This window comes from Saccostrea echinata, unplaced genomic scaffold (genome assembly GCF_033153115.1).
Source record: "Saccostrea echinata isolate AGI-Se365-2 ecotype Australia unplaced genomic scaffold, CSIRO_AGI_Sech_v1 ptg000057l, whole genome shotgun sequence".
NCBI classification, from domain to species: domain Eukaryota; kingdom Metazoa; phylum Mollusca; class Bivalvia; order Ostreida; family Ostreidae; genus Saccostrea; species Saccostrea echinata.
The window spans coordinates 1603253-1743898 of record NW_026889806.1 but is presented as its reverse complement, the minus strand read 5'-3'; the positions used below and the strand labels follow the sequence as shown (position 1 = coordinate 1743898).

The 140646-nt window shown below is 33.0% G+C and overlaps 7 protein-coding genes and 1 pseudogene across 9 annotated transcripts; 3 read left to right on the top strand and 5 right to left on the bottom strand.

The window, feature by feature from the left end:
• Nucleotides 1-3125: 3125 nt before the first annotated feature.
• Nucleotides 3126-6882, bottom strand: LOC133174244 (uncharacterized). 2 transcript variants are annotated; one of them, XM_061309323.1, is made up of 4 exons: nucleotides 6546-6882; nucleotides 5882-6054; nucleotides 5186-5266; nucleotides 3126-3400 (listed from the first exon to the last, which is right to left on the bottom strand). In XM_061309323.1, the coding sequence occupies exons 1-4, from the start codon at nucleotides 6560-6562 to the stop codon at nucleotides 3273-3275; spliced, it is 399 nt and encodes a 132-aa protein (XP_061165307.1). In that variant the 5' UTR covers nucleotides 6563-6882; the 3' UTR covers nucleotides 3126-3272. The 2 variants fall into 2 exon arrangements, with proteins under 2 accessions (XP_061165307.1, XP_061165308.1); XM_061309324.1 differs by having other exon boundaries at nucleotides 5882-6051.
• Nucleotides 6883-9068: 2186 nt separating this feature from the next.
• LOC133174034 (nucleolar protein 58-like) lies at nucleotides 9069-18345 on the bottom strand (annotated as a pseudogene).
• LOC133174381 (mitoguardin 2-like) lies at nucleotides 17588-25097 on the top strand. The gene is made up of 13 exons (XM_061309507.1): nucleotides 17588-17760; nucleotides 19002-19239; nucleotides 19439-19618; nucleotides 19732-19823; nucleotides 20191-20412; nucleotides 21956-22068; nucleotides 22252-22324; nucleotides 22443-22529; nucleotides 22969-23067; nucleotides 23857-23991; nucleotides 24123-24176; nucleotides 24276-24392; nucleotides 24748-25097. The coding sequence occupies exons 2-13, from the start codon at nucleotides 19029-19031 to the stop codon at nucleotides 24898-24900; spliced, it is 1536 nt and encodes a 511-aa protein (XP_061165491.1). The 5' UTR covers nucleotides 17588-17760; nucleotides 19002-19028; the 3' UTR covers nucleotides 24901-25097.
• Nucleotides 25098-25714: 617 nt separating this feature from the next.
• LOC133174256 (low-density lipoprotein receptor-related protein 4-like) lies at nucleotides 25715-40598 on the bottom strand. Its single transcript, XM_061309337.1, has 15 exons — nucleotides 40330-40598; nucleotides 39519-39672; nucleotides 37345-37516; nucleotides 36067-36217; nucleotides 34372-34474; nucleotides 32304-32445; nucleotides 31402-31632; nucleotides 30900-31071; nucleotides 30650-30780; nucleotides 30099-30255; nucleotides 29851-29963; nucleotides 27632-27757; nucleotides 27299-27460; nucleotides 27037-27166; nucleotides 25715-25990 (listed from the first exon to the last, which is right to left on the bottom strand). The coding sequence occupies exons 1-15, from the start codon at nucleotides 40596-40598 to the stop codon at nucleotides 25846-25848; spliced, it is 2358 nt and encodes a 785-aa protein (XP_061165321.1). The 3' UTR covers nucleotides 25715-25845.
• A 2088-nt stretch (nucleotides 40599-42686) lies between these two features.
• LOC133174315 (agrin-like) lies at nucleotides 42687-45557 on the top strand. The gene is made up of 3 exons (XM_061309405.1): nucleotides 42687-42830; nucleotides 43732-43965; nucleotides 45191-45557. The coding sequence occupies exons 1-3, from the start codon at nucleotides 42733-42735 to the stop codon at nucleotides 45336-45338; spliced, it is 480 nt and encodes a 159-aa protein (XP_061165389.1). The 5' UTR covers nucleotides 42687-42732; the 3' UTR covers nucleotides 45339-45557.
• A 9228-nt stretch (nucleotides 45558-54785) lies between these two features.
• LOC133174196 (small ribosomal subunit protein uS7) lies at nucleotides 54786-60516 on the bottom strand. Its single transcript, XM_061309265.1, has 5 exons — nucleotides 60440-60516; nucleotides 59920-60032; nucleotides 56372-56581; nucleotides 55079-55306; nucleotides 54786-54912 (listed from the first exon to the last, which is right to left on the bottom strand). The coding sequence occupies exons 2-5, from the start codon at nucleotides 60025-60027 to the stop codon at nucleotides 54844-54846; spliced, it is 615 nt and encodes a 204-aa protein (XP_061165249.1). The 5' UTR covers nucleotides 60028-60032; nucleotides 60440-60516; the 3' UTR covers nucleotides 54786-54843.
• A 14038-nt stretch (nucleotides 60517-74554) lies between these two features.
• LOC133174351 (low-density lipoprotein receptor-related protein 6-like) lies at nucleotides 74555-111904 on the top strand. The gene is given in 21 exon segments (XM_061309459.1): nucleotides 74555-74745; nucleotides 85508-85967; nucleotides 95253-95514; nucleotides 97698-97842; nucleotides 98364-98474; nucleotides 98587-98835; nucleotides 99350-99509; nucleotides 100283-100429; nucleotides 100791-100899; nucleotides 104586-104733; nucleotides 105026-105145; nucleotides 105443-105679; nucleotides 106375-106561; nucleotides 106823-106944; nucleotides 108010-108160; nucleotides 108476-108594; nucleotides 109124-109252; nucleotides 109600-109779; nucleotides 110661-110726; nucleotides 110886-111042; nucleotides 111499-111904. Coding segments are annotated over 21 exon segments (3594 nt in total). The 5' UTR covers nucleotides 74555-74672; the 3' UTR covers nucleotides 111761-111904.
• Nucleotides 111905-117751: 5847 nt separating this feature from the next.
• On the bottom strand, nucleotides 117752-139308 carry LOC133174186 (BMP-binding endothelial regulator protein-like). Of its 2 annotated transcripts, XM_061309253.1 has the most exons (15): nucleotides 139222-139308; nucleotides 139028-139114; nucleotides 137094-137933; nucleotides 133167-133252; nucleotides 125373-125564; nucleotides 123140-123230; nucleotides 122942-123024; nucleotides 122623-122722; nucleotides 122260-122369; nucleotides 120201-120338; nucleotides 119913-120017; nucleotides 119672-119723; nucleotides 118780-119449; nucleotides 118401-118531; nucleotides 117752-118039 (listed from the first exon to the last, which is right to left on the bottom strand). In XM_061309253.1, exons 3-15 carry the CDS (start codon nucleotides 137194-137196, stop codon nucleotides 117858-117860), a joined length of 2043 nt encoding a protein of 680 aa, XP_061165237.1. In that variant the 5' UTR covers nucleotides 137197-137933; nucleotides 139028-139114; nucleotides 139222-139308; the 3' UTR covers nucleotides 117752-117857. The 2 variants fall into 2 exon arrangements, with proteins under 2 accessions (XP_061165237.1, XP_061165238.1); XM_061309254.1 differs by lacking the exons at nucleotides 139028-139114; nucleotides 139222-139308 and adding an exon at nucleotides 138219-138560.
• Between the last annotated feature and the right edge of the window lie 1338 nt (nucleotides 139309-140646).

The following is a 140646-nucleotide window of genomic DNA, read 5'->3' as shown; positions in this document are numbered from 1 at the left end:
TTCATTTTGACATTATATATATCTATCGACGACGTTTTTATCAATTAGTAACATAGTCTGACACATCTGTTTCATATTTAGATATTTTACTAGAGAAAAAAAGTCACGGCAAACTAACAATAAAATTATATAAATGAACGTGATTACTTCAACTTTTCTATCGTCAATTTCCCTTATTTATGTAGCAATATACCAGTATCATCTGTCACCCGCGTTGCGCAGTGGTTAGAGCGCCTGCTCAAGAATCGCAGTATAAGAAGTTGGTTTACGTCACCGGTTCGAATCCACTGCGGGATGTGGAGACTGGTCATTTGAATGAGACCGTATAAACCGAGTCCTATGTCGCAGTAGGTGCTGGCACAAAAAAGATCCCTCACTGCTCAATGGCCCTAAGGCCGAGTATAGGTCAAAATTTGCAGCTCTCCACCGGCAAGTGGTGGCGTCTCCATATGAGTGAAAAATTCTCGAGAGGGACGTTAAACGACAAACAAACCAGTATCATCTGCATATGGACTTTATGACTCCCAGTTGATTCGATACGCAAGAGCATGTTCTAGGTACGAACAATTTCTAAAACAAGAAAAGCTATTGACAAAGAAAAATATTGTCAATACAAGGACCTTGTAAGCAAATACAATCGATCGTTAAGCCGAATGTGGATTGACGTTTTTCAAACAAATTGTAAGGCCATTATTTTCACTCTGAATTGTCTGCAGATTTTTCCGCTTGCCCGATCATGACAAGACGCACACGACGGGTGTGAAAGGTCGACTACTGGATACTTACTCCCCCATGGCACTTGATCCCACCTCTGATGCTTTGAGAGGTTCGTGTTTACTAGCTCCACTTCCAATCTGTATTGTTTCAGTGGATATTTGAGCTTGATTATTGTTTGTTATCTTCATATATCTCTGTATTGTTCAGGCAAACGGAGTGAGCCGAAGTCAAAATAAGTATAAAACAATGGCCTAACAATTGGAGTGAAACATGTCAGTCAAAATACGACCTAACGATAGGTTGTATTTGTAGAAAAGGTCACTATAATGAACATCGAATTTTCGAAATGTTTACCTTAAGCGAAATTGTTAAAAGCCCTGTAACATCAACGTATTTTTTTTTTTGGGGGGGGGGGGGGAGCATGCCTCGGTTTATAAATTGATCGTATTCATGACGAACATGCTCTTGCGTATCGAATTAGTTTGAAGACAAAAACATTATATGCGGGTGATCCCAAAATATTACTACATACCCGTAAGTGTAGGGAAAGTAGACGACAGCAAAGTTGATGTCATCCCGTTTGTCACATAGTTTAGTGATTAATTGACCATAATCAAATAAAGTCAATAAAACATCCAAATATGAAAACATGTGACAGACTCTGTGAAAATGTAAATATTAGTCTTGTCACTGAGAAATTCCAGCATCTGTTTGATATCAATTTTAGAGTACTTGTGTGTATTTTAACAAAGTTAGTTTGAAATAACCAATCAAAAGATATAATTTCCAAGTTTCATTTTTCTTAAAGAAGCAGTTGTCTATTATGTCAAAAACGCCTGTTTTTTTTTTTTGTTTCTTTTGTTTTTGTTTTTATTTTTTTCAAAATTAGGAATGGTTGTATAAAGTGTTGAAAATAATACGTTTCGATGTTCGTGATTATGGGGGGGGGGGGGGGATTGACTTTAAATTTTTCAAAGTTCCTTGAAATATTTGAGTATCAAGATTTGATTTTCAATACTTCTTGCATATATTGTGGCACAGTATATCTGAAGTTTCACCTTCACGGCAGTAAAAGATAGAGACGTGTTGAACAGGTTGGGACCAATCACCCAAATAGGATATAATAGCACGTTTGGGATATAATATCCAAAATGAGATATAAATTTACAGTGCAAAAAAAAAAAAAAAGAAGAAAATTTATTTTGGTTTTAAATATCATTAATCCGCATCAAGATACCTAAAAAGGAATAACTTTTGGTTAACAAGTTTAATTTTTTCTGTATGCCCACTGTTTAAGAAATAGATCTCTCGGAAATTCCTAAACTTCTTGAAGATCAATCTAAGAAACTGTAGAGTTGCAGAAAAACCTGCTTGCCGAAAGTTTTTCCTTTTTAAGTATTTTGATAGGGATTCATATTTATAGCCAAAATAAAAATTTTCTTTTTGCACTTAAATTTACAAAAATATCCCATTTGGGATATTATATCCCAGATCGGTTATTATATCCATTTGGGTGATTGGTCCCAACCTATTGAACATTTACTATAAACGCTGCAGTTTTATCACTTTCAATCTAATTTTAATCTATACTTGTCCGTTTATATCTGTGTTCGGTTTTTTAAATGTGCACTGAAACTTCTGGGTTTACATGGAAGTTCAAAGACAGAAAATCCTTTGCTGAAAAAAAAATCTCGGCTTTTATCTGTTTGGATGCAGGAAAATCATAATGTTTTTATTTAAGAATATCTTTAAAAGGGTCTTTGTTTTTGAATGTGATACACAAATATTTGTATTCAGAATGTTACATGTCGACCGTTGATTGAAAAAGAAATAAAAAATGTAGCGATAATTAGCGAATAAATATCAAATGGACTTGTCTTTTTGAAACCTGTGACGTTTATGAGAAAGTTGCTTACCATTTAGCACCATTCACGATAAGTTCAGTTCAGCAACCTCTCGCTCAAATGACATTTTCGGTTTCTTCAACGAAATATATCGAATTCTTGAAATATTTCTAAATTTGATTTCATGGCCGAGTTTAGTAGCATTTACTAAAACGAAATTTTGAGTAATTAGTTTTTACACTTGTGAAGATATCAATAATATTCTAGTTTTCTTTTCTTCAAATATTCTATAATTTGAATTTCTATAGATTGTAATTTGATTATATATTCGTCACAATTATAAGACATGTTCTTTCCCACCAAATTTTAACGACATTTTGATTCCGATGTTTTATAGTTCTTTATTTCAAATATTTAATATTTGATTTCATAATAGACTTTAATGGCATCTTCTCTCTCCCAAAGCGGAATTCTTCCAAACCCTGACAACGATCAAACATGTGAAATTTTACTAATAACGTTTAAGTACTCGAATTTTTATATCCAATATTTAAAGAAACAAAATTACAAGAAATATCATGGGGCTGTAAATTGTTCATGTAATACAGTTGCCGTATAAATTTACAAATGAATGGTAAATTGATCTATTATTTATGCATCCTATAGACGAAGCTAATCCATTTCTGTATTTTACAGTTCTCAACACTTTGCTCAGCCAAATCGGAGACTGGGCATCCTGACTTGAGGACTTTTTGTTGGGCGCATTTTAAAGCGAAGTAACGCCGCCACCTTGTCCACCAAAGAATCCCCAAATCGATAGGAATCCGGAACTCGCTTCACTAAAAATAGAAAAATAAATTAATTTTAACTTTATATTTTTGTTTAATGTTTGGTTTCCATAGTTGATGCCAAACTCTAATATAACATACATGACGATTATGAGAAAGTTCACAAGATTTGATCATTCAAAGAAGAAACCATAAGCGAAATGCCACTTTGTATATAAAGGTCATATGAAGTATTTAAAATATCACACAGTGGGGTGATTTTGATTATTTGAAATTTGGATTTTGAAAAACATTCTCTGTCATATCAAAGACCTGAAAATAGCTTTAGTTTCTTAAGAGGGGGTGGGGAGAGGGGTTAAGCATCAATTAATTATTGAGCAATAATGAAAAGGGTAACGGGGCATTACAAAGGAAAAATACATCACTAGTAATATATAGTCCAGTATATGAATACAAAAATCAAACACCAAAAACAACACAACAAAATTAAACAGACCCCCCCCCCCTCCACACACACACACACACACACACACACACAAATAACAACAAACATAGGGAAAAGAATTGTCATTAAAACAAGAAACTTCCAAAAAAAAAAATACAAAGAGAAAAAGAAGAGAAAAGACTGAAAATATGCAAAAGGCAAGTCGGAGTATACTAGTAGCCCAGAAAAATCATTTGGGGTTTTTAAATCTAAACTAGATACCCAGTTTTGAAATGTCTTCTTGTTCTCTTCATTTTTATCTTTGTACAACCCTATAACATCGTCAATATTCTGAGAACATAAGTGCAGCGGGGAATATCTCTAAATTTCCGTTCGTTATGATTAAGATGAATACAACAACAACAAAAAAAGCATTATTCTTCAAATAAACCTTACTTCTATTAACATTGTATAAAATAAAAATAACGGGGGAAAAAATACAAAAATCCACTTGTTTCTGGCGATAAAAAAAAAACATGTACACAAAATCTGGTCCAGTCATTGAGAAATAAGCATACTGAAAAGCACCTAAGCATAGTGAAGAAAAAATTGGCAGATTAAACCAAAATACTGAAGCAAATAGGTGAAGAGACTTTTTCATCCTTGGTATACAAAAGTACGTAAAAAATATATTTTGAGCATTGTTTAAAAAAAAATATATCTTAGAAACTTTTTTCCTAGAACAAAAATTCAAATTAATATTATTTTCCATTTATTTACATTCGGTTCAATTTTAGTAGATACAATTATGACAAATTTTATCCAATTATCAAAGTCTACCGGCATTTCCCATCTCGGCTAAGTACCTTCTACCACGATAACTCAACTTATAATATATCATGAAAATATTTCATGTATTTTATGTCTAGATTCCTTCTACCAAGACATTTGCAGGTATTATTGATTGTAGAATAAAGACTTCCGGTTTTGCACTCCCGAAGTGTATTCTTTATGAATATTTTAGTACTGAATGATCTTTCTCTTTTTGCATTGCACATTGTCATTGATCAAAGAAAGTCTGTGCCAAATTGAATGGTATACATATTTTTTTACGATATATTATGTATTTAAAGTTTATTTTTAAATGCATGAATATATTTAGTCTATTTTTTTTTTCAAATAGCAGCTGAACGTCTTGTTTATTTTGCATTGACAAATAAAATTATTTTTAAAAATATTTTTCGAGAATTATCGAAGGAAGCCCATGGAGTGTAAATATACAAGACTAATAAACATTTGAGATTAAAAATTATAAAATATTATTATTAAAGAGGTTATTTTTTTTTATGACAAGTGAAACGAATTATTACACCGTGCGATTTAATGAGAGAAATAAGAATGACAATACATACCTAAGCTACTGAGACCCTCTGCTGTTGAATCATTCTGAAGATCTCGAAATCGCAGTTTCTTTAAAATAAGCTTTCTTAAATCTAAATTGAAAAGAAATGTTCTGCAATGAACGCCTTTAACAAAAACACAAATAATCCTCAGTAAATTCAAAATTGCGTCAGTTTGTAATTCAAATATTTTGAAATTTATGTCATCCATGCTCGACAAATTTGGTTTGCAATATCTATCAAACGTAGAAACAATGATGAATTTTCTAGACATCATTAATTTACCTTATTTTAAGGTGTCTTTACCTTTTCTGGAAAAAGTCCATTAATGATAAATTTAATAAATATTGATAAATTTGATACATTCGGAAAATTTAAAATTTTAAACGTTTAAAAAATATTATCTCAATGGCACGAAGTTTTTTTTCGTGCTAAATGTTTATACTATCGAAAAGGATATGTAATTGGTCGTTCCGCATTGAAAACAATCAGGACGTGTACTTTGGAAAATGCACTTTTAAGTCACACTAATGCGCAAATTTTGAACATTATATTTCGATACATTTACAAAATTCATTTACAAATTAACAGAAAGTCGGAGCCAGAAACTAATAGAGTAATTTTTGACATGCTCATGCGACCATTAACAATATTTTAATCTGTTCATGTTGTTCTAGGATTAGATTAATGGATATCATTAGATCCCACCTTCTTCCCGTGCCCTCTGATCAAGCATCGAATCATCAGCTTCAACATCCCTCAAATAATCGTCTTTAGTTTCCTCTGCTAGAAGATTTTCAAGTGCAGACAGTCCCTGTGTTTGTTTGAACACAATTGTTAATGTCCAGAAGGCAACCACAAATAGTCTCAGCATGCTGCTACTGAAAGCAAAGCCGTAACCATATACGTATAGCTGTGGGAAATTTACACCGATTTTATATACTTTTAATATAATTTTTTAAGATATCAAAAATCACTTAATTTAGTTGATTTAAACTGCTACATAATGTGTGGCTAAAAGCTCTGCAAATATCGTGAAGATAAAAGAATATCTCCCATCGTTCCTTTCTCAAAATCTAAATAATAATTTTATTTATTTATATAATTAATCATTATGATTTAAACCTTGATTAAACAAATAACAATGGATTTTATTTTGATAGCTGTGAAAAGTTTACATTGCGCTATTTTATATGCCAATACATATATCAAAATACAATTCAAGTAAAGATAAAAAAATAAGTTATATAATAAAATTCCAATTCCTTTTTGTTCATTTCTTCCTTGTGGATAAAACCAAGGATATTGTAATTTTTGTAAATGAAAACTTTGATTGCATAGATGGACATAAATGAAATGTAAGTAACCTTACCTTGCAAAACACATCATAGTGGATACTGGAAAGAAACCAAATTCAAAGTGGATGTCCGCAACGCGGAATTACAGTTTTATAGACGCTTAACCAATCAGAAGACAGTAGGAGTTATAATGAAGAGAAAGAACTGACGTGTTTAAGAGTTGTGACTTGTGTCCGTCACAGAGGAAATTTACAGATTATGATATCACAAAAACTTATAACAAAAGATTATCGGAACATCATCCCAGTACAAACACGCTCTCTTGTTTCCGCTTGCGACCATTAGGGCTGGTGCGAAATGCGATCTCGCAGCTCTATAGAAATGGTGCGCTAGTGTCGCGAAGGAAGCTCGGTAAATTGCTAATTAACGAATGAGCATTAGGTGGCCTGTCTTTCACCACTTTTTAACATCAATTTACGGAATGAATTCATACTTGCAATGATGTTATTTTGCGAACTTCTATATTTTTTTTTATCTGTGGGCGCTTGAAAAATGTGACACGCACAATACCCTCTTTATCCGGGTTCATTAATTATGAAGATGGTCTGTATTAAATTTCAATTTATCTTTCGCATCTTAATGACGACCTTTAGTTTAAATGTTTAGATTTTTCGTTGGAAAGTAGATATCCGTCTCTGATTTGCAGACAATGCAATACTGTATAAATATGAAGAATTAAAGATATTGCTTTGTTAAGTTAGCAATGGGAATTCGACCCAAACAATTAAACTACGAGTCTGTTAATGGGTGCCTTCTATAGGGATTGTAAAATTACCACACAATTACGGGTGATAGGTACTTTATTTGATAAGCTTCACACATATAAATAATGAAAGACTTTTTTATGTAAATTTGTTTTGTGTAAGCAGGTACTCGTGATAGATACCCGACTTTTACTCAATATTTGTTGTTTTTGTGAAAGCAGGTGCTAGAATTTTACCCAATATATGTACATGTATGAAAGAGGTTGTTTTTTTCACAAAGAGAGAAGGTGTTACTACATATGACAAATATTGGTTCAAAATAAGCAGAAAGGTATCTGATAATAATTACCAAAGATGTAGAAATTTAACATCTGCACTGAATCTGAATTACATGCATGCTAAAACTTTTTTTTCCAATTCAACACATTGCAATTTGTTTATGCTTAACAAAAAAATGTGCTCTAGTTTATTGAAAAATATGGCAACCGATATCAAAACAGTCTTGAAAATAACACATAAGAAACTATTCTGAATTGAAGATGTCTACAGCTTAATTACTCCATTGAGTGCAAAGACATTAACGTATGAAAAAATCTCAATGACGAAAAGAGTTAAGATAAATACAAGTACTGTATTCATTGCATTTCCCAACGAAGAAACATCGAGAAAAAAGTTGACATAAGAATTAAAATGCTGACTTTCAAACGGCAAAATTTGAAATTTGTGGAAACACGATTACTGCCTTGTTGATAATTCCAAATGGTGTTGACAATTTTTTCTAAGTTCCAAAGTTCAAATTATCATAAACAATATTTCTATTGATTTCTTCATTTCAAAAGCATTCAAGAACTTCGAAGTTCAACAATCATGCAAAATGGATATAAGTTAGGAAGCCAAGATCCACTGGATTAATATCTGCATATTAAAGAGGTCTCGTATGGCGAGCTCTCTCGTCTTCTGTCGCCCTATATTCCTATAGTGACGAGGTGAGCACTTCTAGTTACCATAATACAATTTTTATGCTGCCTATTTATGTCTAAAAATAAGGATTGCATAACATGATGAATTTTTGTGAATCAACTGATTGAATTCCAACATCATTTTAGCGAAATGTACAATATCTCACCAAACGTTGTTTCAAGAAATATAAAATGCTTTTATGATTTTTTTAAGAGTTTTCTTTTCTAAATCAATGATGCAATAAAATTATCTTCAAAATGATTTTTGAGACTCGCCAATAAAATGTTTCCAGAAAGTCCTGTACCACAAATGAACAACAAAATTGATAAAAGGCAACCGTACATAAAAAGAAAAAGGAACTAACAGACATACATTTTTAACACCTTTCAGGTACATTTATTTAGAAAATGTGATCGACTAGAAGTTACGCCCCCTTTTCAGATGACATACATGTAGGTACACTATTTCTGTGGACGTGATATAGGCACAGACGAAGTACAAAGATCTCATACAAATACTGCTCTCTGTAAGCTTAGCATGCTTCCTCTTCCCACAGTAATAACCCGTTGTTGCTTTCTTATCCTGTTTCCTTTACTGTCTGAGTAATAACCTGTTGTTGCTTTCTTCTCCTGTTTCCTTTACTGTCTGAAAAATAATCTGTTGTTGCTTTCTTCTCCTGTTTCCTTTACTGTATGAGTAATAATCTGTTGTTGCTTTCTTCTCCTGTTTCCTTTACTGTCTGAGTAATAATCTGTTGTTGCTTTCTTCTCCTGTTTCCTTTACTGTCTGAGTAATAACCTGTTGTTGCTTTCTTCTCCTCTTTCCTTTACTGTCTGAGTAATAACCTGTTGTTGCTTTCTTCTCCTGTTTCCTTTACTGTCTGAGTAATAATCTGTTGTTGCTTTCTTCTCCTGTTTCCTTTACTGTCTGAGTAATAATCTGTTGTTGCTTTCTTCTCCTCTTTCCTTTACTGTCTGAGTAATAATCTGTTGTTGCTTTCTTCTCCTCTTTCCTTTAATGTCTGAGTAATAATCTGTTGTTGCTTTCTTCTCCTCTTTCCTTTACTGTCTGAGTAATAATCTGTTGTTGCTTTCTTCTCCTCTTTCCTTTACTGTCTGAGTAATAATCTGTTGTTGCTTTCTTCTCCTCTTTCCTTTACTGTCTGAGTAATAATCTGTTGTTGCTTTCTTCTCCTCTTTCCTTTACTGTCTGAGTAATAATCTGTTGTTGCTTTCTTCTCCTCTTTCCTTTACTGTCTGAGTAATAATCTGTTGTTGCTTTCTTCTCCTCTTTCCTTTACTGTCTGAGTAATAACCTGTTGTTGCTTTCTTCTCCTCTTTCCTTTACTGTCTGAGTAATAATCTGTTGTTGCTTTCTTCTCCTGTTTCCTTTACTGTCTGAGTAATAATCTGTTGTTGCTTTCTTCTTCTCTTTCCTTTACTGTCTGAGTAATAATCTGTTGTTGCTTTCTTCTCCTCTTTCCTTTACTGTCTGAGTAATAATCTGTTGTTGCTTTCTTCTCCTGTTTCCTTTAATGTCTGAGTAATAATCTGTTGTTGCTTTCTTCTCCTCTTTCCTTTACTGTCTGAGTAATAATCTGTTGTTGCTTTCTTCTCCTCTTTCCTTTACTGTCTGAGTAATAATCTGTTGTTGCTTTCTTCTCCTCTTTCCTTTACTGTCTGAGTAATAATCTGTTGTTGCTTTCTTCTCCTCTTTCCTTTACTGTCTGAGTAATAATCTGTTGTTGCTTTCTTCTCCTGTTTCCTTTACTGTCTGAGTAATAACCTGTTGTTGCTTTCTTCTCCTCTTTCCTTTACTGTCTGATTAATAACCTGTTGTTGCTTTCTTCTCCTGTTTCCTTTACTGTCTGAGTAATAACCTGTTGTTGCTTTCTTCTCCTGTTTCCTTTACTGTCTGAGTAATAATCTGTTGTTGCTTTCTTCTTCTCTTTCCTTTACTGTCTGAGTAATAATCTGTTGTTGCTTTCTTCTCCTCTTTCCTTTACTGTCTGAGTAATAATCTGTTGTTGCTTTCTTCTCCTCTTTCCTTTACTGTCTGAGTAATAATCTGTTGTTGCTTTCTTCTCCTCTTTCCTTTACTGTCTGAGTAATAATCTGTTGTTGCTTTCTTCTCCTCTTTCCTTTACTGTCTGAGTAATAATCTGTTGTTGCTTTCTTCTCCTCTTTCCTTTACTGTCTGAGTAATAATCTGTTGTTGCTTTCTTCTCCTCTTTCCTTTACTGTCTGAGTAATAACCTGTTGTTGCTTTCTTCTCCTGTTTCCTTTACTGTCTGAGTAATAATCTGTTGTTGCTTTCTTCTCCTGTTTCCTTTACTGTCTGAGTAATAATCTGTTGTTGCTTTCTTCTTCTCTTTCCTTTACTGTCTGAGTAATAATCTGTTGTTGCTTTCTTCTCCTCTTTCCTTTACTGTCTGAGTAATAATCTGTTGTTGCTTTCTTCTCCTCTTTCCTTTACTGTCTGAGTAATAATCTGTTGTTGCTTTCTTCTCCTCTTTCCTTTACTGTCTGAGTAATAATCTGTTGTTGCTTTCTTCTCCTGTTTCCTTTACTGTCTGAGTAATAACCTGTTGTTGCTTTCTTCTCCTGTTTCCTTTACTGTCTGATTAATAACCTGTTGTTGCTTTCTTCTCCTGTTTCCTTTACTGTCTGAGTAATAACCTGTTGTTGCTTTCTTCTCCTGTTTCCTTTACTGTCTGAGTAATAACCCGTTGTTGCTTTCTTCTCCTGTTTCCTTTACTGTCTGAGTAATAACCTGTTGTTGCTTTCTTCTCCTGTTTCCTTTACTGTCTGAAAAATAATCTGTTGTTGCTTTCTTCTCCTGTTTCCTTTACTGTCTGAGTAATAATCTGTTGTTGCTTTCTTCTCCTGTTTCCTTTACTGTCTGAGTAATAATCTGTTGTTGCTTTCTTCTCCTGTTTCCTTTACTGTCTGAGTAATAATCTGTTGTTGCTTTCTTCTCCTGTTTCCTTTACTGTCTGAGTAATAACCTGTTGTTGCTTTCTTCTCCTGTTTCCTTTACTGTCTGAGTAATAACCTGTTGTTGCTTTCTTCTCCTGTTTCCTTTACTGTCTGAGTAATAATCTGTTGTTGCTTTCTTCTCCTGTTTCCTTTACTGTCTGAGTAATAATCTGTTGTTGCTTTCTTCTTCTCTTTCCTTTACTGTCTGAGTAATAATCTGTTGTTGCTTTCTTCTCCTCTTTCCTTTAATGTCTGAGTAATAATCTGTTGTTGCTTTCTTCTCCTCTTTCCTTTACTGTCTGAGTAATAATCTGTTGTTGCTTTCTTCTCCTCTTTCCTTTACTGTCTGAGTAATAATCTGTTGTTGCTTTCTTCTCCTCTTTCCTTTACTGTCTGAGTAATAACCTGTTGTTGCTTTCTTCTCCTGTTTCCTTTACTGTCTGAGTAATAATCTGTTGTTGCTTTCTTCTCCTCTTTCCTTTACTGTCTGAGTAATAATCTGTTGTTGCTTTCTTCTCCTGTTTCCTTTACTGTCTGAGTAATAATCTGTTGTTGCTTTCTTCTCCTGTTTCCTTTACTATCTGGTCATAAAGCACTCCATTTCTGCTGCCATAAGACAGTTAGACGTTTTACACTAGATACACTCTCCTTCGTATCTCAGGTGAGCATGTGGAAAAATGTCATTTTTCGACACCCAATTGGCCCCTGAATTGAAACAAAAATCCCTAAGCCTTGTCGCACATATGCAGGACACCACCAATTTTATTAAAAAAAAAATGACTTGGCTACTTTTTAAAATGCAAATGTTCTAGCAACCAGTAGGTTTTTATTGGAAAGTGTCGTTTTTCAGTTCAATAAAATTGAAAGTCAATAATTTATTTGAAACACATATGTAGATTATTATTTTATCTAGGTGCTATGGAGCCGCACAACGACAGAGAATGTAAAGAATATTGCTAACACGATAATTATATTCCTAATTAACCTCAAAAGTGCAAGGGCATAGACTACACTGTTTGTGCTGAAATACGGAATATCAATTGCTTATATCATGTATATTTTAAAAAGTGCTGGGAGCTGATTATGGTCGGTGTAGCATTATATTTATTCATGACAGAATTAAAGCAAAGTAGGGATTTTTAGCTATTGTACGCATTTTCAGCAAAATTACGAGCATTTCCGAAGCAGTTCAAACTAGCTCCCAGCACTTTTCGGGTAGCCGATGTAAATCTTTTTTAATGTGTAACAATTTTTCTCTCCAAAAACATGCGTATGCCCTTGCACTAGCGTCATTTTCTACATTCAGCTTATCAATTCTATTTTTATACCAGTCACGTGACACACAGCTGATACATGCGATATAAATGGTACTGTGTGCGGACCCAAACCTATCCATTATGGATATCTATATTACCTTTCCTACATGTAAACAGTTACTTTGTTATAAAGATTTTTAAAAATAATACATTTTAAGAAGGTACTTAGATCGCATTTTTCATTTCCTTCCTTAACATAGCTGAGAAGACAGTGAAACAGACGGACGGACGACCCAGAATATCAACTATATACCCGAACTTTCCGTAGAAATTTGAGTATAATGATAATTTTGCAAATCATTAGTTTTGGCATGTTATATGTGCAATAGGGTTTAGGAAATTTAATTTCGCCTGTACACAGGAGTGTGATCGTATATGCAAGTCATCATTAGAATCCCGATTTACATTTTGAGTTTCAGCATTACAGCTGTGCCGTAAGTTTAAGAGCAATTATAAATGACCGATATATTCTAGATTAACAATCAGATTGAACGTTTTGGATTAGGTTCCATCGAACGCACAGTAACAATAACTCATGTCTTAACCAAACTTGCATGGGTCAAACCACTGGCGATGTATACACTAATTATTTTTTTTCTAATATTAAGATTTAAAAATATATTGTTTACTGAAGCTTTTTCATTCTAAAGTATTATTATGTCTTATAAATCCTCCAACATATTTTTCACAAATGCTCATTACAAGTGTAGGGACGGATGCTATCAGACAAGATCCTACTGCATATAACCTATATTTTCAAAAAAAGTGCCGAGTACAGGTCTAAATTTGCAGCCCTCCAAGGGCAAGTGTTGGCGTATCAATATGAGAAAAATTCTGATCTGTAACGGATAACGGACTCTGATCGATCTCATAGACATAAAAATATGAATTGTAAACAGGGCAAAAAAATTGACCCCTAGAAACACCAGAGGTGAGATCAGGTGCCTTGGAGAAGTAAGCATTCCTTGTCGACCGGTCTCATACGAAGTAACCCTCTGTATTGATCAGGCAAACGGAGTAATCAGAAGTCAAAATTAGTATAAAACAATGACCTAACAATTGGTAGGAAACATATCTGCATTCAGTCAAAATTTGATCCAGGGATTAGGTAGAATTTGCAAACGAGGACATAATAAGAACCATAGAATCGGCAAAATGCTGACTTTAAATGAGATTGTTGAAAACCCTACACCATCAACTTATTTGACTATAACTGCCTCGGCTTAAAAATTTGATCGTAGTCGGAGCATGCTCTTGCGTACCGAATCAGCTGGGAGACATTGAAAATAACATCATATGCAGGTGAAAGGGGAATGTTACTACCGTATAAGTGGATTTTAAGCGAGATGCAAATTTAGCGATTTATCCCCCCCCCCCAAAAAAAAAACAAGTAAATATTTTTAGCGAGAAGTAATTTTAGCGATTATATAATGTCAAGAAAGATATCTATTATAACAACTGATATGGATTTTTTTTAGCGGTATTCAATTCTATAGCGATCTCAAAACCCTCGCTTATATAATGCCAAAATTAACTCCTCGCTAAAAATTCTGCTTATACGGGTACATAGAAAGGAAAGTTGACGATGGAAACCTGAAGTCATCTTGTTTGTCATAAAGTTTAGTTTTTACTTGGTCAATAAAGTCTATAGTGCATAAAATATCCAAATATGAACCAGATGTACATGATAGACTCTGTGATGTCTTTGATTTCGAGTTCATAGGGATATAGCTCTGCCAAGCCCTTATCTTTACTCCTCACAAAAATATCAACTGCTCTATCTAGGAGAAACTTCCAATGTACTTTGCTACAGTATATTCAAGAAGTGGTGTAAATCAGGGGCCCATTTTACAAAAGAATTTACGACTACGACCAAAATTGAATTCTGTTTATTACTTTCTGTTTTACATTTATTTGAAAATGGTTTTAATTTTTTAAAAAGAATATACTGTAACAATATATTTTTATGCTATCAATTTCAAACAGTATCAATTTTGCAAAATTTAACAATCAACTGAGTTTTTTTTGGTCTTAGTCGTACGTTCTTTTGTAAAACGGCCCCAAGATGTGGATTCTCAAAAACTCCATAAAAAAATCAAAATCGCCAAAATTTTCAAAGGCCAGTTAACATAAAAACGTATGACTTTTCTATATTTTATACAACCATTCTTCTTGATAAATTACAAACTACACTAGTGTAGGCTTTTTGATATCACAGACAATTGCTCGGAACTCGGAAATTTTCATTTCTTGTGATCGGTCATCAACAAAATTACAAAATTACTCTGTTTAAAATCACTTTAGTTCTACCCACGAGTATTCTGTAGTTGATATAAAAAGGATACTGGAGTTCCTCATTGACAATATTTTTGGAGTCTTCAGAGACCAGTCTTCCAACAAACTGTTGAAATTTTCGATAGGCACTAATTGTGCACCTTTATTAGCCGACCTGTTTTTATATTCCTATGGAGCAGAATCTATTTAAAAATCTTCTACAGAAGAAGAAGAAAACACTTGCTGTGGCCTTCAACTCGACAGTCAGATACATTGACGACGTTTTATCAATTAACAATAGTTATTTCCATTCATATGTCGACTAGATATATCCTAATGAAAAATAAAAGACACCACAGAGTCTGACACATATGTTTCATATTTGGAAGTTTTACTGACGATAAAGACCAACTAGCAACTAAATTGTATGACAAACAAGATCACTTCTGCTTTTCTATCGTAAACTTTCCTTATTTATGTAGAAATATTCCGCTACCACCTTCATATGGAGTTCATGTCTCCCAACAGATCATGCCCTGAGTACGACCCGTTATGATTCCTCAGTTTACTTATATAAAATGATGGCTTAACGCCCAAAATTGTTTTTATAACATATGCAAACAATTTTAGCAAAGCTTGCGGCACAAATATTAAATCGGTCAGAAAAAAGACATTTCTACTTGACATTTAAAAAAAGGAATAATAGTTTCAAATTTTTGTTTTAGACAAAGACCCAAACTGGGTATATGAATACATATATGAACACAACAAAATAAATATAAGCTGGAATGGACATTTATCCTGTAAACAGCTGATCTCTTTTTAATAACAGACTATCGATAGGCCTAGCTGCAGATCTGTAATTCGCTGGTCTGAAAAAATTGGGATGGACGACAGATTTCAGCCACAATGAAGTAAAGCAAGAGTTTTTTTTTTTATCTGACCACCCATCCAGAAAATATATATTAGAACAGGCCCATAGGAAGCAATTTCAGTTGGGGGGGGGGGGGCACAGCCATACATTCATACATTTTTCAGTTGACAGTTGAGTAGGCAATACCAAAAATTTCCTGACAAACAAAAAAAAAAAAAAAAAAAAAGAAAAAAAAAGAAAAGAAAAAAAAGAAAGGTCATCAGACGTTTTTATTTAGGGGGCACATAGTATCTATGTTTACTATGTAATCTATATATCGGCAAAATTATTGCCCCCCCCCCCCCCGGTTCCTACGGCCATGTAGAATAGCAAATACTTAGGACTGAAGTGCTTGTGTAAAAACATATTGAAAGAAATCCGTATTAATTTCTTTCTGTCATATAAGCAGTCAAAAGATACGTATTAGAAATTATAATCATAGGCGCTTGATTTCAGGATGGGGCAATTTGTATTATGTGTTTTTCTAGGTGTATCTGAATACACTCATTAAAATAAAAATTAAAAATCGCTGAAATTCGCACGTTTAAAAATGTCATATAACTGTATCTAAAAAGATTGTATTTCTTTTTTTATATACAGTTATGTGATATTTTTAAACGTGTTTTAAATTCAGCGATTTTTTTATTTTTATTTTAAAGAGTGTATTCAGACACATCTAGAAAAAAAAACATATAATATCCTGAAACCAAGCGCCTATGATTATAATCAGAGACATGGTTTTATATGTCTCTGTTATAATATACAGTTGTATAATATCAGTTCCTTTTGTATGTGCATTTGCCATAAAATACTTTTTTCAATTTTATTATCGAGAAATTAATTGAATTCACGCAGCCACGGCCTGTATTTCAACCCTCTCCAAGGGACCTATATACTAAACTATATAAGTTTTTTTTAAATTGATACTTTCACACATATTACAAATACATGTACAAACATATATGTAGATATATGTACAAACAGAATCCGAATAGAAACTAATTTTAGTTGAAATTTATTCAAACTCTGTGTAAAAGTTTATTGAGAGAGAGAGAGAGAGAGAGAAGCTCTAACTTTACGTTATTGTCTTGAACATATTCAGTTTCATTTAAGCTCGCGATTGAAAAGAAAAAGAGAAAGAAAAAAAAGCTAGAACAGTGCAGTTTTGAGGGATTCACTTGTAACATATTAAAGTGATTGCCAAAAAAAAATTAAAATATAACAACCCATTTCTGCCAGGAAGTGTTATAGTCAGTAAGTTTTTTTATCATCTTTTACAGTGTATTTCAAAGCTGTAAAATAGGATTTAAATAGATTTAGAAAACCCTGAATAGATGGACAAGTATTCCGACAACGAACTTTATAAATGTAATGCTTCATTAATATCAACATAGTGTTAAAATATTCAGAGATTTCATTATCATCTTTTTCACCAAAAATATAAATGACTTAGCATTTAAATTCAATTCAATGTCATTTGCTTGACAAAGACTAATATTTTTTTTTAAAAATTGCTGAACAAACATACAGTCCCAGATTAAATGATAAACTGTTTCCTCTTCTTCTTCACAAAAAGTATAGGACTTAGTGTCAGCTTTGCCCATTTTATACATGAGACTATTGATAGTTAGAATATGATGATTAACTCTGTATCGAAACCATTGTAATTTACGATCATGAGTCACGAGGAATGGAAGATTACAGTTTCCCATTGCACATCAGTTATTATATAAGTTAGTATATAGGTCCCTGCTCTCCCTAAATATAAATCTGCATATCATTTATTAACGCAGTTATTTTTCCGGAAATAATGTCCTTACAAATACCTTTTACGCGTTTTAGTCGCATGACAAGTTCCGGTGATATGAGTGTGTTGACTTTGGTTCTGGTTCACTTCAGATTTTGGATAACTTTGGGTCATAGATAGACTTCGAAATGTAACATAACGATGTTTTCGGTCTTATGTGATATCATAATGTATGAGATATTTCTAAAAACACAATCAATATATCAAAATAATGTTTTAAAAGTTTGATGGAAATGAAACAACGTAAAATGTACCAGTGTGAAATTTGTTGAAGTTGGTAAGCATACTATAGTAAGTCACGTGCATGTGATCATCAATGAATTCAATAGAAATAAAAATATTGTTAACTGGTTGCTGTAGCATTCTACGATCTCTGATATAGTTAATGTAAATGTAGCAGACCTTTTAGATCACTTGTCTGAAAAAAAAATCGTCTTTAAATTTTCAGAACGACTGAGCTTCAAATTTGCTGTGATCTGCTCCTCAGATTGGCTATAATTGATATTTTTATTACATGACAGTCTGTCACTATTCAAGTGTTTGTTAGATCAGAGATCAGTAGTTAAACAGTTGTTTTACATAGACTTTTGCTGATTTTGTATCGATTCTCAATCTGATAGGCAAAGTTTACGTCAGTTGATTGTACTCATGGATATTTCCAAAGTCTGTGTACAAAATCTTGTTGAATTAGACAATTCCTGATCTACAATTATTGGTTTTTGCACCATATTCTGGAAACTCCAGGATCTTTTGTTAATGAATCTGGGTGGTTTCACTCTGATTACCTGTTCACACTGAGTGGTTTTGCCCCATTTCCTTGTTCACCTGAGTGGATTCGTCCTGCATGGTTCTCTCCAAACATACAGTATACTTGATATTTATTTAAGCAAAAGTTGTTTGATCAGTGGATATTTAGATTAACATAATTAACGAGCAGTTTTATTTAAATTCAATTATAAGTTGCTGATCAATAGACCTACTAAATAATTATTTCCAATTTTACGATGATACAAACTTCTCTTTATAAATTATTATCATGGGAAGAAAACTTCATCTATGTTTAAATGTGTAAAATAAATAAATTTGGTTTAATCAATTCATTCTATTCCAAAAATCTCCATTATTCTGAAATTTTTACCATAATTTTAAAAATGTAATCAACTGATCAAATAGATGTACTATGTAGATCCTTTTAGATACAATAAAAACCTTTCCCATAGCTCAGACACAAAAATCCACAAAGAACATTGGAGAGTTGTCATAGTAAACTGCCAAAATCCACACTTGCAAAAATTTGACACCTTTATTCACAGGTTACAGGTATAATAGGGGCAAAACCACTCAGAGTGAACATGTTATTGGGGTGAATTAACCCACCTGTTACCTTTGTTAATTACCCTCCAACTCAGATGTTTCATGACATTGTACTTTAAAGATTCTCTTCATTATATGAACTCAAGAGATTGATTATGATGTTTCATATTCATTTTCAGAATTTTTGTCTCTTTTATTTTTCAGAGTGTAGAAAACATTAAAAGAACAAAAATGCCATACACAGACTGGAAATTACCACAAATAACAAGGATGAAACTGATGTGGCCATCGCGAGTGACGACACTAAGTGTTACGCTAGGCATGGCAATAATGGGAATGTTGGCTTTTTATTTCCGCTACCAACGGAAGATCAAAAAGAAAGAATTGAAATCACCTTCAGAACAAACTTCCAGGAAAAATAATTTACACTTGCCAAATGGGGGTTAGTAATTATGCATAAATCCCCTAATACCTCCCCCTTATAATGCTTTGTTTTACCTGTCAAAAATTAGAAAATTATTTTTAAAAATTTATTTTGTAGCCCTTTTAGTTACTAGAAAATGCATTTATCTGTATATTGTAGATATACATTCATTTATCTGTATAAAATAGATATCAATTCATTTATCTGTATATTGTAGATATCCATGGGCATACTTTTGGCAGATATACAGAGAGCCCATCTTCTCTTCTGAATTCCTTAAAACAGAAGTCTTTGTCAGGTTCTGTGTCCAGTATAGGTGGCGCCTCTTCTGCTTCTACAATAACCCACCAGCTAGTTGACACAAGCAGCATGTCACCAACACAGCTCTGTAAACTAGGTAGGAATATAGGGTAAATAACTACTTTAACAGTAAGACGTAAATGTCCATGTGTGAATGTCCCAGTTTTTATCCCTTGAAGTTGTTACAATAAGACTTATTAATTTTTTCAGGTTTTGAAACACTCCAGCAAGCTGTGGTATATTGGGAAGATGGTTTAATGAAGTTATCCTTTAATGAAGATAGGTCCAAACCAGCAATATTGGTTAGTAGGGACATAATAAATCATAACTTACATATAAACAGATGGCATTCTTTTTTAATCTCATGTTCCTTCCTAGAAACTCATACAAACAGAACATTTAAATTTGCCCTTCTAACTAGAAATAGCTGTCATTTGTCTCTTACAAACTGTAGCCTTAAAAGATAATTTTTTGGTTGACTAATGGTGAACAATTTCATCAACTGTTTTGTAGAGAATTTATATGGAGCTTGCTAAGGAACATGTATAGAAATACCATCAGAATGCTTGTTAGCATTTCTTCTTTAAATACTGTAGAAGAATATTTTTTTTCCCAAATTAAAATGTCATTTGAGCAGAAGACCAAGTTTAAATATTTTCCTTCTTTCAGGATCCAGAGACAGCGGAGTTGCAGCATCAGATGGACCAACTGCTAGATGCCGCTTACAGAATGATTGATAATTTTGAACGGCGTGCAGAACGACAAGCTGACAGTATCGCCCTGGAGTTAGCTATGGCGGCATACACGGAGACTGACATACAGTCAGAGAGAACAAAGAGCTTTGATGCAGGGTCTCTTAGTGACCAAGACTCCTTTGTCTCCGCTACAGATGTTAGTATAGTTATATAGTTTGTTTTAAAGCAATATGAGCTGCATTGTTGAGCATTTTACTTTGCTGTTAAAATGTGGTGTTATGAAAATTTTTTATGTAATTTAAACATTTATGATCAATTAGACTTAAATAAAGTATTAAATTCTTTCAGAAGAAAGGTTTCTGTACAATGGAATGTATAGTATAATATAAGAAATAAATATTGTACAGGAAAACAATAATGTAATTTTGCTTTAGGGTGAATTCACCATGCATCGGACACCCTCGTTCTTCAACAAGATCTAGCGATATCGCTACCGGCCGAATATTATCAAAATGGAACTTAACATGTAGTATGTGGTTAAAATATAAATTTTTGATACAAATATATGCTATTTATTGAGAAATTATCACTAAAAACCATTTTTTTCTTAATGTGCCAGATTTCACCATGGATCGGACAATATTCACCATGCATCGGACAAACGGTATTTGAACCGGAAAATTGTCATAGGTTTATCTCGGTGCTTTGAAATTAGTGATCTTGAAATAATTTTATCTTTTATTTCAAAATTAACCTTCTAGTTAAATTTGATTGACTACATCGATCCACAAATGAGGAGAGTTTTTAGTTGCATCACATTGCACTAGAAAGGCTTTACAATGCTATTTACATGTCAACTTGTACGTTGGTCTCGTGGGTTATCATACTCTGGTTTGTAAAAATAAATTGAGTCTAATTCTAGACGTCATATATCGATAACTTGTATATTCACTAAAAATTTAGAGTTTTTAATTTCTATTTCCGCAAAAAACAGATGTCAGTTGGGTTCTTTATGAAAATAGAAGTGATTACCCATGCATCGGAAAGTGTCCGATGCATGGTTAATTTGTGTCCGATGTACGGTAAAATGAACGTACTAGTAAAAAACAACTCTAAAAAATTATACAAACATGGAAGTGAAATTTCTTTAAAAGTTCTGTAAAATTACCAATCATTAACAAATTTCACCAAAGCCCCACTCATTCCGTTGAAGTCTAATTAAAGAACGACAACTCTAAAAATTTGCAAAATCATAAAATTCTGGTTACTCCCCTTTGATGATGTAAAATATGACGTAACTTCAAGGCCATTCTCGGAGTATTTTTATCGCAACATGATAATAAAAATCGGCATCAATAAAAAGTTTAAATCTTCAGCTTCAAGACAGAAACAAGTAAAAACACGGGATCACTCAGATTTAAAGAAAGTTTATTGCTTGAAGTTGTCCGAAGCAAGGTATGTGTCCGATGCATGGTTAACTCACCCTAATCAAAGCTTATAAATAGTTCTTCCATTGCAAGTGTGAACAACAGAAGTTTATAAACATATTTTTTTCTGCCATTGAAATAGTTAAATTACAATATTGCAACAAAAATTCCAGACCTCAAAGTTGCAACTCATATTGCTTTAAAACTGCATTGTGCTAGCTTTATTATTATTTTTTCTTTATCAAAGAGTGATGTCAAATATGAATTTTTTGTAAATGTTAACTACATGTTTTAAACAAACTTTCATTTTAGATGGCAAACTTATCAGATTTAGATAACCACAGAGAAATGTTTCAGCATCTTCCATTATATGAAGCAGGTCTCTTAGAATTAAAACATGGCCATGTGCCCTGCAGGACTCTAAGGCAGGATGTTAAGTTTTACATTTTGATAATTAAACATTACAATACTTAAGTAATTTTTTCTAACTTTTAAATGTTTCTGACAAAATCATGGCTGCTCTTTTAGTATTTTCTTTCTCAGAAGCTACAATGTATGACTGGCATTCTTTAACCATTATTGCTATTTAATGTATTTGATCTTTTTAGGACAGAGATGACACAGTGTATTTCAGACACAGAGTTCTTGGCAAAGTTACACTGTATCCGTTTAGCTTTCAATGTATGTACCTCTTGGTAATGATTTTCTCATTTCCACTCATGCCTATAATTAAAACATGGGTTAAGAGTTATATGAATTAATATAGTACATGTAATATTGTTCACTTGCTATCTTTTAGGTTATATTTAAACAATCAAGCCAAAGAGATTACTTCAAAACCATGGGAAAACAATTAATCGGTGATCTGCTGATCAGAGCTGATAGGGTAAGAACAAATTGATCTACTACACAAGTTTAGTACCTTGGTCAGAAGGTCATGGCCGTGACTGACCTAAGACCTAAAAAATAGGTAGCAACTGTTCCTTCACCAAGCGCTCAGCACTTTGAAGTGAAAGTTGTGGGTCCTTCGGATGAGATGTTAAAAACCGAGGCCCTGTGTCACGGTAGGTGTTAGCACAATGAAGAACCCTCACTGCTCAATGGCCCTGAGTGCTGAGTAAAGGTCTAAATTTGCATACAATCAATCAATCAATCACAAGTTTAGTAAGATAATGAGCGAGATAACAGTCTTAACATTGCCTACTAGTATGTATGGAAATGCTTGGTGTGTACTTGTCCTCCTAGTTGTCTATGTGAAGAAAGTGATGTCTTCTAAGTTACCAGGCTAGCTTTTACATTTGTTAATTACTATTCCTTATTTCAAGGATCCAGAGGAATTCTACACTGCATATAATGCAATGGTAGATTTTATTGAAGTGGAGGATAATTGGCTCAAAATTGAAGAAGAATTAAAAGGACGTGGAGTAAGTCAAATTACTGGAATTATCCTTCGCACTAGTACATTTGCAATATACAGTGAAACCTGTCTAATTCGACATGCACTGGGAGACAATTTTATGTCGGAATAGACAGGGTGTCAAATTACACAGTGTAAAAATCACAGAAAACAGTAAAATGGTAATGAAAATAAGGATCAGAATTCACAGTGGAACAGATTGCACAGGTGTCAGATTAGACAGTTTTCATTGTATTTGGATTCATTTTCTATTGATCACTTCTTAGGTATTAAGGTAAAAGAAATTCTTCAGTTTTTGGGGCTTAAGGACATATGCAACGTACCTTGCCTGCTGATAATTTTCAAGATATTCTTAATTTAAAATTATAGTGCCATCAAATATTCATAGACAAAAAACCAGCATGCATTACCAGGGGTTTTGAAAAGATATCAATTGATGGAAATTTTTGTATAATTCAAAGAAAAATATACCAAATTTACTAAACATATATTCTAGATGTTTTGTTTATCCAAACTTGCTTTAGAAGAAGTGTACAACAGCATGTATAGACATTAAAATGTAGCACACAGTTCCTTTAAGTATCGGAACTCTTCAACTCCAGGGAAAAAGACAATATAGTTCAAACTACGTTGTGTATGTCCTTAAGTATAGTTGAGTGATTAATTGAAATTCTTACTTGTGATACAAATTATCTGTTTTCCTGCTTGAATATTAGTAAAATTACAACAGAAAATTCACAAATCAACAAAAGATTATTTTTATGTAAATGTGATTTAATTGTACATTACTTTTTAGGTAAAATGCATGTCATTTTATGACATAGTATTAGATTTTATTCTGATGGATGCTTTTGATGATTTGGAAAATCCACCATCATCTGTAATTGCTGTTATACAGAACAGATGGTTATCAAATAGCTTCAAAGAAACTGTAAGTATTAGTTCTCTCAAACGTTTCTCTATGATAATAAATTTGAACTCATTATAATATTTATGTTCTTATGTGGATGTATTCAAAAAATGAAAAAGTGCATTAGTACTTGTCAGTGTTTTCTTTGACAGGCTCTCTCAACAGCTGTTTGGTCTGTTTTAAAAGCCAAACGACGTCTATTGAAGGTAGGCAAACTGACAATTTTAATGATTTATGTAATAAGGTATGAGGTAGTCTTTGTATAAACTATGCCAGTTACAACTAACATTCAATGTGGCACTCAGTTTTCAGATGGATTTATATCCAAGTTTTACTCTATTTCTGAACACACAAGTCCAGTATTAGCCTGGGGTTTCATGGGACCAGAATCAAATCTAAAAGAATTATGCATGTTTTTTAAGGTAAGCTTTCATGCAGTTCAAAGCATAGAGACTAGAAATTTATCTACACAACAGCTTATTAAGAAAATTTTAACAGAACATTTAATCCTGTCAAACTTAACTGGAATGACTTCGTGTATGAGAGTAACCTAAATTGATCATTCTTGAATGATAGTAAGCACATACAACAATACAAGAATATATTCTTAAAAATATCAGGCATTAAGTACTGTAATTCTAAGTGGTCCTCATATTGTAGTGGTCTACATATTGCATTCTAAGTGCAGACACAGTTATTAAACATTTATTTATTCCACCTCTCAACTCTGGTATGGTGGAATATACCTGGTAACCTGTCTTTCCTCTCATTTGACAGGAGTCGGTATTGAGGTTTCTCAGGGACATGTTTAGTTTTGAGTATGTCCGTTACACAACAGTTGATGAATTAGCAGAAGACATTGCTCAGTTGTTACAAAACAGAATTGAAGAAGCAGCTGACAAGATCTCTCCAGAAAAGTTGGAGTTTTAAAAACAGGATTGGACTTTAAGCCATTCTGTTACAGTTTTTAACTTGAGTTTTTTAATCATCTGTGATTAATTTATGGAGCCGTTATGAATACACCAGGAGTTTTAACTTGCCAGAGTAAAAGGCCTCAGTGAACTTATCATTTAGAATTTTGTCCTGTCATCTTTATATTCATTCTTTTTTCAAAATCTTCCAAACTCATGGACTAAATATATTTTGTCTTATTTTGATGATAATATTGAAATATTAAGTAAATTCTTTGGAAAACCATGACTCTTTGGGTATCAAAAATGAATACGTCATTTTCTCTAGGAGCAAAGCTAGGTAGATGAGCATTGTGGCACTTGGTTCTCTGGTTCAAATAGTGTGATAAATTAGGACGAATCATGTTTTTAAGTGTTTTTAGATCTCATTGTACTTAAATGCCATAGTAATATACTGTAGAAGACTTAATTTTATACACTTGTTTATTAATTTCCAGTCTATTAAAAATGAAATGTATATTGTTTTACTGTCTTTATTAGTACAATCATATAATGATGTGTTGTTGTAAGCAATATGAAGCTCATGTTACATTATGTTTAATGAATAAAAAGTGATTTTTTTGTAGTGACTTCAGTTGATGGTTTCAACTCTGATAAGACATTAATTCACCACACTGATAGATGACATATAACTTGATTCAAAAGTAACACAAATATTTGATGATTTATGAAACATGGATTTTTTAAAAATGATTTTTACACTCTCTTGTGCAGTAGCAAAACAGCATTTTTAACATTAACATATTTGTAACCAGTGCAACTTCTATAAAACATTTAAATTAAATTCATGTCACATCAGATGGAAAAACAAGGCCACCTTAAAGACCGCAATTTCTTGTTTTCTGGGCACTTCTCAAATTTAATTACTTGATCTCTCCAGGAGTTCAACAGTGGGATCTATTTTTCAGGTATTGGAATGGTTATTGGAGGGCACTTCCTCTATAATGACCCTTGACCCTTTCCTTGTTCCGTTAACACCGTTCCGGTTCACGTGTCCTCCGTTGATATAGTGAATGGCACCAGAATCGGGGGCTGGGGAATCACTGGCTCTGTGAATAATTTTAAAAAATTAAAGATCGTTTTCTACATAGAACCACTGCGCTGCTAAGCGTACGTTAACTCTTTGCAGAATTAGGGTCATACGCAATGTACCTTACCAATTAACGATTTCTCAAGATATTTTTAATTTAAATTCATAGTACCATCAGATGTTCTTACACAAAAAATCAGCATACAGCATAATTAAGCATTAATAAAGGTCCTTTAATTATTGGAACTCTTCAGTTATACAGGGAATGAGAAGTAAAGTTCAAAACAAAGTTCTCTTTTTTCCTTAAATCCTAAACAGTCTCAATTAAATTAGATAAAATATCATTCGGTACTTTATGGAGCGGGATACGACTCCTATTCATACGGGAAAAGAAATGGAAACTAAAAGATTACAAAAATAGATCATGTCTCGGACAGTGATTTTATCTGACATAAAATGTTCAAGGATCGTTATACTAATTATCCGATCGTAGAGGTGCTTGTTAGAAAAGTCTTATATAATCTTTATTGCCCAAGACATACATCTTATACTGGGTAGCATTGAGCAAATATAACAAACATCAAAAGACACCCCCTCAAGGACAAACTGAAAATTTCGGAGCTTGCCGACGAATGGAGACTCGCGAAGTCGTAATAGGAGCTTGGGAGTTGTCTATTCAGAGAATTAGAGAATTATCATTTTGCAGTCTTTCAATGTCAGTAGTATGTGCGAGATGGATAATTTGCTTACCAACTAAAAATCAAATATGTCGATTCTCTGCGTTAATAAAATATTTAAAATATTCTAAAGGTAAGAAGCATAATTCATGAACAAATAAATTAATTACGTTTTGACGTCTTGGACGTTGCACCGTCAACTACAATATAAGATTCATCTAAGAGGAAAATGTTATTTATAGAGATATTTCGTTGACATTTTTATATACATGTAGCATTCAAAAAATGTTAAAAATGATGCATACCAACACTTAACTTCATGATTTTAATGAAACAAAAAATATTAAAAATGTTGGCGTTTTTCTGGGACAACCGTCGTATTCGGTACCTTCGGCACAGGAATATTATGATGAGAACCAGCACAATAGTGACCGCTAGACTGGCCGCGACGATCCCTCCTGCAATCGCCCCGTCATTGGTCGGGTCTGTCATTGGGCGCTGAGTCGGCACCTCCACACCTCAATTAAAACGAAAGTTAAATTTAGTATGCTATTTTGCTATTTCTTGGAGTAAACTTTTTTCATAAACGATCATTTTTCAGTGTGAAAAAGCAAGAGCATGTATTTAATTTCGATTGTAGGAAATCTTACAAAGTTGATCCAGAGATGATATGTTCCATGTTCCTTGACATAAAATTGCCGACATCGTTGGCCGAAAGCCAGAATTACACGTGTACGTGCACTTAATACCAATGTATGGTGCACAATCCGGATTTACTTTTCCATTAGGAATAACTTCTGGACACTTAACAACTACAAAAGAAAACAATTGCATGTACATGTATTTACACACCTTTACCATTTCAGTCTATGAGAAATCATTACTTCTCAAAGAGATGCGTTAAGAGGTAATTATATATCAGTAAAAAAATTCTTTTTTTTAAGTATATGGATAAAAACTTTGGAATGAGTTTCCATGACTACCTCCTTCACAAGTTCGTTTATCTTTCTGAAGGTCCACACCATCTGGGCATGCGCATTTGCGACCTTTGGCTGTTGGTAAACAAAACGTGCTGCAGCGGCCATTAGAAACAGAACATACACTATGCACTGTGGAAAACATTTAAAATATGTACATTTTGCGAGAAATATAAACTAAACTTTAATCACATACACAACTTACTAGTGGTATTCAGTGTGCTGTTAAAACCATTGTTTCCAGGAGCTGATTATTTAAGCATTAAATCATTATTTTTTGAAAGATGTATAGCCTCATAATTGCAATGGTGTGTGCAAACAAACTGAGTAACGAGCATTAGTCTTTGTTCTTTAGTAAAAGTGTTTTTGTCATATACGTTTTCCAAAGATGTTCCCTAAGTCGATGCGAAATGCATGGAAATCAATTCCAAAGACTGCAATCGATCATCACTCGAAGTGGCATTTGAGCAGTTGAAAAAGAAACAGGTTGATGTTCTTTTTCAATCTCGGAACAATGCAATACTGCAACAAACTGGTAATCATGCCAGTTCAAAATGGCAGCGAATTTTAGTTTTACTATACTGAATTGTTAGAGATAGGCTACAAAGTTATGCAATTCCAATCAACTCATTCATTTACATTAAATTTTCAATTTCCAATGTATGTTTTTCTTCAGAAAATATAATAGGCATAGGGGTTACATTTCTGTAATGAAATATGGAGATAACGAACAGTTATCAAGCTCAAAAGTCCAATGAAAAACAATGCAAATCGGAAGCAGATCAATCACGGACCACGAAAAAGCAATAGAGATGGGATCAGGTGCCAGACAGAGATGGGATCAGGTGCCAGAGGAGTAAGCATCTTCTGTCGACGGTCACACCCGCCATGTGCTCATTGTCAGGATCGGGCAAATGGAAAATTCAGTGTTTAAAGAATTGCCTAATAACGTCAGTCAACATTCGATTAAATGATAGATTGTATTTGCTGGCAAGGTCATTGTATTGAACAATTAACTTGCGAAATGATGGCTTTAAACGAGACTGTTGATATCCTTGTTTCACCAACTTGTTTGTCAATAGCTTGCCTTGTTTTAGAAATTTACGTGGAACATGCTCTTGCGTATCGAATCAATTGGGAGATATAAACCCCATAAGCAGGTGATAAGGGTATACTGCTACTTATAAAAAGTAAAGGAAGTTGGTGAAAGAAAAGTTGAAATCATTATCGTAAAGTCTGGTCGGTAGGTTACCATTAAAGTCTTTTTCTAGTAAAATATTCAAATGTGAAACAGATGTGTCAGACTCTGTGGTATCTTTTATTTCAAGTTCATAGGCGTCGGAACCGGGGGGGGGGGGGGGGGGGCTTAGCCCCCTCCACTTTTTTTGGCAAAGATAGACATAATATAGGCATTGAAAATTGGAGCTTACCTTTTTTCGTTGGTTTAGCCCCCCCCCCCCCACACTTTCAATTAGCCACCCCACTTTCAATTTGCTTCCGACGCCTATAAAGTTCACTGGGATATATCGAGTTGATATATGAATGGAAGTAACTATTGTTAATTGATAATACATCGTCGATATATCTAAATAATTTATCTAAATAATTTAGATTTTCAGAAAAATTGTTAAAAATGTTAAATTTCAGGAATTCGACGATAGCCAAGTAAATTTAAAAGTGTCGCCAATTTGGCGACTTATGGAAAAATTTTAGGCACCAATCAAAAATTTTAGGCGCCATGGCGACTAAACTAGTCGCCAATTAGAGCCCTGAAATGTCGAGTTGAAGGACAACAAGCGTCTTTTTCTCATGTTTAAGTTTTTGAATAAATTCTGCTCCATATGAATACAAAAATAGGTCCTCTAAGAACGGCGCTCTATTTTATTACACTTCGGAATTCCGACAGATTGTTGGAAGACCTGATCTCCAAAAACTACATAGATATAATCAATTAGAAACTAAAGCATCGTTTTAACATCTACTTCAGAGTACTTGTGTGTACAATCATAATGTTTTTTTAACAAAATAATTTTGCAAATGATCAATAACAAGGTAAGTAAATTTTATTATAAACACATTAATTGCTTTTCTACCCTAACTTCAGGTATTTTTTATACAGCTGTACATCTCATGGTAGCAAAAACGTTTAAGCAAGTACATGCTACAACTTACGTGTTTTAATAAATCAGAAAATACTTAAGATTTGACAAAATTTTGCGCATTACCTGGTATTACTTCTTCTCCATATACTTGCAAAGACTGAAGTTTTCCAAACTCTGCAGAATAATTCATCCATGCTATCTCCTTAGCATTTGAAAGTGACGCTTTTGTTATTTTCCTGCAACGAAGGGGAGAAAAAATAAACATATATTTCGAGAATACAATTTTCATTCCTCCAAAAGCAAAGGCTTATAATGTTCTTATTGTGTTATACAATGTTTTCGAGTTTCACTGTTTTAAATATTTTACTTACTGGTCATCTAAGGCAGTGTAATAAATATGGTCTCCACTGATGTCGAAATGTCTGAACTTCTGTTTCCTGTCTTGGAGTAAAATACCCCTGTTTTTGCCGTCCAGATCACAATAATTTATTGTACCTAAATCCCCATCGGTCCAGTAGAGGAAATTATCTATTTTGTCAACACAAATATAAGCTCATTATACTGTCATACATATTTTTATCGATATTTTTAATTAATTCATTGTAAACATTCATTGAATTCAAGCAGATAGTAAAATTCGGTACATTATATAAATTTTCTCTCTCTCTCTCTCTCTCTTTTTTTTTTTTTTGATATAATTTATTTTGCTAAATATAAATCTGCATCGTTTCTTAAATACATCGCGTTGTAGATTTATATTTGGATAAAGAGGGAAGGTCGAACAGGACACCAATCAAGTACTTGCACTAAAACATATATTGCATGTACTTTTGAAACGGTATCTGTTCACCTTCAAGAAAAGCAAAATAACATAGAGATATGTGTAACTGAGCACTACAAGCTATAATAGTGAATTATTCACTTTTGTAATCCAGCGTCAAACTGTTCGGTTGTGAAATGTCTTTGTAAATGAGATTGATCATCGCTGACCCATCCATGTAGGATCTCCCTATATATGAAGCTGAGTAAACCAGGTCCGACCAAAACAAATACCTGAAATATTGAAAATGACTTTTTATATTTTCTTTTCGTTTCTAAAACATATGGTTTAACCATATGAGCTTTAATGTATTTCACAATGCTTATTCTGTGTAGAATGTGTAATCAGTTACCCTTTTTGTGGATGTATTGCTATGTTGTAGACAGAGGTTAATCCCGGTACTACCGTTTTTCTCTCCCTTGTTTCTATATTTAGTATTCCAATATAGGACTTGGTACTGACGGCTGAGTATATGAGATGACCAGTAGACGGGTCCATCACCAGGGCTTGAGGTTCAAATAGACCTATCATTGTAATAAATATCTAGTTGTTGTTGTGTTTTAATTTGACATTTAAGGACTATTTTAATATGATATCCAAGAGCTGCCTAAAATTTTAACCAAGTCTCTGACACCAAGAATTCAACCTATTTTAGAAACATCCAGTAATTGTTTCTGTTTAAAAAAAAATAAATAAGCGTTTTAGTTTTTAAAGACAAGATGTCATTATGAAAATAAGTTTTATTAAGCAGCGAAGGCAACATTTGGCCAACTTGCTATAGATATCTTTATCTGACAGAATCCTCTTTTACTTTCATCTATTGGTATTTGAATTAATTGGAAATTAAAATGTACCTGTATTAGTCAGAGCGACTGACTCACGACCTGACATCGACAATTGTCTAATCTCGCGGTACATCGCATCAGAGTAGATCAAATTGCGGTTGGGAGGGTGGAAGATTGCGTTCACTGGCCGAATTGTCTCATTTACGTCTATTGCAACAATATTAGCATCGGCCATTGACACTTGAAAAATGGTAGCGTGCGTAAAGTCAACAGTCAACACAAAGTCGCTCTGCAGTGGAACTAAAAGTACAAACTCATTAATTGTTAAGCGCTTGAAAACGTTTCAGTGTTGGATAATGTCATGTTCATGTTTCAGAAAATGAACATGAAGCACTGTTCTATATAACGTTATATTTATGAGAAATGAAAGTATTTATTTGAGACACATGAGCTCGAGGTATATATATCTGATTACCTTCTATTTTACCTTTTTTCCCTTCAAATTAAAATAGAAATTATCAAAAGTTAGTTACACTAAATGTACTAAACTAAATAAAGCTTCGAACTTACTCGTTTTACAAGTTTTTCGATCCTTCGTTAACCTATAACCTAGTCGACATTTGCATGTTCGGGTACCATTCAGTTTTGGGATACAAATATGTTCACAATCGCCATTACTCACATGACAGATATCTATGAAAAAAGTCATAACTTGATATTCAAAAATTATTGCAGTTATAACTGGTTGATAAGCAAGCATGTTCTCTAAACTAGACCTTTACATGCAGTCCCATATAGTAGCTTGTAGCTAGGTTGAAAAGTAAACGTTTTAGTAATTATGACATTAATGATTCTTTCAACACCGGAAAAAAAAAATTTCAGACGTCTTATGTTATCAAATATAGAAGTGATTTATACATTAGACAAAATTGCAAACGCACCATCACAGAAATTTCAAGTGTATTATTTACCTTTAGCAATTGGTTGTTCAGATTGATCGTAAACAATGGCATTAGTAAATAAATACGGCACATCTAAATGTCTGTGGATTCCTGGTGAATTAATGTTAGTTATGCGAACTTCGCCCTGGTTTTTCAATAGCAAGAGATAGTCCTAGAACAAAATATGAACAGTTAAAGGGACTTGGACAGATTTGACGTTAATATTATCTTAAAATTTACGGTATAATATCACGACTTACATGTTTCTATATCACTTCAGACCAATATATTACATTTGTATAAAAGAGCAATTAAAAACTTCATTTTTAAAACTACGAATTTCAGGACACGTTTGATTTACAGAAATCCTCGCACTTTCACGAAGTATAATCTCTTCATCACATTTGAAAACAAGATGTGTTTGTGAAACACTGATGCCCCCGTATGGCAGCTTATGGCGAAGGTTAAAGTTTCTCAAATGCAAGTCAAACTCCAGGTCAAGAAATCAAAAATGATGGTACCCAAAGAAAGGTCTTGTCTCAAGAAATATACCTGTGAAATATGAAAGCCCTAATGCAAACCGTTGAAAAGTGATGGCGAAGGTTAAAGTTTTTTTCAAAGTAAGTAAAAAGGCAAGGTCAAGGTCAAATGGTGCCCAAGGGAAGGTCTTGTCTCAAGTGATACACATGATCATGAAATGTAAAAGCCCTAGAACCAAACGTTCAAATGTTATGGCCAAGGTTTAAATTTTTCAAAAGTAGGTCAAACTCCAAGGTCAAGGTCAAAGGGTCAAAGTTGTTGGTATCTAAAGGAAGGACTTGTCACAAGAAATGCATATGTGAAGTATGAAAGACCTAACACCAACTGTTCAAAAGTTATGGCCAAGGTTAAAGTTTTTCAAAAGTGGGTCAAACTCCAAAGTCAAGGTCAAAGGGTCAAAGTTGTTGGTATATAAAGGAAGGTCTTGTCACAAGAAATGCATATGTGAAGTATGAAAACCCTAGCTTTAACTGTTCAAAAGTTATGGCCAAGGTTAAAATTTTTCAAAATTGAAGTAGGTCAAACTCCAAGGTCAAGGTCAAAAGGTCAAAGTTGTTGATATTCTAAGAAAGGTTTTGTCACAAGGAGTATACATATGAAGTATGAAAGACCTAGCACAAATTGTTCAAAAGTTATGGCCAAGGTTAAAGTTTTTTCAACAGTAGGTCAAACTCCAAGGTCAAGGTCAAAGGGTCAAAGACGTTGGTACCCAAAGGAAGGTCTTGTCACAAGAAATACACATGTGGAGTTTGAAAGCCTAAGCTCCAACCGTTCAAAAGTTATGGCCAAGGTTAAAGTCTCATAAAATTTTGCAAAAGTGGGTCAAACTCCAAGGTCAAAAGGTCAAATATGATGGTACCCAAAGAAAGGCCTTGTCTCAAGGAATACACATGTGAAATATGAAAGCCATAGCTCCAACCAATCAAAAGTTATGGGCAAGGTTAAAGTTTTTGCGGACAAACAGACAGCTCGACAGACAGACGGACGGACAGGGCAAAAACTATATGGCCCCGAATCTTCGATTACGGGGGCATAAAAAGTGGAAAATTTGTCGTGTATAAATAAAAAATATCAAAATTATAATCTAAAAAAAACTCAGAGAAAGAATGTTAGAAAGAAAAACAAACATACCAGCATTGTTATTTCATGTTCAGTGAAGTGTGCTGAGTTAGCAAATTGAACACACCCGGTAAAACGTAAACATTAACAATAACAGAGTTCGTGCCCATGTTTACAAATACAGATGTTTGACCTAACGTTATGAAAAATGTCGTTGTCATTGACTTTTAAGAACGTGCATATAGGTCCAAACTGAAGTTAATTTTTGAATAAAAATGGAAATTTGAAATGGTAAACAGAAACGATAATGCAACTGTGTCCAGGCCCCTTTAAAGACCCACAGTGGAATTATGAAGATCGTACAATACGATTGCTTACTATCTCTGCCTCATTTTGTGATGAAGTATTATACCAGTAAATTAAACATAAAGGAACACAATGCATGTAAATGCTAAGAATGGACATTTCACTTTAGAAAACAAATAACTTTGATATTTACCTTGTATTTTGTAAATGAAATGATGTTATATGAAGTATATAATTGTATCTCATTGGTTTCCAGATCCATGGAGTATACACCATCTATATCAACCCACCATAGCCTGTCAAACAAGGATACTTTTTCTAGCTTAAGATTAAATACGCATTCTTGAGATAAAAAGAAAAGAAAAAGACTTTTAAATTGTGAGTTTTGCTGTTGTAAAGTGCTAGAAGTAAGTAAAGATATATACAATTTTTACAAAATACCTATTATCTTTTATATCAATTGACAATCCGTTAGGGTTTTTAAGGTGCTTGGTATTTACAGCTATCCAGCGTTCCATTCCGTCATAAGATCCGGCCTCAATGATAAACGTTCCTACCACACCGCTGATCCAGTATAATGTTCTGTAGAGAAAATATTCTAGGAAAATATCAACCGTGTACAATTTTTCCAAGAAAGTTTAAAAATGATGTTTCCTTCTGTTGAACAGAAATGATACTGGTAAGTGTCGATGGTCTGTGTAATAAGTATAAGCAATGGCAACAATACAAAAGGAAAAGACGATACAAGACAGTTCTCTTAGGTGTGAAACCTGTAACAAAGCAGAGCAATATTTGAAATTTTTGTTTTGTTAAAATGAGGAAAATCTATTCAGAAAATTTCCAGACGGAAAATTTCACAAAACATGGACATAACTTTCAAGAAATTTTTCATTAATAGCTTTCTTCTTGGCCTATTGTGTTCAATTTTTGTATTCTTTTTTGACTTAAAAAGTATTTTTGTTTCCAATTCTAAATTGGACTATTGAAATAAATTGATTGTTTTTTCTTGTAATAGAATCCTAGTTGAAATATGAAATAATATTAAACAATACAAATCGGGAGCAAAGCAAACACGGACCTCAAAAAACCTCCGAGGTGAGATCAGAACCAATGGAAGAGTGAGCATCCCTGGTCGATCCGTCACATCCGCCGTGTGCTCCATGTCATGATGGGGAAAAACGGAAAATCCGTAGACAATTCAGTGTGTAAATAATGGCTTAACAATTAGTATTAGTAGACTTAATGATAGGTTGTATTTGCTAAAAAGGTCATAGTATCGACCATAAAACTTGCAAAATGATGACTTCAAACGAGACTATTCATATCCTTGTTTCATCAACTTGTTTGTCAACAGCTTGCCTCCTTTAAGATATTATTCATACATAAAGCATTCTCTTGCGTATCGAATCAACTGGGAGACAAAAACCCCATATGCAGGTGATAAGGGTATATTGCTACATAAGTAAGGGACGTTAACGATTGAAAAATTGAAGTCATCATGTTTATCATAAAGCTTTGTTGTTAGATTACCATTAAAGTTATTTTGCATTCTCATATCCAAATTCTATTCAATCAGATATTTTACTACTCTTAGGTATTCCGATTCTATCCATTTCTGATCCTATTCTAATGCCATCAAAATACTCCATTCAATCCTACCACACCCATTTAAAATAATTCTGCTTAGCTATTCCTCAGGTTTCATTCATCATATTTTATGTTCAAATATTCTTTTAATTTCAAGTTTCTGAAATAAAGACTATTCAGTACAAAATTCTTTTTTTTGGCACCAATATCTTCTAGTATTTCATTATCCCTGTCTTTGAAAACAAGTCAACCCTCAGGGTGTACTAAGTTCAACAGCACTCTGTGTTGATTAACTCTGTACCTGTTCAGGGGATTTATAGCAAGTGCAGATGGATGGTCAATGTTCTGAAAAACTGGCATCTCCATTGGAAACCTTTCATTTATAAACATAATCAGGCCTGTTTTCCTCTCTGCCCAGTAGATGTTATTGTTTAACCAATCCACACACAGGCCTTAGAATATAATGTTACATAAATTGTTACAAAGCAAATTTCATAATCAAGTAAAAAAAACCCATCAAAATAATGTTTTTAATCTATTAAAAAATCACGTGTTACATATGTTTATCCTCATTATTTTTTGGTTACATATAAACCATTATATCTCTGTAGCTAACAAAGACATCTATCCTTGGGTTGTTAAAAACCAGTAGTATATTATTCAATACTAAATACTCTAATTAGTAATATCACTCACCAGAAACCACAGAAACTGACAGCAGTTCTTTTATCAGCCCTGTGTTTATGTCCAACATCAATAGCTTCTCGTTATCACTTTCCTCAAAATAAATTTTATCATGACGTGTATCAACCGCAAAATGAGATATGGATTGGTTACTGTGTAATACACAGTTCACCTTTAATGGCAATCCGGTTAGTACAAGAACATCCACAAAGCAGATTGATGAAGAGTTCGATAACAAAAGAGATTTCTGGTGTAACATAGTATTTTCTAAAACAAACATAAAACATTTGTCAATAATTGTCCAATATATTGAGGGGTTTCCTAGTGGGTTAATAGATATTTCGTGTTTTGATAAAAATAAAGACCCATGAAATGAACAACACAATTTTAATGTTCAAATAGAGCATTTGTGAGGGTGGACAATGAAATGCTACAAAATATCTAAACAAAACCCTATTCACTTCCTGTGACGTCATACGTACGTGTACAGTTTATTCCATTCTCTGTCAGTGTGAGTCCGTCTGGACATAGACATTTGGCTACATCATCTCTGGGACCTACACAAATGAACTCGCAACCCTTTTCTTCACAAAGTTCTACAATGAGTGCAAAGTTTGGGTACATTTTTTTTTTTGCAAATGTTCAATGTCTTCAAAGTAAACACTTCCATCGATACGATCTTAATTATACAATGGATTTAACAAATTAAAAGATCACTCTTCATAAGTTCATAGTGGTGTACTAGCATTCAGTATGAAATGTTGGAATGCAAAGAATGCTTTTTTATGTTTAATGACAGTTGAAAGGCTTCTCTTTAAAATGAAAAAAAAAAACGTGAAATGTTGTGAATTTCCCAAAGAAATTGTTAATTTTACAATAAAACATTTTCAATTACGTGTTTCATTGCCTTGGTCCTTGTCTTTTATAAACCTCAGTGCCTGGGGGACCTTGTATTCGAACTTGCCATCCTTCGGCCATTGAAACAAATGTTGCCAGACAGTCTGTCCTGTTTGTTTATTTATGCATTCCACCAGGTAAGCAAACTGTATAGTAACACAAACGATGTTCTGAAAAAGTTAAACAACTGTATTGTAACACAAACGATGTCCTGAAATAGTTAAGCAAGTATGGTAACACAAATTATGTCCTGACAAAGTTAATCAACTTATGATAGCACAAACGATGTCCTGAAATAGTTAAGCAACTATATTGTAACACAAACGATGTCCTGAAATAGTTAATAGTTAAGCAACTGTATTGTAACACAAACGATGTCCTGAAAAAGTTAAACAAGAGTATGGTAACACAAACGATGTCCTGAAATAGTTAAGCAACTGTATGGTAACACAAACTATGTCCTGAAAAATTTAAGCAACTTTATGGTAACACAAACGATGTCCTGAAATAGTTAAGCAACTTTATGGTAACACAAACGATGTCCTGAAATAGTAAAGCAACTTTATGGTAACATAAACGATGTCCTGAAATAGTTAAGCAACTGTATGGTAACACAGTTGAAATCTTGGAAAAGTTAAGCAAGTCTATGATAACACAAACGATGTCCTGAAAAAGTTAAGCAACAGTATGGTAACGTATGGTAACACGGCTGAAGTCTTGGGACATAAAAGATACTGTATGGTAACAGAAGGATATTCTGAAATGCAATCAATTGCAAACTGTATGCCAACAAAACAATAAAGCAGCAAACTATATGCTAACAGATAAAAGGTCCTTAAAACACGGTAAGAAACTGTATATGGTAATATACAAAGATTGCCTGAAAAACAAAATAAGAAGTTATGATAACATGCAGAATGTCCTGAAGAAAAAAGGAAGCAACTGTATGCTTAAAACATGAGGTAGGCAAACTGCTCTGGCAAAACTGACATAGAGAAGTAGATTAGCAACTGAATGGTAATACAAAGGAGGTCTTTGGTAGAGCCTTTACTTTGTGCAGTATAATGGTCAATCAGGTCTACAGACGACTATTCGTCTAATCAGCATATACTTTCATTATCTTTAAAATATGCCTTCGGAGAGATTTTCTTTGGAGAACTGGTATAATGAAATATTGATGTGTTTGGGGAAATCGTGCGAATTTAATTACATTCAACGAGGAATTTTTATAAAAGGCCACTTCTCGATCAAAATATGGTCACAAAGATCTACAGTTCTCTACAGAACAATAATTTATTGTGCGTAATAAGATTACGTAGGAAATGTCTACATAATTTTAAGCCCTCTTTCTTGTTTCATTGACCGTTCACGGTAGCTCAGTCGGTAGAGCGCTCGCTCCGTGATCGGGAGGTCGTGAGTTCGAATCTCGGCCGCGACAGACCTAAGTCGATAAAAAATAGGTAGCAACTGTTCCTTCGCCATGCGCTCGGCACTTTGAAGTGAAAGTTGCGGGTCCTTCGGATGAGACCTTAAAAACCGAGGCCCCGTGTCACGGCAGGCGTTGGCACGATAAAGATCCCTCACTGCTCAATGGCCCTGAGTGCCGAGTAAAGGTCAAAATTTGAAGCCCTTCACCGGTATATGGTGACGTCTCTATATGAGTGAAAGATTCTCGAATGGGACGTAAAACAATATACAATCAATCAATCAATCTTGTTTCATTGTGAGATGGGTAAAAAATAGTCTAAACATCGGGTGCAAATCCCAATAGAGATGGTATGATTTTCCATCTCATGAATGTTTCCGTTATATTTCCGCATGAAATACAGTTCGTTTGAAGTTTTCTCAGGATTTCATACCTTTGTAAGCAAGTGCTGTAACGGCTATACCAGAATACTTAATAACAGATCCCAAAAAGCCGATTTCCTATTTCCGTCCTTGATTTGAAATCTTATCAATCAATTTATTACTTTGATAAATATTGATAGCTTGGGTTCATTCAATCGTTCAATATCTCATCATACTATTCAGTCCTTTTCTTAATTTTCAAATTTGTCTTTTTGTATTCTGTTTTGGTGGTGGTGGTGGGTCTAAGTTCAATTGAAATTATAAAGACCTCTCCCGTTTTCTCTCCTTTAAGGTCGTTTTAGATATCCTTCATCAATGACTTACTTGGTACAATGTAAGACCACTCATGGACATCAGTAAAGACGGAGATCTCTTCAACACTCTCCTGTCTGACCCGTCATATCCACACGTCTCCAGAGTTTCTCTTCCAATATCCAACCAAAAGATCCGCCTCTCTGTTTCATCTACGACAATATCAGTGACCAATAAAAGACCAGATTGCAACAGACTCTGGTCGCTCCCAGAAAGGGACGACTTCCATATGGCAGATCCCCCGCCATGTTCTGCAGACCAGAAGAGAAACCTTTGAATATAATTATTAATATCTTTAATGCATTTAATGCAGTGCCTTTGATTATATTAAGGAAGATCTAACCACTGCTAGGAGCAATAACTCTGACTTTATATATTATGAAACTTCAACAATGATTTGTCTTAAAATTTTCCTAGAATGATGTGATATATTTGTTCTAATTCGTTTTATCTGCATCATTGAATACTGTTCGTTATCTCCATTTTTCATTATAACCCCCCCCCCCCCAACCCCGGTTTCATATAAAAATAACCAATGTAATTATATTCGTATCCTCTTATTCCAGTCTTGGTGATCGGATGCATCTGTTAAATCGCCATTTTTATTATAAAGTGCATATTCTTTGAAAACAAATAAAGGTTATTTTCGCCAAAATAGGCGGGGAAATCATTACATTCTTATCATTTATTCATAGGCCATATATTTTAACTTCGAAACTATAGAACTGTTCCATTAGGGATTAGAGCTGAAATTCCATTTTAATCTTGATGGAGTATAAATAATACTACATTGATATACTAATTTATTTTCCGATGAACTCACCCATTAAGTGGATCAACAGCGATGGATTTCGGTGAAAGTAGACCATCTACCACCGTTTTCCTGTTTGAACCACCGACACCCTTAATTGGTTGTACAGTAATCCAGTTGTATGATGGATCCAAATGATAAATATTCTTTGATAGCCAGTCCACCGCTATTTTTGACGATGGTGATGAAAATGTGTTAATTACATTTTTAGTGAGTTTATCTGCTTGAACATTGTCAGAAAAGTTTTTTATAATGTACAAATTGGATGAAATATCGTTCATGAAGAGTGACTGATCATACGGATCGTATTTCAGCTCGTTGATATTTGTAATGTTTGAAAAACTGATTGGCAGTGAATGGTCTTTATTGGTAGACGTTTGAAGTGGAGCACGTATGTATACAAGATGACCATTGTCCGACCTGTCTGGGGCTAGGGATACGATAAGAGCATCCTCACATGTCCCGATTCCTGAAAATGTAAAAGTCATCAAGAATTTCTAACATAATATGCATGTAAATATATATCTACAACAAAAATCTTCATTTATAAATTGTAATCCATGTTTGGATTATTTTCTGAGCGTACACGTACATGTGCTAATTCTACTATTTTGGATAGTAGTGTGTAACAACCCCCTCAATGAGAAAAAGAAGCCACCACCCCCTCCTCCAATATGAAAACCAAAAATGGATATTTGTAAATATACAAAATAAAGTAAAGTTCAATGAAGAAAAAAATCAAACTGAATTTAAATGTTTTACTTCAGTCCTTCAACACATCAAATACATTTTTTCTGAATACGTATAACACTGACCTAAAGAAATACTCTTTTGCTAAGGTTTATCATATGAATGAGATAAAGAGAACCAGTCTGTAAAATAAATAAATAAATAAATTAATTAAAAATAAAAATGTTAATCTTACCTTGGTTAACAGAAAGAACTATTATAAAAGTAACAAACATTTCCACAATGGTACTAAAATAAAATCATATTAGAAGACAGTACATTCACGATAGAATCGGTGGCAATGTACATAACTGACCACAATTATTCATGTAACCATAAAATCTTTGTTATTACTTACTTCTATTTAAAGTTAATGGTTTGATGCTGATAATGTCAATTTTCGCTAAAAGCATGTCATAAAATTATCTGTATACCCGAACGATTGTGTGTAAGATATATGTTTCATTACGATGACAAATGCTATAAAATTTAATTGATCGAGATATATAGTTTGATTGTTAGATATACTCAGTGAATATCTATTCGGCATTGTTTGATACACTCATGTACAAAGATTATTGAAACAATGGAACAATACACTTAAAAATTCTATCATAATTCTGGAATTCAATCTTAAAGATTAACCCCCTTTACTAATTTACACAATGAAAGTAATGTAATGATTTTATAAAATGAATTTTGTTTATATTTTATGTTATGCACAGTTACATGTTTATATTTTATGTAATGCACAGACTTTGCATGTTCTTGTTGGTACATGTATTAAGGGATAAATAATCTTTTTTTTCACTTTTGAAACATGAGTTTTATTTTGGAGAACAAATCAAAAATTGTTTTGTGCTTTTCAAAGTAAGATTTAATACCTATGTTTTATTTGTATAGGACTGACAATCGACGATAGCAAGTCATGGGAAAACAAATAATGTTGGAGTCATTTGATCTCACGCAAACTCCTTAAATCTGTTGAAAATAAAATACGATCTCTAATCAACTGGTGCTTATAGTGGGAAACAATCACATCTAACTTTTATCTTTTCTGGAAGAAGTTGAGGATATCAGACATGTTCTCTAGAGAAGGTAAATGATTTTAAGCTTAATTCTAAGATAACTGAAAAATCAACCTAGCAGATAAATTTATTACCTACCGTAAAAATAATTTACATAGTGGTCAAATTGTTGTAAAATTGCATTTTTCTTAAAAAGGTACATAAAGAATGCACAGATGAGGATAGTTTCTCTCGTTGAGAATCATGCATTTAAAGTTGATGTCTACGTGTACAAAAATTTCTTTAACCAATACTTTACGAAGTTTCAAATTCTGAAAATACAGAATAAAAAGTAATAATTTGGGCATACACTTTTTATTATTGGTTTTTATTTTGATCGTAGAAATTTGAAATATTGGAAACCAAACCTTCTTACAAAATATCATTCCTCAAGACAATCAAATGTAGATCTTTTGAATTTTTTTTTTTTTTTTTTTTTTTTTTTTACATTTCCTTCCAAAACATAATAGAACACTTCCTACAACTAATGCTCTCTAAATACTAGTAACCTAATTGAAATTCATGGTTCTTGATTTTTTTCTTTCCACTAGACTTGCTGGTTGTCTTTGCGCTGTCTTTGGTGGGAAATTCTGTTGGACTATTAGCAGACACTACCGACATGTGTGATATTCTCCGAGTCATTGATTGCAATCATCATTACCATTCCAGCGGAGACGAGACACTGTGTTGTACAGACGGACACACTTACAGTAACAAGTACACATATTATAGATAAAATACATGAAGTATTAATATGGGAAATTAGATATCAGCACTTGATATTTTATTCTGACTTCAAGATATAAACTTTCAATAAAATTCAGCCATCATAAAAAAGTTATACTAGTTATTTTTTTAAGTTAAAAGAAGGAAAGAAAGAAAAACTTCTTGTGATCTATAGTTTTAGAAAAATGGAGGGAAAAAAGTTGCAAAAATAAACAAACTGTTATTATCCTGGCACGATTCTAATGCGCAGAATATGGAATTCTACTTTTCTTGGGCTTATAAACACATAGGTGTAAAGACACTAGAACCACGGTCTTCTTTATCATATCAAGAGTAAAGTGGACTAGATTCACCCCAATCTCATTCCTTTAAACCTCTGACCAATAAATACCAAATTGAAGAACGGGTATTTTTTGATTTAGATACTGGAATCTTGTGCCCTAACAAGAACATGGTCTATACTGTGATTAGTGATGACTGATTTATGGGATTTTGTTTTATCTACAAGTCGAATAAATCTTCAGTGTAGTTTTCCAGAGAAAAAGAAAGTTACAAGAATATTTAAAGTGTTACTTTTTCTTAAAACAACAAAACCATGAAAAATGTAAGAAATTTGCCTACTATAAATGATATATATTCATAATGTAAAAACAAAACACAACAATGTAATGAGGTGTACCTCTGTTTTTGTATTATTTTAAATAAATATATTTTTTAAAAAAGTAACTGTTTTCCCCTCAGTAGATATCCTCCCTTCCGTTTCTTTCTTTAGAAAATAACATATGCTTAATTTATTTGAAAAATATTTAATATGTGTGATAACGTATTTTTTCCCCAAAGGAGATGAGAGTTTTTCAATTCAGTCACTAAACACAAACCTTTTTTCCGATAGGTGTTTGTACGTACAGGCTAAATGTGATAACGTGAGATTGGAACCCATGCATAGCGGGCCTTGTACCGAGGCGGACAAAAAACCCCGCGGTGATAATATGACGACGGACAGTCCAGCTGTTGTTCCAACTTCGGACAACTTCACCATCACCCCAGAATTCTGTGCAGATACCCGTCCCTGCCCAATCAACCTCAATCCAATATGTGGAAACAACCATATATTTTACGTGAACTTGTAAGTACAAATCATTGTAGGGGTCAGACGGTTCGATCACCCGGTGGCCAAGATAGCTCAGTTAGTAGAACAGAGGGATCCGGGTTTGAATCCTCGTCTGGTCCATCGCATTTTCTCTATTCCGGGTACATTATTTGTTCCAACTTGTCGGGGGAAAGTGTCGGCAATACTGACACTCGAACCCAGGTCATTCCTCTAACTGTGGGTGCTCAAATACTCGGCTACCGGGTCGACGTCCCAATCTTCTTAGCACTTTAAAATATCCGGCATTGTGAATGTTTTGGGAAGATTTATTCCAGCAATATATATTGTAGCTCTTATCAGTTATGTATTTAATTATGACCTGTAAACGTTGCAAATCGTATACAAATGTTGTGGTGCATGTGATAATACACTCTAACAAATCCAAAAAAAATTGATATTCTTGTGATATATACTTTGAAATCACGAATTTTCGTGGGATCGAGTTTAATTTTCGTTGTTTTTTGAGGTACGAAGAGACCCACTAATTTATGTTCATCGCCAAATGTAATTTTTCACAGATATTACTACTCAACAATTCTTCACCCATGAAATCAAATCCTCATTAACTCATATTTTTTCCTCAAACCGCAAGAAAATATGTGACTTTACAGTATTCGAAATGTTGTTATTCGTATTTATAACCTTGATTCATAAATGTCTTTTCAAATTTAATCTTTATTATAATAATGACTATATTTGAAACGATTTACATGCAAAATCGTGTGATTTATATTCGATAATCACGTGATGTTATGCAAAATCTAAAAAATAACCTTAATTCATAAACATCTTTTCAAATATCATCGTTATTATAATAATAACTATATTTGAAACGATTTTCGCATACAAATAACAAGTTTATTGATATGAATTACAATTATCGAATGTTAATCATAAGAATTAGAATATGAATCTCAATTTCCCGATGTCTTCGTCTTCTTCATCACGATCTTCTAATCTAAAACATAAATACAACTCAAGAATATAAATGACCACTTTTTGAAATAAAATCACTTTTTTTAAAAATCGATCGCAATTTTCTGCATATAAATCACAAGATTTACATGATTATGTTGTAACGTTTTGCACGTCAATGTTACTTTAAGTAAAGAAGTAACTCTTTATGTATTCATAATTCGATCCATATTGCACAATGATTGTAATGGTTTCCTCTTTAAAAAATGTATTTTGTATATTTCAGGTGCGATTTCAACAAAGCTAAGTGTAAAGACTCCAGTCTACAGAGGATACAACTGAGCGACTGCAAGAGCACGAGCTCTCCGCCATCTTTTCTCTATAAGTACAGGAATTTACGCAAGCGCAAACAAAGAAAAGGCAACAGGGAATAGCTAAGCTCATTTATAAACATAGTTAATATTAAAAAAAATCATCAAGTAAAAATATTTATGGAGAAAAGGAATAATATTTTCAGATTTTGTATTTTTGTGATTCCAACGCCCCAGGGAAAATGATTAAGACATTAGTTATTTAATCGCAGGAAATCTAATCAAATGTAATAAATTCTCCCCGCCGCAAGATATGTGACATCACAGCAGACTTGACGAAAAAATAGCTCATTCCATATAAATAACTTAATTATAGCTTGGCTATTTAGATTACTATTTGAGAAATAGAAAACATCGTTCTTCTTGCAATTAATGTTTTGTTTGTTTTTAAAAATAAAATGTTGTTATCGTAACTCGTGTTTCATTTTATGTTTTGTTTTGTTTTTAAAATTTTCATTGTGTTTCATGTCAGCTTTACATAAAGTTTTGAAAACACAGCATCATTTATTCAATTTTTGTTTTTTATGAATTCCATACTAAATGTATTTCAGTTGACTTTTGTTTTGCTTACGATTGAAACAATAATACACGAAACATTCGTCAAAAATTCAGGATAAGCAATAGAAGGGAAATTTCATGAGAAACAAACTGCATATGCCCCGCCGATATGAAGACATGCATAACCGGTATTAAATCACAACGAGAGACTTTCAAATGTAGGACAACTAACACACCACCGTAGAGAAATGCACAACTTTTCAAGATGTATCTTTGAAAGACATGAAAATGAAGGAGATCGTTGTGGAGGAATTGTGGTGGTGGGGTGGGGGTAGTGGGGGTATACTGCAATCTTAACATAGAATTAAAAAGTAAATTCAGAGCCAGGAATTAAGAAATAGAACACCTAACAAATCTGAACACGAACATCACAAAATAATATGGATCGTCTTTAATCTAGAATGACCGTGAGTATAGTTAGTTATCTCTTTATGAGGGTCACGCTTTCTCGAGACTTACATATCATGCTTGACGTCAAAGACAATGTCAACTGTGCTTATTTCATTATCGTGGTTATTTTACAGTATGTTAATCAATCATTTTATTATGATTGTCTCCTTTTTTCAAGGTAAGGCTCAACGGATTTTTATCATGAAAATTACACGAAATTCGGAAAGAAGAGACAAGATTGCTCGTGATTACGAGGTGTATGTATGTGAATGTATTGGGTCTGTTGTTATCACTAACGCCTAATCATTTTAAGTACTCACGCGAAAAGAGATCTTGCATGTGATGGATTTTTTTTAAACAATATATTGCGCATGCCTACCATGTTTTAAAGGAAGTCAACGTTTAAAAAAACAACATTTGTTATAGATTGCCTCGTCTTTCTCATTTTCTAGAATTACCCAAGTAGACTTTTCCTTTTTCCATTCCATTTTATTTTGTCTTACAGTCATAGTTTTACTTCTAATATTTCATTTTGGTTGTCATAGTTAAGTTGCATGGTACCTCTAAGTTGTATTTATGTCACTTCGAACAAAATTGGTGGGTGGGGGATGCATAGTGTAATTGTTCTACCAAAATATGTAGAATTTTGTCTACAGAAGCTCTCGCAGAAGGCTTGGACAATCTTAATGGAACTTCAAAATAATGACACCACACAGTGTACTGGAGGATGTATATAACATTTAAAATTTTCAAGATGGCAACCCTTGCCATGGATTTTTTTAATTTCATTTTTCTCCCCATTTAATTACTCTGAACATTTAAGGATTATTCCTAGATCCAATCAAACTGATTTCAGGGTGTGTGAAGGGGGAGGGATGGGTGGATTATCGGTTGGACAAGATGTTCAATGAAAGCCAGAAAGGGAGATTTTAACTTTAATTTCTTCCTTTAAAAGTACAAATATTTCACCCTACTTAATGATATGTGTCTCCCCAGGTTTCTAGATTTTAAATTTCGGTGATGGAATCAGAAAAGTTAATATATGAAAATGTTTTTTGGCAGAATTTCAAAATACTCTGCTTTTATCTCCAATATTGCACCTTTGGGTCATTTTGGGAGGGGGGGGGGGGTTAAACGGAAGAAGGCTAATTTGGGTGACATATACTTTTATTTGCAACAGAGTTTCTAGCTCTGTTTACTCACCATCCTTTCATCCTATATCTTAATTTACTTGGATCAAATCCCCTTTACACATGCATGTGTTAATATATGACCCCTCTAAAGAGAAAAAAGTTCTCTATTAGAAATGCTATATCCTTGATATATTTGTATGAATTTGAGGTACCCATGGGTATATTGGTAAAACAAATTATTTTAGTGTTTGTCTATTACTGGATTGGGAAATATATACGAGGGAGTATAACCTAACTTCGTCTATTTTTTTTTCTGTGGTACTTACTAAATCGCGAATAAGAAGGGTGAACTTGGCGTGTAATAAGCAGGAATGATGTGTACGAATTTTTCATAGTTTAAATGCCCAAGTCAAACGGACGATTTGGTCGGCTGCCAGAGGTGGCTGGGCAGACTTCACAAAAGCTACGTACATGTAGATAGGAAAATGTTACGTACATTACACTTTAATACCTTCTAAAAATGTGATATTTAAATGTGCTTATCTGAACAGTTACAATTACATATGTAACATTTCATATATCATGTAATTTTCAAATGCGCAGCGATCCCTGTCGAAACCAAATCAAAAGCGCCCTCATTCTTTAAAAACGTCTTTAATATGAATTTAAGACCCTTTTTATCACTCAATACATTCACCGTTTCTTGAATTCGTGCCTCGCTTCAAAAAAAAGTATCGCGAATATTAACACCGCGTTTGTTTCATATTAATTTTTTTTGTATATTGGTCATTGCAGTGATTAATGCTCAGGGATTCCCAATCACGTGGGAGGTTCTGTCCTCTTTGTGTAACCAGGTCCTGATGTTGAGTTGTGACAATGGATACGTCGCTGATGGGGATGAGAGACTTTGTGGAACTGATGGTGTATCATATAAAAATTTGTAAGCATAATACACTGAATGTATTCTCATGTTAAATGTCAAACATTAAAAAAATGTGTACAATCCGCTTCCACAAAGTAAGAAGGGTGTTACGTGTAGAAGTACAAAGGAATGGACTTGTAGTCGCTTACCTGATGTTTGTTACTGTAACTTGCACTATCTATAGTAAGACTGTAGGTACATTTCCCAAGTTTGGTTTGAGATATAGGGTTTGTAATTACATGGGACTTGGGCCTACTTTAAATACAGAGACTTCGCCGAAATGAGCTTTTTCAAAATGTTTCCGCACAAATGAGAGAGAGGAAGACCAAGACATAAGGGAAGGCAAGGGGATTTTCAAAAAAAAATGTTTAAAGATTCTGTTAACTTCCTATCATAGGAGCATATACACTAGACAAAACTGGTAACGCACCATCAAAGAAAATTAATTTTTTTTTACCTTGAAAAAGGTGCATTAGACATTTGATGTAAAAATATATAGCTGTCTTCTACAAAAATTTAGAATTTTTCAATTTAAATTAGTCATGTTGCAGATTTTATTTGACAAAATGAAATATGTCAGAAAGGACATAGCCATGACTAAATTAAAGAGTAAGACGTTAAATGCCCAGACAGGTTAAATAAATCAATGATAACTGAAACGTAACCATGTTATAGAAATGGTTGAAAATCGTGCATGCTCATGCGTTTTTGAGGAACAATTTCCAATTTCTTCTTTGAAATTGCGTTCTTTAATTTTGCACTCATTTAAAACTCAGAAAAAACATGACTGGGTATGCAGCGTTTGACCACAGACGAGCGTGATAGGGCAGTTGGTATGATGTCTGCAGTATGTTCCTTAAGAGATGTTTGTGTAAATATAAAATTATTTTTTTTTAAAATGTTGTTTTAATGGTTGAAAATTACTTCGCCAAGACTAAGAAATGTAACAATGTATGCGGTGGGTAGTCATGACAACAAATAGACACCACAAGACTATTGCAAGACTGTACCGTAAAATTGTGATAACCGGAAAAGTGATCGGGTGCGGGTACCAAAGCACTGACTACCAAATAGGCAACATGTTAAACACTTTGCTTGATTTCGTTTAAGGCACAGGTCATCATCGCTGTTGCAACCTCTCCTACCACATTGTTAACTGTCAACCTTATATCACCGCACAAAAACTGCGCAATCCTTACCTTAATTCTCTCCGTGTCAGGAGGCACACAAGGCTTGAACATCCTTCTTCAACGGGGGGCGGTCTGAGGCTGCTCGGCGCGCCGAATTCCAGGAGCTCAAGCCTGCACCGTTCCGCTCCACCTCCACCAACTGCCGCCATGTTGTCCAGGGGCTGCCTCGCTTCCTTCTCTCCTCAGGCGTCCTCCCGAGGGCTACAGCACAGTCATCCGTTGGATCCTTCCTCAGCATATGGCCAATCCAGTTCCATCTCCTTCTCCTCACCTCGCAACTGATGTTTTCTGCTTTTGCCATCTTCAGAACTGTCTTGTTTGGGATATGTTGCTGCCATCTGACCTTGAGAATCCTTCTGAGACACTTGGTCTGAAAGATGTCAATCCTCTTTTCCTCTTCCTTGGTGAGCTTCCAAGTCTCACAGCCATGTAACAATACGGACAAGACCGGTCTCTTGAAGACCGAGACTTTGGTCTTTCTGCTGATGTCCGTGGCCTGCCAGATGCTGGCTAGCCTCCTGACGTGTGCGCCATCAGCCCCATCCTCTTCTGATATTAGCAGTACCTCCGCCGTCCTTGTTGACGTTGGCGCTAAGGTACTAGTATGTGAAGCTGTCCACCTCTTCGGCTTCACTGTTGCCTATTGTACGTCAGGCTGGATTCATTCTTGCCGTTCATCTTCAACCCGACTTCTGCCGAGTTGTCTTCCAGTTTTTTTTGTCTTGGACTGGAGATGATTCATTGTTGATGAAGTAGGACAAAGTCGAGGTCTTCAAGCATAGTGATAAGTCCAATTGAACTCCCGTTCTCTCTTCTCTGACAGTCTGTTGCACCACCCAGTCTATCACAAGGAGGAACAAGAATCCTGACAAACAACAGCCTTGTTTGACGCCAATCATTACAGGGGCTGTGATCTCGTTGTCGTCAATCACAGAACACTGAAAGTCTTACTACAGGGCAGTGACCATCTGAATCACTTTTCTGGGTATTCCATATTTCTTCGTGATGACCCAAAGTCTCTGTGCACCGAGTCGAACACTTTCTCGATGTCCACAAAATGGATGAACATGGTAGCATTCCACTCGTTGACTTGCTCTAGGATGTTCCTGAGGATGAAGATCTGGTTGACAGTCCCTTTCCCTCTCCAGAACCCTGCCTGTTCTTTCCTAAGGGTGTGGTCAACTCCAGCCTGTATTCTGTTGACGAGTATTCTGCTGAGCACTTTGCTGGCTATGGGCAGAAAGGTTACCCCTCTTTAGTTGCTGCAGTTCTGTAGGTTGCCTTTCTTGGGTATTTTGTAGATCAGTCCCTTGGTCCATTCCTTAAGCACCTTCTCCTCCTTCCATATCTGGTCAGAGGTGTGCTTCAGTTCCTCACTGGTCTGATCAAGGTCTGCCTTTAACATTTCTGCTGTTATCTGATCTGCTCCAGGGGCCTTCCCATTCCCAAGTGCCTTCAATGCAGCCCTGATTTCCTGTGTGGTGGGTGGCTCGACAGATGTCCAACTCTTCTTCCTCTTCATGTTTGTCTTGTGGTGGTGACTCTGGAGTGTCCCTGTTGAGCACTTCCTCAGAATATGTCCTCCAGCTGGCAACTCTTGCTTCTTTATTCTTCAGCAGCTCCCCATCCTTGCTCTTCACTGCTGCTGTTTGTTACTCTGTCCTCTCAGCTGCTTTACGATGCTATAAAGTTCCTTCTGTCTCCCGTTCTCGGCCGCTTTCTGTGCTCGCTCAGCTTTCTCTGCCATCCAGCTCCTCTTGTCCTCTCACGCACTTTTCTTGCCTGCTTTGTCTTTTTCATTGTAAGTTTCTCTCACTCTGGTCTTGACTCTTTCTGATCTTGTGCTATTTTTGTCTTGATATTTTTTTTCTTTCGTCTATCAGCTTCCAGGTGTTTTTGCTGACCCAAGGCTTACTTTTGCCTTTCCTGAAGTCGAGCACTTCCTCTGCTGAATTCACATAGGCCATCTTCTGCTGCTCCCACATTTCCCCGATATCTTCAGTTTCTTCTCTGTGTTCTTTTAATATTTTTCTCACGCTATCGTTGACTTTTTTTAAAAAACTTTTTTGTCTTTTAGGCTCTCCACATCCAGTTTAGGTTTCAATTTGTTTTTGTTCTTATGTATGCTGAAGCGTAACTTGATTCGGGTCTTTACCAGGTAGTGGTCGCTGTTGGCATCCGCTCCCCTCTGAACTTTGGTGTCAAGAACAGACGATCTCCACCATCCATTTATTATAGAAGGTAGTCAATCTGATTTTTCACTCTCCCAGTAGCAGATACCCATGTCGCTTTGTGAATGCCTCCATGGGGGAACAACGTTCCTGTGATCACAAGTTCGTTGGTCTGACAAAATTCACACAATCTTTCTCCATTCTCATTTTGTGTACCCAGCCCATGGATACCCATAGGTCTTTCGTACCCGCTGTTATCACTCACCACCTTGGGTTGAAGTCCCTGTCGTTCTTGTTGCGCAATCGGCTTGGGGATATTAGTTTGAGCGCGAGAGGGACTCATTTGAGAGTGTTTTGTTGAAATAAAGACATAGACAAATTCGACTGCAGTAAACAAGACGGTAATTTAGATTACTCGTGTCGACGAGGTAGACGTCATATTTGAAATTGAAAATACTGAGTGGTGCGTCAGCAATTTTGTCTAGTGTATACTTTTTGATTCTCACATAAATAGTCATCAAGGATAGGGTTACTGCAAGATGCCTATCATATATTACACGTGTATGTTTAGTCAGCACGAAGGAACAATTTACTCGATCTCGAGGTGCCTTTTTCGAGCTGAAGTACTTCAAGAAACATTACATATTTTTTCTTTTTTCCAATTCAGATTACAATAAACACACGAGAATCGGAACGAGTGTCGTACATGATAATGTATTTTACAGTTGTTTCTATGCCCAGGGCCGGTGTCGGAAGCCAGATATCACAATGGCTCACTTTGGAGTCTGTTTGAATTATACCACAGCGGATGTCAACCCCATATCATCTACCCAACCCCCACCTACCACAACTCAGGACTTTATCATTCAAGTATTTTGCACCCACGCTACAATAGATTCTTGTCCACTAGATTTGGACCCGTTGTGTGGAACAGATGGAAAATTTTACAGAAACGAGTATGTTCACATTATGTACTTCTTCCTCCTTTTTAGTCAGAATGTTCGATATATTTACTTATTTTACAAAGAAAATTCCATTACTCACCTGGTCGTAAAAATCCAAATCCTGGCGTAACTAGAAAAGGGTTCTCCAATTATTGATGGAGAATATTTTTCTGTTCATCAATCATCTTAAAAACAGCTAAGCATAGAAAATAGAGGAACAAGTAGACTTAGATGAGTGAATATCATAATGTTCCCCATCTTTGATTTCGACGATGTGAATCAGCACCACAGCAAAAGAAATCTAGCTTTAATTCTAGCAAATAATAACCATTTTTAGTATGGACTTGAATCAAGGTCATCACTACGCACCTCTCAGCATAAACTATTGGTTTCTGAATTATCAATCTGTATTGCGTTTCGCCTGACCTGGAAAGATCGTAAAACTAATCCAAAAGCGAATATTTTGTAAAATAAGTCATTTTCATAAGGACATGAGTAGAACAATTCTCTCACTTCTTCATTGGCTACATGATTCTTCTCTGGGTACAATAAAACTGATCTTTGGGGGTGCGACATTCAATAGCTTGAACTATAGTAGTAAGGAAAATCAAAATAAAAAGCCAGTTAACTTTAACCAAAAAAAAAAAAAAACGGAAAAAAACACAGGATCGGAAGCAAGGGCATCTGGAGTGTTTCCAACTTTTCAACTAGGATTAAGAACAAACTATTGGATTATATTATCCTAACGTAACAAATCAATAAAATTTCAAAGGAAAAGACATACTTTTAGCACAAACAAGAATTAAGAGAGTATTTAATGATATAAATAACACTCCCGTTTTTCCTTTGTTTCAGTTGTTACTTCGCCATTGCAAAATGCAAAGAGACTTCCTTACAGAGCCAGGTGTTGGAGAACTGTAGCACTGATCAACTTTCTAACAATGTGACAATAACAAGTAGTTCAGGTGTAATAGGAAAAGGGATATAAATCTCCTAAAAGTTTAACTCTACTCCATCACTGCAGCCACGATTCACTGTTGTCATGATGTATTAAAACAGCAAAAATGATCATTCTGTAAACTCTAGCGTTTCAATAAAACTGTTGCCGAAGCACCGATACTGAGAATTTTGATAAGCCTTGTAGTTCTACTTGTTTGAACATGGAATAGTCTTGTAGAAAAGTTGTACTGGACATTTTTTGTTTGAGCTTGACATCTACATAATGAATGGTGATGTTTTAGAAATACCAAATCTTATTTAAACCAGTTCAAAGGCAATATCGGTCAAATTTTGTACTGCAAGCCATGTTGAAATTGGTTGCATTTTAATTTCTTTTGGAAAATTATATCATTAGAGCAAAGTTTGATATATGAAGTTATGAACAGAGACAATGTACCTGATTAGAATATTACATATAATTTTGAGTAAGGAAGACATTTATCAACCAGAAGTCTCTGATGAGACATATGCTCAACTGGTTTGTACTTATAATACAAGAAAAAGTAGCACTTGAACTTGAAACAATGAAACAGCAATAAATATATTGGTTGAATTAGTCTCTTCTTTGGCAAGGTTCATTGCAATCAGACTAAAACTGTAGGGGGAGCAGCGTTTTGAAAGAATTTCACAGACATTTCTATTTAAGCAACCATGGCAACACCGTTCATCAAAAACTAATGAATTTGTCAGTGTCTGCCAATTTATATTGACTGTAGGAAGCATAGCATTTTGAAAGAATTTCACAGAATTTTTTTTACTTTTGGTTACCATAGTTACACCATTCATGGATATCAACATTCCAATTAAAATCAAATGTTAGATCCGCTCGCATACTCGCTACACTTTAGTGTAGCGAGTATTTGATTGGATCCAACATCTAATTTTAATTAGATTGGGATGTCAAAAACTGATGTACAGAGTTATGTATCTTTGTTTAGTCTAATTGTGTGCAAAGTTACACTGAAATTAGACCAAAACTGTAGGAAGAGTAGCATTGTGAAAATTGTTTTCAGATGGGCAGACAGACTAACAGAATGACAACAGACACAGTTATTCTGGTCTCTGAGCAGTAGAGCTAAAAAATCAGAAAGTGGATTTGCTTACTGCAGTCCGATTTGAAAAAATTAAAGCTATTAAGCATCACTCTCCCTAATTTTGTTCACACTCCTTTGATAGGCTATTTGCTAAATATAAGATTCACTATTATAATATGCCTGACAGTTTTATTTTTAGTTCACTGAAAGCACAACATATATACAGTTTATCTGTTGGACTTGGCAACACGTTCCAGTTCATCCTTCTTCTTGATAGCGTGGGAGTTTGAGGAACCCTGAAATTTAATACAATAAAGAAATTTAATACCAAGCAGGAAACCAGGTCCCCTATTAAATTACTGAAATGTCAATAATCCTTGTACATAAACCTATGCCTAAAATATTCAAAATTTTATTTTCAACAACTCAGAATTTTCCTTTGAAGTTTTTAACCAGACCTACCTTAGCAGCATTGATCAGCTCATCAGCCAGGCACTCGGCAATGGTCTTGATGTTCCTAAACGAGGCCTCACGAGCCCCTGTACAAAGGAGCCAGATAGCCTGGTTAACACGTCTGAGCGGTGAAACATCCACAGCCTGACGTCTGACTGTACCAGCACGACCAATACGGGTGGAGTCTTCACGAGGACCGCTGTTAATGATAGCATTCACCAACACTTGGAGGGGGTTCTAAAAATAATTCAATATACATGTAACTGATGTAGTTTTAAACAAAATGTAGGCTGTGTCTTGTAATTCAACGTGTACACTGATTTTCTTCTGTACAGTGTTTTCCCTAAGAACCGGCTACTGACCAAATTGACTGTGTCAATTGATAAAAATGCCGCTTTGAAATAAAAAAAATCAAAAATTTAATTGTTGTAAGATCTGGAGATATTTGTCATAAACTTCAACCCAAAGCCTGTTACAATTGATATCTAACATTTACTTTGAAATAAACGAAAAACACTGCTATAAAAATGTATTGATTAGGTCAAATCTTTGGTGTGGGCTTGTAAATTTTCTAATTGTTTGCATATTTTAATTCAAAATATCAAAAGACTCCTACAATTTAATTTGGGTTTGGTATCCCCTTTAATGAACATGACCAAAACAAACATATTTCATGATTAATTTTATTACTGCAAACCATTTCAATGACCTCTAGCATTGCAATGCAGTTGTCAGCACTTTTTCCTGGTCAAGAGAAGAAGCCTTGTTCTTCTCTCAGAATCATAACTTTAAATTGATGAAAATTGTCCTTAGTCTGAGCATTCTTCCTTTTTCATTTGGAGAAAAGGATATCTAGGTTGTGAATTAACTATAACTGTGGGGTCCTAAATTCAAAACATTATGAGCCCCCATTTTAGCTAGTAAAGTTTTAACCCTATTATTTCTGGACAAAAAATATCTACAGAAAGACACTGTGATTCCAATAGGACATAAACGGGGCATAAAAAATCAAAACCAATTGGAAATAGCCCTAATTTTCCATACCAGAGTTTTTCTTTAAAAGTGTCTGTGACTACTAACAGATTGAAATGCCCTTTGTGCTTTCATAGATACATACATGAATAAGTTTACTGGATTTCAAAGAGCTAATGATCTGAAGAGAAGAGAGAGTTTCTACATCCTTAATTAAATTTCTTAACCAGAACTAAAATCTCATTTAAGGCATTTCCACGATCCTATTACTGCATCCCTGCATGTTTCTTGCAAATGAGACTATTTCCAAACAAGATGATTAAGATTTACCTCTCCTGTGAGTAAGTGGATGATTTCGAAGGCATGTTTGACGATACGAGCTGTCAACAGTTTCTTCCCATTGTTCCTTCCATGCATCATCAATGAGCATGTCAGGCGTTCAACTATTGGGCACTGAGATTTTCTGAATCTCTTTACTTGGTATCGTCCCGCAGAGTGAGGCAAATATTTCGCATACTTCTCTTTGACAGCAATGTAATCCTGCAAAAAGTACAGCAAAATTAAATGAAAACCCATCAAGATTATCAGATTTTATGTAGTTGCAATATCATTTTATGTATTAGCATAATCCAAAGATTTTCTGGAAGGAAGTTTTTTTCTTTTGTATGGTTTTATATATATATATTTTATACGATAATATTTGTCAAGAAAATCCAAGTCAAATGAATCCATGGGCTATTATTACAGTCACACACAGTTATAGCAAACACACTTATAATGAATTTATGCTTACAGCAAAGTGATTTTCATTCCCCATTGTTTTAAAATACATTGAAAACTAACAATATAACAAATTATGTTTATAATGATTCAAAATTGTTTGTCCCTTGCACTTTGCTATAAGTGTTTTACTGTATGTGACTCAATGATTCCTAGCTCTCCAATTTTTTCCCTATTTTGGAATTTTAAGGTTTTTGCCCAGGAATTCAGATCCAGTTTAAATGACCCATGTTTTCATATATTAAAATGTTAAGTTTTGCACATAGAAAACATTTAGTATGGAAGAAAATATTATCTATATTGAATGTACAATGTTAAACAAAGGAATCAGGGTTTAAAATTACCAGATGCCCATTCCCAATTTGCAACTATTTTGTATAGCCGACTTAAAATAATGTTCCAAGTTGCCCACATAGTAATTTTATAAATTTACGATAAATACTTATTTTCCAATTTTGACCAAACATTTTTGAAAAATTTCTTCGTCAGTAAAGTGCTTTAAAAATACCAGTAAGAAGCACTTCTACTTAAAGCACCTATGTGATTTTGGATGTGGGCCCCTTGAATTGAAGATTTAGTAGTCCACATGCCCAGCAAAGATTTCAAATTTGTTTGAAACCTTGGGAATACCATAAGTTTTGGAAGATACGACGATACTTTTTTTCTCAGAACCACTGGGGTCGTCCTATTTAACGAATCCACCTATCTTAGGCTCAAGTTTACGAGAAATGCCCCCAAATCAGTAAAATTTACGTCAATTTCAAAGCAAATCTGTGCCATTTGTGTATTTTTTAAAATTATTTTACCGATAAAAATATAAATAATAAAGAATTAAATAATTATTCCATTGATTTCTTACAAAATAAGTTCCATTAAACATCCGCCGATGTACAAAAAAATTAATATATCATCTAGTAAATAATGTCTTAAAGTATATTTACAACATGCTGTGAAGTTGGAAGTCGCAATCGTTTACTAAAAATAAAACCGCAACCGTTTCAAAGTTTAAAATACGGAAGAGTTTTCACAATCATAATTGTAATCTTTTTTTTACCATCTATTTGTAACGATTAATTGAAATAGTATACCTAAATATTTTTCATTGTCTTGTGACATTTATTTAAATGTAAAAGGTGTGAAATAAATTTTTGCCAGTAAATTCCTAAATTTATTTACCAAATATACCGCTAGTCATAACTATTTTGTTTTATATCCCAAGTGGTAGACTGAATTATACAAAGATTGGCTTCTAATAGAATTTTAATTGTCTGACAAATAAAGGGATATACACTGCATGTGTACACAAAGGTGTCAACACCTGTGTTGGTTTTAACACCTCAGGGGCATGATTAACAGATCCACATGCCGTTACAGAAGTATTAGTGCTATACATCATTGAACAAACAAAACTGTGAAATTCATGATGACTGTTAAATTGCGAATGTACTCTTAATTAAATTTATTTGTTACAACAATATCTCAAGCAAAATTATAGCATGTTAATATAATTAATTTCAATTGCTCACTGTTACATGTATAGTCATCTGCGTGTTTTAGCAAATCCCTGGACAAGAAATATAAAAAATGGAGGTCATCGAAGTTAATATTGTACCCCGGTAAATAATGTCGGAAAAAAGGAATGTGTCCACAATGTTCTAAAATGGAAATGATTATTGTCTGATTTAGGATATTACTCTAATTATAGCTGTTGTATACTACCGTATTTTTGTGTTTAACAACAGTGTCAAACTACAACGGCATTGAACAGGCAAGTTGGAGAAAACACGTTATATCACAATTCAACAAGTTTTAACTATGTTTGTATAAACACTATTAAAATGCTGTACTCATAAAAATACCAGTTTTTATTTTCTCAATACATTAATATCACGGGTTAAGTTAAAGAGGTATACATGTTCTGATATGTAGTACAGTTGTATCTACGTAAGAATCTCTAGAAAATCGATAAACAAAGCCTCGTCCTATCTTCCAAATTCATCCTATCTAAGGTTTATTTTAAAAATTACGGCTGAAAATGAGCCTTTTGACCTATATACCCCATCGACATATACCCCAAAAATTACGGTAATTCAAAATTTATTGGTTTAAACATTTATCACAGTAGAACACTTACTTGCGATATCTGTGTCACCGGATTCGTGTATTCATTCAAAACTGTGTTTGAACCCGGTTGACCTCTAAAAAAGTCTAAAACTTTTTTCCGGATTAATTGGATTAAATGTTCCAGTGTTAAATAGTTATCTGGAGGAATAGTTTTAGACTTTTTTAGAGGTCAACCAGGTTCAAACGCAGTTTTGAACGAATAAACGAATCCGGTGACACAGATATCGCACGTAAGTGTTGTACCGTGATAAATGTTTTTTTAAGTCAGCAGAATCGGTATTTTTATTCCCATTTCCATTGCAAAACAACATCTGTGCATCCAAAATATGTCTATGATAATGCATCAATCCTAAAACATTGATCGAAGTGGGACCCGGTTTGGTTCTTTATTTCAGACTTGTCGAAATCCGTCGGTCCTGTCGGCAAGGCCGGTAAAAATTTGTCTGGACCGACAACTTTTAAGAAAACGTCAGTCCAAATGACCGTTTGAAAAAATCGAGCGTGATGAAAATTTAATAAAGGTCGGGATCGGGATGCGTAGCTGAAGGTCACAAACACAGAAAAAAATGGCCGCGTACGCGGCGTGTTGACGATAGCCAATTAAATTTGTTATAGCAAAGTCATAAAACGTGTCATTTATGTCTTTTATTAAAGACTTTCTATCCCAAGGAAGGAAACTTGTAAGACTGAAGGCTGTTGAAAATAATCCAGGGCATTTTGGTGCTGTTATTCATATGACTTTCACAGCTTCAAAATAAGGTACATGTATCTGGTCTGACAAAACTTTGACTGGTCCGACAGAACATTTGACTTTGTCAGACCAAATGTCTGACAATGATTTAAAAATTTCGACAAGTCTGTTATTTAGTCAATTTCTGAACTGCTTCTATTAGGCCTTTCGTAGAGAAGTTGAGGGGGAGTATTAAAACGAGCCATCAACTTCTCAAAAGAAAATACTGTATATACACACTTACAGTTAAACTGATGTCACTGACTTGGACATCATCTGATGACCACTTGCCAAAGAGTTTGATCTCTGGCAATTCTACCACTGGAGCAGGTTCATCCCAGTTCTCAGCCATTGTGCCTAAAATAAGTTGAAATGTTATTATTAAAATGTGCCTAAAATAAGTTGAAATGTTACTATTAAAAAGTAATCACATCTCCTTGTTTCAGTTAAATTCTAGCGATTACTTGTTATGCCACAATATGGGATTATTTCATTTTAACATGTTGTAATTTATATACGATAGTACGTTATTCATTTTTTGTTTGTTCGGCATGATATTCAATATTTTGTTGTAAACCTCGGGTTGGGGGGGGGGGGATTTACACAACATACTTCGAATTCAGCTGAAATATCATGAAGCAAATGCACTTTAATCATAATTGATACCCAATTTTCCATTTTAAAACAACTACTTTTAAGTATCATAAACAAAAAAGGACATTTTTAACACAGATTTTGTATTTGCAAATGTTTGGCACTCATACCGTCAATGTGCCGGAAGTGAAAAGAAAGCACATGGGGTTCACATTTCCGGTAATGGATCACCAAAGGCTAAACATTAAACCATATGCGTATAGTTGAATCCGGAATAAACACAGAAAATTCCAAAGCACTTATTGAGATAGGAATTAACCCCATAATTTTAAAATATATCTTAAAATCACTTCCCCCCCCCCCTTATTCATCATGACTTTACTTTAGAGAATTGCAAAAAAAGAGAAGGGGGTAAGATTACCCATGCACAATTATTCAAACACTAATATTGTCATAGTTTGTACTATAGCGTTATAATTCCCTAAAAATAACACACAGAAAAAAATTATGTTGATAGTAAATGCCTTATTTAAGAATAAATTCACTTGATTTGCCAGTCGCTAAAACAACCCATTATAGTACGCAGAGAGATCAATAGGACCAAGTTGAAATTCTATTTCAGGAGGGAAGGGTTTATAAATGCCGAAAATTCTAATTATAAAATTCTTCAAATAATAAATACGAACTACTGAATTAAGATTGTCGATCTTTAGGGCATTTTGAAGTTTTCTGCGGCAAAAGTTGCATAAAGTAACATGGCTGTGGCTGATCTTGAAATGTACAAACTTAGGTGTTAATGGTGTAGAACACAGGCACTTGGGGGCTGGACCCCCCTCCCCTTTCCATTTTTTTCTTTTTTAAATATGGGGTCGACACACCTTTTTCTTATTTTTGTATTCTAATATGCACTATCTGATATCGATAATGTAACCCTTTTGTCAATAAGCAGAAAGCAGTTTTAAATATATCGTTTTCGACTGATAGAAAAAAGAGAGAAACAATGGAAAAGGGGGGGGGGGGTCCAGCCCCCAAGTGCCGGTGGCTTGAAAGGCAAAAATTAGGAGCGTTTATGCATGTGTATAATCCCCAAATCTAACAGAACTGAAATAAGCCCGTAGGAAGCAATTTCAGTCGGGGAGGGGGGGGGGCACGACCAATAGACTTTATTATTGTGGGGACACAAGCATATAGTAGCTATGTTTTCTACAGTATTCTATATATCTCGGAAAAATTATTGGAGGAGGTACGCCTCCTACGTTCCTACGGCCATTTGGATGTCACGTTTTACCATTGCCCAATAACATTTATTTCTCTAATGAATTTACAATATGTTACATTTTGGATGTTTAAAATTCATTAATTTAAAGTTATCTAAATAACAATCTAGCCAGATTTGCATGGGAGTACAAAAATTGTGTTCGACCATGCATAGAATTTTTCTGCTCTCATATAGAGCTGGTTGCGATCGCTATTAATATATTTTTTACTTATTTGTCCAAACTATAACAACGAAAGGTTGCAATTAATGGAAACTATCTCAAAAATCAAACCAAATTTTTGACACCTGCTGAAAAAATTACATGGATTTTAGATAATGAAAATAAAGAAATTTTGTGCTTACTTGGAGGAAATTTTTTGAAAATGGTAAAAGAACCAATGTATAAATACATCTGTCATCATGTACATGCATGTTTTTTTCAACACCCCCCCCCCCTAAAATATATTACAATTTAAAAAAAGCCATACAAATTGTATAAATACATGTATGAACATGTCGTAGCATAACATATTTGTATTGTCTTAATTGTAATCAATGACAATAATTTGGACACTTGACACTGGTATTGTCTATGATCATTAACACTGAATACAATGTATAGCTTAGTTATTTATATAACTGTTTATATATATACTGTTTTATACACTGAACTGTCTACGGATATTTTCGATTTTGTTCCCGATCATGACAAGGAGCACACGGCGGGTTTGACCGTTCGGCAGGGGATGCTCACTCCTCCATGGCACCTGATCCCACCTCTAAATTGTTAGGTCCGTGTTTACTCTGCTCCAAATTCGTATCTTTTCATTGGACTTTCGAGATTGAATACTGCTCGTTATCTTCATATTTCATATATATATATAAAACAATTTATATTGTGAAATATGTTTAAACTGTGCATTTATATATGTTGAAATGCCTTTTGGGACCCTTGATTGGTAAATAAAATATATTATATCTTGTAAGGTGAACCATTTACAAAACTTTCTCTAAACGTTGTATTATTAGAAATACATGTATACATGTGTTTGACATTTGCTTTAGAGAAAACCTTCTACACACTTTTTACAGCTCAAAAATATACTTTACACCATTTTTAAAGGTGCAAAATAATTGTTCTAGTTATTTTGAACTGATATTTAAAGTCGAAAAGATTTGTTCAATCTTGAGCCTGGTACACCCTGTAAATGAGACGTCATAGATGTATCCATCCATTAATGTTCCTGAACCCTGAATATTTTTTTATGCAAATTGTAAAATTAATATCCGTAACGAATTTTTTTTTTTTTGAACATTTGCCTAAACTGGGCAATGTATTAAGTATCAAGATGAAATCACATAAAAGTACAGGTATTTAACTGAAAAGTTAATTCTAGCAAGAAATACATATAGTTGAACATCATCAAGGTTAGATGAGGGAAAACTTAATAATGTGTCACTATCAGTTTTTCTGTTTGGTTGTATATGAAATAAGAATTCAAAATCGAATCTGTATAATCGTTTATAAACAACCCAGGCGCGGATCCAGGATATTTTTCCGGGGGGGGGGGGGCACCCCCCCCCCCCCGTAAAATCCATTTCCCAAACTTATTTCGTGGTAGTGATGGTGGGGTCCACGTTTTCTAGGGGGGTCCATAGTCATTTTATAATTGCTTCAGTATATACTTTTAATAACTCTGCAAATTCCAGGGGGGTGGGGGTGGGTCCGGACCCCCCCTACCCCCCCCCTCTAGATCCGCGCATGCAATCCATGATCACTACTGCTTGTAAGCAAGAAAATTTTCACTAAGTGTTACTAGTAGTCCTTCTGCAGACCACGTTGGATATAATGTCTACTTTGTAGGACACATCGATCTACAAAAAGAGAAGTAAAAAGCGGAAAATATAAAAAATATTTTTATTGAAATTTGAAGCTACATTTATTTAGTATATACACTAAATTCTTAAACAAATAGTAGGCAAGTTGATGTAAATCAGAGTGCAATTTGATATGTCCTCTTATCCATAAGAAGGCACTCTTCAAATGGAGGTTTTCTCAAAAACTGTTTTAAAATTGGGAGGAGGGGCACGATAATGTGTACAGTGGCGGATCCAGGAATTTCATAACGAGGGGGGGGGGGGCAGTAGAAGGCAAATAAAAAAATTCAAACGGGGGGGGGGGGGGCGCACGCCCGTCGCGCCGGCTCTGGATCCGCCTTTGCTGTACCCCATCCGAACATATAAACCGAAGGGTGTCGAGAACAAAGACCTATGATAAATCATCAAACTTTATCAAAATGTCAAGCTTATTGGTTCAATTACATTTCATGGATATCAACATATGATGATATTATTTTCCATCTATGGAATGTTCAACAGAATAATAAATAACAGAATTGGCTGTCCCCATAGATCCACTATAGCCATGATTTATTGTAGTCAGTCTTTATAAGCGTTATAGTTGAGGCCTTAAAATGCAGTGTCCACGATTAGCTAGTGCAATGCATCGAAGTTCAGCTATGCCAGAAAGCGAGCGCCAAAAAATTCTTTACTTTCAGAATCTTAAAAAGAATCAAAAATATTAATTCAAGCACAAGTGCTTGTGCATGTTGTGTGGATAATAATTTTTTAATACCGATAACATAAAATAAATTATTAATTCTATTCTGTAGAATAATTATGTTTCCGAAAACAATAACATAAATGTAAAATTGTCAATAAATTGATCATTTTTGACAACTTTGGAATCTTTAAATATTCAGTACATGTATAAACAACCAACTTAAAATGCTAAGTGAATTATTACAAATAATAATTCAAAGTTTAAAAAGTTTTAAAAGATATACATCCGTGTAAATAAAATTAAATGATGACACAAATCATCCCTTTTACAATTGTAAAGTCCTTTGTTGAAACTACATACCGTAGCATCCTAATGAAATCAATCGATAAAGTTATACCCGTAACGAAATGTATATTCATACTGAAGATGAATTTGTTTTATGAAACATGTATAAAGTTTTGTGTTCTTTACGGTAAGTTTTTTGTTTTTTTTTTCTCTGGGAGTGAGGCTGGGGGTGGGGGTGCTTGTTTCAGTGTTTTTGTTTTGTTTATTTTTTTTTATAAGAAAATTTTCCACAAAACTTAACGCTATAAAGTTTTGTGAACTTTTGTTTTTCGAATACGAATAGCATTGAAAATCTATGGAAAATAGAGGCATATACCCCAAAAATATGTTGGCCTTTTCTACTGCAATCTATGTGTGGTAAATATGTAATATGTTTCTGATATGCTGTTTTTTCCCATGCACTTCTATTTATAGCAAGTTCCTGACAGCTTCACTAAAATTGCATTTTAATTTGATTTGTCCTTTTGGCATGTGATCTGAGGTTTTATATTTCGTATAACTTGAATCAACAAAATTTTGGGTAAGTAGATACACATATAGGAAACGTAATGTGAAAAGTATTTTTCTCCCTCGATATATACACAATCCAATTTACGGATCCTATCGCTTTAAATTGTATGCATATCATATTATAACAAGTATTACGCATCAAGAATCCTGCATCTTGTTGCTAATCTCAAATTATTCACCGAGATTTTTTTTAATGGAAATAGGTTTCCCTTCTAGCTGCCAGTTATAATGAGCCTACGTACTTATGAAATACATGTAGGTATTTAAATCCGGTTTATTTACAAACAGTTAAATTGAATTCTAAAGTGCATGACCATATAATATAGATATGGCAATTTTTATAAGTGAAGATGGTGGCGACTTGTGGTACAAACCATCCGCATTTAAACTAGTTCAATTACTGAGTGTCCAAAACTTTTCTGATCTCTGTAATTTCGGAAAATTTTTGCATTTAGCTTTTAAGTTAAGAAACGAAAAAAAGCTGTGATCCATTAATTCTTCATTTGTCCTGTCTGTATATACAAATGTATGTATTTATTATGTGTTACAATTAGGGATGGCAATCGAATACAGAATTGCCAATCGGTTAACCGTAAGACGTTCCGACCGATTAACCGGTTAATCGTAACAAAATATACTTTTTCGGACATTGTTTTTTTTAAATTAATTCTATTCATACCCCCCTCAATAAATTAATATATAAATAAAAAAGAAAAGAAAAACGGCATTAGTATTATTATGTTTATGCTTGATCTGTATACTTTACATATTTAAATTCAATTTTGAAAGGAAAACCATAAAACATACATGAGATACATGTATCAAGGACATAGATAACTTTCTGACGACCCCCAAACATTACGGTCATTCTGCATTGTCACCATAAACAGAAACAAAGTTTAAGGAGGTTGGATCCTGTTATCAGAAGTACTGAGAATTTTCTATCAAGTATATTTTTAGAATCTACACACATAGCTCTATCAAATCATGGGGTTTTAACTGAATATAGTTTATTTTAATTTGCATTGTAGAATCCAAATTTATTATAAAAACTTAAACATTACGCAGATTTTTTTAAATAGAGGTCAAGACAAAAATCTGCTCAAAAGCTCAGAAACGAACCTCTTTTAAACTATAATTTAATTTACAATGTTTGCATAAATATATAATTTGGCAGATAACTGCAAAAGATACACATGTAATCAGTTCACAATGCTCAACGGTGATTTAATTGTTATCATTTTAAAAAGAAATATAGGACAAGCTCGGTAACGGCATGGTGTTTAAACAGCAATTAACACTTCACAAATTGACCAATTACCTCAACACCACAGCCCGAAGTCCTTATAAATTATATCTAAATACATGTATGTAAAAACGTTATAACTTATCAACATTCATAGATTTTTTTTAAATTGCTAATTGAATTTTAAGGAAATTTACACATATTTTCATTTTTTTTCCGACTAACCGATTAAAGATTTCCTAACCGATTACCATCATTCCGACCGATTAATCGGTTAACCGGTTACAAATTGCCATCCCTAGTTACAATATTTGTACTATTTTTTCATGCATAGAAGCGCCAAACCATGCAAATTTTGTTCTATAATGCATGCGCTGCTTTTCATGTACAGAAGCGTCATACCATACCATTCTGACTTTTTCTGTGTATAATGTAATAAAATTGTGATAATACGTATGTATGAAGCAAATAAAGAATAATGATACACAGAAGTAGTTTAAACTTCTTTTTCTTATTTCATCGCCTAAAAGCTTAATATATCACATATTTATACCTTTCGATCAAGATGCACGGCATTTTTCAATTAAAATGAAATAGCCCTAATATCCAGTGATCGTGAAGTCCAAGTTATGTCGGTTTGTCGAAAAATATAATGTTAAAAAATCTTTTGCATCAAATTCGCAGATATTCTTAAAACACTCTTTGAAAATAAAAGAACTACGCACGCTAACTCTTGATTCCCGCCTCGTTTTGCACCCCAAATTTAATTTAATATTAATGGCCATTAAAACTTAATTGAATACAAAGAAGACTTCATTAGTAATTAATAATTTTAAATCCAGTGTCATAAAGTTAATTGCTCTTTTTTACAACTGTTTTCATAAGGGGGTTAGAAAATTTTATCCATTGAAACCAGGTTTTAAAGCATCACAAGATTTTCAAATATGCATGGAAATGTTTATGTTTTATTTGTTTTGAACATATTTTATTGACAATGTGTCAAAGGGATTGGACACAAGTTCTAAAAACTTAGATAGTCCTCTCCCATACATAAAATCTTAATAGCCATACTGAAATTTACAACGATTTACAATTTTACAATATTATACATGAACGTAGAAGAACAAAGACAATAGTTATTATTGCTAAGGAATATCAGTTGATATAATGATGATTATAATGACGTCAATAACCATATTAAAATAGTTTCAAAAGGTAGTAAATACAAGTACATGTAAGTGTTAATTGAAACGACCAGTATCCTGAATAAATTTTTGAACAATACCAAATATTTTTTCATTTTCCTGCAAAGATAATGATTCATCTCCCCATAGCAGTTTATGCACATTTAACATTTTTACATTATTAATTACAAGTAATGCATTCAACATTAAACGTCTAGCTTCAAGATATTTTCTACACACAAAGAAATAATGATGACTATCCTCCTTATATCCACAAGAACAATTTGGATTCGTTATAATGTTACATCTATACAAGTCATGATTTAAAATACAATTGTGCCTTAATCTTGTATGTAAAATGTTCAAATACCTTTTGCCGTATGATAGATACTTGGGAGGCTTGTCATTATTATTATTCAATTTTCTTTTAAAAATTCCTATTGAAGTTATTTCCCTTGTTTCGTTACTCAATGGATTCCATTTGCGAATAGTATCAGGGACAAATGACTTATTTAGTAATTCAAGCCTGCACTTCGATAAAAAATAATTACTTGAATTACGAGTATTATAATTTGAAACACTGTTTCTAACTACTGGTACTATATTTTTTAAATAACCAGGAACTAGGTTATTGTGGATTTTAAACATTGTTAAAAGTTTAGCTTTGTCACTTCTTATTATAAGAGGTTCCCATCCTGTTTCAACATACAACGAGTTTCTTGACGCTAATACTGACAGACCTGTCACAATTCTTGCAGCGCTCAACTGAACCTTTTCAAGTTTTTCAATATCTGCAAACGAACAGCCTGACCAAACTTCAGATGCATACTCAAGTTGTGGTCGAATAAAGGAAACGTAAATTTTGGATAGAGTATCTCTAGACACTGAAAATTTAAGTTTCTTTAGAAGTCCAAGTTTTTTGTAGCCTTTACTGACAATACTATCAATGTAATCAGTCCAGCCTAACTTAGATGAGAAAATAACACCAAGATGTTTATGTTGTGTTACATATTCTAGCTGACAGTTCCCAAAAAATAATGCAGGTAATTGATTTGTATTTTTTAAGCTGAAAAACACTACTTTTGTTTTACTTGGATTAAATCTTAATAGCCATTTTTGGACCACTCATCCAGAATTTTTAAATCATGATTTAGGTTATGTTCAATAAGGCGCACGTCACTTGAACTTTCTTGTAAAGAGTTATCGTCTGCAAATAGTCTGCAAACAGATATCATATTTTCGGCAACATCATTCATGTATATTAGAAATAAAAGAGGACCTAGGACAGAGCCCTGGGGAACCCCAGCATGCACGTTTTTCACGGAAGAAAATAAATTTTTATACATGACTTTTTGTTTTCTATTGATAAGGTAGCTTTCCAACCATTCTAACATATTACCTGAGATACCATACATTTTCAGTTTATAAATCAATCCCCTATGCCAAACTCTATCAAAAGCTTTAGATAAATCACAAAAAACCATACAACAATGTTTCCCTCCATCAATGCTTTTTACAATAGTATGATAAGTCTCTAAAAGTTGGTACACAGTTGAGTGACCAGGCAAAAAACCTGCCTGATATTTGTAGAACAAATTATTTGTATGAAAAAAAATTATATACATGTTTAATAATAACTCTTTCAAATATTTTACTCACACAACTCAAAAGAGATACAGGTCTATAATTTGAAGTCACTGATGGATCATCTTTTTTAAATAAAGGTAGTACATGTGCTAGTTTCCAACTTTCAGGATAAATTTTAAATCTTAGGGATTTTTTAAATAATAAACAAAGTGGCTTAGCTATTGTTTCTTTACAAGATTTTATTTGAACCAGAGACATTACATCTCATAGGTATACAAAATATGTACATAAATATCTATACATAAGCTTTGCACAGGATAAGTGTAGTATATGCTATACAGTATACATTACATGTGGCAATTACACAAACAATAGCATTTAATGTATTATCATTTCTTATTGTACACTATTTAAAACATCATTTCTTAATTGATAAGAAAAATACAGAAAGGACTATATTCGGTTATGACCAAAATTTTCCCCCAAAATCAAACTTTGACGGAGAAATATATAATTATGTTCTAAAACAGGGGAATATCTGCAGACTTCAAAGCACTGAATAATTTTATAAGCCATGACGCCATATGTTAGATATGACGTCAGAAAGATGACGTAAATTCAAAATTTCCATGATTTATACAGTAAAAGTCACCGAGCGCAGGTCTGCTCCAACTCAATATTTTCATATAATGTGTAGAATGATAATATCAATGAAATATGTAAATATTGTTCTTGAGCAGGCCTGCGCTCTATAAATTTTATAGTAAAAATTGAACAAATTTTGTGCATTTTTTCCTTTTTCTGAAAAATAACACAAAATCCGAATAGTTTGTGACGTCATAGAAACAAAAGTTGCCAATAATCTACTTCGAAACTATAATATTTTTTGTTAATTAAGATTTCTCACACAATATATACAATTCAGCACATTTCAAGAAATTTTCAAAATACGCAGCTCTGTTAAGGCTGCATAAAGGGGGCGGGGCCTAATTCATACGGGAAAAGTCTACTGTGACATCACACAAATATAGCAATTCCTCACAATAACAGAAAATGAAATAATCTGCGATTCTAAACTGCATAAGAGTAATGAACTACATCAAAACTTACCACTGCATCCATTTTTGTCGCTAGTTAAATCCCACACAGCAAGATATAAACAAGTCACTGATCGTAATGCACTTGTCGACATGACGTCATCATGATAAAGTTTGACGCATTTTATGTGCAGTGAGAGGCGGATCAAGTAATTTTTTCACAGTGAAAAATGCATTTTATTATTAAACTGAATATTATTTGCACCTCTTAGGTAGACCATTAATACAAGTCTGAAACGTTTGTTTAGTGCCATTATCTAAAAAATATTGGAGAATGTATTGAATTAATTCTACCGTGTTTTGTCTACAGGGTGTGCATGTTTCACGCCGAGGTGCCTCATTAAATCGCCTTTTCGCAAGGGCATGCACTAAAAGGATCTTGACCATTTTTTGAATACAAATAACGGAAATATTCCTTAACTTGAAAAGTGCTGCTGCTTTCCTGAAATCGTTAGCATAACTTAATAAATACATAAAATACCTGGTAAAGGTCACACATATTTCGACATTAGCAAGATAACTTGAAATTTAAACAAATAAAATGCGAATTCTATTTAAAGCAGCAACACTTTCCATAAACTACAGGTTATGTAAAAACAATCTTTTACTTTAATTTTTAATTTTAACTAGGGTATGCCCATGCGATATTGAAATTTGTTTGTGACCTACATACAGTACACATAACATGCATTTATCACGTGACTATCAAATAACGTGACCAAACCAAATTCTGTACAGAGCGGGGTATACAATGTTATTTCAAAGAATGTTAAAGTCATAAGATAATATAGTACCTTAACAAAATTAAAATTCATTTTAAAAAGGTATGTATTTATGCAGGTGTATACTGTGTTGATTTCTTCGAAGTACGCCTTAACTGTGCTGCGTATGACTTTTGTGGGGGCAAAAAATGTGCATATACCGCATATAGTTCTTTACCTAGGTTACATAGTTCTTTAGTATTTGTGGAACTCAGTAACTGTACTAGTTTAAATACTGATGGCTTTTTAAAATAACTCTTGATATATTCAATTCTTAGTTCTTCATATCGAGGACATTTTAATACAAAGTGAAATTCGCCCTCTATCACATCTGATATACATATTTCACATTTTCTATCTTTTCTTTCTATGTTACAATACCTTCCCCTCTCTATCTTTAAATCATGCGCTGATAGTCTTAAACGACTAATAGGTATTCTATACTTTGAATGTAATGGTTTTCTTAAATGGATACGTCTGTAGTACAATTTTATCCACTAAATGTTGATATAAAAAATATTTAGGAGAATTACAAATTTTTGTCATAATATCTTGTTTATAACCGTCATACATTCTTTGAAATACGATGTTCAAAGAATTATTATCAATACAATTGCTATTATACATGTCAGTTAAACCAAGCCTTTGAAATTTCTTCTTAATGTTTACAATCCATTCATCATTATTTTCCACCATATCTTGATAACATGATTGTAAAATACAATTATCGCTGTTTTTTAATTTCACCCAGTATTTCAAAATTTTCTTTTTCCTTTCTAGTGTAAGTGAAAATCTACCTGATTCACAATAAACTGTATCATTACTGGTGCTTTGTCTGACTTTTAAAACTCTTTTACAATAAGTTAAGTGAACATTTTCTATGTCTTGACCCTTGTGAAATCCCCATACTTCAGCTCCATAACTCATTACACTGTTAATATAGGTATCGAAATGGATAAATGTTTACCTTATGTAAAATTCAACATATAAGATTGATAAAGTATTTTTTTTAAATTTGTAATCTCATTTGATATTGGTAGTAAATGACCATTTTTGCTGTTTTTTGTCTGTAAACATATGTTTCCCCCGTGAAACAACAAAAGCTTTGGTATGAATTTGTGGAATAACAATTCATAATACCTGTAAAAAGCAAATTTTTTTCCACCGGGGGGGGGGGGGGGGGAGAGATGTTTTAAAAATATTTTCAGATTTCCGTTGATTTCTGTAATGCAAAACAGAAGTTTTACCAAAATTGTAATCTCTCTTTTCTTTCCCAAATAAATGATGTTTTACGAAAATTCATATAAATATCTATATAGATATAAAAAAAAATCATTCAAATATGTTAACTTTTGAAAATTGACTTGGAGATAGGCGGCAGAACAATACTATCGTTTGTGGTTCTTTAGTGTTATCATGGAGATGATCAAAGAGTTTGGTCCAAAGCATGACTTCAAAACTAAGGGATTTTGATGCTAGATATATCTACAGTCTACATACTTTCTTAAGTTAGCTTTTATCAATATATCATAGGTTCTGTCTGTAAGATGTCTTCAAAATAGCCTTTACCTGGATGACTCTGTTCAAGGTAACATGCTGTTTGACCAAAATAATCTGCACGTGTATTGATTAACTACCAGACCCATTACTTAAAAAAAAAAAAAAAAAAAACTCTTAAAAAGAGATTTTGTCTACAAGTTTATTTATATTTGAACCTTTTCTTTTTTTCAAAGATTCCTTTACAATGATTTTTTCATGAACTATAAGCATTTAAAAACAAATTTCAATCACTAAATGTGTAAATATAAATACAATGTAATGTTATTTTTAGCCTAAAAATACTTTTACTGTGTATGATCTATAGTATACACCAATCTCTTATTGAAGTAGTGTATGTGTTTTACCATCATCTTATTTTAAACCATTTTATACTGATTTTGCTATGTTTAGTATGTTTGATAAATTATACATGATATATATTTCTCTGCTTCATGATGTTTCGCGATCTACGTCATAAACGAAATCCGTCCTGGTTCACGTCTTAGTTTTATTGTAATAGATATCTCACTTTGTTGCACGGGAAAAAATATAACAAATAAGGAAATATTAAAGGCCTAAACAAGTAAATTCAATCGAATAAAAAGTAACTTTATAGCAAGTCTGATGAAGATACAGTGCATTTTTAACAATTATTATGAATCAAATACTAATTAACTTTCTGTCAAAAAAATATAAAATGGGTGTGCAACGAAAATAAAATCAAGGTAAATAGAAATCGGCGGAGTCTTCTACAGGGGCCTGGGTAAACATTAAATTCTATTAGTTGAGCAGTACCGCTGACACTGGTGAAAACAAAGTCAGTAAAGATTTTTTTGTCCTGATTAAAATGAGGTCAACTTGAAAAATAAATTGTAGATGGTGGACAAATGAAAACATTACACTGAAATAAAAACATAGAGTCGTCAAGGAGATATCACACATATTTGTTGGCATTTTGGCTCTAGAGGCCAATATACACTGGAATATACTTGATTAAAACATTCTATTACGCATCTAAATAAATAAAAAAAAAAACCCAATCGAATCACAAAATCAAGATATTGTCATAAGAGCTGATATTGCCTTTGTTTTCACCTGAAAATCATCACCTGGAGCACAGTTCAGATAGACATGTATGTCTGATGAAACCAATTGCTTAACAACAACATAGACTGGGGAAACATATAATGTGTGTCTTTCTCTTTGAATTCTGTTTCCATTCATGATTTCGCCTGGGTAAACTAGCTGAAGTATTTGAGATAGGGTCCTATTAAGACAAGTTGTCGACGAGTCACGGTTTCCTTTTGTCCGTGCACTGGAAAGCAATTTACCCTAAAGATCAACAGGGCGTCAAAAGATTTTAAACTGCAGTAATATTGCTATTATATTAAAGCTTTTGGTTTGGTTTGTTTTGTATTTTATTTTGTTATTTTGTTTGTTTTTGTCTTATTTATAATCACGAATTAAAGAAAATGAACAAATGATTTAATCAATATATTTTTTGACTTTCTTGGTTATTGTACCATATTTGATGTATATATAGTATTCTAGTTTCTATATCCGTTACATAATAAAATTATGGAGAAGTGATATCTTTTTGCTGAAGATTGAATGCAATTTTGATAAAAATTCACACCTGTTTGGCGAGTATTAAACTCTTATGATGGCGAGATATCCCGAGATGTTGCGAGAGACTAGGAACTGATATTTTATGTATCACACAGTGGCAGTGATTGACCTTTAAATTTATTTTGAATTATTTAAAAACATTCATCATCGTCCATCTTTCCTTAATACAGAACCTTTTGGAAAGTTTAAGGTATGTAAATATACTTCAGCCCTTTTCTTGTGCTTCAGTACCTTTCGGAAGCCTTCAGCAATCAGCGAGCGTTTCTAGATTTCAATGATAAAAGTTTTTTTGGTCACATTATGTGTTGTTTTAAAATGAGGTTTGTAAGTGCAACGAATTTTAAGAAAAAAATTGAAAGATGTTCATATAAGATAACATAAAAGCAAATGTAGACTTCTAAACAACTGCCACGAGCACATTGTATATATATGTGTATAGCACTATATACTCTTATGTAAGAGGTGCTAAATAAACTAAACAAAAAGAACAATAGAATCTTCATTTTAAGAATATGTGCAAGTACCATTCAACAGCTATAGATTCACGCTCCAGTGCAAAATCATTCACCCAGTACAACCTCAATAAATTTTCTATTTACGCTGACTATGTGATCCAATTACGCTCTGTATCAATAGACGTGTGTATGTTTGGGGAGACCAGATTCACCTGAATACCTGCCGAAGATGGACACACGCTGGGGGACCCTTGGAGGGTTTCTTCTGTTGCTGACTAAGGTCTGCACAGCACAGAACACAGGTAAAACAAACCTTTTGACTTCTACATTAATTACGCATTGAAATCGTTTCACTTTACAGAGTCATAGGGTCTGGTCTATAAAACGGTCAGTCTTTATTTAATATTTTACAGGAACGAGGAATTCGAATGATTAAATAATATTGTGTACGATTGATGACAAATTTTAGTTCTGAGTTTAAAGGGGGTCAATAAACTATTGATTTGCAACAATTACCGACGCAAAGCATTTGAATGGCATTGTATGCAATCAAAGGACTCCAAGACTTGCACGGCGATCAGTTCCGGACTATTATTAACCTATTGAAACGAAATCTATTACCCAATCACAGAAAAATTTTATACAACTAATATTACGTAATGTTAATCTTATCTAGTGCAATGTCTGAAAATGTTGTTTACCCTACTTCTACAGAATTAAGTCATTCTTTGACCCACAGTACCGGATATATAATCTGAAGTGCCCGATTGATCGAAGAATTCCACAAGCTCATGCAGTTCGATAAGCCCTACAAATGTTGTTATTGCTTTGATATTATATTTTTCGAGATCATAAGGAAGAAAATAATAAAACAAACCCTCAAACCTCCTTGATGCTTTTGTTAGCTGTGTTTTGTCAATCAGGTTTGAAGAAAATTAAAAGTTTTTGAACTTTGTTGGGTCATGTTCTATATTAAAATTAAGAAGCTTCGTGACAAACTGGCGTACCGAATTTCATGTAAATTAGAATTCTACGTTATCTACATGTATATTAAGTTAATACAGTTGAATTTTCTATCATCTTTACAGATATCGATAGTTTGGTTTAATTATGAAATGACGCAGTTTTTGTTCACGTGTCTTTTTTTTCAGTATAGTTCTAAAATTAGAAAATCATGTAATAATAACAGTAATTTCTTACGCATAAAAAAAATCAAGGTAATAACCCAGATAAACTGTTAAACACAATACATACTACCGCAAATTCGTCTAGTCACGATATATATGTAGAAGCATTGAATATCATTGAAATACTTACATTAAACTATTTTTTCCTCTCATAAACTATTCGCATTTACTAGTATATCTATGAAATACAAAAAATATTAAAGTATTTGAGAAAATTAATAATAAACTTAAGTTTTTTTAAAATATTAAAATGAAAAATATATGAATGTTAACTTACACATTGCAAAATATGCATGCAACGATATAAATTAGAATAACTGGTAAATATTGTAAATTAATAAAAGGCTGCGACAATATATGCACTTGTGTTTCCAATGAAATCTGTAGTATAGTATATGGTATTTGTGTTATACCTCATCCTCATTCAATTCACCCTTGATACTCTGTAATCACTTAAAACAGTACTGTGTTTTTATTAATAAGTAAATACTTCCCCCTTCTTCTACATAACACTGTACTATAACACCATAATCAGTACACACTCTTCGTTATGATAGGTACAAGTACTTATTACAGAATACTTTTATCATCGCAAATCTTCTGTTTTGACTTTGATCCTGATGTTTGACTTCCTTTCCTTAAAGTAGTGCAAGTGATGGAACTACAGAGTTAACTCTTTAAATTGTAGCTTGAGGCAGCCATTTTTGTAAGGTAGTCACGCGAATGAGCAGCAGATTTTTCTGTCGAACACTGAGTGAGACACAGACGTGTTCTAATTGTAGGTATTGCATGCCTTAAATAGATGATTATACAGAAATACTTTTTTATGTTTAATGTTCTAAATCTGTCCGATGTATTTCTATACAAACAAATGATGGGATATCGGTTACATTTTACTCCTTTGTGCAACTCCAGTTCATTTCAAAAGACATGGAGCAGTAGACCTTGAAAACTGGAGCTGCTATCTTCTTTTGGTTTGAAAGAATAATACACAAAAATAAAATAATTAAGTTTAATATGTTTACATACATTCGATTCGTCTGTATGGTTTTATTAAACATTTTTCATTACTTTTTATTCACTTAATTTCAATTATTGACTGTACTTAAATTAATACTTGTATACAATATATAGTAATTTTGTTTTTCAAAATATAACTTGGTTAATACAGCCCATCAGTATTTAATAATAATAACATATTTAATTAAAACATATTTTACAGTAACAAGACCCTCAAGGAGTTTAAATGGGGGTGGGGTGATCAAGTGTTCCTCAGTCCCGCAGTGACGGTTCCACTCACTTCTATAAAAGAGACTATAATATATGATATAAAGTAGTACAATACATAATGTAAAATAATATAATTGTTAAACAATATGTAGCAATGTTATTGTATAGTATAAACACATTGTACAAATAGACATTAGATCAACCTGACGGCTATAGATCTTCATTCCGTAATATAAGAGCATGATAGATAAATTTCCCCTAACCAATCATGGTAGATATATGCGATGTGAACCTAATAACTGAAGTAATTTAAATTTACTTTGCGAAATAATATTCATTAATATAATTTTCTCCTTAAATTTAAACATCTAGGGCATTGGAGAATGTAATGAAATTCGTCTTCAATTGGATGAGTATCACGAACATAGCATAATTTATCGTCTCTGCTCTTGCATTGGTACCTTCCGTATTCAATAGTTTAGATTATGTGACGAAAGTCTACTGTGAGAGATATGCTTTTTATACTCCTTCGGAGAGGGGGTGTACTGTTTGTCTGTCCGTAACAAGTTTTCGTCACAGTTTTCTCAGCAACTACTCACCGCAGATGCTTGAAATTTTAGCACACTCTTTGTCTAGGCATGCCATATGGTGGGAGTTATTTTTGTACAATTTCTGTGTTTACGTGTATCTGTCAGTATCAAATTTTCGTCGCAGTTTTCTCAGCAACTACTCATTGCAGGTACTTGAAATTTTAGCACACTCTTTGTTTAGGCATGCCACATGGTGGGATTCATTTTTTACGAATCTGATGTCAACTTGCTGTTTATTCATGCGTCTGTAGGTACCAATTAATTTTCCGTCACAGTTTTCTCAGCAACTACTCAAGGCATATGCTTGAAATTTAGCACACTCTTTGTTTAGGCATGTCATATGGTGGAATTCATGAGAGCATAGTCACATCAGAGCTGGGGTATTACTAGTGAGCATTGGCTCACAGACTTCTTGCTTTAGATTACTCTGAAAAGGTTTTGTTAAATAAGGTTGCATTTTTGCAAAAGTTAGATTGCACAAAGTGTTTAATATATGAAAAAGCATTTTGTCGAATTATCCATAATGACCATAAATTGAACTCTTGATGATATATATACATGTATCTAGGATTCTAATTAACACACATACATAAAATGAGCAAAGTTTATAACTTGCTGTTTCATGCAAAATTCTCTCAAACATAATCGAAATAATGCAAGGTTTACATTATGCGCCCAGTTTATTCTAGTTCCTGACCAATTTTCTGCATCAGATTGCAGGCATTCATAGAAGATTTTAAATGTAATGTTTTAAGCAAGAATTTACATAAGAATTTCATTATTTTTCTTTGTATGATAAGTGGATATCGGCTTTATTTTCTATTAATCGTGTTATTGATACCCAGGGGAATAAATAAACACACTGTAAAAAATGTGTTTACAATTCAAACACTTTTCTAAACACTTTCTTGTCACCTCCTTTTTTATATGTTTAATTTCTAAACATGTAAAATTCCTAAACATGTCTTAGAAAGTGTTAAGAATTTAAACACTTGTGTGCTTAGAAATTAAACATATCTAAACACATAAACACAAGTGTTTAAATTCTAAACACATAACAGCAGATGTGTTTAAAATCTAAACACATCATAAGTTTAATTTGTACCTGCAGAAAAACAAGTCACTCTCGTAAATTTAGGCACAAAAAGTATATGTTTTTTAAATGCGCATAATTGTCAAAATTTTCAAAATATGTAACCAATATTAATTATTTTCCATAAAGCTACTGAACGTTGGGATATGTATTTAATTATACAATGCAATGGTCACTGTGCGATGTACATGTACTTAATTTACACAAATAATGTAGGAGATAGAACTAAATAGATTTGATTAGTCTCAACAATTCAATCAGAATGACACATAATTTATAACGTAGACATAGATAACAAACTTTTAATCTTCAAAATTTTTAAGAAAATAATACTAAGCTGACAATTTAATATCAAAACTTTATTGAATATTTTCTAAAAGGCTTTATTAAAGAATTGTTAAACTAAAAATACAAAATGTATATTCATATATATATTTATTATAATCATTATATTTTGAATCGGCTGCAAAGTTTTCCTCATGTCAATCACAAAATATCAAATTTTATGAACTTTCAGCAAGTCCCAAAGCACCACATATTATCTATATCCCATCAATAACTGCCAGAAAGTAACCCATTTCGAATGCACGAGGATAATTGTAAACACTGTCGAATTAACACAGTAGTCTTCAACAAATGAAGTTTCAAAGTGTTGATTATGGAACAACAACATTGCACTTGAAGATGACACCAGGTACTCTGATACGTGTATTTTGAGTTCGATCTGGACTACGTACGGTGCCTGTAGGAAAGAAAGCCAGATTTTAGAAAAAAGTGCACTATCACTGATATTTTACATTACTTAGAAAAACAAAATTGTTCAAATTTTAGTGAAACTACACAGATATAAATATAGATGTTTTTAATGACATTTAATATTATTTCTTCTCCTGCAAGTCTATGAATCTATGAACGAATTCAAGATATCCCAAGTCAACTTTATTTACGTTGCTCATCGTGGTTAATTAATGCAAAGAAGAAGAAAACAAACCTTTAATGTATTGCAGCAACAAGATGCCCTTTCACGTATTTCACTATTTCGTCGTGGTTATCCCTTGAATTGGGTTGTCATAACTCTCATTGATACATCACCTTAGCTTGTTGCGTTTTCTTTGTTTACATAGCCGCTCAAATTAACGTTCAAATATATGTGTGTCATTTCCGGGAAGATAACTCTGCATTTTACAGTGAAACGTGTTTTATTTCTAAACGCGTTTAGATGTAAAACATGTTAAGACACAAGTGTTTAGTTGTTAAACACAATACTATACACGTTTAGATCTAAACATGTAATAGAAGTGTTTATTTCCTAAACACAATTTTTACAGTGCAAATAAACAAAAAATAAACAAAAAATACAATAAGCAATCTTTCAATTTCTGGTTATTTATGAAAAACCAAAATTTCACTAACTAGTATGTACAGTACATTCTGAACAATAAACTTAACAGCGGTAGTGTACTTAGACTCTGTTTCGTTTTGAACATATTTTATTGACAATATTATGAGTATGTTAAAGGGATTGGACGCAAGATCCAAAAGCTTATGTATGCAATGTAGAACAAACATAAGATATAATCTTTTAGTACATTCCGGCTTTGTTTATTTGCATGTGTTTGTGTATTTTTTAATTTGTATGTTTTTGGTTGGTTTCTTTGTTTTATTCTGGTTTGAATTTTATTTTTAGTTATAATTATTAAAAAAAGTTCCTCACAACCTGAAGATGTATGCTATCAAATCTAGAATATATATATATATATATATATATATATATATATATATATATATATATATATATATATATATATATATATATATATATATATATATATATATATATATATATATATGTATGTATATATTACTCGTTTTATCCTTACCTTGACACAGGACGTCTCAACCAAGTGCAACAATACAGATAGTCATCTTTACACATCAATAATTTAACTTAATATCATAATATCATCAGCATTTAATACACATTTTTTAGAATTGCTAATATACTATTTTTTTTAAAACGTTCAAATAACAGGTAGGGGAAGGTTAAAGTCAAACATATTTTAAAATTTTAAAGAGCAAAATAACTAAATGCTGTTTTCTTCACATTTTATTGCATGTTACACAATTTCCACTTAACCGTAAAAAATCTAGTTCGTTATGATGCCTTATTTAAATACTGGCCTAATATTCTCTTTTAAGATTGTGTATTTAGTATGCATCGTGTACGATCAAAATATCACACCACAATAACCATTTCTGACACAGAAAATCAAGATTGTGCGCAGTCTGACGCAAATAACACGTTTGATTTATTATTCGTAAAAATATTATTTCTCTGGGCATAATTAGACATTCGAATAATGCAAAAGAATATGATCAAATATCATTACTATGACCTACTAAGCAGTAAAGGGGAATCAAATAAATTTTTTCAGCTCAAATATTACAAAAAAAGAAATTAGATTTAACCCCCCCCCCCCGATATACATTTACGTATCTGACATATGCTATCCCTCCATCTCTCATATTTGTGAGAATATATATATATATATATATATATATATATATATATATATATATATATATATATATATATATATATATATATATATATATATATATATATATAAAATAACTGAAATGTTATATTTCATTATATTCAATTTTATTATATTATCACCGAGCAAAATTAACATTTTTGAAATAAATAACTTTTTAATATATTATATACTAAATTTGGACGTTTATCTGTTAAATTCTCTATCTATTATCATTGAATGTCTATTATTTAGTTGATTGTGTCTCATTCTCTTTGAAGCAGGATTAAGACATTCCAATTGAAATGAAAAGAAATGAAAAAGACATTCCAGTTGAAAGAATTGATACCCGGATTCTCCACCAATTTTGACCGAGAGAAATTGCATAAATCGGTTTCCGTTTTACAAAATTTATTAATACTCCAAAAACTTAACAAAATCTGCAAAGTCGGGTAGTCGGTGGTCCGAGCGTCTTGACTGTCTCTCTCCAACTGCCAAATATTCTAACATGACAATTGATATAAAGACACAAAGGAATATTTTAACAATAGAATTAATGGAAGGGAGAAAAATACAAATAGATATCAATTAACGGCTTAATTAAACAAAATATCACTTTAATTGCATGTTCAGACAAAAGTCACTCAACGGCATGACAGGGGAGAAGATGTTATGTCCTTGGGATACATTTCACACGGTGATAATATTATATTCAATTATGAAATATTTAACATATATATTAGGGATGTCAACGAATAACCGGGTACTCGATCGAACGTCCGAGTATCGAATACTAAAATCGGTACTCGGTTACTCGGATGTATATTTTTTTTTCATATTTCAAAATGCATATATTTATTAAAAAAACTGATCAAAAAATGTTATTTAAATCTTATGCATTGGCCATGTCTTTACAGTAATTAGCGTCACCTACACCAGTTAATACCCGTTATCGCCTGTGGCTGTGTACATGTATATACAGTAATTACCGTGACCAATCACTGGATACCGTACACAGCTGTTCTTGTGACCCTAATTTTTGGATGGCTTTAATTATTTGTTTTCAATGATCATCGTTTAATGAATTAAACTATTAATTATCCTTATATAGATTATTTCATTATCATATGGTAGCGAAATCGAACATACATAGAAATACCATTACCAATTCAAAAGTGAAGAAATATTTTAAAATAACAAAAGATTTAAAAAATGTTAAAAGTCTGCTGTGCATAGTAAGTTTAGTGTGTGAAAATTAGCGACATCAATCAACCAGACTTGTAAGAGATTTATTAGGACCCGACACACCAAACCACACTTATAGTAGATGAGTTTTTTGCATAGATCAGAATAATTTGAATTATGCAAGTAGTTGTAGAGTGATTCGGCAATTAAGTAGCCTCATCAGGGGTCACAGGCACATAATAAGATGTTTATTTTAAGTGAGACCTGATTATCTCGTCGCCTATGTTCTTGTGTTTGCTGTAAGCGATGATTGGTTGAGAATTGTTTGAAACATAAATTAAGTGCCCAAAAATTCATTTTCGTTGGCCTCGATGTTTATATATATGCATTATAAACGAAAGAAAACATTGATTGGGTAAACAGGTCTCGATAAGATTAATAAGTTTTTACATGTATACACACTTTTTCAGAGTACCCGGGTACTCGATTTGAAAATCGTCCGAGTAGCCGATTATCAAATATTGACCGATTTGACATCCCTAATATATATATATATAATTACAGTAGAGAATTGGACTAGTATGTTCATTCAATGCTCTACAACATTTAGATCTAGTATATATTTTCAAAATGTTGTAGACACATTGTCACTCTTCCTAGACATTGTAAAGACAGGTCGAAACAAACATTTGGATAACTCATGACTTTAAACATGCTTTTTAATTCTTTTTTTTTTTGAATCGAAGTTCTACAGCCGAAGCATTAAAGATGTTTTGCAATAAATGATATATAATTGCAAAATATGAAGTTTAAATTGAGCATAAAGAACACGGTGTCATTTTAATAGTAAACAGAGAAGTAATCTTCTGAATACATATTCAATATTGGGAAACTTGTTCATGGTAAACATGTTTGTTAAGTAGAGCGGGTCTATGTATAAAAATAACAGATTTTATACACCCGAAACACACTTTTAACGACCCCTTCTCAGTGGAAAATGTGTTTACCGATCTTTTTTTAAAGTCAGTATTCTTCACCAAATCTCTTAACGAACAATAGAAACTCAGTGAACATAAAACCAGGATCCTCAGCGAATTCAAACATTCTGTTAGGGTTGCGAAATATATATTTATATCCGATATTTTGCAGATATTCACTACAAAGAAAGGGTAAATTATGAAAAGGTGTTGTTTTCTCATTGTTTCTTGTTTCATCCGTTTTATTAAATTGCTTTTGGCAAATTTAACAGTCAGATGATTGTGTTTTGTGTTAATTAGCCAAATACAGATAAATTTAAATGCATACTGTATGTGATTTATTTGCGCACGCACACACACAAAATAGAATTGATAATAGTAACAATTTCTATTGCTATTTATAATTTTTGTTGTCCATTCAAGTGAAGAGACAATTTATGAAGACTCCTGAATTTAAAATACTTTAATTTTTTAACAGTTATACGTGTACATATATCGACTTTACTTTCATATATAAACAATTTACAATTAAACTGACGAGAAAAGTCCAGAGTCAAGAATTTTATTAATTCAACAATAACTTGATTAGTACATGTACCCTGCAATACGGCAAGTTTTAAACGACTAACCAATAAATTGCTAAGTTGTCTGTTCTTATTGTGCGTCGTCAAAAGTTGTACCATGCAGAGTTTAAAACCAGCAACAGTGTTTAATGTGCAGTTGTCGGATGTCAGTAAAAGACCGTCCCAACTTGTGAGAGGAGAAATTTGAAATGACGTAATACAATTAACATATTTTTAACATTCAATATTTTAGGCAAGACTTTTTCCCTTAGAGAAAAGGGCATTGAGAAATTTTAGTTAAAATTTATTGTAATTGTGTTATGTGACATATTCTTTTATTTGGTTACATAAAACATGAGAAACCTCTTTGTTTTAAAACAAATATTTTCGTAGCTATTTTAAATGTTATGGGCACAAAAAGAATAATATTTTATTAATTTGAATATAAACGTAAGAAATATGCACGATTTTTGGAATTCTATACATATAATAATTATTTATTTATTATAGTGACTTGTGTAATACATCATGAAATACTTAAATACAAAAAAGACAAGTACTTTACACTCGGCCCTTTGGACCTATAAATCACCTGGATATAAATCTTACATTTTCCCTCACGGACTATAATTATGTATGTACAATATTGTGTAAATCGTTAACTTATTTATTTTGCTCCTGAGAATGATATAGTATGTCTATCGGAATAACATTTTTCACTATTGTCACAGACCGAAGTCCGTATCAACTGATAGTTTGGTGATACAGCATTTGTCCATCGTAAGACACTTTTATTCCAGTATCGAACCATATTTGTCCAGCATCGATAATGACTAGAAATGCTCTTGTTGGTCAATCTGCACGGTTTGTCGAGGTATGATTCGTCCACTTACATCGACCCGTAGTAATCTTCCCTGTTCCCGCGGCAAGTTTCTCAAGTTGGTGCGTGCATTTATTTCTATTAACCGTTCTATGCGAGATTTACTGCTTCTAAGAAAAGTTTCTTTGTATAAATCGATGTCTTTTAACTTCATCTTGTTTTTAAGCAATCAAATTTTTCTTCTTTATTTTGGAAACTTATTTTGATAAGGCGTGGTTTATTTGGAAATCTTGTTGGCAGCCGGACTTTTCATATATTTGAAAAACTTTCATCATAAAACATAACTTCTTTCTAGCACTTAAATATAGCTATATAAACAGATAAAAAATATCAGATTTTTAAGGTCTTGTCTATAAACATTTATTTGCATTGCTAATTTAAGAGTAATTTTACATTGTTTTATTAGGAAAAATAGCTTTATTTTCACCATAGATGTACATTGACCCGTATATCTTTTAACTGAATGGCTGCAATTGGAATGTTTTAACTCTTTCCATTAGCTACACATCCGAAGAATATGATGTAGAGTTTTTCTCTTTTTCCAGGAAATATAAATGTACTGACACTAAATATAAGACGTCAAATACATTAATCTGAAAGAAATTTTTGATATTGTGTAAAATATGTCCATTATGAAATATGTTTAGAAAGATACAATATCACTTAAATTGTGAAATTGATAATTACATTATTTTACTTTCAACAGAAAATCTAATTTCTTTTAAAGCAGTCCAGGCTATACCAACTACCGCACAATTGTAGTATTGTTAGCTAACAGAAATTATTTTTATTGCAAATTATTACCATATTTTCTTTTTTCAGGTTTAGTTGTGTCCGATTTACCAAACACTTTATGGCATTATGGAGGGATGACCACGTTTGAAGGTTACATCAACCAGTTCTCCACCAACCAAAAAATCACAGAACACACAATGGCATTTAGATATTACGACTTTGAAATAATGAGTATGGAGTGGGATGGCAACCACACCTTGTACTTCATGGAGGGTTTATCTAAAGCTATTTTCAAACTGGAGAATTTTAATATATGGATGAACCATTCCCTCTTTGGATGGGTGTATGAAGTTCACGGCGGGATATCTTATACTATATCCAGTAGAATTGCTTTTGATCATGTAGCAGGGAATATGTATTGGACAGATGCGTTATATAACTGGATAGCTGTACAACCAGTGGACGCTAATGATAATTCTGTGTATAAGGTCCTTATTAGTGACCAGCTTTCAACACCTGGGGCCATTGCTGTAGATCCAAACAACAGGTTAGATTTCATTTAATTATCCTCAACATAAGCTCCTAGCCAGAAAGTATATACAGCATATCCCGTATTTAGGAAAAAAAATATTTTTTTAATCAGAAATCAGCACTATATCGAAAAGATTTAGGTTCATATCAATACATTGAATATTTGCCAAAGTAGATGTAGAAATTCTGTAAGATTTTATAATAATGTCATAATATGTGTGCAAACAATCGTGTAGATTTCTTTAGGAAATCCCACAAAGTTGCATGTTTGAACACGAATTTCTTTATATTTTTGGAATTTATGTTATTTTTAATCAAAACCAGGGATCAATTGTATACTATCCATGCATCTAATTTTTGTTGGCGTAATTTATCCTTAAAATTTCCTGTTCATGAAAAAAATCCTTTTATATATTTTCAAAACAATCTGCAATTTGACAACTTTAGTAGCTTCAGTTTAAAACCTATCCAACTGACATTTTAAGATTGAAAAATAGTAATAAGTTTTATGTTCTTTTTGTCGTTATTTTCAATTTCAAGTTCAATTTATTGCTCAAAACACAATCTTATGGCATATTTACAAGATACATATTATATACAGTAAACCGACGAAAGCTGTACATTACATATACATGTATACTAGTCATATTAAACAGGTTACATTAAACATGTACATATGAAGTTCAAATGATTTACAAATATATATTTCTTAGGTTACCTAGCTCTTGTAAATTATTGACGCTTAATAACTGAACAAATTTAAACATGGAAGTTTTTTTCCCACCAAATTTTATATAATTAAAATCTTATGTCTATAATCAGTATAGAGGGGCAAATAAGTACGAGTTGGTATTCATCTTCAATTTCTTCACAAGTTTTACAACGTCTCTCATTCCTAGGGATATTCTAGTCTATATAGCTAGATTATGTGAGGATAATTGCATTTTTGTTTTATTACTTACTTACTTAGGCCTCTCCATGCCAGGTGGCACATAAGGTAGCCGCACAGTCCCTCCACCCAGTCCTATCCTTTGCTTTTGTTTCTATTGCCTTCCATGTCAACCCTATCTCTTTAAGCTCATTCTCTGATTTTCTTCGCCATGTTGTTTTTGGCCAGAAAATGCTTTCTCTGGTGATGTTGTGCTGGTCTTTTCTGAGCACATGGCCGACCCATCTCCACCCATCTCCACCTTCTTCTTACAATTTCCACAACAATGTCTTCTTGTCCGGACATCTCTCTGAGGTCGTTGTTAGACACTACTTTTGGCCATCTGATCTTAAATATGACCCGTAGGCATCGATTCACAAACACTCTCAGTTTCCTTGCGAGGTCTTTTCGGAGCTTCCAGCATTCTGATCCATATAGTAATACTGATTTTACATTACTATTGAAGATCCTGAGCTTTGTCCTAATTGTAATATAGGAGAAGGTCCAAACTGGTTTTAAGATGGCAAACACATGACGGGCTTTGTTGATTCTTGATGTAATGTCCTCGTCAGTACCTCCTGATGTTGTTACAATGCTGCCCAGGTATGTGAAGGTGTCTACATCTTCCAAACTCTCTCCATTTACTTGTACAGGGTTCTTGTTCCGTGCATTGATTCTCATTATTTTGGTATTGTTTAAGTTGATGTTTAAGCCTAAACTTCTAGATGTTGTATGGAGTTTGGTTGTTTTCTCCTGGATTTGCTGATAGGTGGAAGAGGTGAGACATAGGTCGTCAGCATAATCCAGGTTATCCAGTTTGTTTTCCATTCTGCATCTAATGCCGTTATCCTTATCTCCGTTGGATTCCCTCATGACCCAGTCTATGGCCACTAAGAAGAGCAGCGGAGATAAAATACAGCCCTGTTTCAGTCCCGATGTTACTGGGAACCACTCTGTTTGGGCATTGTCATCCATCACACTACACTGAAATCCTTCATGCAGTACCCTGATGATGTCAGTAATCTTCGATGGTAGGCCATACAGTCTCAAGAGCTTCCATAAACTTTCCAGATGTACACTATCAAAGGCCTTTTCAAAGTCTACAAAGTTAAGGTATAGAGAGGACTGCCATTCTATTGACTGCTCTATGATGTTTCGTAGTACAAAAATTTGGTCGCAACATGATCTTCCTAGTCTAAACCCTGCTTGCTCCTTTCTCAGTTGTGCATCGACCTGTTGTTTTACTCTCTCTAAAAGCACTCTGGTAAACACTGTACTTATTGTGGTTAAAAGTGTGATTCCACGCCAGTTGTTGCACTCTGATTTATCTCCCTTTTTTGATAGTTTTATAATAAGTCCATTTTTCCACTCTGTTGGTACCATGTTGGTTCTCCAAATGTCTTGGAACAGATTTTATCCCATGTTTACCCCTTTATCCCGTGGATATGACTCATTGGATAATTTTTTCATAATCCACAGTTGTGACGTCACAATGGTTTTTGCGTTAGCGCGATGAAGTAAATTAAAGTGGAGTCCTATATAAAACAGTGTAAAACATTGGTTGTGAAGTATTAAACATGGGATAAAAAGAATCTCCCATGATTTGTAGTTGGATATGACTTTTATCCAACTCGTTGTGTGTTTTTATCCCCTCGCCAAGGCTCGGGGATAAAAAACACAACTCGTTGGATAAAAATCATATCCAACTACAAATCATGGGAGATCCTATATATATATGACCTTAGATGTTGCTTCAATGTCTGCTTTTAGTAATTCTGCTGGGATGTCATCTACTTCTGCAGCTTTGTTGTCTTTCATCTTTCTGATGGCCTTCTGTATTTCCTCTACACTTATTTCCTCCACACTGATGTCAAGTTCTGCTATGTTGTTGTTATCATTTCGATATCTGGTGGTTGAGTTGGGTTTCCTCTATTCAGAACTGATCTAAAATGTTCTGCCCATCTTTCCGTGATGTCACTGTCCTTGGAAAGGATGTTGCCATACTGGTCTTTCACAACATTTGAATTGTTGGTGAATTTGCCAGACATCAGTTTGGTGATCTTATAGAGTTCTTGAATATTTTCAGTCCTTGCTGCTTCCTCAAGTCTACTTACCTTGTCTTCTATATGCTTCCGCTTGTCTCGCCTCGCACTCCTTTTGACCTCTCTATCCTTATTCTTTTAAGACTTTGATAGGGATTCCTGCTCTGAGTTGTCTTTGCAGTCTAGGATCTTTGATTTGATGTTTTTTCTCTCTGATATAAGAGTCCATGTATCAGATGTTAGCCACTCCTCTTTCACACTTTTCCTATATCCCAGTGTCTCCTTTGCTGCCGAAGCAAGACAAACCTTGATGTTATCCCACTTTTCGTCTATGTTGTTTCCATCATCCGTGATCTCTGATGCAGAGAATCTATTCCTCAGCTCCAACTTATAGGCTTCTTTTGTCTCAAGTTATTTAAGTTTATTCACTGCAAACTTCCTCCGTCCTTGCGCTTTCCTCACTAATAATCAAAGGACAATTAAGAGGCAAAAACATTTTGTATTTGATTTGATAAAAAATGATAATTTAAAAAAATGTCTGATCAAGTACCCCCGCCCCCTTTTTTTTCCTGACAAATATCACCATACACACTCTCCCTCCCCCAACCACATACACATAATATGCATTTATTTGTGTATGTGTATGTTAGGGATTAAGGGTGTGTGTGTAAAAAATTATGCAAATGATTTTTTTTTCGTAGAAAATGTATAATTTACTTACTTGATATTGTTTCTAATAAATCATAAAGGTGGACTACTAGCAATAAGACAAGAGGCCTATGGACCATATCGCTCACTTGAGCACATTGGCTATGAAGAAGCAGAAATCAGTTCAGTATTGAACAAGGAGGGGTGGGGATAAATTTACACTACCTCAGGGTGCTTCTATTTCAATATTACTAATCATGGCTGTACTGTTCTTAAACAGAAGAATTTTAAAGATTTTTTTTCCATATGTATTTCTATGTAAAACTCTAATCGCTCATTTTGGCTCCACCCTATCCACCCTAAATTTGAACAAAGGAGATGGGTGAACAAGGCGCGCAGAATGCCTATAGCTTCAGATTTTAAAAAAAATAGTATTGAGATAGTTCTCATTATTGAAATTTATGAAGTTATGATAAACAGAACTTTTCTGAAGAAAATTTTCTCGGCAAAAATTATTCTGTTATTTAAAAAAATATGTGGTATTCGTGGGGTTCAAACACTAGCAATAAAAATCCTGAGTATCATTTTCCTTCGAGACTAACATACTGAGCACTACGCTACACAGCTCTTAATGAATAGTGGTATTTAAATCATGTTTGTGATATGACCTTAGACTAAATGGAGTTCAAGTATTTCTCGAAACGATGCGAATGCTGTGTCATAAAAGTGTATTTTAAGGAGGTTGGATCCTGTTATCAAAAGTATTGAGATTTTTTTATCAAGAATATTTTTGGAATCTATACACATAGCTTAATAAAAATTCAAAACCAAAAATGGGAGTCAATGCGCTTCTTTCGGCGCTAAGGAGCATTTAATATGACCTTTTTGCACTGTAATTACGTCTAACACATAAATCAATTTTTCAAAGTTTTCCCTCTAATATTTTTTATCCAAATAAATTATGGGAACAAACACAGTCTATATTCGTCTTGAATAGTCTCCTTAAAATTTGTGACAACAAACAAAGTTTAAAGTTACTCTGCATAGTCAATTATTTGACCTTTTTGCACTCAGGAAATGTAATTGTTCTGGCATAAAAAAAATTAACAAGCAATAAATTTATTTGAAAGTAATGAAATTTTCTGAATTTTTGCAGAATGGTTAAAATGATCTTGTATATTCAGAAAATAAAATTAAAAGTGGGGGTCTGTGATGTTAATGTTTAGATATAACTAAAACAGTGGTAATTTTTAGCCTAAAATGGGCTATTTTTCTCCCAGGACTTTCACAATATATTTGCAATATTTGTCCAATATGATGAAAGAATTCATGACGGTTAATTTAATATTAATTAGGACCAGCATATAAAACATTTCACTGCACAAAATAATTCTGTGTGCAGGCTGCATGTAAAAATACAAATCCAAACTTAACAATACTGTAAATATTTTGAAAGAGAAAAATTGATAATTTTCTTCTATAAAACCTTCAGCCACAAAATATAGTTCCTCACTTAAGGCTTTCGGTATGGAATTTAATCATGGGGTTTTAATTGAATATAGTTTAATTAGCATTGTAGAATCAAAAATTTATTGTAAGAACTAAACATTATGCAGAATTTTTTAAACAGAGGTCTAGACAAGAATCTGCTCAAAAGCTCAGCAACGAACCTCGTTAAGATATAGTGGGTCTTTGCTTCACGTTGTTGTTGACCAAAAATATATATTTTTTCGTAAACTTTGAGGATAAACTTTAAAAGATATGGAGCGAAGACTCACTCATATAGAAAAATTGTGTTTTAGTATAAGAAATTGATACTTTTTGCCCTCTATAGTGGATGTATGCTATTTCATAGGCAAATAATTTCAATCTTAGTGAGATTTTTGCAAATTGTGGAGATTTTGGATAAAGTAAACTTTAAAGCTGAACATGACTCGTAAAAGCAATGTGTCCGCCATTTTTGTTCGGATTCTCGCTATATCTGAGGAGCCCTATATAAAGGGCCTGACTTGGACACTGTTCAGTGTAATAAGTCGACATCGGTGTAGACGGACGTATGCTTTTCAGCACTCGATAGCGACAAAAATAACTGTAATACCTCATCTAATGCAGGAAAGTAGATACAAAAGAAACTTACAATTATAGTTGTACAGGTCAGTGCATTATACAAACAAACACAGATACACGTAACTACAATAAAATGTAAACAAAGGTAATGCAAGATAACCAGCATGAACATGGGTCGTCATTCCACGCCGATACCCGTGACAATAAAGCAGTCAGGTGTAACGAATGCGAAGAGTATACCCTGGTGTTGATGTGTCGTAGATATAATATCGAAAATGGCGTATGCCTATTTACGAGTCGTGTTCAGCTTTAATCTTGGATAAAATATCAGAGAAAATGTTATTATAATTGAGATTTAATTTTTCACATTCGTGTTTGTAAAAATTGAGCTCGCCTTGATCGCCCATCTTCTTTGAATCTACATTACCTTAGGATGCTTCTATGATAATATGACTAATAATGGTCTGGCTGTTCTTGAGCATTTTTTAAAGATGATTCCTATATATTCTCATGCAAAACTTTGACCCTCTGTTGTGCCCCCAACCTCGGGGGGGGGGGGGGGGTCATAATTTGAACAAACTTGATTCTACAATACCTAAGGTTGCTTCTGTATAAATATGACTTATAATGGCTTAGTTTTTCTTGAGAAGAAGATTAAGATATTTCCTACGTGAGTGTTTGACCAGGTTTTTACAAGGGATATTAAGGTTTTCCTTCTACTCTGTCTGAGTTAATGATTGGAATGATTATTAAGACAGCTTTGTCAGAGGGTACATTTGTATCTCACACAGTACTTAAATTTTCTCTTATCTAGAGACGGGGACTAGGTAAGGTTCTACTTGCACTGTGTTTCTCCCCCAGGTTCCCATTGAGAAATAAGAATTGGGTGTCTCAATCTTCGTCAGCTTTACTACACTAGACTTAACATCAATCCATAGAATACTTGCTACTGGTGTTTATAACTTTGCTCTTACCCGTAAGGTTTTCCATCCCTAAAAGGACCAAATTCTCTATCCTTAAATATTGTCACGTGGTCAAGCTGGCTATCTCCAAAAATCACACAAATTCAACTAAGTTTTAACAAATTTATTTACAAAAAAAAGATAATAATAATAAGAATAAAGAAGATTTCAAACAGACAACCACACTCTGATCCACACACTCTTCCACACTATTAAACAAAAAAAAATTAATAATAGCAATTGGTAATCAATAATCAGACAATTAACCAATTAACCCAGGGTATAGATTTCACTCAAAGTATCATTGCCAAACATATCCCACTGGAGTCGTCATCTCCATGTCAATGATTATCATTGTCATCATCACCATCATCAGCATCGTCGTATGAACGAAACCATGTCAGGTTTTCCAATACGTCAGTGTTCCTATATCGAGCTACATGGATTGACTTATCTGTATCTGTCCACCATCACTGAATCTTGATCCAAACACAGCATCCTTCCGGGTCTTAGTCCTGGAACCTTTCGCTGTGTCTCGACGATCCCCTCAGCTTAGTGCATGTATCCAGCACATGTCATACCAGTGTCCTTGACGCTACAATGACGAATATTTTTTAAGTCACATGTTTCACTAAATAATGTTTGGCAACACTACTATGTTTGGCAATTCATTCTCATAAATAAATCAATCAATCAATAGGTATAAATTATAATGGTTACCAGTTAACATAAGTCAAAACAAATTATTGCCAACATGGCGCACCTTACTTTCGACTTCCGGTCATTCACTTCCGCCCAGACATTTAAACCAAAATTTAAATGGACAAAATATTTCACATAATGTAACAAATCTGAATACAAGAAAATTGCGTACAATAACACTTTCAAACTCTATCGATATAATACAAAAGCCATTCGAACACTCTCGCTAACCGTCACACCTGACTGAACAACAGGTAAAATTGTGAGAGCTGGCCAAGTTCAGAATATAAGAACGAATACGTATTCAGTAATAAAGTTACCTAAAAAAACTATATACATAACGAATATTAATAATATTATAAGTAAATACTTACCACGGACTTGTCTCCGTGCCAAAGTCAAGATACTGATTGTATGGCAGCTATTTGCATGTACACTAGCTGCTTCAATTGTAGAAACGTGTCTGCTGCTACGCTTCTCTGCTGGGAATGACCAGGCTTCAATAGTTCTGGTCGGCCAAGCTATTTTGCAAGGGCTTATGGGTAGATGGGGCATAGGGACAAAACGCGGGAAATACAAATAATATGTACAAGTATAATAGTGATTGTTACAAATATCCATCACGCACATAATACTCTGATATTAATTTAAAGCAATTTACAGTAGAAAGGGATTTACCAAAAGAAAGTTTCAAAAGTGTAATTAGCTAAGCAGTAATTAATTAACAAAGATTGCAAGTCTATGGGGAGAAGGGAGTTTTTAAAATAAAAATCAAAATAATAAGAATATCAATAAATACTGTGGTGGAAAGATGCATTAAAACATTAGAAATAGAATGACAATTGAAAACGATTTTTTAATTTTTTTTTTTTATTAATTAAAAAAGAGGGAGATAACTGTTAACAAAATTCAAGGTCATAAATTAGGACACATCCCACCCTTACATGCTAATAGTAATTCCACTGCATCTGATGCTATTAGGGATGGAATACCTTAACTTCCTTAATGCTAATTCAACGTCCAACTTCTTCATATAGCTTCTGAATACCTGACTTTCTCAAAGCTTTGCCTTATATATCTTTTGGCTTGTCCATTCCAAGGGTTGTCAGGTAATTCCACTATCTGAAGTCTTCAATGCGTTTTACTCAAATGCCCCTTAACCATTACACCTATATATTCCTATGTTAAACTTTGACCCACTGTTGTGGCCCCACCCTATCCCCAGGGGTCCTGATTTGAACAAATGTGAATCTACACTACCCGAGGATACTTCTATATTAATATGATTAGTAATGACCAAACTGTTCTTTAGAAGAAATTTTTAATTCCTATTTATTCCTATGGTAAACTTTAACCCCCTGTTTTGGCCCTGTCCTACCCCAAAAGGTCATGATTGGAACAAACTTTAATCTACACTACCTGAGGATATCTCTATTATAATTTGACTAATCATGGCTTTGCTGTTCTCGAGAAGAAGATTTTTAAAGACATTTCCTATTTATTCCTATGTAAAAATTCAACCCCATCTTGTGCCCCCGCCCTACCTCCGGGGGTTATGAAATGAACAAACTTGAATCTGTATGTAATGAAGCTTCACATAAGTTCCATCTTTTCTTGCCCAGTGGTTCTTGATTTTTCAAAGATGCCACCAAATTTTTCACGAATTCCTAATTCTCCCCTTGAAAGAGGTCGTGGCACTTCCTGTGAATAGACTAAAATTTCTTTCACCCAAGGATGCTTTGTTGCAAGTTTGGTTGATATTGTGTGGCCAAGTGGTTCTTAAGAAGTCGAAAATGTGAAAAGTTTACAGATGGCATACCACAGACGGACGCTGGACACTCTTTGATCAGAAAAGCTCACGTGAGCCTTTGGCTCAGGTGAGCTAAAACGCAAAAGAGAAACAAGCAAATTGCAGAAAATAAAAGCGGAAGTAACCATGTCTTCGTTTTCAGATTTCTGTTTTGGTCAAACAATGGAGCCTCTGCCTTCATCGAACGCTCTGATTTGTCAGGAAAGAACAGACAGATAATAGTTAAGAACCTTCTTTGGGTTCCCGATATGAAATGTGATCCCAATCCCTCGAAAAGGACGATATACTGGGTAGACAACTACAGGAATACCCTGGAAAGCAGTGATTACAACGGGGGAAATCGGAAAGTTATCTACCGTTCTACTAATATTAATCTTTTCATCACCAACATTGTGGTGTACAGGGTAAGTATTTTGAAATTAAAGAAGATGGGCGAACAAGCTAGGCGAAAAAATGCATAGAGTGCGACAAACATGAAGGTGAAAAATTAAATCTCAATTGTAATAAACTTTTCTATGATATTTCATCTAATATTTAAGTAAACTTTAGGTAAAATTTCCACAATTTTCAAAAATATAACAGATTGAAGATATTTGCCTATGAAATAACATGTACACACGAAAGAGGGCAAAAAGAATAATTTTCCCGCACTGTAATACAATTTTTCGATATGAGTGGGTCTTCGCTCCAATTATTTGGAAGTTTATCTTCAAAGTCTGCGTAAAAATATATATTGTTTTGTTAACAAAACATGGAGCAGAGGCCCACCATACCTTAAAAATACACTTTTTTAACACAACATTTGCATTTTGTTAAGGGTCATATCACAGTCAAACATGATTTAAATGCCAATATTCATCAGTAGTTGTATCGCTTAGTGGATAGCATGTTAGTCTCAAAAGAAAATGATACTCAGGAGTTAAATTGCTAGTGTTCGAACCTCACGAATACCACATTATTTTTAGTAACAGAATACTTTTTTGGCGAGAAAAATTTTCCTTGAAGAAGTTTTATTTATCATAAGTTCGTAAATTGAGAACTTTACTCTGAATACTAAATTCACAATCTGAATACAACTTTTATATATCTGAACTTATATGCATTCTGCAGATCTTGTTCACCAATCTCCTTTAGAAAATTGAAATACGGGGTTCGCTCAATAAATAATGCAACAAACAGTACTAGTATATCATAGTAAAAATAGATCTTATTTTTTCAGAGTTGAAACGTTCAATTAAATAGCTCCTAATCAAAGAAAACCCCATGCTTTTTTCTATTGTCTTCGCAAAGAAATTCACTTTTAAAGTAAGCATGGTTACTACACTGAGCTGAAAACTGTTTAAATGATCTCTGCCAAGATGAAAATGAAAGTGTACATGAAAACTGTGCTTCTTTACATAAATCGCCGAAGAACACATATTAAAGATGTGCTTTTTATATGTGGAAAGAATAGTCTTTAACGCTGTATAGTTTTCAGATTGATTCAGAAATTCAAAATTAAAAAAGGAGAGTTAAAATGTAAGAGTCAAACTGGTCGATTGAAATTTGTAGGGACACCAAAAATTATCGATGCTATGTGCAATATGATATCTGAAAATGTCAGATTTACATCGAAAGCCATTGCTAATTTCATCATCACAACATTTTATAGAATTATGACAATGGAAATGAATATAACGATATTTCTATCAGATAGGTGCCTTATTTTCTTAAAGTTGCCTAAGAGAAAGAAAAAAAAAACACGCATTAAATGTGCCAAAGGTTTATTTAAAAACAAATATTTTAACAAAATAGAAGGTTTGTTAATTTTGCATGATAGATGACGAAACATCGGTGCACTTTTTATAGTCCAAAAAGGAAGATCAATAATAACATATGGAATGAAAGAAAAAGCTATCGTTCTAATTATTGTAAAGAGAAACAAGGGCTACAAGCATGTTTTATTAGTTTTAATTTTTTTCAAGAGGTCAGTAAAACATTTACATGCAAAGAAAGGAAGGGCCATCAATGGTAACGTTTATGTTCAAATTGCAATGAGGATAGGTAAACAGATTTCTTGGAAAGGAAGTCCGAATACCGTACCCAGGGTAATTTTCTTGCACCTGACAACGCTGCTGCAAATAAGCACAGAGAAATAAATGAAATTCTGAAGAAAAAAAAGTTTACAGACCTTTGCTATTCCCCATATTCGCTAGATCCATGCCAATGTGAGATCTTTTTATTCCAAAAACGCATGAAAACAATCAAAGGAAGATTGTACAATATTAGATATTCCATGGGAAGTGATATTCATCAGTGTCTTTGGGGCATCCCCAAAGATGAGTATGCTAAAGTTTTCTGGTCATGGGTACAAAGACGTAAGACATGTGTAAAGGGTAACAGGGAATGCTTTGAGGGATTGAAAATATTTAGAATATGTATTACATATTTTTCTTACTTTTAGATGACCTATTGCATTATTTGTTGAACGACCCTCGTACATAGTTTTTATGTGGCTTTATTAAATGTTCAATCTGAGAAGCTTATAACCGACGTTCATTAAAATTCATCCTCTCTTTTTTATTCCTGCTTTTTTACGAATTATCAGAATGTCATATGTGGAACTGAGTATGATGAGGAATTTGTATTCTGTGTTGGGATTGATTCCGGACAGGAGACGTGGCGAAATGAATTCTCATGGGAAGTCCCCTGGGGACTGACCGCACTAGCAGACAAAACTACCACCAGTACAGGTAAATATCAAATTACTTTGAACGTAATTTTGTCCATTCAAGCGAATTTATAATCAAATAAGTTTTTTGAGGACAGATGACCAAATTGTATTTTGTCAAGAATTACAACTTAGGTAAATACAATATATCTGAATTCATGACTTTAGCCACCTAATGTTAAAATTATTTTAATCGCTTTAATTTAAGTTTTCACAATAAAAACAAGCAATTATTTCAGAAAAATTGTAAACTACATATAATTTTACTTTGCTTTTATTCTATATTTCGACTTTTGATAATATCTTTGTTTATTTTGGAATCTAGCAACTGGAAACTAATGTATTCGAATTCAAGTAACCGATCTACTTAAGTTTATGCATGTGTATTTGTACGTAATCAAACCTGTACGATTCAAGGATTTGATCACGTGTCCAGTCAAGAGAATTTTTTTTACTATATTACTTTATTTAATATTTTAATCATTCATAGATGTAAAGTATTTGAATGTGACTGATGATGGTTATTTTTGGACTCCTCTGTAGATTCATGTAAGGATAAAGGATGTGAACACATCTGTACAAACTCCCTCAATGGAGCTGTCTGTCATTGTAAAGAAGGATATATTCTTAATCCAGATAACACAACTTGTAATGGTAATGTATCTTATAAATAAATTTTTACGAAAAAAAAAATGTAATCCATCGATAATGATTTAATGATATGATGTTTCAAATATATATATTACTATTTTCTTCTAATTTCCAGCATCCCACTCTGCGCATGGCAAAGCGATAATATTTTCCAGCCAGAACTTGTTGTGCACAGTGGATATCCGAATAATCACGTACCTAACATCCAATGTTTCTTGTTTCTTAACTTGGAACAAGACCATAACACACATAGCCGTGGCAGCTGAAAACTCTAAAGTTATATTTGCTGCCGGAAACGAGATTGTGATGTATGATCTAGTGACCATGAAAAACACGTCTTTGGCTTCCACAGGAAATGTTTCTGGTACGCTCTTGGTAAAATTTCAGTTGAATTAGTCTGTTATCACAAATATGGTTTCGTTAAATAAATGTTTTGATAATTTTTTTTAAAAAATGCACCAAGAACTTGATGCTGTTTTTCTTTTCATTTCTAAACGTATTGGTAATTTTTCCAGCATTGAAGTTAAAAGTCCGCAACTTATTAAGGTCTACAGTTTCCGTCGGTCGACCTTAAGTCATTCTGCTGTTTGTGTATGTTGAAAATTCAGTTTTCTTACAGAAAATGTTTTTCTTTACAAGCAAACTACGAGATAAAATCATAATGAACACATATCCTTTTACCAAACTATGAGATTCTTGTATTGCATTTAAAATCTTCCTTATCTTGGGCATCTAACAAACAAACTATTAGCCTTATCTATAAAACATTAAGAATTATGTCATGGGTCCAGTTCTTTTCCTAGCTGAGCTTAGTTGACCATATCAAAAGAAACATTCTGATGACCTTCTAGACCTCTTGGTTACATTTTGTCTGTAAGGACTGGTCTATAGTGATTGGGATGACATACTTACTTATTATGGTGGATCGATGGGCTAAATCTCTTGACTGTTGACACCAGTAAAAATTACAAAAACGGACTACACAATTTTTACTGGACTCAACAGTCCAAGAGATTTAGCCATCGATCCACATAATAAGTAAGTATGTTATATCTATACACAGTCCTTACTGGACTAAACAGTCCCAGAGGTTTAGCAATCGATCCACTTAATTCAAGTATAGAAATATGGAGATAACTAACAGTATTCAAATATATAAACGAGACTGATATTCTTGTTTCATCGACTTAATTGTCAATGACTTACCTCGTTTTAGACTTCACATACTCTATAATATTTATAATTCATAAATTTTATTGATCAAATTCAAAATTAGGTATTGCCAGAGACCCAAATGTTATTTATACCTCGGGTTTTGCTCACTTCTCTGAGTTTTGCGAGACTTAACAACTATAGTCAGCACATCTATAAGGAACCTGTAACAGACACACGTCTTGTATACTGTACCATTACAATATTATTTATATCATACCATAACCAACAACTTAAAAAATATCAACTCCATTTCTTTCATATCTAATTTAACTTCCTTGCTTTTACATGATATTTTTACCTGTGTTTTGTGTTTAAATAAGTTCTGTAAAAGGAATGATTGATAAAGAAAGCAAAATGTCTCAACTGGTATTTATACAAATGGGTCAATTGAGGCGAAATGAAAACATATTAAACATTGAAAAGAAGGCAACTTACAATTCAAATATCGGCTAAGATTCATATACACATAACATTTGATTTGTTTTCAATTTAATTTCTGTCTTTGTCCTTTTTTAAGAGAAAAATAAAAATGTACATTCAATTTTACATGGAAGTAACCCGCGAATCGTGTTTTGTGTACATCATTATCTTTTCAGTAAACTGTATTGGATATCATTTCACGACAATTCCAATTCCTTGCTGCAAATTGAATCCGGTAATCTTGTGGGAGGTCAGCGAAAGACGAACCAGAGTCACCTTTACTCCAACCCTTCTGGTCTGTTCTATGATGTTGGAATAAATGTGTAAGCTATTGTAAATTATGATGTAGTCTTGGGGGAGATTTTGTTTTTGTATAAATTCTCTATACGAGACTGTCTTATTTATTTGACGTAATCTGAAATATGACATCTATGTTAAATGAACAAAAAACAGGATACGTAGTTGATATTAAAACTAGAAATTATCTCACAGTTAGATACTCTTACTTACATGGACATATTTAAAATATATTGTATAAAAAAAAAAGTTTGTTAAAGCTTGAATTAAGACATAAGCATCTTTTTAACGTTTTACTGTACTACGAATGATGGATATTTTCTTATAGTAATCATGAATTGATTTTAGACGTGTGAGATATTTAAAAATGATTTTCCTCATACACAGATTATTTTGGATTAGCAATAAGAGATTAACATACATAAGCGAGAATAACAAATTCCACATCCCGACCGCACATAGAATGGGACCAGACACAAAGCTACTGATTTACAAGGTGAGTTAAACTATCAAATTAAAACATCAATTTGAAAATGAATGCTTTATTTTCCATTTGCCCATTATTGCTATAACATACAGCATGATTTATTGTTTTCCTTTGGTAGTTTGATACGGTTCAAAATTATCATTGATTACATGGAGCATGTTTGTCACTAGCATGATGATTGAAGTATTTCTTATTGAAAGATCTCGAATGACTGGGTGCCACCTTACGATGAGTGGAAGATACTTCCTAAAAGACTACGCTTTCACATAACCTCTGTTCTAATTTCTACTCATATTTGTATTAATTTTCTATATAGATACTCTATTAATGCGCATGGTTTGTGTTTACCTCATATATCCAGAGAGGTGTCGGAATTACCAAAGTGCATTTTAATTTACTTATTAACCTACTTTTTTCCCCCAAATTTTGTAAATATTAGAACAACAAAATAGTTCCAAAAGTGGCACATTCCCTGACAGAATGGTTAGTGCACCTCGGTTTTTTTTTTTTTCGGGACTTAAACAATTTATTATTATTATCATTATTATATATATATATATATATATATATATATATATATATATATATATATATATATATATATATATATATATATATATATATATATATATATATATATATATATACAGTTCAGCAGATAACCAGTTTTGGCATAAAACAAACCAAACTTTTACTAAAAGTAAAGATTGTAAGGTTGCAATCAGAGATATGTTCGACAATTCTTTTTCGGATCCCATGAGTTCAATATCCAAATGATCTACTAAAAATTGCAAAACCTGTGATATTTTGATAACAAACACTTGTTTTACAGCAACCTTACTGAACAAAGTTTTATACTGAAACTGTAAAAATTTGACTTGTAAAACTTCAAACATTGTCTATGGAATCAAGTATACTATATGTGGACTTGATTCACATTGGGGAAACAAAGGGTTCACCCAATAAGAGAATGACAGGGTATATGTTTTGAATAAATAATGGGGGTCATCAACATCTTAATAAACATTTCAATTCGCCTGACCACTATATTCTTCAATTAGGGTTAGAAGTTTGGGGAAAAATACATCTTTCAACTAGTAGTCTCATTTTAAGTACTCCATTCCGTAGAGAATGAGAAGAATACTGAATCAGGAAACTAGGCACGACCTTTCCGTATGGTTGTAACGACCATATAAATAATGTAGGGAATCTCTCAAGCTCACAGTGTGCGATTGTGAATGTAATGGGACTTTTTCACAATACGAGGGTCGTTCAATAAATAATGCAATAGGTCATCTAAAAATAAAAAAGTACGTAATACAAATTCTTAACATTAGGGATGCCCAAAAGACACTGAAGAACATCACTTCCCATGACAGATCTGCTATTGTACAATCTTCCTTTGATTGTTTTCATGCGTTTTAGGAATAAAAAGATCTCACAATGGCTGAGATCTAGCGAATATTGGAGATGGCAAAGCTCTGTAAACTTTCTTTTCTTCGGAATTTCATTTATTTCTCCGTAGTTATTTGCAGCAGCGTTTAAATAGACCATTGGCATATTTAAGGCGTGTTTTCTCTTAGGCAATTTTAGGAAAGTAAGACGCCTATCTGAAAGACATTTCATTTCTGTTATCAGAATTCTATAAACTGTTGTGATGATGAAATGCTTAGTGTCTTAGCAATGTCTTTCGATGCAAATCTGACATTTTCAGATATCATGTTGCACATTGCATCGATATTTTTTGGTGTCCCTACAAATTTTAATCGACCAGTTTGTTATTTTTTTACTTTCCTTTTTACTTTTGAATTTCTGAATCAATCTGAAAACTATACAGCGTTAAAGACTATTCTTTCCACATATAAAAATCATATCTTTAATATGAGCTCTTTTGTTGCGATTTATGTAAAGAAGCACAGTTTTAACATATGCTCTCATTTTCATCTTCTTGGCAGAGATCATTTTAAACAGTTTTCAGCTCTCTGTAGTAACCATGCTTACTTTAAAAATGAATTTCTTTGCGAGAACAATAGGAAAAATCATGGAGTTTTCTGTGATTAGGAGCTCTTTAATGGAACGTTTTCAATTGTGAAAAAATAAAATTAAATAGATTTATATTTACTTTAATGTACTGTTTGTTGCATTATTTATTGAACGACCCTCGTGCACCTAGACGTAAGCGTAGTCATGGACATCGACCGTACAATAGACCATATATATATATATATATATATATATATATATATATATATATATATATATATATATATATATATATATATATATATATATATATCTTTTGATTAACTTTGGCTTCCGTCAATAAATTAGATTTTCATCACATTCGCACTAAACTTGACTCGGTTCCCGTAAAATTTCTAAATGGACTATTTGAAGAAGCTAAAGCAAGTCCATATTTAGGTTCTTCAACTGCAGAATACAAACTACATGTAGAGTTTGTGATTATGGATGCTGCCTAGCACAGGCTCTTAAAGCCACTACGTGAGAAGTCTGACTCAACCCGTAGGTTCCTTAAACTTAAATTTACCAAGAAACGATCAAATGCTGTGAACACGAATAACATTCTTAATCATGAAAAAGTTCAGTCTTGCGTTCCACCATATTTTAAGTTGAAGTCTATGCCCTGCATTTCCTACAAATATTCCCAAACTGTTGCTTCCAAACTTTTCAATTATAAACAAACCTTAAAGTGCCTAGATATTGAACATCTAAAACTAGAAGTATTCTTCTTCTTTCAACTACAGTCCAGCTGGACACGACATTACTGGTGATGTTTATATCGTTAAAAATGGTAAGCTAAAAGCAGTCATCTTAAAAGGTCCTAAATACAGGGAGCCCCGATCTTTCAATTGGCGACAGAATTCACATCTGTTATGAATTCTGTCAAAGATTATGCCAAACGTTTGATTAAATATGAAGGGGAAGACCTGAACACTTTGACAAAATGGATTAATATAAGTTTTTAGAAATATATTAACGAAACGTATTAGAAAGTTAAAAGGCAATTTGCAAAGCGAACCATATATCCTTCCAATTTCATTACATTGGAGGTGGAAAAAGAATTAGAAAAACTACATAAGACAGACAAGACTTGCAACAATATCGTCTTTTTTTGTAAGGCTCATTATTATAACTCTAATTTAGAAGAACTTGGTTTTAATTCTACATCTGAAAATCCAACTTATACTTACAGTTCACTTTCTGAGGATGACATTTTTCAAAATCACATTTCATACAATTTGTTTGGTAGTTGCTTTTATACTAGTACTACGTCTACATGATCTATATAAAGAGCTCATGGCAGGTGTGACCGGTCGACAGGGGATGCTTACTTCTCTAGGCACCTGATACCACCTCTAGTGTTTCCAGGAGTTCGTTGCCCTGTTCACTATTTCTTTTGTTTACTGGATTTATGAAATTGATCACTGTTCGTCATCTTCGCCTTTTACATTTACTAAACATGACACTCTACTAATTATAATGCAATCATAATAATTAGATAAATACTTGTTATTCAAGCTCAGACTCTGTGACTGTTGTAATTTTGATTCCACGGGAAATTCAAGTTTACTGGCTTTATTTTTTTGGAACAAGGAAACTCACGTTTACGAGATTTATTTTTTGGAACAAGGAGCTTCAGTTAAGTAAATCAACCTCTTTGTAACTTATTGTAGGATTATTCCATCAGCACTAAGGGTAACAATTCTCTAAGAGTCTATAACCTATATCACGAAGAAGATGTTACTTATCCACGTTTAAACTACATCAGAGAAATAACTGCCTTTGCAATAATGGATCCAACAATGCAACCAGAGGAAGAAAGTAAGATTTATCAATTGAATCCTTTTTTTAGTCATGACACAGTATAACTTTCCGTCCAGTAACAGTGTCAGATTTGTTGACTTCATTCCTCTCACCTATTCCAAGCTCACGACCAAGGCTAGATTTTGTGACGGACAAGGATACGTTGTAAACCTTGCCAAAATTAACGTTTAATGGCAGGCATACAATTCAAAATGTATCTGAAGACATCCCCTCCTTTTCAAGCATCTATACATTAAAACATTTAAATAGTTTAAATTCAAACAATACTGTGCACTTTTATTAATAACAGATAAATGTGACGTAAAAAATGGAGGATGCGAGCAGATATGTATAGCATCAGGTTCAGAGGCTGTGTGTGAATGTGGATTCGGATTTGTACTTCAAGAGGATAAACACAACTGCACAACAAGTACGTCTTCATACAGAAGTTTATAATGGAACAAACGTGTCATATAAGGATAGGCCTGAGAACATAATTATTACTCTACTCGATTAGTGCAATATTCTGCATATTTAACTGTTTCAGTAATTAAGGAAAAAATAAATGAATAAATAAACAGAAAAAATTAATAAAATAGAATTTAAAAAATGAAATAAGATTCATATAAGATAATAAATGAATTTTGTAGAAGCATTATCGATAAACTATAAATTTTGCCTGTAATATTTGAAGCTCTACATTTGTTTTTAATTATTATTATTTTAGAAGCAATAGATAATAATTTTGCTGTTGCTGTGGACTTTAACCACGGAATGATATACCAAATATCCTTAAATGACAACCCACAACTGAAGGCAGTGTCCGCGTTGGACATTCCACAGCCGGCCGACCCACTCTCTGCTGTTTACTACAACCATAGTGTGTATTGGTCGGACTATATGGATGATCAAATTCTAAAAACCGCACTTAACAGTAACATCACAGAAATTGTGTACACCCCGGGTGAGTTTATATATGTAGGCAGTGTCTATATTCTGTGAATTTTATTTAAAAAAAATAAGAGTATACAATTCCATTTCCAACAGAGGTAAAAAAAAAATCTGCAATAAACAATTATAGAAATTATGTAAGAAGGGTGTTATGTTTATTTTCTGTCTGCTTGATAAAGTCTGATTGGAATTTTATGAAATTTAGGAAAAGGTGTATATAAACATAAGAGAGAAACAAATTTGAGGCGGCTAAGAATACAGGTTCTGCTAAAGTTTCAGGTTTCCCTATTCATTAATTCTCGAAAGATTATCAAAATATACGGTTAACTGAAATTTTGTATGTGTAACTTACCAAGAAAGATAACTTTTATTTGTGAAGTGGTAATAATCAAGTGGTGATAATTTACATTATTTTGGATACCCCATTGTTTTCTGTTGTTTTTTTTTTTTTTTTTAATTTAAAATTTGTTTTTCTTTTATAATTTTCTGAGGAAGAAAAAAGTATTTTCTTGATGCATCATTTTGTTAACCAGTATATAAAGATGGTCATAATGAAATGAATATTAAACAGTGAGAGACATTAAAGGAACATGTATTTAGAAATTATATAGTTTTCATCGTTTAAAAATGATAAGCAAATTAGTTTGGCATTTATTACATGGGGTGGTCAATATATGGTATTTTAATAAATGCATTTCGTATTTTCAGCTAATTATATTGTATACAGCATTGCCATAGACCATTCCACGGGGAACTTATACTACACTGGTTATCCTTACACGTGGACAATTATGTACTCACGTATTGGTGTGGTCCATTATAAGTCTTACCGACATAAAACCATCCTCAACAACATTGAAAAAGCCTACAGTCTTGCCCTTCATCCTGCTCAAGGGTAAATTATTTTCTACCTTTTTTATTTCAAAAATGATCAGACATGCAGTATATTTAAATATAGTCAGATCTTGTTACATTTAAGATGGGGGCCAACAAACTTTGAAATATCTGTAGGTTCGAGATATAGAGGTTAAAAGACAAAAAAGTGAATTGAAATTCAAATCAATTTGACATATTTATCGTAATTGATCTCTCGATCTCTCTCTCTATAATGTCTTTTTGCGTATATAATTGTAGATACATATTACTTTTATTTTAGGTATGTTTTCTGGATAGATGGGGAGGGATCTGTTGGTAGAGCTAATATGGATGGCACCAACCCACTTTTACTCATAGCCTATGGCATGGTAGCGCCGAATTCCATCACAATAGATTATAGAGGTATATCATTCATAATATTTTAAGTTTTGTTTTATTTAAAATCACTTATTATATAGCACATCTGTTTGAACGAACATTGCTTATTTTCTTGTACTGTTTTATTTCAATGCTGTCTTTTTTCAGTAAGATAAGTTGTGTGATTAAGCATTGAGTTATAATTTTAATTTCAAGATTTATTCTTAGGGCTTTCAGTGAAATATATTGGATTTTATTTAGGATTTACTTGGCGAATTCAGTTTACATTGTATGAATACGTATTTGAACATTTAGTGAATTTACTTGCAATTGGTAGACTGGTTGGACACAGATACGTTTTCGCACCTCGTTTCAGTTTTAATAGTAATATGCCTCACAATTTGATTAACTTAAAATATTAAGCCCGAAATAGCATTTTTTATGTTGACAATGCTTTTGTGAAATAATGTCATATAGTCATGTTTATTATATTTATTATGTTCCTCGTTGAATAAACTTGAGTGAAAGTTGACATCAAGGTCTCGACTTTGGACTCGTGAATTTTTGAGACTTAGAACAAAGCGTTTTATGCCTTGAAAAAAAAAATGGAACAAAACTCTTGAACCTTTAGAGAATGGCTACATCACTTAATTTTATTCTATTCCGTAGGGTTCAAAATTGTAGCCATAGTCATTTTAACTTCCTGTTTTAATTTAACCACAATTGTATAAATGCTTTGATGGTAAAGCTGTTCTAGAATTGGTTTATTGCAAAATGTATATTTTTTACTGCAACATTAATTCGTTATTTACATTATGTAAAACATTTGAGGGTTGTACAAAAACATTAAACTCGAACAAAGAATGTGTAGAACGAAGTAAGAATGATAATTTACACCTCTTCTTATAAAACAACGAACACTAATATGTGCAACAGAGGCATTTGGACAGTTACTCCCTGTAGTAGACCATAATACCAAAGTTACTATGTACCATTATTCTTGCGCAATACACGTATATACCTCTTAACTGTGGCTAGCCATCTGCAAAAAAAATATCGAGTATCTATATTCTTAATATGTTGGTATCAAGTTCTTTTTTCTTGTTTCAGATAACAAGGTTTACTACATAGATAATGACAGAATTCATTCTATGACCCTTGAAGGAACAGATAGAAAAGTCCTTCATGTGAACTCTATGGCTGGTTTTGCACACCTTGCTGTGAGTGGGGATTACGTGTACGCTACTGCCACCCATAAACAGTAGGTGTCTTCCCAATGTTAAATAGTGATGTGTAACATAAAACTTTATATGCGAAAACACGCCGTATAAATGACAAAAATTATATTATCTATATGATATATGATATACCTTATAGAGAAAAAAAAGTGTTTTCTAATGTACCCTTTTAACTTCATAATTATATTAAAGAGACTGAAATGATATATTTGACAACTGTTTTATGTAGTTTCAATTTAACTCGACGTAAACTGTCTCGTTGTAATTGTTAAACTTTAACTGTGTGGTTATTAAACATTGAGACAAGTAAAAATTGATAAATAAATGCTTAATTTTAGAGAAATTATAAAGATAAACAAAGTATCGGCAGTGGTTATGGAAGGTTGGATGACACCCATGGCTGAATTTGGTAGACTAGAGACCTTAAGTGTATACAGACAAAATGATGTGCAGTCAGGTAAGATATAGAATAGTCTTAGTCATAGAGAACAACCTGCATGATATTACTTCAAGTGAGTCATTAACCAGACACCATCAATATATATAGTGGAAATCGTACACAGCCAATTAACTGAGAACTTTCAGTGTCGATAGTCAAAATAACGTGCTGCAAAATGAGAAAGGTTGATCAACGTCAAAGCTTGCAATCAAAATAATGTTATATAACTTTGTTGAGTTATAGACTGGACACCACTACCATATGCACTCAAAATGCTGCAAATAAGAAAGAGTGCTGTCAAATCTTACAGCCAAAACAAGTAACGTTCTGATAGATTAATATTTACTAAAATATTTATAGAGATGCAGAAATACTCTTAAAAAATTTAAAAAAAAATATTTATTTAGTAGCAGGAAATGATTCAAAAGTGTTTTTGTTTTGAATGTTAAGTGTATCCATGACCAAAATTGGTAGAGAGAGCAATTTATGTTTAAATTTTTAAATGTAAACTGAATAATATTAATATTATGATGTATTTTCTATACAGTCCATCCGAAATGTTCCATAAATAATGGGCTTTGTAGCACCTTCTGTTTCCCACTACCTAATTCCCGTCGTTCTTGTGGGTGCCCAGATGGTGTAACTCTACTAGAGGATCAAAGAACGTGCAATGGAGGTATGATTGGTTAATTATGATCTAATCGGATGAAAAACATCCTAAAATCATTGAGATATTCTAAACTTCACTACGTAACTTATGTTTTTTTATGAAAGCCAGGAAGGATACTAATTTTTTATAGCTTGAAGTATAATATATCTAATAAAGTGTAAAGATAACACATTAACCAATAACTGTTAATCTTCATCTAGTAAATTAAAAAGAGATGAATACGTTAATATTTTCTAATGGGTTCTATGCATCAATGGATGTATTCATAAAAAAGAGAAGAAAATCTATCTGATAATAATACTCTCTTTCTAACTCTAATACTCTAATTCTGCTTTAATTTGGAATTTTTGTAGTCCAAAAATGTAAAATGGCAGTATTACATGGACGCCTTGCGAACACGTGCAGTGGATATGTGAACTCTTCTTGTGACTACGAGTGTTCTGCTGGATATGAAAAAACATTAATCGGAAAATTAACTTGCAACGAACACCTAAACTGGATGCAACAAAAAACAATTGACCCCAACACACTTTGTATGTATACTGTTTTATGTTTTCTTACTTTTAGATTTAGTTTAAATTTCAGTTTTATTAAAATTAAACCCCTCATATAATATTTCTAGTGCAATTCTTCTTTTAAAAATATCTCCATTTTTCTTCATTTTGTGGTTTTTACGTTGGCACTTACAGCAGATAATTGAAAAGAATGGATCACAATAAATGTACTGAGGATTTTAATGCTGAAAAAATATGACATGTGCTTCCTTAATAGCTAAATCTTCTCACATTAACTTTTTGTATCCAATGCAGCCTTTAAAAAAAATTGCTTTCTCAGATTAAAACAATTTTACATTTATGCCTATGCTTTTGATATATTACGCTCATAATACATGTGCACATTTCAGTTTACAATCCTACACTTTCCAACTTGTATAACATCCAAACAATTAACTGAACTTCTTTTTTACTTTTTCTTTCCTTTCCCTTTTTATTTTTATTTTATTTTTATTTTTTATTTTTTATTTATTTATTTATTTATTTTTTTTTTTTACAAATTTGTTCATTTTAACAAATAAAAACATGTTTGGTACCAAAATTTTACTAAAAAAAATTTGTATATGAAATTACTTTTATTTAAAAAAGCGTTTTTTAAACAAAAGATTTAGTACTTTTTCAGTGTCTGTTGAAGATAAATCATTAATTAAAAAATAATACCAAAACTAATGTTCAGTCAATATTCAAAGGTGCCTGCAATTTATATCCCTTATGCATGTAAAGCGTATAATTAACTAATGCTGATTTTAACAGGAATAGAAAAAAGCTATTAATAATTATTAACACAATAACAGTGAAACTAGAGTTAATGATTCAAAAAAATAATACAAAATAGCATTTGCTTTTCCATACCTATATAGGCAAGGCATTACCCACCACCACTGCAGCAACAACACCAACTACTACAACTACTACACGCACGACAAGTACGTCATTCTATCAACTAACTTTGATATATGTATATATAAATCAGAAATATAAATTGAATATATGTTATGAAGTAATTAAGAACCTGATTTCTTGTTTAAAATATAGCCCTTTATAACGATTAACAAGAAATAAAGAACCAAATCTCTAACACTCAGGTACGTCTACTAAACTTCCGCCAAACATAAAACCTGCCGCGCTAACTCAGGACACTGGAGCTGGTGTCAGTTCGGGGACATTTGCTGCTGTCATTGTCATCATCATTCTGGTCTTCCTCGTTCTTATCGTCGGAATCGTTTACTTTATGTACAGAAGGTATATCTATCCTGGAAGGATGACCTTTAGATTATTGTTGGTCATTAGAAATGATATTGTTGAATCTTAAAGTTACTTAGTTTTACTTAAATTCTTGTTTGTTATGTTAGTTCTTTGATTAATTCATCAGAAATAATTTTAGACTTTTTGCTTTAGGTCAATCCAAATGCACTGCATTTAGGTCAAGATTATAATAAGATTGGTCTCTCAAGGTCATAAAATATACAACCTATGACCATTGTTTAATTTGATGCATTACATGTTTTAGTGTAACAATTTCGTTTTTCATATATGGTATTTTTTATGTAGATATGTGTGGACAATTTAAATACATATACATGTAACATGGTCAGATCCTTGTTATTTTAGTTTCAAGAATAATACAAAATATTAATTAATGCCATGGAAACATATTATTGTCAATATGCTTAAATATTGGTTTTGATATCCCTTTAGGAGGAACGTCGGCATGTTCAGTCATGCAAAATTTGTCAATTCCCCGAACGTTCCAGATATTTCTGTCAACAATGATGCTCCTGTGGATGACCGGTATACGTCTATCGGGGATATTCACCAACCGACAACCAGTCCAGGTCAGGCTGGGATGGAAAATCCATTGTATAAAGTCAGAAACGAGGCTCCGGACAAGGACAACGTTACCAATACCATGTCAGAGCAAGGGTTCAAAGCAGTTGATATGACAACTTATAAATATTAAAAGGGAGTGTGCTGAGAATCTTTTTCAAAGCAATATGTGATCACATACATCTCTGTTATGAATATTGATGTATGATACCTATTATTTCATGAGCGACTGTTAATATGATTTTTAATTCTTGTCATTAAATCAGTGACACCACGACTTCTTGTATTTATCAAATTATAGTTTTAAGAAGTTTATACATTTGCACGCCTTTACCTGTATTTCAACTTTAAAAAAACTTGGTAGCATTATATGCTAAATATTTAATGGAGAGATTTATCATCAGTCTGTAAATATCATTAAGCTACTCTTTACCTTTGTGTAAGCAGATGAACCATGTTTAACATCAATTCTATTGAAAACTGTGAAGTAGCACGTTTTTTAAAATCATATTCTTCTTTTTACCGGTGTCATCTCTTTTTACGGTAAGGTCCCGTCTTTTACACTGAATGAATGTTCCACAGTGCTGTGGTTATGTCTTTGATAACCCTGCGTTAACTTCTATCGCCTCTTTTTGTTTTAAAACTTGAACGTCTCATTCTGTAGCTGCAGAACAGTAGCTCTCTGCTTGAGAAAATTCGGACAGATAAAGCAGAGAGCTACAGATCCAACACGCCCGAGTTTTATCTATCTATTTTTTTTTTTACATACATAATGTCTTCTTTATACATGTTATAGGTTTGAACTTCCTGAATTTTTATTTACATTTTCTCGGCAAGTGTATGTTCTTTGAAAGACTTTTTTTCGCACGACCTCAAACATAGATGTTGGAATTGGAATTTTTTAAACCGACATTCCAAAACCATAAAGGGCTGTTTGGGACAGTTGAAAGGTAAAAAAAGTATCAAGAATTGGAGTAAAATATATGGTAAATTATCAAATACCATTCTTAAAGTGGGGAAAAGCATAAAATACAAGAAAAAATACCCAAAGTGATCGACAGAAAAGCGGCGGCGTAAATCGAAGGTTTTTACAACGCTTGGATCTGTAGCTCTCTACTGTATCTGTCCGAATTTTCTCAAGCAGAGAGCTACAGTTCTGCAGCTACTCATTCTGGTGCTTATTAGATATATCGGTAATGAAATATCGTGTTATGTTGTACATAGTTAATAATAAAATAAATTCCATTAATAGATATAACTAAATCACTAGCTTTATTTTTATATTACATAGTTGTAGTCATGATAAATATACAGAATTCTAATTTTTCAATATAAAGAAAGAACATGGTATGATTTCAAATATGATTACAATTGTAATTAGGATAAAAATATATGTTTTTTGAGGATTTTACATATTTTATTGTTAAAGAAAGCATAATATTATTATATAATGTGTTGAATATATTGTATTCAATATAAAAAAAATGCAATTAAATTACGACAAAACTTATATAATGTATTTTTTCATGTGTATTATCTGAATCACTCAGGCGACAGTTTTATCCATGGCTGTCCCTCAACAACGTCTGTAAGCATTTGAAACATAACCATCTTCTTTGAAAATGATGAGCGAATTATAGCCAGGTTTTGGAAGTAGTAATTTGATTAAAAGGAAACAACAATTTGAATAAATGATAACACACTGGAAGTGCCCAAAATATGGAATTAAAATGTGTGCGATTTCCTGAGGACTTTCTACCCTAAAATCTCTTCAAACAAACTGTTTGCATAGAATTGAGTTTAATTAGTACCAAGTCCTCTTCTAAAAATGTTGAATGAACGCCCAGTTGCCCCAATAATTTTGAAACCAGAAATTAGTTAAGTTGATCATATGTGAAAGATGAAATTTATGAACATTGATAATAAAAGTCTTTGCCTTATATCTTCCAAAAATATTCTCCATTGCTCAGTGACGAAAACAATCCTTGCAAACAATGATATAGAGCGGAATCCAGCGATTGTTTTTATAAGCCTTTTGAAAATCTGAGTGGCAGCAAATATGAATTTCAGAGATACTATTCTACACCATTTTCAAGAATTGGATGAAATGTAAGGATAACAAATAACAATCACGCTCAAAAATCAACTGAAACAACACAAATTATAAGCAGAGCAAGCACGGACCTCTAAAACCATCAGAGGTGGGATCAGGTGACATGGAGGAGTAAGCATCCCCCTGTCGATAGTCACATCTACATGTGCTCCTTGTCATGACCAGATAAACGTAAAAATCCGTAGACAATTCAGTGTTAAAATACCAGGTAATTGTCTACCAATTAGTATGAAAAACGTCAGTCAACATTCGACTTAACAATAGATTATATTTGCTAAGAAGGTCATTATATCGACAGTGGAATTTGCAATGCTGATATCCTTGTATCTTCATCTTCTTATTTGTCAATAACTTGCCTCGTTTTAGAAGTTTTCGTACGTACAAAATGCGAATACCCCAAAACTCAGATCTTTAATGATAATTAAAATCAAAATTTTTCCCAAATCACCAAAATCAAAACATACGCATTTACTATTCTTATTTCCCCAAGAAAAATAAAAATAAAAATATTTCTTATTATATCTAATTCCTTTTTCAATAAAAAAAAAACCCCGGGAATATGCATATCTTTTGATTAGTCATACAGAAAACGATCTTGTTCAATCCATTCTGATACACAATGTAGATGTATGGAAGATTTTTTAATATCTGATAATCAATATTAATGTATACAAAGGCTTTGGAGTCCAGGTTTCCAGCAATATATCGGGAGTACCATTGATGCGTTTAATTATGCCCTTTCGTTAGCTAACCTGATTTTCTGTATTCTCATGTAGAATAATTTATTCAAAAACCCTTTACATAAAAGAATTATCTTCCTTTGGCCTTCAAATCGACATTCAGAAAATTCAATCTTTTGTAAATTACAATATTTTATTATTTCATGTTTATTTGATTTATCACGCGGATCTTGAAAACAAAAGCATTACAAAGACTGACATATCTGGCCATATTTTGGATACTTGGATAGTTGGCCCTTATCGTCCATAGTCAGTAAAACATCCAAATATGAAACAGAAATGTGGCAGACTCTGTGGTGACTTTTAAAGTCAGAGGGACACCGGTACCTTCCCATTACATAAACTTTTCTGCACTTCGACCAGTAGAACTAGAAATACGATGGCCGACACAGAAAAAAATCGTATCGAGTATCAGATACAAATCCTTTGAGAGTTGCAAAGAGGGGATGGCTTCCTCTCTAGTTTTTTGCAAACTTTAACCTGGGTTATATTGGGTCGTATTAATACTTCCTTTGCCTCTATTTCAAAGTTAATGTCTATAAATCTTGATAGCTATGATACAAATTTCAATGACCTTCTGTGTGTTTATTTACATTTTTTAAATGCTACTCCTCATACAGTTAGTATAACTTGGTACATGTATCTAAACACACTAAATCCGTTTTTCTTTCCTTTTTTTCCCTTTTTTTGTTTGAGAAAGCAAGTCTTGCTAGATCAATCAGATTTGCAAATTGGTCATTTAAAAATGTGAATGCGCAATTTATTTCAAATCTGTAAATATTGTATCAGAATTGATAAAAATAGTTAAAAATATGGCAAAGAAAGATAACTACACTTGACTTCAGTAGGCATGCGTATATATGAAGTCGAGGGTCCAAGGTATTCCCTTTGACAACAGACAACATTCAGTCAATCTGTCCATTTGCACAGAATGCTTAATATATCAATAAGTAATTTCAAAAAGATGCACCATAAGAGACAAACTTAAGAATTGTTGCAACGAATAAAAGGATACGAATTAATTCAGGGATTTGTTGCTTTAAAGAAATAATCAATCCAAAGATAGAAATTTTTGTAAGAAATAACAAAATGTAAAAGGCTGTTATTTGAAAAAAAAAGTTATACTGAGAGTAAAAACGTTTTTGATAGCCATTTAAAAAAAAAATTCATTTACAAATCACTAATCTTAAGATTGAAACTTATCAGAGATGTTGTGATTAATTTTTCATCATTTTAAAAAAAACTTTTAAGAAATTACCCCCCCCCCCCCTCCAATAAGAGATGATTTGCCATTAGTAAAATTCTTGACATCACCGCATATTTAAGTTAGTGCTAAAATAGGCTTTGCATTTACAAGTAGGATGTTATCCAAAGTAATGAAAAAAGCGAAGATAACATACCGTGATCAATCTCATAAATCGTATGAACAATATAAGTCGTGACAGGAAGAGTCCTGGAAAGATCATAGGTGGGATCATGATCGTAGGAGAAATAAACATCTACTATCGACCAGACACACCCACTTTGAGACCTCTGCATTGATCAATTAATAGGAGTATTCTATAATCAAAATAAGCAAATAAACAATAGCCTTACAATTGATATCTCAATTGAAATAAACGATTGATTGTATTTGCAAACAAGGTCATTATAACAACCATAGGAATTGTAATTTTCTGACTTTTAAGGAAATCGTTGAAATCCGTGTAACATCAACTTATTTGCTAGTAGCCTGCCCAAGTTTAAAAACTGGGAACTCAAATAATGCTAGATCTGTCAATTGAGAAACTCCATAGTCAGTTTTCATATAAAATTCGGAGTACTAGTGTGTGTAGAATTAGAATGATTTATAACAAAGTATTTTTAGAGGACCACCAACAAAATATGAAAATCTCGGAGTTCCAATTTTAATGAAGAACGTCTATGGTGTCGTTATCGTAAAGATTGAATGTGTAAGTGTTTAAAAGTCATAGATTGTAATTGATGTCATTGATTCTTTGGGAGAAATTGTGATTTTCTAAAAGTTCTTTTGAATGTTTTTGAATCCACATTTGATTCAGTCTAATTAAAATCAAACCTTCCACTAGCTCCCTTATTTTGATGGTCACAAAAATCAAAATAAAGGAACCAGTGGAAGGTTCGATTTTAATCAGACTGTATTTATGTTGTAGCATTCGTCTAAAGTATTACAGAAGTTAATGTTTTTTGAATATTTATAAGGGCTTGGCAGAAAACACATACAAGTATAGGATTTTTAATTCATTCTCTTTAGTCTTGAAAATCAATCTAACTGAGTATGAATAAGTTCATAATTAAGGAAGAACAATCACCCGATCACCAAAGTGGGTTTATGTCTGTAATTGTAGCATTGCTGTAACAGTAGGTAGAGGTGAAAATGAAATAAAGCAAATCTAGGAAACCATGCAGGGCAAAGTTTCTAGACAAACGATTGTTAAACATCTAATTGAGGGTTACCTCTCTTATATCACAGGACCTCACCTTTTAAAAGGTTGACGCAATCAGGAGTGAGGACGAACGGCATATTAGACAAAAGACAGACTTTACAGAAAGATGTAATCATAGCTTGACAGAAATTTGTCAAAGGCAGGAATGTCTAAGAATGAGGCTGTAATGAAGAGAGGCAAATATTTTACTCGTACTAAATAAGTGAGCATGTTTCAAGTTTTTGTTCACTGTACTTTGGCACACAGCATGTTTATAAAAATAAGTTATTATCGACGAGGACGATATTAATCACCGTTAAGGTAATTATGTTATCAATTACATTTGACAGCGATGTGTGCAAAAAATGTTTAATTCTTTTTTTCAGCCCTAAGAAATAATTTGATTACCTCTAAACATTGATAGATTATCGACATTTACTCGGATCATGAGATATTTCATTTAAACCATATAATACCTAATCAAATGTTAAATGCAATAGCCATATATATCGTTTGATAGATACATGATAGGTTTAATGATTTTCATCAATTTGAAAATAAACTTTTTTTTTAAAGAAAATAAAGATTAAAATAAAATTCTTTGCCTCTCAGGCTTAATAACATGATCATTTTAATAATTAAAGTCATTCGGACTTATCAATAATATGCTTCTTTTTAAAATATATAATTATGCCATGTTAAAAAAGGACTGTTAATCTTTTAAAACTAAAAAAAAAGCAAATTCTTTCTGAAAGAGAAATGAGCCCCCAACGACTTTGGGACTATTTTTCAACTCCCCTTTTTTTCAGTTTATAAAAACACAAATCTCAAATACTCAATACATTTTTAATCTCTCAGAATGAAAACAAATTGCAATAAAAACATGCATACTGGCAAAATAAATAAAAGTTGATAACATAAGAAATGGACGGATTATGACACTCCAGGGCACATGTTTGGTGCTATACACTTCCCATTGTGGAGTACTCTCCTCCCCGGACATATACAGGCAGACTGGCATTTATCCCTGCAGTGACCAGTCCTCTTGGGCTCTTCACAAGTCTTTGAACAACGCTTGGTGCAGCTTTTGAAAATTGCACCTCTCGGACATCGATCTATAACAATAATCAAATTTTCTATTTTTAGGCTTCATGATAAACTATAAAACAAAAAGGTCATGTTTATCAATATAACCAAAGAAATACATCACAAATTTTATTATTATTGATACTTATATTTCATTCTTTCATTCATATTTCTTGGAAATTATATGGAAAATTTTATGGAAAAGCACTGTCACCATATATACCTTCAGATTTTAACATTGAAGATCACTTTTATGTACATGCCTATTCAAATTCAAAAATTTTACATAAAAGGCTTCTATTCCTCTGATGGTCCTGAATCAATGTTTTGAAAGCATATAATTTTTTCAAATAACAAGTTTATAGAAAAAACAATATTCTTTGTACTTACTTGGACATAATATGTGCTTCTCCCACCGGATGCTTACGCTTTCTCGTAGACACGCATGTGAGTATGCTTTGAAAGATTCACATGCGCAGATTTTGTCTTTAGGACAATCACACATATCCGAAATACATGAACTGCAAATAAAATATTTGTGCAATTAAGAAATCGTAAAAGAAGAGCAACGTATACTTCAGGCACCTGTTTCAAGAAACTAGCTTCCCATCAACGAACACTTAACGAAAATCTACTGAATGCTGCAAGCTCATTTGATCATCACATTAAACTTATGACCATATGCACATAATCATTATGGATTTTTTTTTTCAATTTCAATATTTATTCTTTCATTATATGTTACTAAAGCAATATTTACTATATTTACCTGTAATAAGTCCTAACATCTACCCGACGTCGACATTTATAGAACACACTTCCCAAAAGAAAACTACAAGCAGCCCTCGCTCTTTTTCGCCTTCTTTTATCCCCATCACATAGTGATGATTGTTCTGATTTTTCATGACTCAAAACACAAGCTGCCTTACTGCCTACCCGCCAAGTATTCCCGAATTCTTCACTGTCTAAATATAATTTACGGTCGCGACCCTGCAGGTCGTCAGCACCGAACCCGTTGTAATTACCACAAAGTCCAGCCATACGACGTTTATACTGACTTGACACAGTCAGTTCTACAAAACTTTCTCCATCCCACACGATTTGTAATCCAAACACAGCCTTGAATATTACCGAATTTCCATCTCTATGAATAGAAAAGTCTGGATTCTTATTTTTATAAGGAAGTTTGATTCTTTTTCTGTTCACTTTTACTCTTAGCTTTTGATGAAGCCCTATTTTAGTTTTCCCAATAAATATTGTTAACATCCGTGTCCATGTATACCATGGCGAGGACCGAGCGTCATTTCTGACAGTCACAGAAAACTTTTTGGTCACTTCGTCCTCAGCTAATAAATATTTACACGCTCCCTGAAAATTATAGATCCTCCCGTCAAATGTCCTATAATGAGGATCCCCAAACACTGTACAGATTCCACTGGCTGAAAAACATTTGTAAAAAACAAACATTTCATGTTTGTCATATCTATATATTTACCTCATAATATCAAGTTCTACCTTCAAATTGCTTTATTATTTAATTTCGTTATTATGTGCCTTACAGAAAAGTTTGAAATCTAAACTTTACATATCATAACACCATTTTGTTTAAACGCTAATATCTAAATATGTCATAGTGTTTGTTAAAACAAAAGTATAAATACCTTCTACACATCTGGGGCAACATTCACCATCCACATATTTTAATTTATAACCCTGCAAAAATACCATTAACTAATAATAACAAAGTATTTATAGAATATGTGGATGATCTTTACTTTAAAAGTATTCAATACAATGTTTCTCGATTTTAAAATTGCATTACTGAAAATGCTATATTATATGTTCTTTAAGACGAAAAAGAAAGACATAAAAATGAGTATTTTTCAGAGAACTCTGACTGACCGGTGGACACCAGCTGGAGGTCTTACACTGCTGGACACGACATCGAGTTGTGCCGTCATCACAGGAACATTTAGTACAGATATTGGGCTGCCAAACCTCAGAATCCTATAAAATAAATCAAACATTTAGTTAAAACTCGCTGAATTTGCTCCATTAAAGGATTCTACATGGTTCTTCATATTAAACAATACATAAATTAAGTTTGACAAAACATGTTGAGTTTAATAAATAGATATAAAAGAAATCTTGAAATCAAGATGGTTGTACATTCAAGGTGGCTGTATCTACCTGGTAAGTGACACCCTCATAGTCACAAAAATCTTTTTGGGGACAGACTTTACAGCAGGAATCCTCACGCTTGACGGTCATATTGACGTCACATGTGATTGGTGGACAGATCTCTCTATCACAGATAATGGTCCCCATCTAAAACAGGAAGAAATTCGTGACAAATTTGTGACAACATTCCTTTTTCTTTTTCGTAAAATACTAATTTTGTGTTTCTTCACATACACAGTATTTTCAAGCTAAATCAGATGCTTATCAATTTAAGATAAAGCGTCGGATAGATACAACAAAGAAGAAAACTGTAGAAATTTATCTCCATTTTTCTCTCTGTCCATAATATTTGCTTCCCAGAAAGGCTTTTAATTAAATTTTGAAAATCTAAGATTTAATTAACTGCTGTTTATATAGGAGAGCAGATTTTAATAAGATTTCTCAAATTTCCGACCCTCCTTAGCAAAGGTATGAGACGTTATTAATTGGAAATCAGTAATACATTTAGTTGAACTTTATTTCAAACTAATTTACATGTAGGTATGTGTACACTAATGTTCGTAGCTGAGTTGACTTTCATGGAATTTTGACCATTTGGCCTTTTTTCAACAAAGTGTATTTTCTATATTAATGTTGGAACAATTTCTAAAAAGGTAAGCTATTGAAAAATAAGTTGAAGATACGAAATATCAAGAATCTTGTTTAAAAAGTCAACACTTCTGCTAATTCTATGGTCGATACAATGACTGTCGGCAAATACAGTCTATCGTTAAGTCAAATGTTGACTGACGTTTTTTATACAAATTGATAGACCATTATTTTCACAGTGAATTGTCAACGGATTTTTCCATTTACCCCATCATGAAAAGGAACACTGCGGGTGTGACCGGTCGACAGGGGATACTTTGTCCTCCGGCATGGCACCTGATCCCGCCTTTGATAATTTTTAGAGGTACGCATTTGCTCTGCTCCCAATTTGTATTATTCTAATGGACTTTTGAGCTTGATTACTGTTCGTTTTCTTCATAATTCATTTGTTGAAATAACATTGAGATAATGGATTTTGATTTAATATACATCAAAGGACTGCTGAACATCATTGAGTGTCGTGGGATTTTATCTTTTTAATTAAATTCATGAATCTCTTATTAACAGAAATTTATGAAAATTTTGTTTCTCCAAATGTTTTTAAAATTTCTAATTACCGCAGTATTTTAAGAGTTTTGCAAAATATTATACATACTTCTAATTTTAGTTTCACAATTTTAGTAGTCCACGCTCATTTTTAGAATTATTGATTTTTTTCTGAATAAAAATTCGACTAAGTAAGATTTTTAAAAATTTATCCTTCGGATTTTGTGAGTCACTATTGCTCACTGCTTGCCTACATATGTAGCAACTAAAGATTATAAATTTTAGGTTTTGACTCTTTTTGAAGGTGTAATGGCCCATAAATTAATGAAATTAAAGAAAATTCTATTTTTTGAAAGTTTTTAAGAATTTCACAAGCATAAATTACAAGTTGGTACATTATTATCATAGTAGTTCTGTTGTTTGTATTTTGTGGAATTCTCACTCATTTCAAACTGACCAGTGTACTGCATCTCGATAGATATATTGTTTCCTGGAATGCTATCTGCATTTATTGGATGCTTTCCATTAAATAATGAATACATATCAATGATGAAAAAAATCAAAACTACAATTCCTAAGATTCTATAATTGTTTCATCTTTTGTGACCATACAGTCATTATATTTTGAAGGAAGAAATGTTTTTATTAATGCTTATATCATTTCTTAGCCTTGCGATTCTGGGTGTGGTTAAGATTTGTTGAGGTCTCTAGTAATTTGTATTTCTGCACAATACACTCGAAATCTGTATCACATTTGGTAATATTCCAACAAATTAGAGATATGAGAGGTATTAAAATGTTTAAATTTAATTTATTCCTTGTTTTGTAGTTATGAATACCATATATGTGTAGTTTCTATAATAATATAATAATGTACTTCTTCATGACTGTGCTCAATGGATATGCATTTAAACCATTTAAGAAAATTTCTCACCAAACATGTGCACCGGGTACAATCTTCTGGTTTGAAGACATCATTTGTTTTGTAGATTTTCTTTTGAAAGAAACAAAATCCGGGTGGCAAATTAAATACTTTTCTCTGACCTACAAAACATAAATGCGTATGAAGGATTGAAAGATACTTGAAAACATTAACCTCAATAAAATAAAACTCTGAAAAACCTTAACATTTATACATAAAATCTGAAAAACCTTAACATACATACATAAAATTCTGAAAAACCGTAACATTTAAAGGATACCTCTCTTTACAATTCAATAAAATATAACATACATAAGGTCGTGTACTGAACAATCAGAATTTTGTTTGGGACAGAATTGAGTACAATGTATATACCTTCACAAGAAGGGCAACATTCATTTTCCTTATGTACAATGGCCGATTCTGGGCAATTCAGCAAAGGACAAACTTCCTTCGTACAGGACATGTTACCATTCTTTGGAAAATAAAAAAAAATGACAAATTAAACAATTATTCATATAACAAATAGACAAAGGCAGTAGCAAATGAAACATGATGAACTATTACTACAGTAGATTTTATCATACGACGATGTACTTTGCAAGGTTGGAAAAGATAATTTATTCCAAGCAAAAAGTATAATTGCATAAAGTGACACATATCAACATTATTCCAGTCTTCTACTTCAATATACCTGACATGTACATTTTGTGCAGACGTCGGTGCTGAGGGTAAACTCTTCACCATTCTGATACGTTCTACCATTATCTAGGCAACCTACAAAACGCAAAATGATTGGCTCAGAAATAAACAATGTCTGTTATTTAATTCGTTATTCTGGTGATCAGGAAGAGTTTAATTAAGGTATCTGTCTTAATTAGTTGTGTTGTACCTTGGCAAACAGGGCAGCACTTTCCCGGTACAGGAATAGGGTCCTTGCAATGGGAGAAGCATTTGGTTGTGGCCCTTGTTATGACCCCTGCCTGTTATGGAACAAAGACTTAATCATGACTTATAATAATTATAATTATTTCTATACTTCCTCCTTCAAAACTTTTATATTCTTATCAACTACATATAAGAATACAAAAGGACACCAGGTATGTGTTGAATAAGACTGTTTATTTCAGAATGATATACATGTATTTCAAGCTAGTCAAGCTAGTTGACATTAAAATTTTAAGAAGGAAACACCGGTTGAAACCAAATAAAATTACATGTATTGGCAAAATGTAATACTGTAAACTTACAGATATATTTAAAAGTTTCAATAATATCGTATTTAAACAATTCCAGTCACGCCAAGAAATACTATGGATCAAAAATTATTATATCCCCAAAATAATACATTTGTCTGCAAAAGGGCATGAATAGAAAATTAATTGTAAGTAGCAAAATGTGAACGTTAAGTATGACTTATGATTCTTTTCCATCTCCGAAGAACATATTACTTATATTCATTATCTAAATATAAACATAACAATCGATTACATCATAAATCAAGAAACCCACGCTTCATCAATATAAGAATGTCACAATTATGTAAAGAATGAAATTTATGATTGAAGTATGGAATTCTTAAAAAGTTTGGACGATATCAGAGGTTAGCACATGTTGACTTTGAACATTTTTAGAGCACTCTTTATGAATACGTATTATTATAATTTTCCTTTTTTAAACCATTTTTTTAAATCTTTATTAAAATTTTAAGAACATCATCAAAGTACATGTAAAGACAAACTGTCTTATTAATAAACGTTTGGTATTTACGTATTATTTGAAGCAAATGTAAAGAAGATAATGATCCCTATTCTGGGGAGATGGCGAAGATGAAACGTTTTATCTACTTATATATGTGTCCTCCTGCCCTTCACGCCTATTCAATAACTATTTAGAATAAATTTTTGATATATTTGAATGAGACTTGGTACACTAAAAATGAAAGAATTGCAGATCAAGTTCCTGTTGTCAGAGTTTTGAGTCTTTTTCACACAGCAGCAATTGTTTGTCTGTTTGCTTTTGCTTTTTGTTTTGTTTTTTTGCTTTTGGCTATATGAACGTTTAATTTATTAATATTTGACAAACTACTGTGTATATCAATGTTGCAGAAAAAGTTTGAGTATAACGGATTTCTCCGTTTACCCGATCATGACCAAAAGCACGAGGGCTGTGACCGGTCGACAGGGGATGCTTACTCTCTCATGGCACTTGATCCCACTCTGATATTTTTAGACGTCTGGGTTTGCTCTGCTCACAATTTGTTTTGTTTCAATGGATTTTTGAGTTAGATTATTGTTCCTTATCTTCATTAAATGAGGAATTGTCCATTCATGTAAGATAGGAAGAGTTTATTGGGGATCTGAATTTACTGGCAATCTGCCAATTTATGTTAAGATGGAGACTTTACTAGGGATCTGAATTTATTGGGGTTGTGGCCATTTATGTTAGAACTATGGCGAGTTTACTTGGGAGCTGCCAATTCATGTTCGAGTTATGGAGTGTACTGAGGATCTGATCATTAATGTTAGAGTTATGGGTCTTTCTTGCTTGAGAATTCACAACAGTTGCATTAAATATAAAATACAGAGTTGTGGGTGAAGTTTGTCTTTAAGGAATTAAAACCTTTTTTGTATGATTTTCATATTTTTATTGTCTTAATTAGGATTTAATTCATGAAGAGTCAAGTATTATTTGCAGGTCAACTTGACCGTCAAGTATTTTGAAAAATTCAAACCTTAATAAGAGAAATATAACGTTTTTTTCTGGTAGATTTCTCATTTCATCAAATAAATTTTGTATAATGACTATTTCTATATATTACTGAATCTTTTGAAAAAAATTATTCTGTCAGAAAGGTAAATGGCCTTTGAATACTGCAGATGGAGAAAAAAAATCTTTCTTCTTTTAATGTTCCAGGTTTAAACTTGGAGTATTCGAATAAGATTTTGCATACTGTTGTGCCCAGCAATTTTTTTTTTTACATTAGATTCTATAAAGACAAGGCAGAAAAGCAAAGGAAACCATTTTAACATTAATAGATATAAACAAATCATTAAATTCTGAACATAACGCTTTGCATTTCCTTCAGATTACAAGAAAATTTGGAACCCTTTTGATGTACTTACCCTACAGGAGAGTTTGACACAGGGGTTGTCTGGACTGCTCCACCGCTCGCCACTGGTGTACTCAGTACCCTGGTAAGTACAACCTTTACACATCTCACAACACTTTTGTTTCTCTTGTAAGTTTTCATACAATATCATATGGCAGCCTTCAAGATTAGGACATCGAGTCCGCCGACATGTGACTTCTTTATTCTAAAAGAAATTCAAAAAAAAAGGTAAGAATGATTCATTTCAAAGTGTTTTATTACATGTATTTAGTGGATAAAAGCTCAATGTTCTTCAAAAATTTACCTTTAATGAATATTTATTACCGTAAGTCAAACGTAATACATGTGTATTTATACTAATATAAACAAACAACAAAAACGTTTATCTTATGTTTTAAAAAATGTATTAAATACAGACTTGTTGAAATTACACAGAGGTCAAATGAATTTGTCTGGTTTCTAGATCTTTAAATATTCTTATTTTATGACGCGAATGTAGCATGTTAAAATATATATTGTGAAGTTTCTTGTGACGTCACGAGAGAGAACTGACCGGAGTGGACAGAAAAACAACCTATCAAAATGTGGATGACTGGGAAACAAATTGAGTTTGGCGGTCATAAAACTGAAGGGCTCGATTAAGTTCTGCTGCTATGATAAATAAATCAACCTTTCTTACGCGTGTAGGAAAGACATATGGAGCTCTAGATCAAAGGCTTTGGAACCGTGATATAGATAAGTAGTCTGACTTTAAATTTATTATACAATAAAATTCCAAAAGTAAAAATTTATAAATATATTTTCATAGATATGAACACTTCTTTATCATGATGTCGTCCACTATAGGTTCGCAGCAAAAGATATCTGTCTCTTATGTCATAACGTAGTTAGTGTGTTTGTTTCAATAGATTAGGACTCGACATAATTTTATCTGTGGCTTATCTGAGCCGGATAATGTTTAAGTCAATTTGTAGAAAACAAACACTTGTTGTACATCAAACAGCTTAGTGATTTGACTGATAAAGACAGTCACAACAGTACTGTTAACATTTAACAGTGTATCGGGTCCCTATTCACTAAGAGTTGATTAGACTGAAATAGCCCAAACTCATTCACAACGATGGTTTCATAAAAGATCAAACTTCATATACTGAACCACTTAGAATAGTTATGCTAATTGCGTTTCAAGAAAAATATATGTATGGTAATTGAAGGAAATACTTAAAGTCTAGTTTAAATTATTATTAAGAATCGTTCAAAAGTAACCCTTTTCTGTCCATATAAATATTTGCTTAGACTAATCATAAGATGCCTGTTAAATGCATTTACGAGATATAATACATATACATATATGTATGTTGGACGCTAAGAATGTTTACATAGCGCGCGGGTAGTTAAATAGACACATTAAACCACCCTGATCTTAAATAAAACTTAAAAGAGATGAGTTGACTCTGGCTGTAGAGCTTCTCAAATTTACATTCAGCCCGAAACCATTGATATAAATGAAGTATAAATATCCAATGTAAACAAAATCATTTTCAACAACCACCACTGGAATGAAAATCATTTAGTAATCATAAATGTTCGGTTTGTTTTGTTCGCAAGTTTTTCGATTATGGAATAAAGCGCTCCATTGATGTAGTTGCTACTGCAGGCTTCGTGATTCTACGATATTTTGTGTCAACAAAATGCAATTCGAACACCAATATTGTTAACATCGAAGAATTCATCGGAAAGATGAATGCGTAACGTGGTATTGAAGTTAACAGACATACTCGGCACTGAGACGAGCGAGGAATTTCTACTTGCAGACATTTTGCTTTTGCCAGTTTGATGCTAATGTCACATTGGTCAATATAAAGCTATAGAGAATCATATTGTGTGGTCTTTTGAGTAGCGTGTGTGATCAGACAAAATATTACACATTCTACTCGTCTCCGATTTTTGTCATTTGAAAAAACCACTTGTTTGCTTTAGAGGGTGCTTTAAAATCACTTAAATCAAGTCAAGGGTCTTGTGTCTCGACGCTGTGCAATAAGCAATGGCTTGACTATTTTCTTTCCAGACTTACAGAACTTGAGTGAGTTTATTTTTAAAAAAAATATTTTTACTGGTTTAACGTACTATTATATCTTGTTGGGTGGATGTATCTGTTCCAAAATCTAGTGTTTTTGTCCAACTGAAGCAAATTTCCTACCGCGTGTATCACAGAGCTTACAGTGCTAGTTCATCAGATTCGGTATTCATTAAAAACAGTAATTGACATCCTGAAAAATCTTTTATTTGAACCATCTAAATGTGAATGCTCAGAAATATTTTTGTATTTTCCCCCCATATATTTAGCTGAAATGAATAATTTGGCCAACTTGAATTTTTTAAAGTGTGCTTCTTCAAAAGACCTTAATATTCAGCCTAGCGACTGATAAAAGAAATCTTGATATCCCATTTCTTTTGATTTGACTTCTGACATTCTTGAAAAATATTCAGAAAGACGCTTTTCATGAAAAAATCAAATGATGTTTCGTTAAAAGACATTTTTTTGATTGAACAGTTCATAATATACTTCCTAAGGTTGATGCGTGTATAATGTCGTCATTTTCTGGTATAAGAATGTTGATGCTACAGACCATTTGTGACAAACAGAAGAAAAGGTTAAAATTATGACAGAAAATCCAGATAAGCATAAATTTAGAATTGCTTCACAAAGTCATGTTGCTATATGTTTACTATTTAATTGTGGGGTAAAAATGCCCATCATCATTACCAGTGTTTATCTTTCATGGTTTTATTGAAATTGTTAAGACTCAATGCTGAGGTCGTAAGCGGTAAACCTATGTTAGATATCATGGTCCTTTTTGTGCGTGTTTAGTCAATTAACAGAGACAAATTTACTGCATCCTTTAACAGATATGGTAGTAAGCGATTGGTAAAGCAACATTTCTTCAAAATATTATCTTAATGACCTAATGACGACATTTTATGTCTCCGGATAAAAGTATACACCCAACTTTAATACATCTAACCGCCGGTACCTTCTAACACCCGCCTTAACATTAGCGAGACTTCTTTGTCCTTCAGTTGCTACATTGATAATTTAACAGTTGAATAAGCAATAATCCAATGATATCGGATGTTTTCAAAAAGAACTTTCATTCAATTTCATTTTCAGGTTGCAAAACCGATATTTTATAAGGTCCTCGACGCCCGCCTCTTTCATTACTCCTTCTGGTTTTCTCAATAAATCTTCATTACATTGCAAAGCTACGTCGGACCGTGATAAATCCCTGATCAAGAAGGCTGTGTGTAGTATGTCAAAACGTTTATCTCTTTTCACTGAAATGATTATATAACTATTTAAAGGTATTTTAATGAGATAAAGGTTCATCGTAGACTAGTGGTCGACGTTTTATACACTTACAAAAGTCTGGCCCAGACATCACATGCTTGGATCTCCCAACCGCTTATATTCTGTAGGCGAAACAATCGACTTTCAATGTTAAAACGTGTAATATGGGAAAAGTAACTACTTATAAATATAAGCAGGAAATCTGCTTCTTTTTTTCAAAGCATTTTAATCAATAATTTACTTGACGTCCTGTGAATTTAGCTAAAAAATAGGTTTCAATGGAAAAGGGACACCCTGTTTGATTTTGTGAAGTTAATCTCATTTATCCTATTTTGTATGTCTACCTCAGATAAAGTAACTTTAGAGATGTATACTATTTTATTTTTTATTGGGAAATAACCTCTTAAACACCTGTACAAGTGCGGGGTCAAAGTAGTGACTTTTTAAGCAATAACATTATCTACTCTTAATCAGGTCGCTTTATTCTTCCCGAATAAAAGTATTTTGTCTCCGATTAACCGACACGGCGGACAGCAAAATAAACATGGATGATAGCAAATTCAATTCGCACAAACTTTACAAGTATTGTGCAGATATGATAGATGTGTAACGTATTAAGACCTGCTGCTTTGCAATCTTTGTCAAGGGTAGCCACGTGAAGTCTATATTTATAGCAGTTCATTCATAATTTTTGCCAATCCCCCATACCTTTTAAGTAATCTTTGGTCGATGTCAATGAGAGTTTAGTATGTGACATCGGGTTTATTCAAAAAGCATCTGAAGACTACAGATGGGGGTAACCGGAAAAGAGAGATTATGTACCCCAAAAATGCAAGATTCATGTTTTATCTCCGTTATTAATACAAAGAGGTTAACATCAAAAAAAAAGACTCCTTCGTACCTGACTGCATTGCAAAGAGCAGTTGTCTTAAAAATATATTAACATTTCGTCACTACTGACAAACTGTTGGGGGAAAAAATAATGAACTTGAATTAATAAAATATACTACATCATTGTTTTTTTTTTTTTCAAATCAATTTAATACTTAATTTAGTTAGTATATTATTTTGTATCAATCAATTTCTGTACACCCTCACATGCACATATGCTCTCACCTTCTGTAGAACTTAAGCTCAAGCTAGAAAGATGTTGTAGCTGAGAAGCAAATACACCATTTTTGCTTCTTTTTTTATGAAACATGGTCTTTAAGAGGAACTGGACACTGAGATACGACATGACAGAGAGAAATGAATGGGAAGAGCCGAACTGTAAATCGTACTATAAAATATGGGTGTCGGTTCTAGAGTGTGGTCGTGGATGACTACAAGAAGTTGTCTAATATCAAAATAACCATTAAATAGAGAATGTTCAAATAATTTTTTTTGTTTTGTAGTTTTTAGTATGATCTTGCATTAACTATTTAGTATATGTTCCTTCCTACAGAAAATAAAACTTTAAATACCATAGGAGTATTTGATTTTTTAAAATCAGTATGTAGAGATTTCACTTAAGCTGCGATTTTTTTTTAATTTCTACAAATCAATTGTAGTTAAAATAATTATTACTGTTATTATTATTATTATAATTATTATTACTATTATTATTTTGCTGTTGTTGATTTTTGGGGGAAAATGCAGAAAACAATAAGATTATAGCAATGCATTCCTTTTTTACAAGTTTATTGAATTGCTCTCTATCATATAGGGTATGTTCTGTATTGACCTCAGATGTCTAGCACAACACAGGCCACAGTATTCTTGTGGTCCTTTAAAATTTAAGTTGCAGAAAGTTGTTAAAACAGTTGTTGAGGAAGTAACCACACATATACATTATTTTGCTACTCTACAGTCATGGTTTCAATGCTTTTAAAAATGAGAGAGAGAGGCAGGCCAAGAGAGAAATTTGTGGTAAGCAGATTTGGTATGAATCCTTATACAAATACAAGTCGTGATCTGGACAAAAGATGAAACTGAAAAGTCATGAAGAATTTTGACATATTTTAGTGCAACTAAGTTTAATTCAAGTTAAAATGGAGTCTTATTTTGCTGTACTTCCCCAGAAAGTATCATTACCGATAAAAGAAAAGGATACGGAATATCTAATTCTAATCTAATAGTATTTCATCTCTACGACTTGTAAAATACTTAATGGAATCATAGGGTTGATTATTTGAAGAAGGAAAAAAGTATGATTTTATACTCCGAATAATCAACATGTTTTGCTTGGACAGATGATATGAACAAACTATTTTATCAAAAATCATGAAAATAAAAACTAAATCTATGTATATATAGGTAAAATGAAAAAAGTCGCATAAAGTTTCATTTTACAACATATCTCAAGTTGACGTCCACACCTTGTATTTCATACAAGTATTCTTTGACAATCGCTTCTGATCTTTTTAATTAAAAACAAAATCTACAGTGCCTAGATATCGACAATCTGAAACACAATCCTCCTACAAGTTCATCTTTTTCTTCTCCTTACATGCAACTATAGTCACCTGTGGGTCAGGTCAGTACTGGTGATATGAATATAGTTTACAATAAGGAACTTAAATAACCCGTTTTGAGAGGACTAAAATCTAGGGAACGCCGATCTTTCAATTCGCGCGATAAATTTATAAAATATTACGAATTCTGTGAAAGACGTCAAATGGAAATGGTGAAAAAAAAAACTCCATGAACTTTAAGAAAATTTTTAAAACATATAAAAATTTTATCAAAATCAATAGCATCAAAACGTATTGCTTTTCAAAGTGTTATACAACCTTTCTCCACGATAAATTAACATCAATTACATTTTTTAAAATAAGAATGGAACTCGCAAATTTTCCTTCCTTGTCATTGGTCATCTCCATACTTACTTTATTAAAACCATTCTAATTCTACACACAACTACTCTGAAGTTGATGATTGAGTTTCTGTTAGACAATATCTAAGCAGTTTTTTTGGACCAGGTTTTCCAACAATCTTTTAGAATTCCGAAGGGGTCCAAACTATGTCCCATTTGGATATTTTACTAGAGAGACACATTTATGCCAAACTGCAGTGTAACATCCTTATGATAAACGTGCTGACTAACTTTCTTTCCTCGACCTGCCTTATTTATGTAGCAATATGCCATTATCGCCTGCATATGGGGTTTATGTCTCACAAATGATTCGATGCGCAAGAGCATATTCTTCAAACAAACAACTTCTAAAGACTACTGACTATTGGCAAACAGTTGATAATACAAGGGTATCTACAATCTCGTTTGAATTGAAGTCAACATTTCGCAAAATTCTATGGTCGATACAATGACTTTGTTTGCAAATACAATCTGTCATCAGGTCGAAAGTTGACTGACGTCTTTCATATAAATTGTTAGGCCATTATTTTCATACTGCATTAATTTACTACGGATTTCTACCCGATCATAACAAGGAACACACGGCGGGAGTGACACCGGTCGACGGGGATGTTTACTCCTCCACAGCACCTGATCCTACTTCTATTTTTAGAGGTCTGTGTTTGCTTTGTCACATTCTGTATTGGTTCAATGGATTTTTGAGCATGATTTCTATTCGTTATCTTCATATTTCATTCAAAATTTCTCAAAATGTCCTTAAAGTGAAAAAAGTGTAGATTTATAAGGGCCGTGGCAAAAAAGAAGAAATCAAAACATCATAGAAAGTCTACAATTTCTTAGTATTTTTAAAAATTTGATATATGCATTATTTACAAACAAAATAAGTCCAAAATATATATGACCCAGTGCACCCATTTTTGTTTGTTTCATGTTTCCTTAGGCATCACTTTTATAGGTCATAAATATAAACTGAATTGCCTAATCTTCACTTTGTTAGAGTCAATGTGAATATTTCCGAGAATTTTACAGTATATGTTCGCATATCAACAATGCAACTGTTATTTTTTCTTCCCTCTTTCTTTGATGGCAAAACTCATATGTAGGTAACATAGAAGGTGAAATAAAATATGGAGATAACGAACAGTATTCAAGCTCAAAGTCCACTGAAACAATACAAATCAGGAGTAGAGCAAAGACGGACCTCCAAAAACATCCGAGGTGGGATCAGGTGCCATGGTGGAGTGAGCATCCACGTCATTACAGATTACTAGTTCAGTAAGTTGATATGCTTTATAAAAGTAGATAGAAGTTTCTCTCTCTCTCTCTTTAATGAAAAGGACGGGGGAAAAATTAAAATTATTGAGGGTTTTCTTTTTTTTAGCTTATAGTCACTATGATGCATCAGGAATGACTCTTGGGTATTACGTTTGTCATACATTTTGAGTTTTAATTATTGCGATATCATGTGAATGTATCAAATGGGTTTTGAGATTAAAAGTCTCTAAAAAATCCCTTCTTTTGGTGGTAAAGCTGTTAGAACCAGAGTAAATACATTATGCAATGCCTTTGTTTTCTTTTATTATTTTTTTTAATCTTTCCCTTACCTTACAGAAACAGGATATACAAGGATTGTCTGTAATATTTGGGATGAAAATTTCTTCACCTTCTTTTTCACAGCGCCTTATGCTTCCTATAGAATACAGAAAAATAATTTAATGTAAAAAATATATATAATAAGAAAGTAATGACACAATCTATAATGGATTTCTATTAAGTTGTGATAATTACGTGTTGTCGCCAAGGGATAAATGAAACATTTTAACTAAAATCACTTTATCGAATTAAAAGCCGGAATGTAGCAAACTTCAAACGTCCATTTAAGATCATAAGCTATGGTACAGGATCACAGAACACGCCTGCTGTGTTGTAATTTGGAATCTTCTTTTTGCCATGAAACCACCCCCGGAAATTCAGTTATTCATGAAGCGGGTCTTCATAGGCCTCATTGGGTACATTTAGAGGTAGGCGACACATATTTGTATGGGGAGATTTATAAATCCTAATAGAGATGCGATGATCTGAGTGAAAATTCATAAATCAGTTACAGAGCAGACGATAGTGTCATGAATAGATCAACAGTAAAAACTTCCCGCCTAAAACATACAGTTTCCGGTCGCCAGAGAAGGCTTGATTCTAATTCAGTGACAGAAGATTTTACATTATCAAATCATCGATTAGAACAACATTGAATCATTTTCTCAATATTTATACAAGCAATCTACACAAACGAGTGCTTCTGCAGCAGACGTTAAAATGGGCAAGGATATTTGTTACTGAGGAAATAGACATTTTTGCCAATTATAAATGAAAAATTCCTCAGTTAACCGTCTCCCGCTTTATTGATAATAGAGGAACAGTAGTCGTCTGCAACTAGCAATTTGAAAGTTTTATTCCATGTTTGTCTGCCGGCCATAAATTAGATTCGTTTTGTAATGTGAAATTCGCTCGGCAGGCAATTTTCCTTACGACGGCTTGTTACAGTATTTTATTCACAATAAGATTTCACTTCTAGGGAAAAATACAACCATTCACATTAATACTGTGTACCCAAAACATTAATTTTTATTTGTAACTGGGGGTCTGAAAACGATTTTAAAAAGTCTTTTACCTAGAAACAGATTTTCTCTGCTAGTCTAAGAAACAGATCGGCATTAAATGAGTTTGTCTGGTTGATTTATTCTGTTAATTTACAGCTATCATGGATTGAATTATCCCTTTTACTTGCGCCAGTCTGGTTACCGTGTGTGGTCATATTTCACCGACTCAAACACGCTCTTAAACACATTTTTCTTTCAAATATAAACCCATACTGCATTTTTTTAATAATGTTAATAACATATAATTTTAGAACCTATAACGAGGTATCTTTGCAAGTGAATTAGTATAATGAATTAAAATTTCCGTATTTGAAGTCCAGTGCGTTATTCCAACTAGGTACGAACTAATTAAAAAAAACTGCTTTTCAATATGTTAATGAAGATTAAATATATATTTTGTTCACTGACTTAGTTGTCTCACAATGGATTATAATTAACCCGGGCTATCTCGTTCTATATCCAGAAGAGGGGGTTTTAGTCCGAATAATTTACATAATGAGATACGCCGAATATCATAGGGCACCTCTTTTTGAAAGAAAATGTAATATATTGAAATATACGGGAAAGAATACGTGCAATCAATTTCTTGGCCAACCTATTCCCAGTTGGTTAACATTTAGCACATCGCTTTCCAGTTGTTTTGTAAAGATTTTAAAAGCTTTGATGATTCAGTAAGTATATTATTGTCTTGTTTAGAATTACATCGAAATCCTTTAAATTTCGCAAAATAAAAAAAAGGAAAGAAAAAAGGATTTAATGGGGGTCGGTTTCCTCATCAGAAAAGGAAATAAGAGATCTTTCGGGATCATCTAAATGTTTTACATGGTAAAATATAGTACTTCCCTCCACCGATACATAGTCTAACACAGACTGATGTCTCCAGAAAGCAAGGTGTTTATTGTTAATGGTAACGAATCGGGGATGATGGAAAGGCTTATTCACGTACAAAAAGGACTATTGAACTTAGAGGAATTATTCAATATGCGTCATCATTATTTTTATTTGAAATCGTATATTACAAATTAGAATTATAAATATCCATGTCCGAAGTTGGCCAAATTACGTTAATTTTAAGGGAAAATGATTCAAATATCAAATGTGGCAAGTGAATATTGTTTGTTATCATTTTCTCGTAACCTGGAATCAATTTGATCTTAATTTTATTTTCAGCGAGATAAAAACATCTTTAAAAAAAAAAAACTCATAGGGGGCTAAAGAATTTTAAGGCTAACGAATACAGCATTTATAATTAATCATCAGTCAGCATTAAAAACGCTTAAACTGGAAAATATGATCTTAACACCTGCGGAGCAGCTCTTGTCATAAGAAGTAAAATTTATGGCTTTCGGTTAACTTTTTTGCATATACATATCTCTTTTTCTCTCTTTAATATCAAATATCACAAATGTCACATTAAAAAAAAGCTCTTTGAAATTATGGAGGCGAATTATCATAGTCTTATTATCATCTAACGGTCTGCGATATGAGTGAATATTTCTGTCTTAGACTTTAGTCAAGGATATCATATACAATTTTATTAATATTTGGTTTTATTGAGGTTGATCAGCGTGGTAGGTATAAACGGCAAAAAACACGTGTTAAAGTTCTTTGAAAAGAATAACATGACTGTGAAAAAGTGAATTAAGTGCAAGTTTTATTCATCAAACTCTGGAAATTATGGCAGATAATTTATGTCTGTTCAGAAAGGTTTGAGGAGAAATTCAATTCATATCCAGTGCCCTTGACGCGGAGATAAGAAAAAGAATAGGTTTTCACAATATCTGATTCTACTCAGCACTGATTTTCGTCAATGGTTCTCAATAAAATCGCCATAACAGTGTTGCAAAATTTTAAACGCTGAAAATTTCATTCATATTTAATGTAGGTAATTTTTCATTCTTATTTTTAAATATAAACTAACTGTTCACTTCTTTGCGCTTTGAAAGTCATTATGTAAAATTTATTATAGAAAAAAATATCACAGAATGCAAAGGAGGTTTTTTTTTTACCAGAATGTTTATTATACGACAGGGCATGAAAAAAATAGTCTAACTTTAGAAACCTTCAGCATTTATTATTTTCAAGCGCAAACACTTGTAAGTATACATAATCCTTAATCTATAAATTATATGTTGAAATGTTATTTATAACTCAAATTGCTATTTTTACACTAAATTAAAAGATAAACGATTAAATATGATTCTTGATATCTCTAAATTGTATTAGAGAAATTAAAGATGTAAATAGTAAAGAAGAAAATCGACACCTGTCGTTAAATATTTAGCACATTAATTAAACATTTTTATCAAACAATATACCACTACTACTAGAGACTGATTCATATTCAATACGGTGTGCCAAAAGGCGGATTTTGGATGAAAAATAAACATGATTTATAACTGAAAATCATAATGCCTGCTTAACAAGTTCAAGGTAGATCAAATATATTACCATAAATATGATATTTAAAAGGCCAAGCGGGGGTGTAGTAAATGCCAAAGTTAAAAACGAATTTACAGCGAAACAAAACGCAATGTCGTCGACATTATAACCTTGGCTTATCTTAAAACCAAAGCAAATGCAATCATACTTTATGCATTTTTGCACTTATTAATATCGATTTAAAACCATAATAATAGATATATGTGTCAGTTTATCTGATAAATCTTTTCAGCCTTAGTTATTGACACGGTAACACGTATTATCACATAACCGCACCGTTTAATTCCATATCTTGTCATCTTAATTAAAGGATCAATAAAATAGCATTCCAGGTCACGAGGACGTAGATCGATTCCTGTATACCAGACAGGAATACTAGTAGATTTTAATCAAATTTAATTACTCAAGTATTTTCAAAGTTTATAGTCTTACCTATTAACTGGGTCTTAGAATGGCTTACAAAAACAAGGATGAAGAGTGTTCCAATGAAAATTTCACGGCATGCTGATGCGTCCAATTGCGTCAATCCTTTCATAGTATTGTTTCATCCCGCGTTTTCGCAAGGCACGCGTCGCCAATCAAAATATACTAACTTTAAGTTCCGATTTTTGAAATATTTTTTTCCTTCTTCAACAAGGACAAATTAGTTAAAAGTTCACAGACGTGGTCTTGTGAAATTTTCTCTCATTTGAATCTGTGAAGATAAAAATCCGAGACTCCTAGTTTCCCTTCCAATGAAAGTTATTAGAGCGTCTGGCCCGTAATTTAGTTTATAAGTTAACAAGATAAGTCTGAGGATGTGAATCAATTAGAAAGTTTCTGGAGAATGTCTTTCAAGAAAATAAATTCATAAAAATTGAATATATGATAAATAGGACTAGATAAAACCAAATATATCGTCAAGTTTCCTCCGATTCTGGGTCTTTGTTGTTTCTCCAAGATAAATAAATTTCCTGAATGTTCACGCCTCCAAAAATTTGTCAGTGGGTGCTATGACTCTGGTCCGCATTAACAAACATGATAGTAATTAGTTTTCATTAATGTCCTGTCCTTATCTTGTACACCATAATTAAGTGGTCTACCAATAACCGCTACACGACATGGAGTTCTTGGTATATGTTAGAGCCGTTATGTAAGTCATTCGAAGATTTATATCCAATCCACGTTAAAGACAAGAAGGTAAAACATCCCAATCTAAATTACTCCTTCGTTTTTATGGACTTGCCCAGAGATATCCTTAGATCTGATCAAGAATCATGGCTGCAATCAAATCTGAAAACAGGAACACAAAACAGATATGAAACTCGATAGGGTCCATACACCACATAAATACTCAGCTAATAGTACACGGGATCAGATATACTTGTAGTGTAATTATGATGTTTAATTTGTCATTTTTTTTCTCTGATAATCTTTTTAAGAATCTGATAGGAATTATCGGCCTTAATTCGCAGAGAACATAACTTACTTGACAATTCCTATCTAGGAACGAATCTGAGATTATCATCTCAAATGATAATGTGTTCACATGTAAAATATTTTAATTAAGTATTTTACACAATGTGTGTCCCGCGCGAGAAGAGGGGCCGCCACTAATCCACCGTATTCTTTTTGCGTTCACGATTATTTTCTCATGTCGCCAAATCTTCGTCTTACGACACTTTCTCAGACAGCGAGTGTCGCGCACCCGAATGGGAAGAGATCTCTATCTAAGCTATTGTCGCAACAGCGATAAAATCATTAACCCCGGCAGGTACGAAAGAAATGTTTCACAATTTTCCATCGTAGAACATTAATTAGACATCAACAAGAGTTATGCAAAAATTTTATGACAACAAGATTGAAAAATACTTAAAAAGCAATTATTTTTCGATTGTAAAATTTACGATTTTCCTCCAGGTATGGACATACTAAAATAAATATTATTATGTTGGAGAATTTAAGCGATTTTTATGTTCGTTATGATTTCAGGACTGTATATATAAAATGAAAATTTTTTGCTTAAGTTTGATCGATTTACGACGCTATATATATTCCAGATTAAGATAAATAGACTAAAAAATAAATTAGTTTCTCTTTTTATTCCACAAAGTTGACACGCTAGGAATGTGTCGAATATCAGATATAGCAGGATAAATGAAATTTACTGGGGCCTTACACGATAAATAAATACAGTCACATTTGGCATAAAGTCACATTTGGCAGGTGAATGCGAAGAAATATGATAAATGCGCTCCAAAAGAAAAAATAAACGGAATTTCTTTTACAAGTTAAAATTAAAAATTTCTCGATCAAGTCGATGGTTAGAGGATGATATCTAATCCAGTGTCGTCATCTGATGAGTTATCGTCAGTATCATCACTTACCGTCTTCTCTGGGATTTAGCACCTCTTTATACAGGTTTTGGGATACATCCGGAATAATACCTCTGTTGATTCTTATGTATCTGACACCTATATATATGAAACGCCAATATTATACAACTGCAACATAAAAAATGTTAATCATATGCGTTTTATAGACGCTAAATCAAATGCTAATTCAAGAACGAAAGACATACTTAACAGAGAACATCCCTAGTTTTACAGGACCATTGTCTTTCTAACTTTGTAGTCTTTTAAGCTTTGGGTCTTCTTTCTTTTGACGGAACTGTCCATGTTAATAGAAGCACATCATTATTAGCCCTCATAAACAAACTAAGCCATGTTCATTTTACTGCCAGCTTAAGACACACAAACTCCCCGACTGTCAATTCAACCTACTTGACACAAAAGGGGCCTAGAGATTGGGCCATCATTTGTTAGTGGGAGGTCCCTAATGCCAGGAAGCCGACCTACCTGTGTAAAAGATTCTCGCCAGCAATTTATGTTTGTTTACATTACAGGTATTACACTTCAGAAATGCAAGTTTCTCTACACAGACCAAGCGTGTGTGTTTTCTTTGCCAGAACCAAATCATGTTTGCAAACCCAAGTTAAAATATTGTATATACAAGCTTTTGTTTGTTTAGTTCGGAGATATCGTTATATCGAGCGAAACTAAGTACATTAAAATTTACAATGTACATTCCCCTCTATAAGTATTCTCAATTTACTTTGCCTATTAGCAGATCACAAAACAAGGGCGCCGAAAATGGGTTTTTATTAAACAGGTTAATTTATATTATAAACACAACCCTGTCTGAAGATATGAATGAAAACGTTTATCATGACAACTAATGTATTTGTGGAAAGGAGATATACTTGTGTTAAATTAAGACGACAAATTATGATAAAGATTTTTTTTTAACCAAATGTGATTTACCTTTTGGGACTTGGCCGATCTGCTTAGTAAATTCGTACGACAAGTTTATGTTTTTAAATGTGATATTTATATTTTAGCGATATGTGTAAGTACATATGGTTGCTTTTTTTCCCCTCAGATATTTTCAAAACGAAAAACTAAAACAATCAGCCAATGAAAATTCATAAAGGAGAGGATCGGATGTATCTTGTTTTTATAAAGAAATAAATGACGATCAGGAAACTGTAAAATAATAAAAATTAATGCTTTTTGTAAGAAGAAATCATTTAATAAAGAATTAAACAATCAACTAAATGACGTCTTTAAGTTGTACTGAAGTGCACTTTACCCCCGAAAATTAATTTGAAAGTCTTTTTCTCCAGGAATTGCATTACCAATTAAAAAAAAAGAATTTTTCAATCCTTGGAACTGTCAGGAAGCCATCATTTTCCTATCTCGACATAATTTTTGCTCTGTCGATGCCATCCACAGATATTCGAAGACCTGCGCGGGGATTTCAATTAAAAATTTCTTTTATACCCCTAGGAATTGAATTACTGAAAATTCAACATGAGCCCCCTAGAGATAGTGCTTCGTGACTGGTATCTATGTCGTAATACGACAATAGCATTATTTTTTTGTAAAGAACTCAATATTTTAAGTTAATATTTTAGAAACTTTGATTCTAGATAATTGAATAAGGT

Bases quoted from the DNA above. Each gene is read 5' to 3' on its own strand.
- LOC133174244 (XM_061309323.1), bottom strand. The intron at 5,267-5,881 runs GTGGGATCTAAT...TTTTCAATTTAG, and splicing joins TCAGAGGGCACGGGAAGAAG to ATTTAAGAAAGCTTATTTTA. The intron at 3,401-5,185 runs GTATGTATTGTC...TTCTATTTTTAG, and splicing joins AGAGGGTCTCAGTAGCTTAG to TGAAGCGAGTTCCGGATTCC.
- LOC133174381 (XM_061309507.1), top strand. From the start codon at position 19,029: ATGCCATACACAGACTGGAAATTACCACAAATAACAAGGATGAAACTG. The intron at 19,240-19,438 runs GTTAGTAATTAT...TGTATATTGTAG, and splicing joins TTTACACTTGCCAAATGGGG to ATATCCATGGGCATACTTTT. The intron at 19,619-19,731 runs GTAGGAATATAG...TAATTTTTTCAG, and splicing joins AACACAGCTCTGTAAACTAG to GTTTTGAAACACTCCAGCAA.
- LOC133174256 (XM_061309337.1), bottom strand. From the start codon at position 40,598: ATGAACGATATTTCATCCAATTTGTACATTATAAAAAACTTTTCTGAC. The intron at 30,256-30,649 runs GTGAATAATTCA...TTGACAAAATAG, and splicing joins TTTGACGCTGGATTACAAAA to ATAATTTCCTCTACTGGACC. The intron at 27,167-27,298 runs GTAAGATTTCCT...GTTTTAATTGAG, and splicing joins ATCATCTCTGGATCAACTTT to GTGTGGAGGTGCCGACTCAG.
- LOC133174315 (XM_061309405.1), top strand. From the start codon at position 42,733: ATGTGTGATATTCTCCGAGTCATTGATTGCAATCATCATTACCATTCC. The intron at 42,831-43,731 runs GTACACATATTA...TTTTTCCGATAG, and splicing joins GGACACACTTACAGTAACAA to GTGTTTGTACGTACAGGCTA. The intron at 43,966-45,190 runs GTAAGTACAAAT...TGTATATTTCAG, and splicing joins CATATATTTTACGTGAACTT to GTGCGATTTCAACAAAGCTA.
- LOC133174196 (XM_061309265.1), bottom strand. From the start codon at position 60,027: ATGGCTGAGAACTGGGATGAACCTGCTCCAGTGGTAGAATTGCCAGAG. The intron at 56,582-59,919 runs GTAAGTGTGTAT...TACTTTTTGCAG, and splicing joins TCAGTGACATCAGTTTAACT to GATTACATTGCTGTCAAAGA. The intron at 55,307-56,371 runs GTAAATCTTAAT...AATTATTTTTAG, and splicing joins TCCACTTACTCACAGGAGAG to AACCCCCTCCAAGTGTTGGT.
- LOC133174186 (XM_061309253.1), bottom strand. From the start codon at position 137,196: ATGAAAGGATTGACGCAATTGGACGCATCAGCATGCCGTGAAATTTTC. The intron at 125,565-133,166 runs GTAAGGGAAAGA...AATTTCTTTTAG, and splicing joins GTATATCCTGTTTCTGTAAG to AATAAAGAAGTCACATGTCG. The intron at 118,040-118,400 runs GTAAGTACAAAG...TTATTGTTATAG, and splicing joins GAAGCACATATTATGTCCAA to ATCGATGTCCGAGAGGTGCA.